The sequence below is a fragment of the Pinus tabuliformis genome, chromosome 3_2 (genome assembly GCF_031772625.1).
Source record: "Pinus tabuliformis cultivar Carrire ecotype Pingquan chromosome 3_2, CPIR1, whole genome shotgun sequence".
Classification (NCBI taxonomy): domain Eukaryota; kingdom Viridiplantae; phylum Streptophyta; class Pinopsida; order Pinales; family Pinaceae; genus Pinus; species Pinus tabuliformis.
Window position 1 is genome coordinate 1,167,726,876 of NC_142302.1, and position 144,179 is coordinate 1,167,871,054.

Here is a 144,179-nt window from a genome sequence, read left to right on the forward strand (position 1 = left end):
TGTAAAGAGGGTATACCCTAAAAAAAAAATAAAAGTGTAAAAAGAATAAAGATGGTCAAAAAAGTGAAAGAAAATGAACCCCAACAAAAAGAAAAACCAAGGAAAGTGTGCAAGTCCAAATGCCACTACTTTTTTACTCTTGTATAATAAACAATTGTGTGCAACTTGTTAACTTATGCCACAATTGATGAATAGTCAAACAGCTTAAGCTTGGCTAGTTCATATTTCAATTTCATGTTTTAGATATAGAGAATAAAATCTGACCAAACAGTGTAATCTTGGCAGATAATTAGATAGGTAGAGTAAATAAAAAGAGCTCAACAGTTTAATCTGAGCCCTTGGATGTAATAAGGCTAGACTTAGATAGATATCTACATGTAAAAGAAAAGAAAGTGTGATAAGGGCTTGCCAATTTAAGTGCACCCTAATAAAGAAGAAAAAATGCTAGGTTAAAATAGGTAGGGTAGGTAGATGATGTTGCAGAACAAATGTGTGGTGAATGGTTAAGTTTAATGCTTAAATCTCTTGCTTTCATCACAAGTCTAAGGCATACGGCACATTGAAAACATCTCAAGCAAAGCAAAGTCAAAATAATTAACGCCCCTTCTCATTTTCCCTAAATTTTTACTAATTTCCCCTAAGTGCTAAGGCATTTGTTAAATTATAGGGGCTTAGAGCATTTCTTTGACTTCTAGAGGGACCGGACCCTCGGCCCAATAGTTTATAAAGCCTAAGTACTTAAAATCATTCATAAATCATTCATTCACCCTCACAAGTCTTTTCCTAAGTAAAATCCTATTTTACTTAGGAAAATTACAAAATTTCTCATATAAACCTTTTTTTCACTTTAAGCCTAAGTTTAATTACACACATCAAATGTTTTTATACTTGGCGCTTTTTCATTTCATTTATCATATTAACTTTTAATTTATATTATATAATTCCCTTATAACATTTACCCTTTCCCGTATTATATAATTATATTAAATATCCCCAAAATTTTATATATCCCACCCCTGGTTAATTATAACCATAATCAGTGTTAAAATAGGATTAATGAGTTAATCTGTAACTCATTAAGAACCTTAATCCCCCGCCACATTAAAATGGGATTAATTAACCCTCATGGTTAATTAATAACCTCCCTGACCTATCACACCGCTCCCAATATGATTAAATTAACCCTTAATTATATCGGGCCTGCCTTTGTTAAACCCCATCATATCGCGTCCTCCGTCAACCGTCTGATCAGGTACTCAAGATGTGACGGTCATTATGAATATCGCACGACCCTTTGTGACCGCATGTTAGCACGCGATCACAAAGTGGTTTTTGCACAGTGCCTCTGCCACGCATCAAATGCTCTATGGAATCACTGGCTTGAGGTCTATTACCACCCTTCCATACAAGTGTTGTGATATGAAACTGCTTAACGCCTTCCCACATACGAAAGAAACGTCATATCATTTGCCACTGACGTTACCCACCTAAAATCCATAACCCCACCAACCTTTGACTTTGTAAATAAAATAAACAAGTCATTTTCAGTGCTTTATACTGTAAACCTGTGCGCCCATGCAAAAGAACACTGAGGTCAACCAGTTCAAGCTTCCAGTCGCCAACCTACTCCAAAACCTTGAAGTCATCACTGACCAGAACCCTCCAGCCACACCCAGTACCTGCATTTCATTGCTCATTCCCCAAAAGAGGTATTTATCAAAATCCCGACTAAAACCCTACAAATACTTCTTTTCCACTGTTAATTGATGAAAAGGCCCAAATTCATAATAATTCAGTCAATATTTTCATCATTTAAGTTTCCTATAGCCTCTATATTGCCCATTTCACAAAAGAAAACCACAATTTCCTTCTGAATCCACAAGAACCAGACATGGAAACCCCATTGGCTTTGAATGTTGCACCCCTAAATGCCCCTCACTGAGATTTAGACTATCTGCCTTTGACAGATAGGGACTTTCAGATAAAAGACCTGACCACCAATAAAAATCACCTCAAAGTCTTTTTCCAAAGTAGAGATGACTACTTGAATGGCTCTGATATCCTAGGACTATGGGAATCCAATCTTCCCATGTACTTTTTACACTTAGTCCATGTTTTCCCTAATATAATTCATCAATGCCATGCCAATTATGACCCTAACCACCGAGCAGTTATGTCACCAAGCCAAGTGGTCCTTTTCCCAATAATTGTTGAATCAATCAACAAAATGTTGCAATTTCACTCCAGTCAAGCTCTCACTCCCCTTTCCATTGGAGATTTACTTGAGAAATCAACTAAATTGTCCCAAGACGAACTTAATCGCCTCTATCAAACTTTCATACTGTAGAAACATCAGCCTAAGGGCCCACCTCCTTATATGCAAACTTTCTTCACAGATATGGGAAGACTCATAGTTGATATGATATCTTTAGTAATGGGTTTCAACACCAGTGAGTTTGTTGATGAGTTAACCCTAGTGTTGTTATCAATCTTTACTCCTGGACAGCCCCCTACTATCAAGTATGACTATGCCTCCTATATTGCTAATAAAATTCATGACCAGTTCATGACACTGGTGAATGAAAGAGTTTTCAAGTATACCACCTTTATATATCATCTCATGCTTTACTATTAGTTAGATAATTTCCCATTCCCTGTCATGAAACTTGATACCAAAGGCAATCCTAGGTCTGTTATCTTCTAGTCTTTCGTCTTCCATGAATCCTTTGATACCCCTTACTCCTATAATGAGTTCATTGATCAATTTCTTCATCCAGCAATCACCTTATTGACAGAGATTTCTCCTCCCAGGATCAGTGGTGACATTAAAAGGATCCTTCAACTTTCCAAGTAGCACAGAGTGCGTGACTAGTATCTGTACCAGAACTTTACAGAAGTCAGGATGTATGGGTGTGAACATTCCCCCTTCAAATTACTAAAATATGTTCCAATGCGACTATTTGCATTGGAATACTATAGGTAGATGTGCAATTCAGATTTGATCCATTTTACTAAAGCCAAAAAGAAAGCACAATTTAGGATCAAACATCAATTAGGCCCTTTCATCTGCAACACTAGAGAAGCAGGGAATGCAGCAGAGAGAATTCTAGAATATTACCTTAGATTACAAAAAAAAATTGGTTGGGCTCCATATGACCCTCATGGCTTTATCTGTGATAGAAGAATGAAGAATAGGTTGTCACCATATATGCACCATAGAATCCCAGAGATTGAACAGTTTGCCAACATGGATGAATGGAAAGAAGGGACCTTAATAGCAACTGATAGTGAGCAGGTCAACATAGAAAATGTAATGAGAGATCTTGAAAACACTCTTGACTTAGATTCTTTTGGACTGGTACATTTTGAGACTTCTCAGAAGTCAGCTTTAGGAATAAGTGCCTCAGTAGCTGGGACCTCTGAAAGGCACTCACAGCAGACCAATACACCAATTACAGGTACTTCCAAAGGTAAAGAAATAGAGACAAACACTCAGGCTATAGAATAGTCCATAATGTCTAAACAGCCTGAAACTTCCAAAGAGCAGCTTGCATACACACTCCTCCAACCCAAGTCAATGTGGGAGAACCACTGGTGGGCTCCAGTATTGTAGCAATAATGCTACAACTCCTAGAGCTTCCTTCTCTAATTTTATCAACCCAGTAGTTCGTAACAAACTTGGAAGCGACGGTGCTGTATGCACAAGTACTAGCTCTTGTCGCAGTTGTCACTTGGTCAGCTGGCACAAGTCCGCTAGGGCTCAAGCCAACTTCTATATGTTCTCAGAAGAAGCTTTCTAAATGATGAACGAAGACTATCTGAAAGGAAATTAACCTACTTTGCAAGAATGAACCAAAAGCCAACCAAACATGGAAACCCTAGTAAACCCTAATCTGACTAGCTTAATCCTTACAATGCAACGATGAGAATGCAACTTCTAACAATGATGCCATTACTTCTAGTGATATGAGATGCATGAATTTAAACTACTTCCATTGAGGAAAACATGTTTTTATATTTTTGCTTAAGTGGTTGGAGTTATTATGATTTTGTTTCTGATTGGGTTTTGACTGTGCAGGGGTAGTTCGAAGGGAAAGAAAGCTTGGGAAAGGTCAGGAGGGCTAGGAGAGGTTCCAGGGGATCCAAAACATCATTCCACAGAAGTCCACAACGTTCAGGTGCTCGGCAACCGAGTTTGCAAGCTTCTACAGGATGTCTGCAGGGGATCCTACATGAAGCTTGGGATTTCTGCAGGAAGTCTGCTAACTTCTACAGGATGTGCTATAGTTGGAGTTTTGGGTGATGGAGGAGTCGAGGAGCTGTATGGGTGGATAGGTAGGATGAAAAGGGAGCTTGTGATGGCTCAGGGACAGAGATATGAGATGGAGAAAGAGTGGGTACAGTTGGTTGGTGAGTAGAAGGGTGGAAGCAACGAAAGGTTAAAAAGATGGAGCTACGTGAAAAGTAGAAGGGTTGGAAGGCAAACGAGCTGAACAGAGGATGGGTAGGTGACTTGGGCGCGGTTGAGAATAAGAAGAAGATAACAGAGTGATGAAACGCAGTGTAAAGGAAACAAATTTGCACAAAACCGAGAATTCATTCACCTATTCTAACTGTGTTATTAAACCAACGAACAACAATGTAAGATTCAGAGAAAAATCGTGCATGGTGTTGGAATGAAAAAGTATTGCTCCAGATCAGAATGCATGGACGGTTCTATGACTGAAATGATTATGTTATAGCTTGCATGAACGTATAAGACTGCGTTTTTGGTGGTTGGTACGGTCTACACCCCAATCTCTAAACATAGATGGCAGTGAGTGCACTGTCAACCTTTTCTTGGAGCTCTAATGAATGCTAATCCTCCTACTCTAATCTAAGCTATTGAAAGCACTTTAACCATGAACTAATCCTACTCAATCACATTAAAGAAATTAAATCAGCAGACTGTGTTTTTCAAATGCATGTCAAAACAAAGAAATGAAGTGCCGAAAGGAAAGACAAGTAACAATACAAGGAAAAGGAGGTCTATTGCTCTCAGTTTGGGCCCTAACCTGAGAGCTATAGCTCCTCTTAAGAACTCAGGATTGGATCCAAATCTGCCTGCATTTATTAAATAATCATGAGTCTAACAACATGCCAAAACTGGCTTACACAAAGCAAAAACCGAGTTGTAGCTCGTGCTTAGAAATTGCAACAATAGTTCAAGGGTTCAAAAAGCTCCTATCAAAGGCTTCGGCCTTAATATTTATACATGATGAGGACCACGCTGGCTTCCTCAATTAGTGGAGCTTGGCTGTCCAACTGAAAGTTAAACTGCTGTTCCTGTAGAATCCGTTGGCTGCCTTTAAGCTCGGTGGGGAGAGCTGTTGGAGCTCGGAGTTAGGGTGGAAATCACGAGGAAGGTCATCAAGACTGTGGACAACCTCCCTAAAAACCCGCAATGCCACCTTGGCTGTCTCCTTGTCTCCATTTGCGTGGTCTTTTTCTCCCTTTAATGCCAAAAAACCTGAAATCATCATGTATTAGCCACATAGATATAATGCCTGCCCTTCTTCCTACAAATAATACGAATATACCAAGAAATGAATGCATAAGTGATAAAAGATGAAGGGTTGAGCAAGGTAAGTAGGCCAAATGAGCCCAAATTGTTACCAAAAATTGGGGCTCATCATCACCCCCCAGCTAAAATATTTGCTCATCCTTGAGCAACTTAGTCCAACTCTTCATCCTTCATTGCTTTTACTGCTACCCTTACATCCCAAGCCTCTGTAGTAGTGTCCTCCTTGCTGATATGAAACCCAGCTTTCCTGTTCACCTCTTCCCATTGTTCACTGTCATCCTTCTCTGTGCTGCCTTCAATCAATCCTAGCAGCAGTGGTGGGCTGAGTTTAAGGCCAATCCAGCTGGCCTGGAGGTTTTGCATGGATTTCTTGTAAAGGTCTACCCTTACCAAAGCTTCCCTCATCCGAGTTGGGGTATGGTACTCTCGGATTTTCAAACTGTGTGCCAATGTATTCCACCTGCGTGTGCATGCTTGGGCAGCATTTTCTCCTAACAGTCTTTCCATGTCTTCAAAATGAGCTATGGCTTGGGCCTGTTGATCCATATATCTTAATGAAGCTGTAGGATCAGTAGACAAGTGTTGGTGTGCTGAGATGAGTGCAACTGGATCCTCTGGTTCTGCTCGAATGAACAATGGCTCGTTCAATTCTCGGTTCATGACCGATTTTGCTTCTGCTGCTCTTTGATCCTCATGGTTCAACCATGAAGTGAACGCCATCAATTGCATATCACCCAAGGCAGTATTGGGATCCCAGGAAACTACATTAGGCAAGGCCAAATTGTGGAGGTAGAACTCCGCTAATTTAGCCTTATCCTCGGACGAACTAGTACTGCACAATTCAGAAAATTGTTGTGGGTCTTGGATCTGAGAAATACCTCTTTGTGCCAAGGTATTTATTTGGAACTGCAGCCATTGGTCTTTCAAGTACAAACCATAGGATTTTGCAGGTTGTCTGCACTGTATTGCCTCCATGGCCCAACTGGCCATGCAGGCCAATTGTGCCTCTTTTTGCTGCAGCTATTCTTTTAGAGCTTTCACTTCAATTTGTGCTTGTTGTTCTGCTTCCTGTAGAAGTGTCATTGGCTCCTCAAGACCGGTGGTCAGCTCCTTTTTGCCTTGTTGTTCTTCTGTGGTGTCCTTGGAGGATGTACCTGCCCCTGCCCTCAGCTCCTGTAGCTGCAATCTTAGCTTCTGGTTTTCTTCCTGTAGGTACACTCTTTGGCAATTAGCCACATGTTTAACCATGGCTAATTCACTCCTGGCCTCCTTGAGTTGCTCTTGTAAAGGACCTATGTCCGCCACACCCTTTGACTTGGCGATCTTCATCCACGTGTGTGTACGGACTCTTTCTTCCTCTAATGCAAAAAACAGGGGTACAGTAAATTTCTGCAGTATGATTTTGCCCGCCTCTAAAAAGGTGTGGTATGAACTCAGACTAGGCTGAGGGCTGGGCTCTACCTCACCCTCCCTTGGTGGTGATGAGGGTCCTTCTCCTTCCCTCTTCTCTGTTTCCTGTAGCCGGGCCAGAGTTTCCTATAGAACATTTTCAGCCTCATGTAGCTGAGCTTTTTCAGTCAACAGGTCTAACTTTTCTTGCCACGTAGTTTTCTTTGGGCTCCCCCTCTCATAGGTGACTGATATCATCGAGGGGGACGTTTCCTTGGGCGATGTAGGGGCATCTTCAATAATAATCGGGCTGCTGGACGGAGGCTGTGGCTTGCCCGTCTTTATCCTAACACTTCTTCGAGCTTTAAAGTATAGAGGGGTCTCCCTCTCTCTCTTCTCTTTTGGCTTAGGTGGCGAGCTGAGGGTGGCCAGCACAGCTGCTGCCTCCCTTGCTAGAATGTCCGCCTTCTTCTCCTTGGGCTTCACTTTTTCAGGGCTTCCTGTAGAAGACCCTGTTTTAGTCAATTTCGGGCTTCCTGTAGAAGACCCTTTTTCTGTTTTCAGGCTTCCTGTAGAAGCATGTTTCTGCTTTCCTGTAGACACAGGTGTCACCACCTTGGCTTGCTTTGCTGCATGAGTTTTGCTTTTTGGTTTGGTTGCGGGTGCTGATGAGGTACTTTTGCTGATGTGGACCTTCTCAGCTTTGTCCGTTCTGCCTTGCAACCTTTTCTCTCTTGCTGACAAGATGGGTGTGTCACCTTTTTCTTTGTCATCCTTTTTCTCATGCTTCCTCCTTTGTTCTTTCTTCTGCACTGTGGTCGGGGTCTTCTCGCCTGTTTCTTTCTTTCCCGCGGCCACTGATTCTTTTTCCTCACTGCTGGAGGAACCACTTTCTTCAGTCAACATCCTTATGTCTCCATCTCTTGTCAAATTTCTGAATGCTTCCCATGAGAGGGGAACCTTGTATGAATGAAGCGCATCCTCCACGAGAAGTTTGATCAATCCATGGTGGGCTACCTGGTTGGGCATGCCTTCTTTTAACTTTGTGGCACACTCAATTAGAGACTGTAGCAGGAAATAAGGGATGCTCAGTTTGTTTTCTACAGGAAGATCAATCTGGTGCCTTAATTCAGTGAGCAACCGAAAGTGATACCCGTACACAATGCTAAAATGGCCTTCACAGGTTATATACTTCATGATCTGCAGGCTAACTTCATTCCATGGTGGCAGCAAACTGGTTCTACGCACCCCATTTTTGGCCTCTGAGAATTCCTCCTCTGGGGGAAAGAATTCTTTCTTGGCCTGCTGGCTCAACTTCCTTTCTTCCTTATCCCATGGCAAACCCATTGGAAGTTCAGTAATTCGACTGATATATTGCGGGGTGAGCTTGAGGCTTAGGCCCCTGAAGTTCACGGTGGCCAATGTTTTAGATTTCGGCCTCAGAGCTTGTAAAAATTCTTCTGCCACTTCGTCGTCATAACCCTGCAATTTGTCACAGAAGGATATCCATTGCACCCATGTGAAGAGCTCCACTACCTCAAGATTTTCCCTTAACTTGGTTGAATCAGTGGGTTCCCATCTAATAAACCCACCCGGCATGATGAAAATTGTTGCTTTAACTAGAGGTGGCAAATGCGGAGGAAATTTGGTCTACTGAGACAGAGCGTAGAATTACGCTTCTGTCATGCACATAACCCACGAAGCTTATCTCTGAGGACCTTAACATAGCTTAATTACACTAACATCCTGTAGAACGACAGTTTATGCACAACAGACAACAATTGCAACAATTTCCTACGACCAGACTGTGGACAACGATTCTGCCACCTTCAAAAGGCAATTGCATGGAGAGTTCAGGTTTACCTTTTTATCTGCCACCTTTTTACGTGAGGAACCCGCCTTCCTGTAGAAACAGCTTTCCTGTAGGAGCAGCGCGCAATTTCTGGGAAAGACTGCAGTTGGTCTGCGCTCTCGGTGTTGCTTCACAGGCGTTCTGATAGCCAAAGGCTCGGCGTATCGAACTGCAAAGGGATCCGGATGATCACTCGAGTTCCAAACAGTGAATGATAAATGAATGGGGCAATCTAGCCGATTAGATTTGAATCGGCGGAATCCGTGGCGCGGGGGTGAGCTGTCCCCGCCGGACCGTTGGATGACGTCGTTCCATCATTTACCTGCGAGTTCCCTTACTACCGAATCATCCCCCCGCAGATCTGCCGCTGTCTCTCCTGTTAAACTCGTTTTTCCCGACGGGATTGCTCTCATGTGTGTGCTGCCCATTCCTTTTTTTCATGGCCGCCACCCAAACATCCAACTAGACCATTAACTGGTCGACGTGGCCAGTCAAATGGCCATACAGCCGCTCAACCCATTCACCTCACACTTTGCAAACAATTTCAAAGTAAAATTCATGCAATCTGACGGAAGAAAGGGTCGAGACACTTACCTGTGCGGCCGCAACGCGATTTTTCGGTTTTTGGACGATGATGAGTGGATCTATCTGTCGCTGATGAATTTGCACAGTCCCGAAGGTTCATGTTTACAGGCTGCCGACGATGGATTTGATGCTTGGCTGCATGCGCCCACGTTTTCGTTGCATATGGCCAGCGCTGTGATTGGTGTACACCCTAGCGGGCTTAACTGTTACAGGACTCTCGCAGGATGTCTTGTAACCGTTCTTCCTCCTCGGGTGCATGCTGCACGATGAAGGATTTGGCCTCACGATCCCGCTTCCAGAGCTCATGGATGACTGGGATGGATATGGTATGAGATCTCAGCGCTTTTTTCCATTTAAAAATTGCTTTCTCTTTGATACTCAACGATCTTCTTTGCTAGTGCAGGTAACTTCATTGCATGTCGACAAGGATGGTAGAACGAGGTGACAACAGTGTGCAAGGGTGACAACAATAGCTTGCATGCGTCCGAACCGATCCTTAGTCGTTAGATCTCCTCATAGAATGGATTCTGGGCCGTCCCGAACTTCTACAGGAAGTTTCCTGTAGAAATACAGAGCTTCCTGTAGAAAGTTTGCATTTCCTGTAGAAAGTCTGCACCTTCTTGTAGAAAATCTGCATCTTCCTGTAGAAAACTCAAGCCATGATGAAATTGTGCACATACCTTGGAGAAAATGAGTATTCTTGGAGGAGGTGCTGGTGAGGTCTCCTGATAACATGATAAGGATCCTTAGCTTTGAGTTGAGAGGCTTCCTCTCCTCCATAGAACACCTGCAACCTGCATGCAATTTCACATTATGAACTTGTTGTCCTTGCCTTTTTTCATTGTTTTTTTTTTTTTTTCTCTTTTTTTTTTTTTTTTTTTTTTTGAAAGATAACAGGGGCGCCTCAATGAGGTTTTCACCCTTGCCATCTGCCTTAAGCACCTCAGAGAGGTTTTCACTCAAGGATCTTTTTCAAATCTCTTTTTTTTTTTTTTTTTTTGAAAGACAATAGGGGCGCCTCAATGAGGTTTTCACCCCTACCACCTGCCTTGGGCGCCTCAGAAAGGTTTTCACCCAAGGATCTTTATTATTTATTATTATTATTATTATTATTATTATTTTTAGATCTTTCAGGGTATGCCCAAAGCAGAGGCAGAACCCTTCTCTATGACCAACACTGATTTCTCCATAGTTTTGATGAACTCTTGTCTTGAGAGAGGTTTCCTGTAGATCTTCAATCGATGCCCATTGACAAGCATGGGGATGGCTTCCTCATCAATGGTCCGAATAAGAACAGATCCATTGTCATGACATTTTTCCACTGCATATGGCCCTAGCCATCTGGTTCTCAGCTTTCCCTTGAAATCTTTGTATCTAGAGTCATACAACAGTGCCCAATCTCCTGGCTGGAATTGCTTGTCATTGAGGTGTTGGTCATGCCACACCTTTCTCTGAAGTTGAACCACTTCCGAGTGAAGGAGGGCCTGCATCCGGTGCTCATCCAGTCCATTCAGCTGCAATAACCTTTCTTGTTGTGCATGGCTGAGATCTAGGTCCAGCTGAGCTGCCATCCTCAAAGTGTTGTATTCAAATTCAATGGACAACAAAGCTTTCTTCCCATAGACCAGCTCATAAGGTGTGAAGCCGGTGGTGGTCTTCCAGGTTGTGTTGTAAGCCCATGTGGCCTCAACCAGGCGATCTGCCCAGTCCTTTATGCTGCTGCTCACCACCTTAGTCAAGATCCCTTCCAATGCTCTATTGGTGACTTCCACCTGCCCATTTGCTTGAGGCTGATAGGGGGTGGAAGTCCTATGCTTGATCTTGTGATGAGCTAGTAAGTCTTCAACCAGGTTGGATGTGAACTAGCTACCTTGATCGGTGACCAGCTCTCTTGGGTAGCCAAACTTGTAGAAGATGTTTTCTCTTAAGAACTTGGCCACCTTTTCTTCTGTTGCTGCTTTGATTGCTTTAGTCTCTGCCCACTTTGTCAGATAGTCAGTACACACAATGATGTAAGACCTTTGTCTTGAAGGAGGGTTGATTGGACCCACAAAGTCCATACCCCACTTCTCAAATGGCTCAAGAGTCACTTGAGGTTGGAGGGGCATCTCATCCCTTTGAGTCGGTTTCCCCATTCTTTGGCATTGGTCACATTGGCTGATATATCTTCTGACATCTTGATGAAGTGTGGGCCAATAGTAGCCTACCTGCAGGATTTTGAAGGCAGTCCTCTTTGCTGCAAAATGTCCTCCACAAGGCCCATCATGACAGGTGAGGAGGATATCAAAGACTTCCTCCTCCCTTACACAACGCCTTAAGATCTGATCGGGGCCAAGCTTGAACAGATTGCCCCCGATCCAAGTAAATGAGGCACTTTTTCTGATGATTCTGCTCTTCTCTCTTGAAGATAGGTGCGGAGGGAACTGTGCTGAAACAAGGTAGTTTTCTATATCAGCAAACCATGGAGAGAGTGCTGAGATAGCAAACAAATGCTCATCGGGCATCTGGTCATCCACTGTTCCATCCTCATCTGCAGACAAATCCAATCTAGATAAAAAATCAGCAACAACATTTTCTTTAACTGGTTTGTCAACAATGGTCAAATCAAACTGCTGCAACAAAAGTAACCATCTAATAATATGAGCATTCACATCTAGTTTATTAATTAAATATCTAATTGCAGCATGGTCAGTATGTACAAATGTTTGATAGCCAGTGATATAATGTCGGAACTTGTTCAATGCATGGACCACAGCCAAAAACTCTTTCTCAGTTACAGTGTAATTCAGCTCAGCCTTGGACAAGTTTTTGCTAACAAAGTAAATGGCATATGGAAGTTTTTGTTCAACTTGTCCTAAAGCTGCACCTATGGCTTTGTTCGAGGCATCAGTGTGGATGTGGAAAGGTAGGGCCCAGTTTGGACCTCTCAAGATTGGGGCTGACACCAACTTGTCCTTTAATTCATTCAAAGCCCTCTGACAATCGTTAGTCCATTTAAACTCCACATCTTTTGCCAACAGGCCAAACAATGGTGAGGCTAGCTTGCTGAAGTCTTTAATGAATCTCCTGTAATACCCTGCTAATCCTAGGAAACTCCGAACATCCCTTACCTTTTGAGGAGGTGGAACCTTCTTGATGAGAGCAATTTTGTTAGGATCCACCTGTAACCCTTGGCAAGAAATGGTATGGCCTAGCACGGTCCCTTCAGTCATCAGGAATTCACATTTTTTAGGACTAAGGGACAGGTTCATCTCAATGCATTTGGTTAGGACTTTTCCCAGATTGGACAATGCTTCCTGGAAGTTGGCTCCATAAGGAGTGAAGTCATCCATATAGATTTCCACTGCATCATGGACCAGCTCCGAGAAGATGCTTAAGACAGCTCTCTGGAAGGTAGCAGGAGCATTGCATAGCCCAAAGGGAAGAACTCGGTAGGCAAAGGTACCCCAAGGATAAGTGAAGGTGGTCTTATCTTGGTCTTCCGGGCTGATTTGAATCTAGTTGTACCCGCTAAACCCATCCAGGAAAGAGAAGAACTTCTTTCCTGCCAGTACATCCAACACTTGATATATGAAAGGTAGAGGGAAATGGTCTTTCTTGGTAGCTTTGTTCAGTTCTCGGTAGTCCGCACAGATTCTCCACTTCCCATTTTTCTTGGGAACCAGCACCAGAGGGGACACCCATTCACTATCTGAGATGGGGTAAATGAATCTGGCATCCAACAGTTTTTGCAATTCTTCCTTGACAATGTCCTTAAGGGCTGGATTCATTCTCCTCTGAGGTTGTCTAACCGGTTTACAATCCTCTTTGATGTATATGTGATGGGTACAGACCGAAGGATGAACTCCTTTCATCTCCTTATAGCTCCAAGAAAAAGCATCTAGATGGCTGGCCAACAGGCTACACAGCTCCTTTTCCTGGGAAGGAGATAGGGAGGAGCTGATCTTTAACGTTTTGTCAGGGCCGAACTCCACATTTTTGACTCTGGGAGTGACAGGGTTGGTTGTACAAAGATCCACTAAGGTGCTGGCTTGGGCATCCTCCACCAATTTCTCTAAGGATAGTGCACTGGAAGGTGGATTCTGGATCAAGGTCTCAATCAAGTCATCCTCGGTTGGGGGGTCTCTTCTAGTGGTATCTAGGGTGCACAGAGGTGCTGAGTACACTTCATCCTCCTCTCCTTCCTCCAACCAAAGTGGTAAGTCATGCTCTAAGGAGGGTTGGGCAGGAGGGTATAGGACTAGCTGCTTGGACATAGGACCATTTTTGATGGTCATGTTTCCTGCACGACAACTTATGTAAGCATCTGCAGTGGCTAACCAAGGCCTTCCTAGAATAAGAGGATATCCAGTAAGCTTTGCCTTGGGTTGCAGAACCAAGAAATCTGTAGGGTATTCCCAAGAGTCGACAGAGACCAAGACATCCTCCACAATCCCTTCGAGAGTCACAGTGGAGCGATCTGCAAGTTGCAGAACTGTCGAAGTCTTCCTCAAGGAACCCTGAAGATTGAGTTTGAGCATGGTATCCCTGGTCATCACATTAATGGCAGCCCCCAAATCAATCAAGGTGTGAGGTATGATGGTGCCATTGTTGTGGACATCTACTACAGGACTCCCATGATCTAGATACTTTGGGCAGATGACTTGTCCTAACATAAGGTCAGACAGTTGTCCTAAGACATTGATGGTTGAAGCATCTCTCTTTCGCCTGCCTGGGTTTTTGAAACACTTTTCCTTAACCAGTTTGTTGTATATTGGCACATCCTTGATGGCTTGGAGAAATGGTATTTTCACACACAACTGCTTGAGCTCACCCAGAAGCTCATCCTCCTCTGGGTTGGGTTGTGTGGTGGTTGTTAGTCTCTCAGGAAAGGGTGGAATAGCCTTTGGTTCACTTTCCTGTTTATCTTCCTCATCCTCTGGGGGAGGAGGCTGGCGATCCAGAAGAGTCTTTCGAGATCGAAGATTGATCTCCTGGATCTCCACAACATAAGTAGGGCATGATGTTTCCCCAGTGTATACCTGCTGGGCCTGTCTATTGTTGGGGTTCGGGTTCGGTTGAGCAGGTATTTGACGTTGCCTTGGAGGAGCAGGAGGTAATGGTTGAGGTTGAACTGGTGGTGGAGGCAAAACGGCAGGCGGAGTGTTGTACTGGGGCCTCCACCCCGACTGAGGTGCATTCCACTGAGGCTGCGGCTAGGCATGTGAGTGATATGAATGAGTAGTGGGTTGAGTAGGGTACTGAGGTGGGTAAGACCATGGAGGCGGCATGGACCAAGAAGGATGAGCAGGGGGACCCCAAGAAGGCATAGGAGTCGATTGGTTGGGGCTGTAATAAGCTTGGGGTGCCCCTTGCATCCCCTGCTGGTAAGGTCTAGGTCCTTGTGGCCTTCTTTGGTTGAGGAAATAGAGAGGTTCAGTGGGAGCTTCTGTCCCTTGGTACATGGCTTTAAATCCAGGTAAGGTTGGACATTGGTTTGTGGGATGGTCCTCCTCACAAACGAAACACACTTCAACTGAATGCAATGGGCATTCGTTCTTAGGGTGTCTCCTTGTACATCTAGGGCAGAAGATAGCCAAGGCTCTCTCAGCTTCTTCCTTCTTCTGCTGGATCCTGAATGTGTCCAACTGCATGGCAATGGTCTGTCTCACCTCACTCTTAAGATCTTCTAATTGATTTGCAAACTCATGTTTGGAGAAAGGGACACCAGCTGAGAGGAGGTTTCCTCTGCCTCGTTTCCGAGCTGCCCTGGAGTGGTTTCTAAACACAGTCTTGATGTCCTCATAAGGCAGTTGGTAAATGTCCCCCCCAGCTAACATGTGAAGGGTATTTAAGAGGTCTTCAGGGACTCCTCGGAGCAGAACCAACTTGAGGGATTCAGGGTCAAGTGTGCACCTGGCCCACTTATAGCTAAGTTGGAACCTCTCCTCATAATCCTCTAAGGACTCATCATTTCCCATAGTCATCCGAAAGATTTCTCCCTTGGTTTCATTCGACCTACAGTAATCCCGGTATTTGGTATTGAAAGCTTGCTGCATCTGAGCCCAAGTAGTGATACTATTCCCAGGTAAGCCCATGAACCAACGTAATGCTGCATCCTTAAGAGTTGAAGGGAAGAGTTTCAGCTTCTGCTCATCTTCAGTATAGTCATAGGTTCTACAAAGGACAGCAAACTCAAACAGGAAGGTATCAGGATCTTCAGTATTCAGTCCATGGAAGTGAGGTAGAGCGGAGGGACTAATGTTTTTCATTTTCATGTCTCCATTGGTCTCTCGGATGGGGAAGGCACCTTCTATCCTCTCATCTTCTCCTCTATTTTCAGCCATAGCTTCAGATGGGATGGTCTCTAATTCTTCTTCTGCTATAGGATCTTCGTATATCTCAGGAGGTTCACCTATAGGTTCTTCTGGATCACTGTCACCGAAGAAGAGAGAAGGGTGACTCAGTGATGTGGTGGGGGTGTTGGGTAAGAATTTGCCTGTTTTATCTCGATTCCTACGAGGCATGAAATGGAAAGAATTTTTTTGATTGCTTTTGTCTTTTTTCTTTGGTACCTGCAAAACTGAAACAGATTGATCTACAACTAACTATCTTACTGAAATAAAGATGCAGAATTGAATTGAAAGCAGGAAAGAACTAATCTACTTTGCTCAAATGAAATTTGCAGGAATGGAAATGCTAGTCTACGCTTGCAGAATTGAAATGCTAATCTACGCTTGCAGAATTGAAATTGCGGAATTGAAAGGCTAATCTATGAAAGCAGGAAATGTCTATGCTACTTTTGCAGAATGGAAATGAAATAAACTACTTGGCAGAAGGCAAGAGTAAGAAAGTAGAAGAAAAGAAACAATTACTAATACTCTGACGCTTCCCCGGCAATGGCACCAAAAAGATGGTGGGCTCCAGTATTGTAGCAATAATGCTACAACTCCTGGAGCTTCCTTCTCTAATTTTATCAACCCGGTAGTTCGTAACAAACTTGGAAGCGACGATGCTGTATGCACAAGTACTAGCTCTTGTCGCAGCTGTCACTTGGTCAGCTGGCACAAGTTCGCTAGGGCTCAAGCCAACTTCTATATGTTCTCAGAAGAAGCTTTCTAAATGATGAACGAAGACTATCTGAAAGGAAATTAACCTACTTTGCAAGAATGAACCAAAAGCCAACCAAACATGGAAACCCTAGTAAACCCTAATCTGACTAGCTTAATCCTTACAATGCAACGATGAGAATGCAACTTCTAACAATGATGCCATTACTTCTAGTGATATGAGATGCATGAATTTAAACTACTTCCATTGAGGAAAACATGTTTTTATATTTTTTCTTAAGTGGTTGGAGTTATTATGATTTTGTTTCTGATTGGGTTTTGACTGTGCAGGGGTAGTTCGAAGGGAAAGAAAGCTTGGGAAAGGTTAGGAGGGCTAGGAGAGTTTCCAGGGGATCCAAAACATCATTCCACAGAAGTCCACAACGTTCAGGTGCTCGGCAACCGAGTTTGCAGGCTTCTACAGGATGTCTGCAGGGGATCCTACAGGAAGCTCGGGATTTCTACAGGAAGTCTGCTAACTTCTACAGGATGTGCTATAGTTGGAGTTTTGGGTGATGGAGGAGTCGAGGAGCTGTATGGGTGGATAGGTAGGATGAAAAGGGAGCTTGTGATGGCTCAGGGACAGAGATATGAGATGGAGAAAGAGTGGGTACAGTTGGTTGGTGAGTAGAAGGGTGGAAGCAACGAAAGGTTAAAAAGATGGAGCTACGTGAAAAGTAGAAGGGTTGGAAGGCAAACGAGCTGAACAGAGGATGGGTAGGTGACTTGGGCGCGGTTGAGAAGAAGAAGAAGATAACAGAGTGATGCAACGTAGTGTAAAGGAAACAAATCTGCACAAAACCGAGAATTCATTCACCTATTCTAACTGTGTTATTAAACCAATGAACAGCAATGTAAGCTTCAGAGAAAAATCGTGCATGGTGTTGGAATGAAAAAGTATTGCTCCAGATCAGAATGCATGGACGGTTCTATGACTGAAATGATTGTGTTGCAGCTTGCATGAACGTATAAGACTGCGTTTTTGGTGGTTGGTACGGTCTACACCCCAATCTCTAAACAGAGATGGCAGTGAGTGCACTGTCAACCTTTTCTTGGAGCTCTAATGAATGCTAATCCTCCTACTCTAATCTAAGCTATTGAAAGCACTTTAACCATGAACTAATCCTACTCAATCACATTAAAGAAATTAAATCAGCAGACTGTGTTTTTCAAATGCATGTCAAAGCAAAGAAATGAAGTGCTGAAAGGAAAGACAAGTAACAATACAAGGAAAAGGAGGTCTATTGCTCTCAGGTTGGGCCCTAACCTGAGAGCTATAGCTCCTCTTAAGAACTCAGGATTGGATCCAAATCTTCCTGCCTTTATTAAATAATCATGATTCTAACAACATGCCAAAACTGGCTTACACAAAGCAAAAACTGAGCTGTAACTCGTGCTTAGAAATTGCAACAATAGTTCAAGGGTTCAAAAAGCTCCTATCAAAGGCTACGGCCTTAATATTTATACATGATGAGGACCACGCTGGCTTCCTCAATTAGTTGAGCTTGGCTGTCCAACTGAAAGTTAAACTGCTGTTCCTGTAGAATCCGTTGGCTGCCTTTAAGCTCGGTGGGGAGAGCTGTTGGAGCTCGGAGTTAGGGTGGAAATCACGAGGAAGGTCATCAAGACTGTGGACAACCTCCCTAAAAACCCGCAATGCCACCTTGGTTGTCTCCTTGTCTCCATTTGCGTGGTCTTTTGCTCCCTTTAATGCCAAAAAACCTGAAATCATCATGTATTAGCCACATAGATATAATGTCTGCCCTTCTTCCTACAAATAACACGAATATACCAAGAAATGAATGCATAAGTGATAAAAGATGAAGGGTTGAGCAAGGTAAGTAGGCCAAATGAGCCCAAATTGTTACCAAAAATTGGGGCTCATCAACCACCAATCTTGCAGACTCCTCTAAATGAGGAAAATAACAAAAAGAGAGACAGGGAAGTAGCTACCCCTGCCAGTGGACCTTCAGAATAGCCCGGTGCTAAGAGGCACACACTGAATCCTCTTTCAGAAGAAGAATTTTATGAAGAGACTATTGATAGTCAAAGAAGAGAAGGTGTTGATAGTCATCAGACTTTCCTAGTAGGTGGGACAACTTCCAGCTCACAAAGACATGAATTGGAGAGATAACGAAGAGCAGAAGTATCATCTTTCAGGCCCCCAAGAAAAGAAAATCCAGATGTCAAGAAAATGTTTAAAGAAATAAAAGCCAGAAACGAGCCATTGAGGATTCAGGTCTACAATCAGTATTTGAAAATGGCTCCCACTAATCAGAATAGACTGATGTCAGACTATGGCATCAAAGAAGGTAAAATGATAATGAGATTTTTCAAACCCAAGGTGCAATAGCCTCAATGAGCTGTAGATTACCTCAAAACTGATTTTGAGGTCATGGCAAAGGAGATTCACCCCCTGGACCAAATTGAGTTACATAAACAGACAGGGGAGATGATCTACTCTACATTGACTAGTAAGGCCATGATGGCCCAAAAGCTAGAAATTTCTTTGAACAATACAACTACCCAATTACAGCTGGAGAAAGCCTCATCATAGGCTAAAGACAACAGGACCAAATCATTAGAAGAATTGATCATTGGATTGGGTCATGATCCTAAAGATGTGAAGGCTACATAAGCCTTGATTAAAAAGAAAGATGAAGACATAGCTACCTTAAGAAAGTAGCTAAAGTTGCCTCCTTCACGGCACCCATAGACTGTTGAGGTCATACAACAAAGGTATGAAGAAGACCTTATGGATTTAGTCCTAAATCTTAATGAGCAGCTAAAGGAGACTGAACAAGAATTAGAGAAATCATTGAAGGACAAGCAGGGAGAGTCGACCTCCCATCCTCCCAATGTGATTCCAGTAGTTTCCATTGTAGTCCCTTCAACCCTTGGAACAGCTCTAGCACCAAACATTCTGGTGGTCACAGTAGAAGCAATAGCAGGAACAACAACAGCAGGTACAGCACAAGCAGGAATGTCAAGTCTTAGCACAGAAGAATTGATAAAATCAATGGAGGAGTTGAAGCTCCAAGTTACAGAGCTGCAAAAGGTAAAAGAACAATTTGTTACCTTAGAACAAAAATATGATCTTTCAAAGATAAATTTTGTAGAAAAGGTGAGGGAGAACAAAGGGTTAGAACAAAAAGTAAAATCATTAGAAAAATACCTCACATTTGATAGACCCTTAGCAGATATTAGGAAGATTCTTTGGACCAACATCACTCAGTCTATAAATAATGTTTGGCCATCTATACAAATAATTTTTTAGCAGATGGAGTTGATAAAGCTAGCTTTTGAAGAAGTCCAGAGAACAAAGGAAGAATTAGGAAGGATGCCTGAAGAGGCTACCAGACTAATTAATTTTTTGAATACCAAGAATAAATACTAGCTTCAAGAACTAGGCATTAGAGACAGAACAGGGACTATTTTGGAAATCAAGAAAGTTTTAACTAAAAAGTCTTTAATGCAGAATTTGGAAAGAAGATGCCTAAACATGCAGGAGTAAATTGATGATTTCATGAAAAAATTTGGCATATTGCAGAGTAAAGGACTTCCCGGTCCTTTAGTTATCAATGACAAGCTAATGACACAAATAGATTATGTTGACAAGTTGGCTAAATATGCAGACAACTAGTCCAGCTCATCTTCCAATGCAGCTAAAACAATACCTACAGGCAGAGTTCTTTTTGATAATCTTGAGAACCTATTCTATGTGGAGCATGAAATAAAACACCTGTTCCAAGTTCAGCCTGAGGTTTTTAGATATACCAAGGCTGATGAGATCATTAGAAAACTTCAAAGGACTAGAATACCACAGGAAAAATGTTGGGCAGAGATCATAGAAATTTTGTGATTTACCTTTGGTAAAAAGGTAAATTTCCATTTTTTACCATAGTCAATGATGGTGACAGAAGGTAAACGAGGATTAGAGCAGCTAAAGAGTATCAGTAAGAAGATCAAAAGCAGGGCAGCCAACACAGAATTACAAAGAAGACAGCAGCATGCCCAATCATAGGGCCTGCCTCCAACACATTCACAAGAATAGGAACAACAAGCCATCATTTTGCCTTTTCTTCTATCTACGAGACCATCTGTCTCTATTTTTCATGTAACTTATTGTTAGTCATCCTAGAATATATCTCACTTTGTTATGAGATATTTTTTGTAAGTTTTTGTATAAATACTCCCTCATTCGAAGTATTGAGTGTGGATTCTTAGACATTGCTGTAAAACTGATTATTTTGGAATAAAGTGTTGTTGGACAAATCTTGCATGGCTGGCTAGATGAAGAATTAATACAAAGGACTTTTCACAAGATTCATGTGTCAAACACCAAACAAATAAGTATCTTATATCTCATGTGTTATTGTTTTCTTGTTTATTATATCAATTGTGTTTCATATCTGAATATTAAAACGAAAAAGAATAATTCAGAAAGTGCTTAAGTGCAATCTGTCTTCAATCATTTTTATTCTAAATGTTTTCTTCTGAACTAGCATAAGCAGTGAATTCTTAATTTCTCCTATTTCCTAGTTTACCCATTTTGATCATTTAGAAAAAAAAAATTAATTTCTTTTTGTTGGTGATCATCCAAGTTCCTTCCTCTTAAAACATGTTGAAGGATTCTTAATTTCCCTTCATCCCTTTTAAGCCCATTCCATCTTTTCAAGTCTCTATTTTCTCCCTGTTTAGCTATCTTGCCCTGTGAAGCCATCTTTTGTTGAAAAACCAAATCTAGTTGAGCCATCTTCCTTTGACTCCATTGGCCCAATGGCCTAAAATATTTAGTCCTACCTATGCTATTGAATTTCACCACCCAAACACAATCAAAACCCCCAAACTTTCATAACTAGCCTTATATCTTCCAAAACAAAGCTAAACCTTAAAGAGAGAGGCCTCTCTGGATACATATTGGCTAGATTCTGTACCTAAAAGTTGGTTTGTGGTTACCTCAGACCCCTTTCCCTCTTCTTACAACTTTTGGGAAAATCTGAGTGATAACAGTGGGATATGAAATTCCACAAGTTTGCAGTTCAGGAAAAAAGAAACCCACAAATATTAGAAGAAGATTGGATGGACTGGTATATATTCACAGACATTCACAAGATCTTCTTTGCGTCATTCCCGGTAGAGCTGTATGAGTGGATCGCAAGGCTAGCTAACAACGTGGGAAGGTGCAGATTGGACCAGCCTATTGTGTGGACCCCGGAACTGGTGCGCCGGCTAGAAGCCACCGAGGATTAGATCGCAGGCATAGTAGATCATTGGCTGGATCGGGTAATAGGAGGATTTATCAATGAGTTTGTGATAGATACCACAGTGAGCTATAGTGAGATGGAAATTCGATTTCTTAAAGGACCACGAGGTAGGTATATCAAATCATTGAATATGTGGATTAAGATGATGTTATGTGAAAACAAATTATGCGCGTTGATTAATGTCTAAAGTAATGCAGAGCGGAAGAGGTTACCGCACAGTAGGAAGAGTAGAGAACAGTCAGTTAGCTTCCATTTCCCGGGAAAGCGAGAAGAACTCACAAGGTTCTCACCAAGAAGTGAGGTCCGGTTGATCAGAGAGTGCTTCCTCCTGATACCACCTCCGTCCACGCCACCACCCACTTCACCTACATCAAATCCATCCACTCTAGCACCAATCCCACCCCCAACTCCAACAGCCTCAAAGATTGGGATGGCAAGTTCAGTTAAGCTTCTGATATTTAAAGGTGCAGGGAATGAGGAACCAGGACGATTATGGTTTTTGATAAAGTCTGTATGGGATGCTTAGGGTATCACAGATGATAACATCAAGAAGGCTACCCTAGTTAGTGCGCTTCAGGACCACGCACTGACTTGGTACATGAAGTATTCAATTGATCATCCAACTGAAGGTATTACTGCAATCCAAGAGGCACTAAATAAGGAATTTGGGTGTCCAAGGTTAGGGGCCTAGTTGGTTATTGGGTTCAAAGAGATTGTAATAATGCCTGGTGAAACTCCGTGGAATTTAGATTAGAGGTTGAAAAGTGCTATCCACGAGGCCAACATGACACTGACAAATGAGCAACACTGCGCGTGGTTTGTGGCATCATTGACACCACATCTGAGGACAACCCTATCACAACAAAAGATCTCAACCCAAGTTGAGGCACTAGAGACAGCAATGGGGTTACATGAGACTCCAATACCGGACCCAAGGTTGGGAGTTCAACAAATCCACGTGCAACTTCAAAACTTGAATCTAGAAATGCAGAGCTTGAAGCAAGAAAGGGTATCCTGACTGGAGGTATGTACGGAGGTAGGATGTGTTAAATGCAAGAGCCAAGCACACAATAAGGACCATTGCCGTGTCTTCGCGAACTATCTAGCAAGGAGAGGCCAAATGCTGTTAAAAATGGAAGTACAAGCAGGACCAAGTGTCGCGCCTACTCTTTGGTGCACGATTTGTCAGGTGGGTGGGAAACACACAACAAATAACTGCCACCTATTACAAAAGTATACCCAAATCCCACAACAATTGTATTGTAACTTCTGTCGATCGGTGGGACACGATGAGCGAATGTGTCGAAGTTATGACTTAATGATAGAAAGAACCCCAGCTTATCGCATGCAGACTGAAGTGCGGGGAGGATTTCAAGGACGCAGCCGAGGAAGAGGAATGGGGCCCAAGCGGGATCGTGGACCGTCAATCTGTTATAATTGTGGCGGACCGGGACACTACACTCGCGACTGCACTAAACCAACTAGAACTTTGTGCCCCTACTGTGAACAATTTGATCATGAAATGGTAGACTGTCCTACCTTAATTGCCCAACTGCACGAAAAGGGAGCACTCCAACCTCCACCAACCCAAAATATCCAGATGATGCAAGTAGAGCCTCATGAAGAGGATCCCTATATAAATATGGTACTAAGAAGTGGTGCAACTATAGGAGGTCATCCACAAGAAGAACGTAAGGGGTATGATACACCTACAAAGGCACACGACTCTGAGCTAGAATAGGGAAGGATGATGCCGAGGGAAGCTCAGCGGGGCGGCACGGAAGCTTCTACCCCGGGTAGAAGGGATCAAATGGAGTCAGGGTTGGACCCCTCCATGATTACGACCTTTCTCAAAACCTGCATGAAACTACTGCATGATAGTAAGGCCATTCAAGGATTGCAAGAACTAATCACCAGGTGCACCAGATCTAGTGAACCGCATGTAGTCCAAAAAATAGGAAGACATGCTCTGCACACCGGACGGGAAATGAGACTGGCAACGCAAATCAGTGAATATGAGATGGATCAGATCATCTTGGACTTAGGCTTGGATGCAAACGTATTACCTAAACAAACATGGGAGCGCATGGGTAAGCTTGCATTGCAATGGTCCCCGATTCAGTTACGAATGGCTAACCAACAAAAGATCTTACCAATGAGTCGACTGCAAGGAGTGACAGTGGATATTGACGGTGTAAGTACGCCGACCGATTTTGAAGTTATAGAGATTGTTGATGACAATAATCCTTACCCTGCATTTCTCGAAATTGATTGGGCAACGGATATGAAGGGGATCATTAACTTAAAGAGGTGGAAAATGACGTTCGAAAAGAAGTCACTATGAGTACTAGTTCCGTTGGATCTAGCGGAAGGAGAACGCTACACCGAACCTATGCGTGATGAGGACAGTGACGATGAGATAGATTGCATCTAAGAGATAACAGTGTAGGACCAAGATCAGGTGTGTCCTGCAGATGGTGGAAGAACCTCGTGGGAATGCGATAGCACTTGCACAATGGATTCCGAGGAGGAGATTAAATGATGGCAGAACCGCTTGCAAAAAGTTACGATGCTTAACTGCAATATGATTCGGTCACTGCAACACGTAACCACCGAGGAGAGACAACAGCTAGTAGAGAGCACCACAACCGATGAAGGGTAGCTCATCTAGCATGGCACGGTGGACATAGCACAGGAACAACATGATGGGTTGGAAAACAAGTTGCACGTACCAGGGGGGCTGTGGAAGCCAAGATCTAGGAAGCGGTTCCAGGTACGCATTGGAAGAACAGTCGGTCATCAACGATGAAGGGTCCGAATGCATATTAGGCAACCATCAACCCAATCAGATCTGCATGGAACGAAGGTTCACACGGCCAGAAAAGAAAGTCCCTTGGATACAGCTCACCCTATCAGTGACAATATCCATGAGAGAATTCAGCAGCTTCAGGCAGCCATTTGCCACGGTAAGGTGCAGCTAGGTAAGTTAGAAGAAACAGGGGCCAGACTCTGTGCATAGAGTGCGAAGCTAGATAAAGCTATGACCAAATTACAGTTAGAAGCTACGTACATGGATCACGCAAAGGAGCGAATGAAGGAACCAAGTAGGGCTAGCTTTCCTACCCTGCTACAAGCAGCGACCTTGCTAGCATGGTTGCGCTGGCACCTGAAAGGACAAGACTGCACACACTGCAACTCATTAGCATAATCAACAGAATGCAGAAGGTGCTCACAGCTCGGGCTAGTGAGGAAATGGAAGATCCACATGATGGGTTCGCCCACCTGACTATCCGTAGGAGGTCCAGTCCCAGCACTCCCTGCAGTTGAAAGAGGGCGCGAGACTATAAACCAGGCTGCTACGAAGTTGCGCGATATGACCTCAGCATACATACAAAAATCGCATTTGCGATCCTAGGCTTTCACGGTCGTGAAGGAAAGGTGGAAAGCGACCGTTGCAGGTACTATTCATGACATGATGACCCATTTAAAGCACCATGGAGCAAGCGGCAGGCAATTAAGGCGGAACAATAACTGCCAAAATCGCATTGATGAGTTGTCGCAAGGGCAAGCAGCCAATATTAAATTCTAAATCTTATATATTCATAGTGAGGATCACACCACCACGTCTTACTGTCCTACAAGAAAGGCGTTGTGGGTTAGGAGCAAGTGAAAGATGCGTGATGAGCAATTCAAAGAAAGTTTGTGGTTTAACGCATTGTCGAAGCACTACCAGGAAGCAATCCTCAAAGCACACAATCCTACCACTGATAACCCACAGCAAGCATCACCGCAAACAACCAAGCTCCCGAAATCACCTCGGATGCCGAGGACTAGGAAGGACCCTCAAATCCTAGAATCAATAAGGAGGTCACCATGACACCTGCACTTTGGCAAGTTCACAATGGAGGAAGAAGGTAAATCTATTACCATTGATAGTGATACGGAAGTTGAAGACTCTCCCACGTATGTCAAAGAAGCCAACCCTAAGGAGGATCCTATGCAGCCTGTACGACGACCCAAGTATGTACCTCCAAGCAAGGGGAAGGTGAAAGTACCTACAAACATAGATGAAGTTGACACTGTCATTGCTACCCTAGCTCTACCAAAAGAAGTCCCAATAGAAAACTTGGTGGTTGGCCATGTGGCGGCAATGAAATTTGAAGATTGGGATCTCGCAGATATAGTAAAATTTCCCAACCTGGTGATGGATGCACTGATGGAGCAGACTGTAGAAGGGATGGTGACAATTCTCCAGCCCAAGGAGTGGTTGCGGAAAGTGGACCAAGCTAGGTTACTCTCTCTCTTGTCGATTCCCCACTTCCTCTAGCCCCTGATAACCATGTTGGTTATAAAACAGTTGCTCTATCTAATTCATGAGGAAATATTATGGGTCGGTAAACCCGTCAGTATCACACCTGAAATTTTTCATTGAGTTTCGTACCTTCCCTGCAACAGAAGAGATCCTCCAGAAATTACTGACAGAAGTAATGATGTCGTGATGATAGAATGATTAAAAAAGAAGTATAAGCTTACAAAGGGGCAGCGGGGGTACGTCATTGATAGTATCTCAGATAAAGAAGTTCGCGTCACCACTCAATTGTTGGTAGGGAAAGTAATGAGGAAGTGTCGTGGCACTGAGGTTCTAGTAATCATTATTGCACTCGCTGAAGAATGCGCCACCAGCGTACGGTTAAATTGGTCTGAGTTTCTCTGTGAAGAATTTTTGACCAACTACCGCGAAGTGCAGGAGGAGGGAAAAACTTTCCATTATGCATGGTTGCTCCTGTCCATCATGCTGGTTGCCATCGAACTACCCGAAGAAAGCCAATTTCTTGCCTTGGACTGGGAATGGTCTGAAGCTTCTCGATATGCTTCCTTTTGGGCGACATGGGACACGGGACGAATTCAAAATATCAAAATCTTTTGGGTATTGATGGACGCGAATGTGCATTAGTGGATTAATGCGTTACCACGCCTATCCGATGGGATCTATGAAAGCATGAAGCATATTGCTGAATTTAAGGCAGACATGCATCGTCTCTACATCAGGGCACGTAAGGACCTAGCCTAGGCATGGACCTCACTCCAATTTATTGCTATTGACGATGTTATCGATGGGATTGTGGATACTTGGCCACCAGCGTGGCACGGACCGGCGGTGGTAGAGTGCAACGAGGCCACTATCAAGTAGCAAAAGGAGGAAGCTAAGTGGGCTGCACACCAAAAGTGCAATGAACAATTTGCCGTGGAAGTTAAGGTAGCACGAGAGGCAGCTCAGGCAGCAGCAGGAAAGACACCACCAGGAGGGGCGGCGTCAACAACAGATAAGGACAGTCAAAAGGAAACCCCTAAGACGGTCACAGACAAACCACCAGCAATAGGCGCAGATTCACCTCTGAAGCGGTCAGCACCATTAGAGTGGCCGAAGCCATGGAAGAAGGCAAAGGCATATAAAACAGACAGCGGAGTGACCACGCTAACCAAAGGAGACTTAACTGACATCGAGAACACTGTTCGAGATGCCACTCGGGAGGCAGTCGATGAGGCCATGTCAGAGCAGCAGATTGTGTTGGGGGAACTCCGCACACAGCTACACAAACTAGGATCAAGAATTGTGCGGGTAGGCACCAGCGCTACTCTAGGGGTTTCCAGTATGACAGCTACGAAACCATTGGTAAAAGCCCAAATGGCTCATTCTATCCCAATTCCAACAGGAGCGTTGATTACCACCCAAACAAAGGACCGAGCTATGCTAAACGACTTATAGGACTAGGACTGAACGTGGCTGCTCTACCATGTGAAAGTTTGCAACAACTATAGGATAGCGCCACAATCAAACTCCATGCCAAGGCCGACCACGCTAACCAAGTACTCCAAGAGGAAAAAATTAATATCGAACAGCTGCAGCTCCAACACGACGAAGTAGTCACACAAAAGCAGCAGACAGAGAAGGTAGTAGTGGAAGCTTGTTCGAGTGCCCAGGAGTTAGAAATTGTGGAGGACTTGCCCATTGAGACACAAATCCGTACACTGGCTACTGGGTTCCGAAAGAGAAAGGAGGAGGCTGCGCAGATCCAACTAGATCTTAGTGCACAGATCGTAGACTTAAGACTGCAGGTTCCACCATCGATGCCACTAGAGATCCTAGAGCAGCGCAGGAACATTATTACTATGGGGCACGCGATGCTCACACGGTCAATGGTAGAATGTACTGAGCTGCTAACTCAGTCGATTGTTACGATCACCGCCCTTCAGTAGGATCCAACACTTTGTTGATTGGAATCCAAGGCCTAGGACCTCCAGCAAGCTTACAATTAGCTCAGAGGGACCACGCAAACTGTTGCTATCACGCAACACTTGGCTAAGATGAGGGAGGTGCAGGACATGATATCCAAGCCGATGCCACTAGACAAAAGGAAGCAGTGATTAAAGCCCGTCTCCAACCATGTCTGGATGAGGCATTTGCAGTTTCAACTACCATAGAGCACAAGGTATCCCACATGCAGGCTGAGTATGCCACTATGGAGACAGCCATGACAAGGACTGAGGTGTCAGAAACACATGTGGAATAGATGCAGTGCATGACAGAAGAGTTTGCTGATAGCACAAATGATGCACAGAAGCTGTTGACCGATCTTTGCACAAATATGGACGCACCAGATGAGTGACTCAAGATGGGTCATGATGATTGTGTTGGGGGACTGTTGGGTAGCGGAAGCCCCGCACAATGGGTATGGGGCGCAAAGCCCGAAATTTTGGGTAAGAGCAGGGTAAAGACTCTGCGAGACGTGCAAGGTGCGATTTGTAATAAGTTAAAGTCAAAAGGGTAGTCCACCCAAAAATAATGTAAAGAAATGTAAGTTGAGTCAGCCTACCTATGGATCGTGGTCCACGAAAAGGTATAAATAGAGAAAGGCTCTATGGGTAGAGTAGCTAAGTTTTGGTATGATTTTGAGATCTAAAATGTAATGGGTGTCTAAGAAGAGCATTCTGAGAGCATCTGTAAGCCCGAGTCAGGGGTTTGGGTAGAGGATAGAGGCTCTGCAGCTGTGTGCGCAGAGGCCTGTAAGAGTTTGTAGTTATGTGCGCGGACCCCTGCAGCTGAGTGCGCAGGCTAGATTTGGATGTAAGGGTGATAAGTGGAAATAGAGATAAGTTTCTTATGAATTCTGTGTTAATTCTGAACTGTCGCAACTCTGTTCTTTCATGGTTAATGAAACTATTTTGATCTGCGCGCATATGCTTATTGATTACTTGTGAATCGGGTTTAATCTTAATATGCGAACTAAATGAAAGTAATAAATGTTTGCTTAAAGACCTCTCTAAGTAGATCTGGGTTATAATATTTAATCAAATAAATTAGATCTGTAATCAGCATGGTAAGAGAAAGCTAAGGTTATCTAGATCTGCACGGATCTAGCATAGTGCGAGGCTGCAAAATGGCACATGAACCTCTCAAACCACATCTAGACATCCCAAGGGTGCGGAAACTTGGGTCCAACACCCTCCCCTACTACCTGGTGTGAGACCTCAGTCCACACTTCGTGGGTTGTTGCCAAAAGGGTCGGTAGCTGCAGGATTTACTTGGCTAAATAATTCTTTTGAACCTGGGTAGGTCAATATAAGCCAACAACATCTCTGCTCACAATAAGTCAACCAATCAGCCATCACCATCTCTCTTTTATCCATGTTCCATAGGTCATCCAAAGTCCCTCACATGTCTACCCTAATTTTCTACACTTTTCTCATGAACTTTCCTCTCTTTCCTTGAACAAGTCCAACCATATTTCTCTTCCCTAATCCTCTTTGATGAACCTTAGACACCTTAACACATCCTCTTAGCCATCAACTACCCTTTCCACCCATTTTCCCACCTTCAAAACCTCTAAAGCAACTCTCGGCATCCTCTTGTAGACCTCCTATAGACCTCTTGTAGGTCCCCCGCAGCCTCTTGTAGATTTTCCTGTAGGTGTATTTTTGAATTCCGTTGCAGGGAAAGCCTCTAGAAGGTCACCTGGAACCTCCTAGGATCCCTCCACACCTTCCTACACCTCTGCAAACTCCAAAGTCACCCTCCATTGCCACCTAATCACTGCCACATTCAAAAACAAATAAATTACATGCATGACGATTTCACCTAAAAATACATAAAAATTCAAAAAGATGTTTTTTTATCATTTCCTTCTAGAAATATCTTGAGTAGACTTTTTTTACTTCCTAAGTAGGTAATGGCATTCATTTTATGGTTTTTCACCTCTTTTTCTGCAAAAGTAGGATTAGCTAGTTAATTAGGGTTTGCTAGGGTTACTTCACATTTAAGTCTTCTTTCATTTTCTGCAAGTAGAATAGCCTCTGTAGGGTAAGATTTCCTTTCTTTCATCACATATAAATCTTCTTCTAGAATTCATAGAAGTTGGTTTGATCTCTTAGTGATCTTGTGCCAGCTGACCAAGTGATAGCCTACAGTAAGAACTAGTACTTGTGCATACAACACCGCCGCTTCCAAGTTTGTTACGAACTACTGGGTTGATAAAAGTAAAGTAGGAAGCCCAAGAGTTGCAGCATTATTGTTCCAATACTGGTGCTCACCACTTTTTGGCGCCGTTGCCAGGGAGGTGTTAGAGTATTTTGTGATTATTTCTTTCTTATATTTTCTATCGCAACATTCTGCTAAGTAGTTTATTTCAGAAAACGTAGAGCAATTGTTTCTTTCAATTTCTGCATTTCCTTACTTTCATTTCAATTCTGTAATTTCCATTCCAAAAAAGTAGATTAGCCATTTCCTTGCTTTCATTTCAATTCTGCAAGTTCCATTCCAGCAAAATTAGATTAGCCATTTCCTTGGTTTCATTTCAATTCTGCAATTTCCATTCCAGCAAAAGTAGATTAGCTCTTTCTTTGCTTTCATTTCAATTCTGCAATTTCCATTCCAGCAAAAGTAGATTAGTCATTTCCTTTCTGCATTTAATTTGCTTTCCTTTTTCAGATTTGCAATTTCATTTCAGCAAGTTCATTTCAATAGTTGCAAGTCGTTTGTTCAACCAATGTCAGTTTTGCAGGTATAAGCAGAAAAAAGCAAAAACCAACAAAAAACGATTTCCTTTCATGCCTCGTAGGAACAGAGATAATTTAGGAAAATTCTTACCAAACACCCCCACCACATCACATAGCCACCCTTCTATCTTCTTCGGTGGCAATGATCTAGAAGAACCTTTAGGTGAACAACCAGAGATATTTGAAGAACCTATAGGGGAAGAAGAAGAAGAAAACATCCCTCCTGAGACAATGGCTAAGAACATAAATGTTAGGGGGAATGGAGAAGGAGTAGAGGGTACCTTTCCCATCTGAGAAACCAATGGGGACACTAAAATGAAAAACATAAGCCCTTCAGCCCTACCTCACTTCCATGGATTGACTATAGAAGATCCTGACACCTTCTTGTTTGAGTTTGTTGTTATCTATCGAACCTATGACTATGCAGAAGATAAGAAAAAGTTGAAACTATTCCCCTCTACCCTCAAGGATGTAGCATTGTGCTGGTTCATGGGGTTACCTAGCAATAACATCAAAACTTGGGCTTAGATGCGGCAAGCCTTCAATAACAAATATTGAGACTACTGTAGGTCAAAAGACACCAAGGAAGAAATCTTCCGAATGACCATGGGAAGTGATGAATCATTGGAAGATTATGAAGAGAGGTTCCAGCTCAGTTATAAAAGGGCCAGGTGCACACTTGACCCCAAATCGCAGAAGTTGGTCTTGCTCAGGGGAATTCCGGAAGACCTCCTAGACACCCTCCATCTGCTAGCTGGGGAGACATCTACCAACTACCTTATGAAGACATAAATACTGTCTTTAGAAACCATTCTAGGGCAGCCAGAAAGAGAGGTAGGGGGAGTCAACCCATAGCCAGTACCTCCTCATCCAGTTTATCCATAAAAGGTGAACTTGCACACATGCTGGAAGACTTCAAGAGTGAGATGTTGCAGACTCTTGCCATGCCAATGGATACCTTGCATATCAAAAGGAAACAAAAGGAAGCAAAGAGGACTTTGGCCATTTTTTGTCCTAGGTGCACCAGAAGGCATCCTAGGAACGAATGTCCATTGAACTCCATAGAGGTTTGTTCAATCTGTGAAGAAGACCATTCTACAGATAAGTGCCCTTCCTTGCCCGAACTTAAAGTTGTATACCAAGGAGCCGAAGGAGCCACCGAACCACTCTATTTCATGAACCAAAGGAGACTGCATGGACCTAGACCATACTAGCAGGGAATGCAAGGAACATCTCAGGCATACTACAACCCCAACCAAGCCACTTCCATACCTTCTTGGGCCCCCCCTGTTCATCCTTCCTGGTCCACACCTCCTCCTTGGTCCTATCCATCTCAATATCATGCCCAACCAGCTGCTCATTCATTCCACTCCTATGCTCAGCCACAACCTCAGTGGAATGCATCTCATCAGGGGTGGAGGCCCCAGTACAACTCTCATCCCACTCTTTTGCCTCCACCACCTGCTCAACCTCAGCCATTGCCTCCTACTCCATTAAGGCAACCCTAAATGCCTACTCAACCGAACCCAAACCCGAACAACAGACAGGCTCAGCAAGTATACAGTGGGGAACCATCATGCCCAACCTATGCTGTGGAGATTCAGGAGATTAACCTACGATATGGGAAGGTTCTCCCAGATAGCCATCCTCCCCCTCAGGAGGTTGAGGAAGATAAAGAGGAAAGTGAACCAAAAGCAATTCCACCCTTTCTTGAGAGACTATCTGGGACAACACAGCCCACCCCAAAATAAACTAAACTTTTGGGAGAATTGAAATAGTTATGTGTAAAGATACAATTTCTCCAAGCCATAAAGGATGTGCCTATATACAATAAGATGATTAAAGAGAAGTGCTTCAGGCATCTAGGCAGGTGCAAAAGAGATGCCCCAACCATCAATGTCATAGGATAATTGTTCGACCTGATGTTGGGGTAGGTAATTTGTCCAAAATATTTAGACCTTGGAAGCCCAGTAATTGATGTCCACATCAATGGCACCATGATCCCACATACCTTGATTGATCTGGGAGCTACCATTAATGATCTGATAATCACCCTATGAGTGACCTCAGTTAAAGATTTATTACATGAAGGTATTACAGACTTATGTGCTGGTGTGTGTCTATGTTATTTAGGCAACGGATAGATCAGATTGCAAATACACAGACACTTGAAATGAAAAACAACAAAGAAATACAATAAGCAATCATAAGAACACAAGAATTTAATAAGGAGTTCACCCTATCCTCTAGGGCTACATCTCTGATCCAGCTCTCAATGGTGTGGCCTTCTTTTATTGTGTCTTAAAGTAGAGAATTACAATGAAGGAGCTCAATGTGAGTCTCCTAAAATGGAATTTGCTTAGCAGGGTGGTTCTTGGATGCCCCAAGCCACTAGAGTACACAGACTCTTTTCCTTACCAGCTCTATGACCATGGAAAAGTTTAGGGGCGAATGTTCGCCCTTTGGTGAAATTAAGGGATTTTAAATTTTTAGTGGGCGAATATTTTGTATTATAGTACATTTTTACAAATCACCTCAAATAGCCCAACTTATTTTAAGGCAGAGGGTAAAAAAGGTAAATTTAGCCCTTGAAATTAGGAGTTACAACCTTCCATTCACCCTAATTTTCAAGAATATGTTTTATTTAAGTGAATCCTATGGGCCAAATACCATATTTATAAAAGAGGTATGGTAAATTAATAAAAATATAAATAAATGAGAGGTATGGTAAATAAATAAAACATTTTTTATGTTTACTCCATAAGTCACCTTATATACATGCAAGGGTGTAAACAAATAAAAATACAAGTAAAGTGGAGGTATCGTGAATAAATAAAATGTTTTTTTATACTTACTCAAAAGGTATGGTAAATAAATAAAAATATAAATAAACTAGACGTATGGTAAATAAATAAAACCTCTTTTTATAAGAGGTTTTATTTAAGTGAATCCTATGGGCCAAATACCATTTTTGTAAAAGAGGTATGGTAAATTAATAAAAATATAAATAAACGAGAGGTATGGTGATCCAGATTTAAACAGGAACGCAATAAAACACAGAGATAACCATAAACACAAATATGCAGTTGAAATAATACTTCACTTCATTAATGTAAAATATTGAAATATGCTTACAAACAGTAATGGAAATAAACCAGCTAGGGCGATGGTAGCTTATCTCTGAGAAGAGATGTGGTGGCTACATGCCTCTGAACTGTCTTACAATGAGGCTCGAAGGCCTATTTATTGTTGAGAAACAATGGAAAACCCTTAACATTCCAAAACCTAACCCTAGAAGATGAAACGCCAAACTATGGGCCCCGTTTGGGTAAATTGGTACATCAACTTCCCGGGGTCATAACTTTGGCATACGATCTCCGTTTGACGCGCATGATAGCCCGTTGGAAAGATCTCTCCAAGGACTACGACGGAAAAGACGATTTTTTATCTAAAAAATCATGGAGGTAGATTTCCCAAAAAAAGTCGTTTAGGGCCTCAAAACGGCTCCGGAAGTTTGGGACCCGAAAAACTGCTAAAAATAGTAAAATGTGCTATAATTAAGGAAACTGAAAATGTTGACAGGAACAATGGTGGGGGTCCAGGTGGACTTGGCAGGTGGCCACCATTATCCACCTGGATCATTCCTCCCCCCTTAGGAAGCAATGGTCCCCATTGCGTTGAGTTCCTCCATGAGATGGGGAAACTTTTGCTGAACTTGGTCCCTGGTGAGCCACTTGCCATTGTGAAGGAGTTGGCCTGCTTTGACATCTCGATACAGTTGAATATTGTGTTGGCGAGTATTCTTGATCTATGTTTCCATGATTTGATCAGTTGCATCTTGTTCCATGCAATCTGGATTTAATTCTATGGGTGTAAGCTGTTCTGCAATGTCGGATGTATCTAGCAATGGTGGAAAGTATGGCCGAAGGCGGTCCACATTGAACACTAGGTGCAGGCCGAGGAATGGGGGAATGCTGAGTTCAAATGCATTGTCTCCCATAGCCTTAGTAATGGTGTAGGGACCATATCGGAGTGGTCTCAGTTTCTGATAGGCTCCAGTAAGGCGTTCCTTTTGTAAATGCAACAAGACTTTGTCACCCACCTGGAACTTGTGTGGCACTCGATGTTGATCATGTTGTTGCTTGAACTTGGCATTTGATTTCTCCATAATGTCATGGACCTGTTAGCGAATATGTTGGATGTGCTCAATGAAGTTGGTCGCCTTGTTTGTTTCGGACTAGACATGAGCCGAATCTGTGTGAGTAGCTGCAAATGGCATGGCCACATCAATGGGGCATAATGGCTGGAATCCCAAGCCCACCTGAAAAGGGCTGTGGCCAGTGGAGCTGTGAAGAGCTCGGTTGTAGCTGTGCTGAACATAGGGGAGGCTCTCGTCCCATGTGCATGGATGCTTTGAGTTGTACATGCGTAGAATGTGTACAATCATCCTATTGACAACCTCTGTCTGGCCATCAGTTTGAGGATGGAAGGCGGTGGACTTAGTGAGTTTGGTGTCCAGTATTGACCAGAGATTGGACCAAAATGTATTGAGGAACCGACTATCTCGATCTAAGATGATAGATTGTGGGATCCCAAAGTGCACCCACACTCATTCAAAGAAGAGTTTAGCAGTGGCTTCTGCTGTGATGTTCTTCTTGCAGGCCGCCATGATGGCCATCTTCGAGAACCTGTCGACGACTACAAAAACACAGTCATTTCCATGCTTAGTGGAAGGAAGGTCGGACATGTAATCCATGGAGATGGATTCCCAAGGTTGGCTAGAGGTAGGCAGTGGGGTATAGAGACCTTGCTTCTTGATGGTCGGTTTGGCAATGGCACAGGTGGTACATGATCTGATGTACTTCCCAACATCCCGTCGAAGATTCGGCGAATAGAAATACTTTTGCAGCACTGCCACTGTTTTCTCGACCCCGAAATGACCAGCATCTCGAATATAGTGTGCTTCCCAAATCACCTTGGCACGCTCGCTTGAAGGAACACAAAGGTGACCCAGATGGCATAACAAGGCATCCTGGAGGTGAAAATCTGGAACATGCCGACCCTCCAAGAGTGTCTGGTATGTGTGGCCGAATTCTGGGTCACTTTTGTAGAGATGTGGCCAATCAGAAGTCTCGTGCCCACAAGAGTTGAGCACAGTGGTCAATGCCATGATCGGTGGTCGACTGAGGCAATCTGCAACATTATTGGTGTTGCCCTTCTTATACTTGATATTCAAATGGAACTGTTGCAGGTATGTAGACCACTTCTGATGGCGATCATTCTGCAATTTCCCTTGGGTCTGTATGAACTGCAGGGGTTGGTGGTCTGTGTGGATGACCGTTTCCTTCCCCAAAATGTAATGCTTCCATTGTCGACAAGCCTGCACAACGGAATACATCTCTTTATCATACGTGGGATACTTTCGGACTGTGTGTGAAAGTGTTTCACTGTGATATGCCACTGGATGCCCGTGTTGAGTAAGGACTGCCCCAATAGCATAATCAGAGGCATCTATCTCGACCTCAAACGGTTGTTGTAAATCTGGTAACGCGAGCACGGGTGTTGTGCAGAGTCGATCTTTCAACTCTATGAATGCCTTCTGTTGGGATTCGGACCAAAAAAAAATTTCTTTCGCTCCTCCCTTGGTGACTTGACTCAAGGGCCAAGTGATATAAGAAAACCCCAACACAAACCTGCAGTAAAAGTTGGCAAGACCTAGGAAGCTGCGGAGCTCTATCAGAGTGGTTGGAGATGGCCAATCCCGAATGACTTGGATCTTGGCTGGATCCACATGCACCCCCTGTTCATCAATAATGTATCCCAGATATTGAACCTGGGTCATGCCAAAAGTGCATTTCTCCAAATTGGCACATAGCTTGTGTTTCCGCAGTGTTTGGAGTACCTGTCGGATGTGGTGGAGGTTCTCTTCCCAACTATGGCTGAAGATCAGAATGTCATCCAAGTATACCACTACAAATGAGTTGGTGAATGGACGCAAGATGTCATCGATTAGCCTCATGAAGGTTGCAGGAGCATTCGTCAATCCGAAAGGCATCACCAACCATTCGAAAAGGCCCTCCTTGGCTTTGAAGGCAGTCTTCCCCACATCAGAGGGTTCGATTAGCACTTGGTGATATCCTGACTTCAGATTGATCTTGTTGAAATATTTTGCCCCCTTTAGTTGGTCCAGGAGGTCATCAATCCGCCGGATCGGGTACCTATTACGGACAGTGATCTTGTTCAGCGCCCGATAGTCAATACAGAGTCTCCAAGTCCCATCCTTCTTCTGTACCAACACGATTGGGCTCCCACAAGGCAATGAACTCAGACGGATGTGACCTTTCTGCAGCAGCTCCTAAATCTACCTCTTGATTTCATCATTCTCCAAAATGGAGCGCTGATAAATTGGTCCATTGGGTAGCGGTGCACCTGGGGTCAGATCGATGGAGTGCTTGACCTGACAGTGCAGAGGAACCCCTGCAGGGGAGGTGAAGATGTCCTCATACTCTGCCACGACCTTGTTCATCTGTAGCTGTCGTGTAGAGGGGCCTTGTCTGGAGGTCATGGCCACCATCTTCTTCTTTCATTGAGGGCGTATCATTAGGAAAACAAATTTCCCAGTTTTGGAAATGAGCTTACTGCATTGTTTTGCAGTGATCAAAGAGATGGCGGTAGGCGGTGCTACCTCTGGTATCATGTACAACTTATTTCCAAATGTAATGATAACAGCATGGGGCCTTGATTCATACACAGCATGTCGCTTCCACAAGTATGGTTGTCCTAATAATACATCACAAACTTCCAGGGGAGCAATGTCACACAATACCTCATCTGTGAAGGGCTTGATGTTGTATGGAAGGCGACACTGCTGGCTCACGCAAAGATCCCGTCCTTGGTGAAGCCACCCGATGGTGTATGTTTGTGGATGTGCTGTGGTCAGTAAGCCCAACCGCTTCACGACCTTTGCCAAAATGAGGTTCTTTTGGTTCTCGCTATCGACAATGAACTGTAGCAGGGAGCCTTTTACCCACATCTGGGAGTGGAAGAGACACTCCTCCTCTGGATCTTTAGGTTCATTTTTCTGGATCTTGGCAGTAGCAACAGTCACATTGGGATCTGCACCAATGATCTACTTCCCTTTGTCATTCCCTTTGTCGGGTTCTGACTCAGAGTCGGAACATGCATCTGATTCTGAAACCTTTAGCTCAGCCACCAGTGACTGCTTGGCTCGACACTCACTTGTGTTGTGAGTGGAGCTCTTATGGAACTCACACCATTTTCCTGTGTCCTTTTTTAGCTTTGCGGCGCTGTTCTTTGCTTGCAGCTTTGGCGGGTTGTCTTAGGCTGTCCCGCCTTAGCTTTGTCATTTGTTCTGTGGTTTAGGGGCACCTTTCCCTTGCTTCAGATTTGCAGATCCAAAGTCGCGATTCTTTTGTTTAAACTTCTACTCGACCTTGACAGCATATCGGTATGTTGTGCCAAGCGAGGAGATGTTCAGGAATTCTATTTCTTCTTTGATGTACTTGTGCAGGCAGCCGCAGTATTTGAGTATCAAATGCTACTCCGTATCCTTGATACCCAACTTTGTGCGAAGGGTATGGAAAAGATTGGTGAACTCCGACACATCTTGGTCCCTTCCCTGCCGTAGCGTGGTCCACTTTATGTATTCATCCTCATAGGTTCCGATAGGGTAGTACTGCTCCTTGATGGCATCTCGGAATGAATTCCAAGTGGGTGCAGTTGAAAATAGTGAGTCGGTATTTTCATCCTTCTGCTCGCAGTAGGTTTCCCACTAGTCCTTGACGTGGGGGGCTGCTTTGAGAAGAGAAAAAACAATCTTTTCCCGACTCGAAAATTCATGAACAGAAAAATAACCCTCTAGCAGATTTAACCATTTATCTACGGCACCGGCATCTATCTGACCCTCGAATATGGGGATTTCAAAATTAACTTGTACCTTAAAGGGTGTGGCATTTCCAGAGAAGCTGCTAGAAGCCAATGCATCGCTTCTGGATAGCCGCTGAAGGATCTGGGCAAAGTTGTCTATCATCGCGTTCCGTTGTCGCTCGAGGGCTTCTTCGAGCAAGATTTTGATAGGATCTCCTGCCCCCTCGTCTTTCTTCTCATCCGCCATGGGAGGCCGTCGGGATTTGTGAGGCTGGTCTTGCAACGGTTCGACCAATTCAAGCCCTAACTCCTTATATTCCAACCTTGCTAGGGACATGCAAAGAAAAACAGAGAAAAAGCAGACCGCTCTGATACCACTGATCCGGATTTAAACAGGAACACAATAAAACACAGAGATAACCATAAACACAAATATGCAGTGGAAATAATACTTCACTTCATTAATGTAAAATACTAAAATATGCTTACAAACAGTAATGGAAATAAACCAGCTAGGGCGATGGTAGCTTATCTCTGAGAAGAGATGTGGTGGCTACATGCCTCTGAACTGTCTTACAATGAGGCTCGAAGGCCTATTTATTGTTGAGAAACAATGGAAAACCCTTAACATTCCAAAACCTAACCCTAGAAGATGAAACGCCAAACTATGGGCCCCGTTTGGGTAAATTGGTACATCAAATTCCCGGGGTCATAACTTTGGCATACGATCTCTGTTTGACGTGCATGATAGCCCATTGGAAAGATCTCTCCGAGGACTACAACGGAAAAGATGATTTTTCACCTAAAATATTACGGAGGTAGATTTCCCAAAAAACATCGTTTAGGGCCTCAAAACGGCTCCGGAAGTTTAGGACCCGAAAAAACTGCTAAAAATAGTAAATTGCACTATAATTAAGGAAACTGAAAATGTTGAGAGGAACAATGGTGGGGGTCCAGGTGGACTTGGCAGGTGGCCACCAATATCCACCTCGATCATATGGTAAACAAATAAAACATTTTTTTATATTTACTCCATAAGTCACCTTATATTTACGAACACTAAAAAAATGTGTTATATTTAGGTGAAACCTATGGGCAAAATATTATGGGACAAATACCATGCAAAAAAACATTATTAACCCTAATAGTAGTATTAATAAAAATAAAAATGGCACATGGTATTGAACCATGGTATTCACCAAAATGGCACATGGTATTGACCCATGGTATTCATCTAGAATGTAGCGTATTTAAATGGGGGAATTAAACCAGCATAGATCCATCTTTATTCTGGATCTACTAACCCTCGAGAGGTATCAAATATCGTGATATGCAAACTAGCATAGAGTGAAAAAATATTTGATCCCTCTCGGGGCTTGGTGGATCAAGGGTAAAAATGGATGTTGTAATTTAACGTATATTAAACATTTTAGCTTGGTTAAAATAAAAATTAGCTATTAATTTTATTAATTTTTATAAATTACTAATAGTAATTTTTAAGCTCCAGGTTTATGATAACCCATGGTAATACCATGGTATTCATGTGAGCATAGACTATTTAAAGGGGAAATTCTATCATTTTAGATCCATCTTAATTCTGGGTCTACCAAGTGCTCAGAGGGATAAATAAATTTCATCCCCCTAAGAGTGGTAGTTGTGGAGTTAAGATGGATATAGGTTGGTTTTTATGATAATGAAGATATTAAATAGACTTCGGAAATTATATTGTAAAAACATCTTAAGGTGAATGGTTAAAGCATAGACATTGGACAAGTATATTTGTATACTTCTATTTTAAACTGAAACAAATCTAGGGCTAAAAGGAATGGATTGATTGCACTAGTCATACTTCTATAACTTTCCAACATAGGCTGGAGTAAATAGATTGTAATTTGGGTAATTTTTCTAACTGAAAACAGAACATACTTGTGTACTGGTAGGGTGGTTACGAGGTCCCTAGAAGTGATGAATTTGAATTTTTCTTGGTTTTACATATAGTATTAGGTTTTTTTCTCATGCTTTCTGTGAATGACACGGGTGAATTTTATCCTACACCCACTAGGTTATCAATATGTAATTTTGGTAATTTTGATTTCAAAATATAAAGAAATGCAATGATTTTTGTGTATTCAATAAACACAATATTCTAATGGAATTCTACATTTGTGGTTTACCTATATAGATTCCATGGAGAAGTATTAGTGGTGTGACGTGAATTGTCCTCAAGCAAAGGCTTTAGTTTTATTCTTTTCTGGAAGCAAATACTTTCTTCCAACATTTTTGAGTTCCATGAAAAATTTGAAAGTCCCAATAGTATTCAATTATGGGTTCAAGAGAGACATAGTATTCAATTATGGGTTAAAGAGATCCACACTAATGATCTATCAGCCTTATCCTCACTTAGTTTAAGACTATTCACTTGGAGAGGCTACATGTGCCCCCACTTCAAGAGCATAGTAAAGTCATGTGAAACTTAGAGAAGCTATCTTTAAGCTTTTAGTGAAGATTGGAAAAATGTCTAGGTTCAATAACACCTAGTCAAGCATTAAGCTTCCAATAATGCTAGATTTTAACCTGGAGCACTTTTGTGATTTGGAGGAGATGCCCCCTCGTATTTGTGACACATCTTCAGTTGTGAATTGGACTATTACTAACTGTCATTTCCTTTGAAATTTACCTGATGACTTGGGGAACCTCAACTCTTTAAGAATGTTAAGGAAGGAAAGAAAGTACATTATGCTAAGTTCTCTTATGCTTTTCAAGTTTTTCTTGGATATCTACAACGTTTCAGGTAGGAAAGTACATTCTGTTAATGAAAATTTGTCTTGATAGAAAGGCCCAATTTCAAATTCTAATGCTTTCAAAAAACATAGTATAACTGTAATGTTTCTAAAAGGAAAGCATATTTTTTCAATTTAAGTATCATGATCCCATATTCCAAATTATTTTTTAGTAACCCATTAGGCTTTCTAGCTTTGAATAAATCCATGTCTTTTGATAAGATCCTCTTCCAAATTAGAACGCAGTTTCCTTTTGGCAATAACCACATACAATGTCTTGATTTTGTTATTGAGAAAATAGAGGTTTTGAAACAAGCCTGTGCCATACAAGGACTTGATTCATTGATTATGTATCAATTATGGCTCTTGATGTAACAATGTCTTGATTTTGTTGCTTGAAAATAAAGGTTATGCTTTACTATTTCATAGAATTTCTTACAATATTTCCATAAGTATTGATTTGTAATCTCAGTCACTGAGGATGACAGTAATGACAAAGGTAATATTCCATGGTTTGAATTTCCCCTCTTACTAAATATTTAAATATATCACCACAATTTAACTATCAGTTAAAGGAATTGTATTTGATTTGTAAACAATTCATTGCTTGATTTATGGATTTTGATTTTTTCCCTTTTTTTTTTTCTCAGATTTGGTATGAGATATCTTCCAAGATTTGGGTTCCCTAGTTTACCCACCATAGCTACGAGGTTCAGATGCTATCATTAAATATTCTCGGAACGTTACAACTTTTCCAATAAGGGTGCTTTGAAACATTGTTGTTGCTTTTCCATGGTGTTAATGCAAATAAGCAATGCAACTAGTGCCATTATTTAGATTAAGTTCCTAAATCTGGGTGGTCCTGTAATGATGGAGTGATTGTTTTCTAGCTACTAAGGCCATATGCAATTTTATCTCTTATGTTTTCCTGAGATATTCAAATTCAGAATAAGAATTGAGGTCTCGTTTCCACTATAGATTACAGTCAATTTCTTGAACATAATATATAGTATATTATCTTTTACTAATCAACTGTGGATGTGATTCCTCACAGGAAAGGGAATTCAAAGTGACTTTGATTTCACATTGATTTTTAAAAGCATCCACACAGGAAAGGAGACTCAAAATGACACTGATTTCACACTGATTTGTCAAAATGGAGGCAAGAGGAAAGGAAACTTTGTATTCAACAATACTCTTAATTTCATATGTACATGCACAGACATATTAGTAGAAAATATTGAATGGTTGCCTAAGTAATATTTTCCATTCCACTACATTCTTTACAGCTTGTAAATAAATAACTCAGAACAATTCATTACACTACTTGTTATTCTTTATTAATCAGTGGTTAAGATTTTGATATTGAACTGGCTAAGATTTTTCTTTCTTCTGTGAAATTGTGTGTTCTATAATGCTTCTTTTCCATTCACCATGTATAGCATATAAAGTGTGTCTAATGGAGTAGGAATATTGGAAAGTCTTGTGATCCTTGAACAATGTTACAAGGCAGAAACCCAACAGGGCAGGGTAGGTGCATCCCCACAAAGGGATCACAAATACCAAAGTTGGTATTGGCTAGTGCCCTGAGCTAGAAAATTTCCTTTACCCTTCTATTAACAGTGAATCTGGAGAGGATTCTAATATTATCTTTATAAGATTTATATCAGTTAAGATTGATGAATAAAATTCATGAGACATGAGCTAGGATGTCCTTGTAAGGTGGTTGTTGATTATTGGAAGCTATGATGGCCATTATGTCAGGTCAAGTGGTCACACTCCCTTGATCGTGAGCACGATTGTGATCAAGATGGAAGACTTCATAGTCTAGATTGATTGTTTAGCAGTGATAGTTAGTGGGCTCATTCACAAAAGCTTCTATTTCACTAATCCTTTTTATAGAGTTGTCAGATTCAATTTCCAAAGGTTTTAATTACACTATAGAGTTGAGTTCTGAGAGAGTTGTGATTGACAGTGTTAAGTATAGTAGCTATGACACTTGAATGAAGACAAGCATAGTAGAGGTATCAAACTCTGTTATAAGCTTACCTGCATATTATAAGGGACTTGGTTGGCTTTTCTATAATTTTATAAACAAGTTCCATGTCATGGAAATGTGAAAAAAAAATAGTGATATTGCCACCATGTGGCTCTTGTCATATATGGTTTTATACTTTTTCAAAAAATTCTCTAAGAGTTCACAATGCTAAGATTCACTAGGACTTTACAAAGTTTTATTATTTAGTGAAAGACTCGCCAAGATCTTACAAGATTTTGTAATTGAGTAAAATATTCGCCATCCCTGGTGAGAGATTCGCCAAAAAGTTATAGATACATATTATATTATTGATAAAATCGGCTTCCATTTTCCTATATACCATGGAGATTCGCCCATTTATTATACATATAAATTTGGGGGGGTTCTTAAAATTTTTCGTGTCTGTGACCTTCTAGTCTATAATGGAGAGAGCCCAATGTGGTCCTCAGTCTGGATAGATCCTCTCTAGGATGGCTTGAATCTGTCAAGCTCTCTAGTGCTTGATGTTGCCTTCGGTCAACTCGGCCCTCTGTCTTTCGTTGTGTTGTTGCTTCACTATCTTTATTTTTATTTTTCTCTTTCTTCTTCCTTTTTTTGTTTTTGTCCTCCTCTCGAGGTTCTCCTGTTCTTCTTCTTTACCCGTGCATGGCTTTAAGGCCATTCGTTCTCATGGCTGTTTGATTCCTCTTCCACTTCCCGTCGAATCGCCTACTACAGCTTCGCTTGGAGTTCCTTGTTCAGCTTCATCATCAGGCTCACAGGGAGTGGCCACATGTCCTCCTACAGCTGCGCCAACTCGCTTCGCCGGTTCAGTTCTTTTCTTACGTCATGGAATGAGTCTTCTGTCACCCTTGCAGTCAAATCGTATGTCAAATCTTTACAAACTACGGCTTAATCCCCCATCGATTCCACTTCCCCATCGAGCGTGATCTCAGCTGTTAGATCTGGGGCCTCCAGATCTGATGCCATTCGCACATTTTGCGTGGTTGACTTGCTCGACCATTAGCGCGCAACCAGCGGTGGTATTCTCTCTCCTCCGCTTGCCATGCATCGTCTGCTGAGTGGAATCGCTCTTTTTTCACCAATTCCACTTACCATTTGAGGGTGCCCCCTATCAATACCATTGGTTTTCGGAGCACAGGTCCCGCCTTGTCCTTTAGTATTTTCCCCACAGTTTTCTTGGCTCTTGATGCGACCGAGCGCTCAGTTCCTTCCCATTTCAAGGGTTTTTGCCTAGAGATAGCACTAATCATGCATCAAAAACTCCCTATGTTTCCCGATCTGGGCCTCCCAAGGGCTAATTTCACCTCCCGCGCAGTCTCCATGGGCCTCAGTCAGTGCGCTTTGACCGAGGTCCTCGTCATTCCATGCTGGCTGCCAATTGCCACTGATTTAGAGGTGTTTTTTATCGTTGTTTTGAATTATCTGATGTCTGTCCCGACCTAATACAGTCATGGTCCTTTTGATTATTCTTCAAGGATCCAATTCGGATCACAGGCTTCCCACTGAAAATCTTTTGGACCACCAAAAGTTGGTTTTTCTTAAGCATCGACTAAGTGAGGGAATTGGTTTCTCACTTGTCCAATCTCAATCCACTTTGCAATGCTCGGCTTTGAACCTTTGAGCCCAATCCTGAGGTACTCCACATCTTCCCTGTGCGTCGTCCTCACCTTCCTATCCAGTACTATGTCTTCCTGCAATTCAATAAGATATTCAGGTAGTAGGTCATCAATAGAAGGCAATTGACTCTTCTCTTCAGGGTCCTCAATCATTGAAGGTTCAAACAATCTCAAGCAATCTGCATTTACGGCTAAGTAGATGTGCATGTAAGCTGGTAGATCAAAGCGAAAAGCATTTTCACCAATCTTCTCAAGTATCTTAAAGGGTCCATAGCTGATAGGCTTTAGCTTCTTACCTTCACCTTGCATCCTGTCTTTGCTGATATACAGCCAGACTTGGTCACCAACTTGAAAACTATGCTCCATCTGATGCTTGTCATGCCTAGCCTTGTACTTGGCTTAGCTCTTTTCCAACTGTTCCTGTACTGCCTGGTGAATCTCCTAGATCTATTCAATGAACCTAGTTGCCCTGTCCACATCACCGTGTCCATTAACCATGGTATCTTTACCAAAGACAAAATCCAAAGGAGACCTTGGTGTGAAACCAAAAGAGGTCTCAAAAGGAGATGTCTGTGTAGAAGAATGTTTTTCTCTGTTGTAAGCATGTTGCACATAACATAAATGTTCATCCCAAAGCTTAAGATGTTTGCTGCAATATCCTCTCAGCAACTAGATCACTGTCCTGTTAACCGCTTCTGTCTGGCCATTAGTTTGTGGATGAAAAGTTGTGCTTCTCTTTAGTTTGGTGTCCATAAGTTCCCACAGATTTGACCAAAACTTCCCCACAAATCGGGTGTCTCGATTAGATACAATGGAAGTGGGTAATCCAAAATGAAGCCATACATGTTCAAAGAACAATTTTGCAGTCTGTTCAGCTGTAATTTGTTTATTACAAGGTATCAAAATACACATTTTGCTGAACCTATCCACAACAACATATAGATAATCATGACCTTTCCTAGATTTAGGCAGTCCTCCAACAAAATCCATGGAAACACTTTCCCAAGGGTCAGAAAGTACTGGTAAAGGAGTGTACAAGCCTAGTTTTTTGTTGTTGGGATTGCTTTTAGCACACATAGTACATCCTCTTACATATCTAGAAACTTTCTCATTCATTTTCGGCCAATAACAAAATCTTTGCAGTTGTGCAACTGTTTTACTTACCCCAAAGTGACCTAATATCAGAGAAGTGTGTGCTTCCCTAATTATCTTTATTCTTTAAGTTTGTGGAATGCATAGTTTCCCACAATGGTATAAGAGTCAATCTTTTACATGGTAATCCAATTCTTCTACTCTGTTGCCTTGACTCAAAGTTGCATATACATATTTAAAGTCTATATCTTGAGCATATTGTTCAATGTAGCTTTCATGTAGCACAGAATTATGCTTAAGTAGGGTAGATTCATTTATAATGGGTCTAGATAACATGTCTACAACTTTGTTATGTATGCCCTTTTTATATCTGATGACTAAATGAAACTGTTGTAGAAAACCCATCCATCTGTAATGTCTTGATTGCTGCAACTTAGTTTGGGAGTGTAGATATTGAATTGGTTGATGATCAGTATGTATTATTGTCTCTTTGCCCATTAAGTAACGTTTCCACTTTTTCACACTCTGAACTAATGCATACAATTATTTATCATATGTAGGATAGTTAACTACTACAGGATTAAAAGTCTCAGAATGATAGCATATGGGTTTACCGTGTTGTGTCAACACTGCTCCCATCGCATAGTCACTGGCATCAGTTTGGATCTCAAATGGTCTTTGTAGATCAGGAAGTGATAGTACAAGTGTTGTATTAATATTTTCTTTGAAGGTGTCAAAGGCTTTCTGATGTTTTCCTCCCCACTTAAACTCCTTGTTCAATCCTGTTAAAGCATGTAAGGGAGCTACAATTGAGGAAAAGTTAGAAATGAACTTCCTCCAATATTGTGTTGCTCCTAAGAAGATTCTCACTTCTGTAGCAGACTTGGGTTTAGGCCAGTTTACAATGACTGCCACTTTAGAGGGATCTATTTTCAATTCACGAGCCCCTACTATATGACCCAAATAATTTAGAGATGTTTTGCCAAATTCTAATTTTTAGAGTTTAACATGAAGTTTTTCTCTTTTCAAAACATCTAATGTCTGCTTAACATGCTTTAAGTGTTCTTCCCATGTTTTACTAAAAATTAGAATGTCATCCAGATACAAAATAACAAAATCATCAAGAAAAGGTCTGAGTACATCATTCATTAATCTCATGAAAGTAGCAGGAGCATTAGTCAAGCCAAAATGCATAATCAGCCATTCATACAATCCTTGCTTTGTTTTGAAAGCAGTCTTTCATGCATCTTGTTCTGCAACCCTGACCTAATAGTATCCACTGTGCAAGTCTAGCTTGGTGAAATAAACAGCTTCCTTCAATTGATCTAAAAGATCATCTATGTGAGGAAGGGGATAAATATTTTTTATTGTTATCTTCTTCAGTGCTCAATAATCAATGCACATTCTCCACGAGCCATCTTTCTTTCTCACCAAAATGATTGGTGACCCACATGGTGATGTGCTAGGCCTAATGAACCCTTTCTTGAGCAACTCCTGCACCTGCTTCTTGATTTCAACATTCCCTAAAGCAAACAAATTGTACATTCCAATGTTAGGCAATGGAACATCTTGCTGCAAAATAATATCATGTACTATTTCCTTTTTGGGTGGCAGACCTTTAGGTTCTTGAAACAAGACATCATACTTTGAAACAACCTTTTCTATATCCGCTTGCTGCTTAGCATTACAACCCTCAAATACATTGGTTTTATCAGGTTTCTTTTCCTTTACAACCATCAGTAACAATTGTTTGCATGAATTTATCATTCTTTTCATCTGCCCTGAGTTTATGAGAGTATAATTATTCTTGAGCTTGTGAGCTCTTACAAAGTATTCAATTCCATCTTTGACAAGTAGATACTTGTTCTTAGCTCTATAGAAAATAGCCTTTCTATCATACAAGTAAAGGCTTCCTAAAAAAATTCCACATATATCCAAAGGAATTATGTCTAACTCAACCTCATCTACAAATGCTGACCCAAAAGAAAACCTGAGTTTGCACTGTCTAGTCACTTGTAGTTGTGCTTTATCATTCAACCATCCTAATGGGTATGGTTTCTTGTGAGGTGTAGTTGCTAATCCCAATTTCTTTACAATTGCTTCAGAAATTAAATTTACTTGTGAGCCAATATCAAACAAAGTATCAATCTTTTGATATTTGGAAACAACTTGAATATGGAAAAGCTCATGTCTTTTTCTCCATTTTCTTCATCAATAACAGATTGAGCAGAATTATTAGTAGATGCTTCAGAATTCTTACCTTTTATACCTGTGGATGAAATATTTTTTTCACCTCCTAAGTCTGACCCCAAATCTTTCTAAATAGTTGCAAAAGTATTCTTCTTCTTTCCCTCGAACTTCTTAGGTCTCAGCTTTGGATGTAGAATCCAACAATGCTCATCATTATGCCCATCCTTTTTATAGTGAGTGCATGAAGCTTTGCTTTTCTGTGTAGTGTTAGCCTTCCTTGCTTTCCACTTCTGCTTTCTTTTCTCCTCACCCTTGCTTGTAGTGGGTTGGGATGCTCCCCCAACTTCTAGATTTCCATTCTTTCCTCTAGCTTCTAGATGAGTAGCTTGTACAATACCTCATCTATACTAGTGGGATTGAACATGAGGACGGTATGCCTCATGTAGTTGTGTAGACCACCAATGTACTTCAAAAGGGTTTCTGGTGAGTCTAGTGAGATTCCTAGAATCAATGCTCTCTTTCTAAATTATTGAGTGTACCCTTGCACACTTTTCCCTTTCAACTGTCGAAGAGTTTGCCAACTCATCATGGCTTGTTGCATGTAGGCCAATGGATAGAACTGCTTTTTGATTGCAGAAACAAATTCACTCCAGACAGAGATGGTCTTACCATATATTTTCATATTAGCTTGAGCTCTGCCTTCCCACCAAACCAAGGTAGTGCCTCCTAGGCATAGGATTGCTAGCTGAATCTTGCTCTTGGCCATTGCCGATGCTTACATCAGTTGTCGGGCTAGGAACATGACCATCAAGAACAGGCATATGTCCAAGTAGCTAATCCTATACCCTCCTGCCCAATCCCTACTAGAACATGATCTACCTCTCTGGTTGGAGGAGGAGGATGAGGATGAAGCCTATTGTGCACCATTGTGTGCAGTAGAAATTGTCATGGGGGGAAAACAACAAAATGAGGATGATATCATTGGAAATTTAATTCAAAATCCACCCCCCAGTATTTTTCCATGAGAAGATCTAGTGAAAGAAACCCAAGACAATCCCCTAATTGATCTTTGTGTGGCCGACCTGACCTCTCTCCATGTTAAGAATATAGAGTTCGGCCCAGAAAGAATCTTGAAAATCAACTCATCCCTATCCACCTCTTAGGAGAAGGAACTGTACAACTTATTAAGAAAACATTTATATTCCTTCGCCTAGAGTTATAAGGAGATGAAGGGAGTCCACCCTTCAGTATGTACTCATCATATATACATTAAGGAGGATTGCAAACCATTCAGGTAGCCTCAAAGGAGGATGAATCCAGCCCTTAAAGACATTGTTAAGTAAGAATTGCCAAAACCACTTGATGCAGGATTCATCTACCCCATCTCTGACAGTGAATGGGTCTCCCCTTTGGTGCTAGTGCCAAATAAAAATGGTAAGTGGAGAATCTGTGTCGATTATCGGAACTGAACAAGGCCACTAAAAAGGACCATTTTCCTTTGCCTTTCATAGATCAAGTGTTAGATGGTCTGGCAGGGAAAAAGTTTTTCTCCTTCCTAGATGGGTTTAGCAGGTACAATCAGATCAAATCAGCCTGGAAGACCAGGATAAGACCACTTTCACTTGTCCTTGGGGTACCTTTGCATACCGGGTCCTTCCTTTTGGTTTTTGCAACGCTCCAGCCACTTTCCAGAGAGCAGTTTTGAGTATATTTTCTGAACTGGTTCATGATGCGGTGGAAATATATATGGATGACTTTATTCCTTATGGTTCTAACTTTCAAGAAGCTTTATCTAACCTAGGGAAAGTTTTGGACAAGTTTATTCAAATGAACCTGTCCCTCAGTCCGAAAAAATGTGAATTTTTTATGACTGAAGGGATCGTGCTAGGTCATGCAATATCTCAATAAGGATTGCAGGTGGACCCCAACAAAATTGCCATCATCCAAAGGGTCCCACCTCCTCAAAAGGTGAGAGATGTCTGAAGTTTCCTAGGCTTAGCAGGATATTATAGAAGATTCATTAAAGATTTCAGTAGGTTAGCCTCTTCGTTGTTTGGTATTTTGGGAAAGGATGTCGAGTACATATGGACTGAAAATTGTCAAGAAGCCCTAGATGCCTTGAAAAGCAAACTTGTGAATGCCCCAATTTTGAGAGGCCCAAACTGGGCCCTACCTTTCCACATTCACATAGATGCCTTGAATAAAGCAATAGGAGCATCCTTGGGGTAGATTGATGAAAAGTTACCTCATGCCATATACTTTATAAGTAAAAATTTGTCAAAGGCAGAGTCGAACTACACAGTCAACAAGAAGCAACTCCTAGCTGTAGTGTATTCCTTAAATAAGTTCAGACTTTACATCACAGGCTATCAAACCTTTGTACACATCGATCATGCTACAATTAGGTATTTATGAATAAACCAGATGTAAATGCTCGCATTATTAGATGGTTGCTTTTATTGCAGCATTTTGATTTAACCATTGTTGATAAGCCAGGTAAAGAAAATTTTGTTGCTAATTTTTTGTCTAGAGTAAATTTTCCTGCAGGTGAGGAAGGAATGGTGGATGATCAAATGCCAGATGAGCACCTATTCGCTATCTCAGTACTCTCTCCATGGTTTGCTAATATAGCAAATTACTTGGTTTTAGCACAATTCCCACCACACCTGTCCTCAAAAGAGAAGAGCAAGAACATGAGGAAAATCACCCCTTTCACATGGATTGGGGACAATCTCTTCAAACTTGGCCCAGATCAGATCTTGAGAAGATGTGTCAGGGAGGAGGAAGTTTTTGACATTCTCCTAACCTGTCATGACGGGCCTTGTGGAGGCCATTTTGCAGCAAAAAGGACTACCTTCAAAATCTTGCAAGTAGGTTACTATTGGCCCACTCTTCATCAAGATGTGAAGAGATATACCAGCCAATGCGATCGATGAAAAAGGATGGGGAAACCTACTCCAAAGGATGAGATGCCCATGCAACCTCAAGTGACTTTTGAGCCATTTAAGAAGTGGGACATCAACTTTGTGGGTCCTATCAACCCTCCTTCAAAACAAAGGCAATACATCATTGTGTGCATTGATTATCTGACAAAATGGGTAGAGACCAAAGAAATCAAGGCAGAAACAGAGGAAAAAGTAGCTGAGTTTTTAAGAGAGAACATATTCTATAAGTTCGAGTATCTAAGAGAACTGGTTACAGATCAAGGCAGTTAGTTCACTTCCAATTTGATTGAAGACCTACTCACACATCATAAAATCAAGCACAGGACTTCCACTCCTTACCATCCACAAGCCAATGGGTAAGTGGAAGTCACTAATAGAGCTTTGGAAGGAATTCTGACCAAGGTAGTGAGCAACAACTGGAAAGATTGGGCGGATAGACTAGTTGAGGCCCCTTGGGCCTACAACACAACATGGAAGACCACCACAGGGTTCACACCCTATGAACTGGTCTATGGGAAGAAGGCTTTGTTGTCAATATAATTTGAATACAATACACTAAGGATGGTAGCTCAGCTGGACCTAGACCTCAGCCATGCATAGAGGGAAATGCTACTCCAGCTCAATGGATTGGATGAACAAAGACTGCAGGCCCTTCTCCACAAAGAGGTAGTCTAGCTTCAAAGGAAAATATGACATGATAAAAATAAGAGGGAGAAGCAATTCAAAGAGGGAGATTGGGCACTGCTCTATGACTCAAGGTATAAAGACTTCAAAGGAAAGCTGAGGACAAGGTGGCTGGGACCCTACACTATGGAAAAATGCAATGAAAATGGTTCAGTTCTAATCAGAACCATTGATGAGGAATCCATCCCCATGCTTGTCAATGGACATAGGTTGAAAATTTACAAGAAGTCCATCTCAAAGAAAGAGTTCATTAAAGATTTGAATAAGACAGTTTTGGTAGTGGAGTAGGTCTCAGCCTCCACTCCACGCCCTTACTAAAGAAGCAAAAAGAAAAAAGAAAAAATAATAAGGGCTCAAGTGAAAACCTCCATGAGGCGCTTAAGTCCCATCATTGGGTTGAAAACCTCTTTTGAGGCGGCCCAGTGATGACAAAAGCAAAAAAAGAGAGAGAATAAGATCCTTGGGTGAAAACATCCCTTGGAGGCACCCAGGGAAGGAAAATAGGGTGAAATCCTCCTGGAGGTGCCTTAGTTGTCTTTCAAAAACAAAAAACAAAAAAAAAACACAAAAAAGAAGAAAAAAACAGAGAAAAAAGAAAGAGGAAATTGAATTTTAACATGCATTGTAGGTTATAGGTGGACCACAGGAAGCAAGAGAGGATGCCACAGAGCTTATTTCACCTCCTCCATACTCTTCTCAATCATTTCTGACCTTTCTTCCACATCACTGTGTGTTTTTTCCGAACACTGTGTATCCTACAGGAGGCCCTATGTGTTCTACAGGAGGCTTCTGTGGAAATCACAGAGAGCTTGAAATGGATTTTAAAAATAGTTTGAGGAGCTGGGAAGTTTCATGAAGAGCCTGTAGGCCCTCCTATAGATATCCACCCTCCTGGCCATCCATCCCACACCTGCACCACCTCATTATCATGGATTTCTTCCCTTCCTGTAGAAAAAACACAGAAACCAGTTTTTAGAAAAAACAAAGAAATAAAAGGAACAACACCTCCAAAGCTCACCTGCAGCTTACCAAATACCTCTCCATCACCATCAGCATCTCTGGTAGCATCCTCATAGCTCCTAGCACAAGAATCAGCTAAAAATTTTAAAGGGAGAAGCAGCTACAAGAGCTCTTGTAGGATTTCCTGTAGCAGCTGATCCCCTTAAAATCAAGCCACAACAGCAAAATAGGTGCAGCCATAGGATTGAAGAGGATGTTTGAAGCAGATCTAGCCAGAGGGTACCTACACAAAGCAAACAAGCCACACATCAGAGAGCAGAAAGCATACAATAGAGGAGATACAAGCATGCAGCAACTGAAATTCGAGCATGCAGTAGCAAAGAAACCAAAATGCACCATAGCACAAACATTCGACTTACAGGTAAGTGTCTAACCCTCTCCTCTGTTGCATCTGTGTAATTGAAAATATGCATAATCAAATGAGATGGTTAGGGTTGAATGATAAAGGTGGCCAGTTAACTGGCCACCCTCATCCAAGTGATTGTGCTCATCCAGAGATGCCACCACACGCATGCCTAGTCAACTCACAGAAAATCCAAAGGAGAGGTAGTGGAGGTTATACAAACTCCGACGAATTCCAATGCAATGATGGGAAGTGATTGCGGGAAAGAGTCATGAAGAGCCATGATGATAGAGTAGTGGGGACCAACAGTTCGAATTTGGCAACGTACCTTTTTTCTAGCTCACCCCATCACCGGAAATATCTTAAAGAAGACATAAATATTCCTCCTCGAAACTCCTTCACCACCTTTTCTTCCATTTGTCCTCGTCCACTTAGCTGCAGCAAGCTCCATACCACCTCCATATCCTTCAAAACATCATTCTCTATCGATTTCAGCAAATCTTCTACTATCGGAGTCCTACAGGAGCAGTAACAGGTTCTACAGGAACGGGTTCTATAGGAGCACCTACAGCCAATTCTACAAGAGGGACAGTAAGCATTTTTTTAAGGAAGAAACACGGGTTTTTTGCTCAAATTCTTGCTTGAAGAGGTAGGCTCTGTACAGACCCACCTTGAATATTAATATGTGCAAGAAATGATACAATTTTAAGGAGGAATTAAGCCTATAGAAGAGAGGAATTCCATAAAAACATTTTTGCCTATTTCTAAAAAAACACAGTTTTTCTCTGTTTGCTATGTCCTCAAAATTTTTTTGTCTCCATCTCTACCTAGGATGTTCCAAAAGGGTATAATCAAAATGACAGGGGGATTCATGAGGAAGGAACCCACAAATTTAGTCAGGCTCCATGAACATCATGAGGTGGTAGCCATTTTCATCAGAGCAAATTGGATGCCATTTTTTGAAAAACTTCGAGGGTTTGATGAAGAAGTGGCTCAGGAGTTTGCATTTTCTTTAGTACCTTGCTCAAAGACCCATACCACCATTACTTTTAGAGGTCTCACCATGGAAATCACCCCAGAATATATCAGTAGAGTTACCAGCCTTCCCCTTGGATTACCTTGGAGCAAAGATGAAAAGCCAATGGGTCAAGTTTCCAAAAAAACCTTCTTCCAACCAGATGAACATCCTGTAGAAGACAAAAATGGCATTAGAAGAACAAGAATACCTTACCCTTGGGATGAGGTCAGTTACCAAATCATCAAGTATATTTCCTATGAAGGGAGGTATACATAATTTATGGCTACCATTTTAGACTTCTCCATGAGCTGAGATATGGCATGAAAATTCACACACTCCAAAAACTCAGCATCCCCTATTTTCTCCTGCAATCCCTTATAGACTCCAGAATTAAGTTAAAGGTAGGAGGTCTAGATCAGTTGGCTCACCATGGGTTAATTAAACTATTAGTGGAAGAAGCCCTCCACACCTTCACAATCCCCATAGCATGGGAGATCTTCAGAAATATGACAAGAGAAGATGATGTAAACGCCCTCACATATGACCTCAATCCTTTTGAAAGTGAGGGGGAAGAACAGCAAGGAGAAGAAGGGGAGGAAATTGAGGAGGAAACAGAGAAGGAGGAAACCAAAACAGATAAGGAGGAAACTCAAGCAGAGAAGTAGGAGACTAAACCAGAGGAGGAAGAACACAAAACAAAGCGAGGAAATAAAACTAGTAGAGACAGAGAAGAAAAAAGGAGAGGAGCAAGGGGTAGAAAAGACTGAAGTGTCTCCTGAGACCCTAGAAAGAGAGGCAGTAGCTGCTCTTGCTACCCTCAGCACCCCTATTAAACCCAAACAAAAGAGGAAGAGGCAAACATCAATGTACTTCAGGGCTCGAAAAGCACAAGGATAGAAATGGGAAAACCACAGCCATCTTCAACTGTGCCTTTTGTAATTGAAGATTCACCCACTGTAAAAGGGGAGGAATCTCCCTCTAAAACCCCCATCACATATGAAAGAGGAAGTCCTAGATCTTCCACTTGGAAGGAAAGAGTACAACTACAGGACTCAAAAACAACTCTACAGGAAGCACAGGCTGTTCTACAGGAGACCCTAACCATAGAAAATTTTAGGGGCGAATGTTCGCCCTTTGGTGGAATTAAGGGGTTTTAAATTTTTAGTGGGTGAATATTTTGTATCATAGCACATTTTTACAAATCACCTCAAATAGCCCACCTTATTTTAAGGGAGAGGGTAAAAAAAGTAAATTTAGCCCTTGAAACTAGGAGTTACAACCTTCCATTCGCCCATTTTCAAGAATAGGTTTTATTTAAGTGAATCCTATGGGCCAAATACCATATTTATAAAAGAGGTATGGTAAATTAATAAAAATAAAATAAATGAGAGGTATGGTAAATAAATAAAACATTTTTTATATTTACTCCAGAAGTCACCTTATATACATGCAAGGGTGTAAACAAATAAAAATATAAGTAAATTGGAGGTATGGTAAATAAATAAAACATCTTTTTATAAATAAATAAAACCTCTTTTTATATTTAGTCCATAACCCTCGTTCTATTTACGAAGGCTCAAGAAAGAGGTTTTATTTAAGTGAATCCTATGGACCAAATACCATATTTGTAAAAGAGGTATGGTAAATTAATAAAAATATAAATAAACGAGAGGTATGGTAAACAAATAAAACATTTTTTTATATTTACTCCATAAGTCACCTTATATTTACGAACACTCAAAAAATGTGTTATATCTAGGTGAAACCTATGGGCAAAATACTATGGGACAAATACCATGGACTAGATTGTTATTAATACCATGCAAAAAAACATTATTAACCCTAATATTAGTATTAATAAAAATAAAAATGGCACATGGTATTGACCCATGGTATTCACCAAAATGGCACATGGTATTGACCCATGGTATTCACCTGGAATGTAGCCTATTTAAATGGGGGAATTAAACCAACATAGATCCATCTTTACTCTGGATCTACTAACCCCGAGAGGTATCAAATATCGTGATATGCAAACTAGCATAGAGTGAAAAAATATTTGATCCCTCTCGGGTGGATCAAGAGTAAAAATGGATGTTGTAATTTAATGTATGTTAAACATTTTAGCTTGGTTAAAATAAAAAATAAAATAAAATTCAACTATTAATTTTATTACCATGGTATTCATGTGAGCATAGACTATTTAAAGGGGAAATTCTATCATCTTAGATCCATCTTAATTCTGGGTCTACCAAGTGCTCAGAGGTATAAATAGATTTCATCCCCCTAAGAGTGGTAGATGTGGAGTTAAGATGGATATAGGTTGGTTTTTATGATAATGAAGATATTAAATAGACTTAGGAAATTATATTGTAAAAACATCTTAAGGTGAATGGTTAAAGCATAGACATTGGACAAGTATATTTGTATACTTCTGTTTTAAACTGAAACAAATCCAGGGCTAAAAGGAATGGATTGATTGCACTAGTCATCCTTCTATAACTTTCTAACATATGCTGGAGTAAACATATTGTAATTTGGGTAATTTTTCTAACTACAAACAGGAACATACTTGTGTATTGGCAGGGTGTTTACGAGGTCCCTAGAAGTGATGAATTTGAATTTTTTTGGTTTTAGATATAGTATTAGGTTTTTTCTCATGCTTTCTGTGAATGACACGAGCGAATTTTATCCTACACCCACTAGATTATCGATATGTAATTTCAGTAATTTTGATTTCAAAAGATATTTTAAAGAAATGCAATGATTTCATTTGTGTATTCAATAAACACAATATTCTAATGGAATTCTACATTTGTGGTTTACCTATATAGATTCCATGGAGAAGTGTTAGTGGTGTGACATCAATTGTCCTCAAGCAGAGGCTTTAGTTTTACTCTTTTGGAAGCAAATACTTTCTTCCAACATTTTGAGTTCCATGAAAAATTTGAAAGTCCTAATAGTATTCAATTATGGGTTCAAGAGAGACATAGTATTCAATTATGGGTTAAATAGATCCACACTGAATGATTTATCGGCCTTATCTTCACTTAGTTTAAGACTATTCACTTGGAGAGCTTGCATGTGCCCCCACTTCAAGAGCATAGTAAAGTCATGTAGAACTTAGAGAAGCTATCTTTAAGCTTTTAGTGAAGAATGGAAAAATGTCTGGGTTCAATAACAACCAGTCAAGCATTAACCTTCCAATAATGCTAGATTTTAACCTGGAGCACTTTTGTGATTTGGAGGAGATGCCCCCTCGTATTTGTGACACATCTTCAATTGTGAATTGGACTATTACTAACTGTCATTTCCTTCGAAAGTTACCTGATGACTTGGGGAACCTCAACTCTTTAAGAATTTTAAGGAAGGAAAGAAAGTACATTATGCTACGTTCTCTTATGCTTTTCAAGTTTTTATTGGATATCTACAACGTTTCAGGTTGGAAAGTACATTCTGTTAATGAAAATTTGTCTTGATAGAAAGGCCCAATTTCAAATTCTAATGCTTTCAAAAAACATTGTATAACTATAATGTTTCTAAAAGGAAAGCATATTTTTTCAATTTAAGTATCATGATCCCATATTCCAACTTATTTTCAGTAACCCATTAGGCTTTGTAGCTTTGAATAAATCCATGTCTTTTGATAAGATCCTCTTCCAAATTAGAACGCAGTTTCCTTTTGGCAATAACCACATACAATGTCTTGATTTTGTTATTGAGAAAATAGAGGTTGTGAAACAAGCTTGTGCCATACCAGGACTTCATTCATTGATTATGTATCAATTATGGCTCTTGATGTAACAATGTCTTGATTTTGTTGCTTGAAAATAGACGTTACGCTTTACTATTTCACAAAATTTCTTACAATCTTTCCATAAGTATTGATTTGTAATCTCAGTCACTGAGGGATGACAGTAATGACAAAGGTAATATTCCATGGTTTGAAGTTACCCTCTTACTAAATATTTAAATATATCACCACAATTTAACTATTAGTTAAAGGAATTGTATTTGATTTGTAAACAATTCATTGCTTGATTTATAGATTTTGATTTTTTTCCTTTTTTATTTTTTTCTCAGATTTGGTATGAGATATCTTCCAATATTTGGGTTCCCTAGTTTCCCCACCATAGCTATGAGGTTCAGATGCTATCATTAAATATTCTCGGAATGTTACAACTTTTCCAGTAAGTGTGCTTTGAAACATTGTTGTTGCTTTTCCATGGTGTTAATGCAAATAAGCACTGCAACTAGTGCCATTATTTAGATTAAGTGTCGAAATCTAGGTGGTCTTGTAATGATGGAGTGATTGTTTTGTAGCTACTAAGGCCATATGCATTTTTATCTCTTATGTTGTCCTGAGATATTCAAATTCAGAATAAGAATTGAGGTCTCGTTTCCACTGTAGATTGCAGTCAGTTTCTTGAACATAATATATAGTAGATTATATTTTACTAATTAACTGTGGATGTGATCCCTCGCAGGAAAGGAAATTCAAAGTGACTTTGATTTCACATTGATTTGTCAAAACATCCACACAGGAAAGGAGATTCAAAGTGACACTGATTTCACATTGATTTGTCAAAATGGAGGCAAGAGAAAAGGAAACTTTGTATTCAACAATGCTCTTAATTTCATATGTACATGCACAGACATATTAGTAGAAAATATTGAAGGGTTGCCTAAGTAATATTTTCCATTCCACTACATTCTTTACAGCTTGTAAATAAATAACTCGGAACAATTCATTACACTACTTGTTATTCTTTATTAATCAATGGTTAAGATTTTGATATTGAACTAGCTAAGATTTTTCTTCCTTCTATGAAATTGTGTGTTCTATAATGCTTCTTTTCCATTCACTATGTATAGCATATAAAGTGTGTCTAATGGAGTAGGAAGATTGGAAAGTCTTGTGATCCTTGAACTATGTTACAAGGTAGAAACCCAATGGGGCAGGGTAGGTGCATCCCCACAAAGGGGTCACAAATACCAAAGTTGGTATTGGCTAGTGCCTTGAGCTAGAAAATTTCCTTTACCCTTCTATTAACTGTGAATCTGGAGAGGATTCTAATATTATCTTTATAAGATTTATATCAGTTAAGATTGATGAATAAAATTCATGAGACATGAGCTAGGATGTCCTTGCAAGGTGGTTGTTGATTATTGGAAGCTATGATGGCCATTATGTCAGGCTAGGTGGTCGCACTCGCTTGATCATGAGCACGATTTTGATCAAGATGGAAGACTTCATAGTCTAGATTGATTGTTTAGCAGTGATAATTAGTGGGCTCATTCACAAAAGCTTCTATTTCACTAATCCTTTTTATAGAGTTGTCAAATTCAATTTCCAAAGGTTTTAATTACACTATAGAGTTGAGTTCTGAGAGAGTTGTGATTCACAATGTTAAGTATAGTAGTTATGACACTTGAATGAAGACAAGCATAGTAGATGTATCGGACTTTGTTATAAGCTTAGCTGCATATTATAAGGGACTTGGTTTGGCTTTTTTATAATTTTATAAACAAGTTCCATGTCATGAAAATGTGAAAAAAAACAGTGATATTGCCACCATGTGGCTCTTGTCATATATGGTTTTATACTTTTTCAAAAAATTCTCTAAGAGTTCACAATGCTAAGATTCACTAGGACCTTACAAAGTTTTATTATTTAGTGAAAGACTCGCCAAGATCTTACAAGATTATATAATTGAGTAAAATATTCGCCATGCCTGGTGAGAGATTCGCCAAAAAATTATATATACATATTATATTATTGATAAAATTGCCTTCCATTTTTCCTATATACCATGGAGATTCGCCCATTTATTATACATATAAATTTTGGGGGTGTTCTTAAAATTTTCCTTGACCCTAACTAAGCTACAAGAGACCGAGAAACTTGAGAAAAGGGTAGAAGAATAGCCAAAGGGGAAGGAGGAAACAACAGAGACCCAAGAACCTGACCCCCAACCTAGTTTGGGCTCTTACTACAATCTTCTTGAGGAGGGAAAAATCATTCCACAGAAATTTGTAGTCCCACTTTTCTTTGAGCTGGAGAAAGAAAGAATAAGGAGCCATAGATGGATGAAAATTGCCAAATCCAATGGGTAGAGGATATTGGCCACATGGAGAAAAAGCTTAGAGATATGGGCGGGGAATTAAGTGATGTAAGACATAGAGAGACAATAAGAAGATCTCACTTGGAAACAGAAAATGAGTTGCTAAGAAAACAGTTGCAAGAAAAGGATACACAAAGAAGAGGACCTCACATCAGAAGCATGGGATGTCAGGGAGGCCATCAGGGCCATCAAAGATGAAGAGATGGAATCGTTGCTCAGAGGATGATTTGCATATATTCTGGGGTGATTTCTAGTGTGGTCATTATGCCTTGAAGTCTAATGTGTGCTTAATGCATATTTTTGGTCAATTTTGGAGACAAAGTCAAATATTTAATGAACATTTGGCAGAAAATAGTAAAAGAAAACAAGGGAGAGGATTTATAGGAGGGTGTTCCCCTCATTTATGACTCCCTACTTTGAATTCTCCTTTAGAAAGCTCGAAGCACAAGCAGCCACATCAATGCACCAAAGAGGCAGCCGAGCAAGTGGAGTATAATTGCTGTCTATCTGAAGTTTTGGGAGACAAGCCTCCGTGATTTTAAGGGAGTTGTTGGGAGCTCCAGTTGTATAAGTAGAGAGGCCCAGCGCCTCATTATTTTATTGGATGTTAGTCAAATTTTCGCACTTTTGTTGCAGCTTTGCTTGGCTCAACTTCAAGCTTATTTTTGTAGACAATTTCATGTAATCTTACTATTATTTTGATAATGAAGATGAGATTGTTTCTGAGCTAGCACTGAGTTGCCTCAGAGGGATGAAGCTCTTGGGTTAGGGCCCAATCCAAGTAGCCAAGCACCTCTTGTTTTGTATTTATATTCTTTGTTTCAGTTTATGAATGAGTCACTGATAGATAGATTTCTTTCTTAGTTAAGAATAGGTTGCTTTTGATAATTTAAAAGGTTGTTTCCATTTCATTTTGCTATAGCAGGTTGAATAGTGATAGAGGAAGATACAAAAAGGCCATCAACAGAGCCTTGGCCTCCTTTCTCCCCTTTTGGACCATGAACTGAGGCCAAGACCCTATTGCTACCAAAAAAAACACAGATTTGCCTTTGCCATAGGATTTCTAGTGTTGCAGCTTGTTAGAAGGTTAATGCTTTGCTATAGATCTATTTCATCATGCTCATTTCCATGTTTACAATAAATTTATTTCCATGCTTTCTTTCCATATAGCATTGTTCAGCATTTACTTTCCTAGATCAGAATTTAGACTAGCTTGATGAACAGTTCTATTTTTTAGTGTAGCTAGTTTCTTTGCTTGCTTAGTTTCAGAGCTTGATTTTCAGTTCTCTTGTAGTACATCTCTGCTCACAATAAGTCAACCAATCAGCCATCACCATCTCTTTTTGATCCATGTTCCACAGGTCATCCAAAGTCCCTCACAAATCTACCCTAATTTTCTGCACTTTTCTCATGAACTTTCCTCTCTTTCCTTGAACAAGTCCAACCATCTTTCTCTTCCCTAATCCTCCTTGATGAACCTTAGACACCTTAACACATACTCCTAGCCATCAGCTACCCTTTCCACCCATTTTCCCACCTTCAAAACCTCTAAAACAGCTCTTAGCATCCTCCTGTAGACCTCCTATAGATCCCCTGCAACCTCTTGTAGATTTTCCTGTAGGTGACTTTTTGAAGTTCGATTGCAGGGAAAGCCTCCAGAAGGCCACCTGGGACCTCCTAGGGCCCCTCCACTCCTTCCTACACCTCTGCAAACTCCAAAGTCTCCCTCCATCGCCACCTAATTGCTGGCACATTCACAAACTAATAAATTACATGCATTACAATTTCACCTAAAAATACATAAAAATCCAAAAAGATGTTTTTTTGTCATTTCCTTCTAGAAATAGCTTGAGTAGATGTTGTTTACTTCCTAAGTAGGTAATGGCATTCATTTTATGGTTTTTCACCTCTCTTTCTACAAAAGTAGGATTAGCTGGTTAATTAGGGTTTGCTAGGGTTACTTCACATTTAAGTCTTCTTTCATTTTCTGCAAGTAGAATAGCCTCTATATGGTAAGTTTTCCTTTCTTTCATCACATATAAAGCTTCTTCTAGAATTCATAGAAGTTGGCTTGAGCTCCTAGTGATCTTGCGCCAACTGACCAAGTGACAGCCTGCAGTAAGAACTAGTACTTGTGCATACAGCACCATCGCTTCCAAGTTTGTTACAAACTACTGGGTTGATGAAAGTAAAGTAGGAAGCCCAGGAGTTGTAGCATTATTGTTGCAATACTGGTGCTCACCAACTTGAAACTTAGCCTTCCACACCAGAAGTTGGCCCTATAACTAGACTTGAAACTTGGCCTAATCAACCCCTTGAATTTGGTCTTCAACAAGGGCTACACTTGGCATCAACAAAAATGAAACCATTCCTGAAACAATTATTCCAAAAACCCTTTTACAACCCAAGTACAGTAGATATATCTCACATGAATTCCTCCAACTCAGCTAGAATTCCAATTCGAATTAACTTCACTTGGTTGATGAAGTATGAACCTTTGAAATTCTCCTTCTCTACCCTAGAATAGGACCAAACTTGCACTTGAGCAAGTGGCTAGACATCTCCTTTTCACGCCTATTTATAGTGCATTTGGGGTCTAGATTGGGTCGACTTGTCTACTGACTAGGCGTACTTATGCAACTGGTAGAATATATAATAAATATTCAAAAAATCATTTATCCTCAACTATGAGTAGTTAGAGAGAATTACATATACCGTGGGAAAGGTCTTGGAATAAGATTTTCAACCATATATATTATGCTCCCATTTGAGCTAGGTAGTTGGAGTAAAAATTCAATGATAAGGTGTCTAAATGGGGCATTAAAAATTCAAAAGTAATATTTCCAAAAGGTGTGTCATATATTGTTGGAAAAGTATCGAAGTATGTTATTTGACTATGTAAATTTCTCTTTCATTTGGACAGATTTGACGTCAACAACAACCATTTTCAACAATGTCCCTCTTTGTTATTGATGGCAACACTTTGATATGAACTTTTTCTATTAGTGGCTCCCCTTGTCTACATTCTCTTCATACTTCTTTTTAGATGCTCCCCTTGTCTGCATTCTTTCCCCCTTTGACATCAATAGCAAAGGGTGCTCCCTATGTCTGCATTTTTCAATACTTACTGACATTTTTTTCTTTTTTTATCTCTAAGGACTACTCCCCCTGAGTTTGTGCTCCAATCTTTATCTTCATGTCAAAAAATTTCAACCAAAGTCAAATACAACCATCTTGCTCCATAGCTCAAAACATTATATGTATATATATTATGTGTATTACACTTGTACTCCATCTCATCAACCATTATATGTATCTTTAGAGTGTCTTCAAGCCCAGATAGGCCTAACTCCACCACATATCAAGTATCGAATCCCTTCAAATATCTAAAGCAAAACAGACTGAGGTGGACCATTTATTGCAAAGTGGAACCTTGTAAGAAAGTAAGGCCTTGGAAGATAGTAAAGCCTAATATTATAGTTTTTCCACGGTTAAACAACTACAAATTCAATTATAGAGTTCAGGCTTCTGTGATCCATATCAAGTTTATGAGAGATTTTTCAGCAAAAATCACATGGAATACCATTTGTCGACGCGTTTCGAACCAACTAGTGTGGTTCATCGTCAGGACAAGTTGAAGAAACAGATCTAGCTTAGCATGATAAATAGTCTGAGCAGAGTCTCCAACGGCTAATTTTGACCTTAGGACCCAGGTCAAATCCTTATTTATTAATTTAATGTTATTATTATAATTATTATTATTATTATTTTTCTTATGGAAATAAGTTAAATTAGGTAAAATGGTTGGTTTTAAAAAGGGAATTTATTTATTTATTTAAATTAATATATATATATATATATATATATATATATATATATGTATATATATATATATATTAGGTTAATAATATTAGGTTATTAAGGTAGGATTAATAATTAAAATTATTAATCCTACCTTAATAACCTAATATTATATATATATATTAATTTAAATAAATAAATAAATTCCCTTTTTAAAACCAACCATTTTACCTAATTTAACTTATTTCCATAAGAAAAATAATAATAATTATAATTATAATAATAACATTAAATTAATAAATAAGGATTTGACCTGGGTCCTAAGGTCAAAATTAGCCGTTAGTCAATTTAGCCGTTGGAGACTCTGCTCAGACTATTTATCATGCTAAGCTGGATCTGTTTCTTCAACTTGTCCTGACGATGAACCACACTAGTTGGTTCGAAACGCGTCGACAAATGGTATTCCATGTGATTTTCGCCGAAAAATCTCTCATAAACTACAAATTCACTCTGATCAGGATTATCATCAACAAGATTTAAGTCAAGGCAGGATGCATCAAAACTCAATTTCCAAATGTTTCATCTATACCAATGATTTCTCTACAACTTACAAGTAGACAAGATGACCCCCTCCAGTGATTATTAATACATAAATAGGTTATTCATGTACAACATATTAAAAAAATAACGTGTGCGTATCAAAACCTTCTAATTATGTTTCTTCTAACTCATTCTCTGGGTTCATCGAAATTACACGTCTCAACAAAGCTAAAAAAGAAGAGTTTTATTTCTAAGATATTCCTTTCTAAACTAGCAGACTAAACTTGACTTTGTTTACAAGTTTACTAACTTGGTTCTCATCCATATCATAGTCTAAATGATAAAATTATATTATAATATCTCACATCAAATAATTTTAATTTCAATAATAACATTTCAATTGACCCAAAAAAAAGTTATTATCTAATTTAAATACAACACAACATTTATAATCAATTACTCATCCATCAATAATAGACATGTCAAATAACTAAACCAAAAAAGGGAAAGAAATGAAAACTCATTGTATCTTTAAGGCTATAAGATATTGTTTTCATATTATTGTATACATGCAAAAGTTACCTCAAAGCATGTTGAAATTGCTTTGGAAATTGAAGGTTGAAATTGTAAATAAAATTGAATATGTAGTTTTTTTCACAATTACAAAAACATCCATGGTGTTATTTATGGGAATTAAATTTGTGTGAAGAGGAATTATTTTTTTCTAACTACTTTACATATATATTTTCAAATGTGGCTAAATTAAGAAGGGAGATTGCTGCCATCAAGATCCATCTTAAATACGGATCTAACATGAGCCAAGAAAGATCTAATTTCTTCACGTGCAATTTTTTTTATAAGTCTACATTATTTAAATATTTTGTATAATTATTTAATTTTTTTATAAAAAAATTAACTCACATAAACAAAATTTCAACTTTGATAATGACAAACAACATTACATATCATACGAGACTAAATCGAATTTTTAATATATATTTACTTAAAAAAATAAAATATTATTTAAAATTATTTGAAATAAACCGAGAAAGAACAAACGTGCTTCATCGTATCTTTGATTAATACGTTGCCTCTTTGATTAATACATTGCCACGACTTAACGTAAAATTAGTATGTTTTGTTCATCGACATGGTTACAATTACCCAATTTTCCTCCTCATTATTATATAAAAAGTCAAAATATATTCAATATAAAATTAATGTATATAACCATTTAAATAATATAATAGTCATTAAATTTCACTATCATTATATTATTATAAAGATAAATTAAATATAGTTTATTTTATTTTATTATTAAATAATAAATAAAAATTCATCATGATATTATTATTTTTATAATTATTATATTAAAAAAATTATTTTCAATATTTTTTATTTAATTTTAATTTTTTTTGGTTACTTCAAAATTTCAAATTATATCATTTATTCCATTATTGATAAGCACATTACACAATATACATTTATCAACTTTTTGGTTCTAAGTCTTAGGTCCTAGATCCTAGGATTGTTCATGGAATTTTCCTTTTTCTCTTATGGATGTCAATCCATTTTAAGGTTTATCAAGAATAGATATAGATGAGACAATGATAACATTTCCTTGAGACAATTCCTTTGTCAGAGATTCTATCATATTTGTTGTTTCCTTGTCACTATCTAAGTGATCTAATTCATTAATACATTTATGCCCACTCATAGAGGAACCAAAATTATCGTTGAGTCTCTTTCCTTTTCAGTCAAAGGATGAGCTTCCTTTGTTGAGGGTTGAGATGGATCTACATGCAGTTGAGCCAAGTTTGAAGGAGTTGATTTGGCAGTGGTTGTCTTATGTTGTTGGATGTTGTTTTGTTTGTGAGACAAAGTAGTCTTGGATCCTTTCATTTACTTTAAATATTGCTATCCGTGGCTCTTTTTCTTAGCACTTAGATGGGTATATGGCCCTTGTGAAAAATGGCATGCATTCTGAAGATGACCAAGTTGTTGAAAAGTCTTGCAATGGAAAGAAGTGTTTTCATAATCTAGCGGTTGCAAATAAACTCTACCCCTCAATTTGAGAAGGATTTTATCAGGAAACCCTTTACTAAGGTCCACTTTGATACAATGCGAACAAATGTTACAATTCCTTTCAGAAGCCTTTCAATGTCTAATTTGATGAAGTGGCCTAGTAAGTTACCCACACCAGTTAAGATATTTGGTTGTGTTAATTGAATGGGCAGGTTAGGAAGCCTTACCTAGACTCGGGCTTCAAGAGTTGTCATGGAAAGAGGATTAGAATTAGGAAACCATGGTTAAAAAGAGAGACCATAATGGCCCTAGAACTAGGGTACCTAATAAAAAACCTTCGGCTAATCCTCTAAATTTTTGAATAACACAAAAAAGAATCATTTTGAACAATAAGGCAACATTGTATTTTGAGACCAATTTTGGTGCATCCATTCCATTCCTAAAGAGCAGATGTTGATGGACAAAAACCATTAACCCAACAAATAATTATTGAATGTTCACAATCTGCAACCATGAAACTAGATACAAGGTTTTCCACTTCAAGAAATGGGGTTTCTGCTACCTAATCCACAACAAATGTTGGCCCTAATATATCTTTACGGTTAGGGTGCAAAATTCCTGAATTTGGGACATCCTTAAAGGATTTGGGTTGGGAGGAGGAGGATGCACCTTAGCCTTTGTCTCCACCTCTTAATCTTGATACTAGATAAATTGAGGCATCCTTGGTTATGCTATACTCGCTGACGAATTTCAAATCTTGAAGTTGCTTACCTCCATGTAGGAGCCAAATACTACCATATGGGATTCCCATCCAATCCCGTATCATGTATATGAGTGAGGTGAAAAGATATATGGCTTTGACCTGCAAACAAAGGGAACACCCTAAGATTGGTCTCACAAAGACCGTGAACTTTTTCAGATCTAGGGAAATAATCTCATCTTGGAGGCAGGAAGAAACTTGTAGCTAGAAAAGGTTTCTCCTATTTTTCCATATCTTGTGGTATGACAACTTTCCTCAAACCTTTCTCTGGAAGCCAACTAGCACCCTCTAGCTTGAGAACGCTTGTGAGCTCTAGCCTGGCCTTTGAGGGGTCATTCTTCTTCATAATCTTCGCCTACTTCCTCAAGTGATCCTTTGTAAGCTTCTCAAGTTGTTTCTTTGGCGCCTCAACCTTCCACTCCTTAAGTTTCTTCGTGGTGTTCATGTGGCAAAGCCTGCATCTACTCATTTTGTGACATGCATTGAAGTTGTTGGTCTTCTTCTGGTTGGCCTTGGAAGTGACGCCCCTAGGAAGAGAGTTGAAAATCCCTTTTCTCCCTCTCAGTTGGAGGAGGAGATTAACTTGTGGGTATCGTCCCTCGTAGATGGCGACTAGAAGGGCATCATCAGTGATTTGGAGGGTGCAAGAGGTGAGCCTATAAAGTTGCGGAGGGATTTTAATCAAATCAAAGAGCCTATCCTTCATATCAAAGACCATAAAGTGGGGAGAAAACACTTGCAGACATTTTGTTCTACCATACAAACCCCTTACGAAGATTTGATACATGATGATCTTGTTCAAGATGGTGGCAGCGTATTTCCAATTTTCACTAATGTGGAAAAAATATTTAAAATTAATTTATATTATTTTTTAAGGAAAATTAATTTATATTATTATTAATAGTTGTAGTCTAATTAATAAATGAAATGGTATTTTTGGTCGAAATCCCATAATATAATTTAGATCAAGATTGTGATTTCTTATTATTTAAAATACACTTTTGAATGCATAAATGGATTTAGCACCTAAAAAACCCCGAGACACTAAAACTCTACAGATTAAACAATTTAACCTTCTGAGTTTAAAAATATCTACCAAATGTTAGGCAAAAGTGCCCAGAAAAAATGCATTTCATTTATTGGTTAAAATACACATTATTAATATCAGTAAATTTTATTATATTATTATAAAAAATTAATCAAAATACATTTAACTCAAAAATAATAATTTTAATCCCCCATGGGGGTGTTAATGTGGAGGACGTAGAGGCCTTGGTGATAGTGCATGCCACCCCATCAGATGTGATGGGAAATTAAGTCTTTGGCAATGCGAAATAATAGCGCATGCATTGGCATTCAAGGCTTACAATTGGGATTTTATTATTAATTGGGTTAGTATGGAGGTATGTAGTTTCATTGTCGAGGGTCTGTATGGAGGCAAGGGTAAACCCTGGGCCTCTTGTTTTAGGCACTATTTCACGCTTATCCTAGATATTTTCTTGGCTTTGAGGTTTAAATCAAGGATTGTGTTGATAAGAGGTAGTGCCGAAGGTTTGTGAAAGTGGTGGAGATTTGGCTTGTTTCCCTGAGAGACTAGCTCCATGTATTGCGACGAAAAGTTTGTAAGGCTAGTAGGTTAGGGTCTATCGTTGCGATGCACCAAGTCAAATTCTTTTGTCGCTCAGTTATTTTGGTATTTATACTTTTAAGTACTAGTGTTGAATCTAGTTTTTGGGTCTTAGTGTCTCCATCTTTGGGTTTGTGAAACTGGTGACAAGTCATTCTACAAGGCAAGGGTGTTTTATTTTTCAAGATATCATTTTGGGTCTTGAGTTCCTCGCTAGAGTCTGGTCTCGGGGCCTCTATGTCTTTGCCTTTGGGTCAGAAAGGATGGCTACAGGTTGTATTGCAAGGTAAGGGTGTTTTAATTATGTGCATGTGGTTTTGGGGTCATAGATTTTAGTTTTTTCCCAATCCTGGATAGAGGTCCATTATATGGTTGGTAAAGCTTGCAGGTTGGTATGCTAAGTATGCAAAAAGTCTAGGAAGAGTTTAATGGTTTGTTTTAAGGGGTTGTGTTTGTTGTTTTAGTTTTTTAGGCTCGTGGGTGTATGTGGGTCTCTCTCTGGGTTTAATGGTGTCAGGATTTGATTCTCATTTAGGTGTTGTTGTGTGTGTAGCTTCTCTTCACAGAGTCTTTGTCGAATCTAGCGTATGTGTCTTAAGTTGTGCAAATGATTGTGTAGGGTCCTGGTCCTATTGTCGATGGGTCTGATATTTTCTCTTGTTTATTTTCAAGGAGGGGAATTTATATCAGTTGTCTGAGGTGTGTCCCCGGGGTTTTTGTCATGCCTTTGAGGCAAAGAATGAGATGCAAATGAGAGGAGGGGTGGAATTTCTCCTCAAGGTCAGCGAGGAGACAGACTCTTTTCTTATGACTTGGTTGTCACTTATTTTAATGTGATTCCACCAGAGAGTAGGAAATAAATTTGAAAGTTGGAGACTCAAGAAGGTATTGAGCATCAATCTCATCTGGGTTGAGAGATCATGGAGGATATGTTAATCTGCTTTTCTATTCCTAGTCACACTAAGGGAAGGAAGAATTAATACTTGAACTCGGTGGCTTTGCATTGGAGAATGAAGACCCTCTTGCATCATGTCTTGAAGGACAAAGCAAGTAGAAATGTACAATGTCTTTTCTTCCTTGTAAGATTTAAAAGGATGCTTGGGAACCAAAGATTTTTCTTGGATAGGATAGATTCCCACCTAGCGCATGTAGAATGCAATATATCCTGTGAATAAGATAGTGGAGAGTTAACGGATCCTCCAGGTTGCAGTGCAAGGGTCCTTGTAACAATTTCCTCCTCAGATAATGACCAATGATTGTGCAGGATGTTTTTCCAATGACTAAATTCTTGGTTCATGTTTCCAAGCATGATGGTATGATCTCTAGTGATTTTCTTATGGCTCATCAAAGCCTATTTTTTGGCTTATGACTATGAATTTTGTTGTCTTGTTATGACCAGTCTTGGTTTTTGTCAGTGGGTCCATTTTCTATGGGGTATTTTTTGTACTATTGTGATTCCCCTCCTGGCACATTCATGGTGTGTCGGAAGGAAAATATTCATAAAGAAGGCCATGTGCCTATATTACCATCCCAAATGTTTTTATTTTGTGATAGTATGGTGTTGGATCTGTAACTATCATATTAGCATTATGTATGTCTTGTTTGGCTAGGTATGCATTAGATTGGGCTGAACATCATATAGCCAGCCTGGGCACCTATTTTTGTTGAGTCTCTTCAACAAGTTCTCATGCTAACATTAGAGTTTGTTCCTTAGTCTATAGATGTTGAGGAAGAAGAAACGAACTTCTATGGGAGTCATCTAGAAAATCAATGTATCCATGTTTTTGTTGAGTAATACAAAAGCTTCAATTTACAACAAAGAAAATAATAATGTTAATAATATAATAAAAATAATGTAATGTTATTATTTCTTTTCACAATAATAAAAATATTGTAATGTTATTATTATAGGGTTACACTTTACCATAACATTTTAACCCTCATATAAAGCAACGTGTAAAACCTTCACCATCATTTATGGTTGTCAGGGAAATACGTGAAGATACCTAGTTTTTAAAACAAGAATACTTCATGTAGGACACAATTTTTTTAATAATAATAAAATATATAAAAATGGCTCACAACGAAAAAAACATAAATGTCCTAGCATGTCTTTTCTTAATACATTTAATAAATGATAAATGACATTATAAAACCTTATCAAACTGTTTTTACTCTTCATTATCATTATTAAAACTATCAAAAAAATGGGGTCAAAATATCTTTTATTTAAAATGGGCATGTTTTAATATTCATAGGGTCAAAAATATTATTTTATTTTTTTTAAGTTATTATTAATTTTAATTATTATTTAATAACTAAATAAAATAATCAAAATAGGAGTAGTTAATTAATAGAAGAAATATTTTTTTGGAGGGAATTTAACAATATAATTCTAAGTAAGACTATGATTTCTTGTTATTTAAAATGCACTTTTTAATAGGGGTGGTAGGAAGGGAGGTATTATATCTAATCCTGAAGGAAAATTTGTTGCCAATTACTCTTAGGGGATGGGCAGCAAAACCAACAATCAAGCGGAAATGTATGATCTTTTATTGGGTCAAACTATGGCTCATGACATGGGAATTTATGAGTTAATAATCTTGGCATATTTTACGATTACAATACAACATCTAAACAATGGCTCCTACCCAAAGGAGAATCTCCTCAAGCCCTCCTCAAAATAATATACCGTGCTCTAGATTTGCTACTCTCAAGGTCTCTCTTCCATATCCTCAAAAGCCAAAAATCAGAGGCAGAATGCCAAGCCAATCTAGCCTACATCTTAGAAATGGGTTAAAGGGAAGTTAATGGAATAAAATATTAGCATACTATGACATAATTTCCTCAATTTTCTCCCTCAACCCCAAGCAATCATCCCCTTGTTGGACCCTTGGATTTACATTAAGGGGAAATTTAAACTTTGGTATTAAGTTATTTTGGGCCAAGCTAACTGGTATTGTGGATTTCGTCGAGTGCTTGAACCATGCATGGGAAACTCTATTAATTTCACATGTTCCTACTTGCCTCATATAGAAGTGCCTACCTCATACAACTCCACCTCCCAACAGAGTGAGGAATCTGGAGAAATTGAGCTTGATGTGTTTTAGTGCTGATTCAATTATCATTGTGTGTGAGGGTTGACATTTCGGTGGTAAATCCTTGGCCTAGTTCGAGCCCTTCCACAATTTCACCTGGGAAAATTCTTCGTGGGGGTTCTCTCCCACTCATTTGTATTTGAATTATGTGTCCATCCCTTTGGAAGTTATAATGACATCTACAAGTTTAGGCATCGAGAGGCTCTGTAATGAGCCCACTATGCATGCCATCTTTTTTAGCATCAGTGGGTCGATGAATTGGCTTCCCTATCCCTGCGGTCTAGTTAATTGGAGAAATTCTCTTTCAGGAATCCATCATGTGCAGAACGTAGGCAATGATAGAGCTCGGGTCAACCTTCCCATCTTCGAAATTGAAAATATTGGGAATCTCTTTCAAGTTTGTCTCAAGTTCCTTCTCCCTATAGAAATGAATTACACTCCTCCTTTTTTCCCTCAGTCAACTCTAGTCACTCAGGAACCTCCTTTAACCATCTTTGTTGTTCTAGGTTACCTTAATCAGCTCCATTATTCCCCACTTAGCGGTAGAAGTTTGTATTAGCTCTATAACCATTAGTCCCTTCTACTTTCCCTTCATCAATACCGACACCCTGTGTTCGCCCTCCCTGTGCATGAATGAAGTGTCTATCTTGAATAATCACCCATCCCTCAACATTTCTTCGGTTTTCACTTCTACCCAAAATATCCTTGTGCCCGCTGGTGTCTCACGAAACCCTTATGACATCATTTGCCTATATAACCTAACACCAGCCTCTCGAACATCTCGGATCACCCCCACTGTATCAACAATCATGTCTACAAGTCTTAACAGTTTAACCACCATTAGTGTTATGCAACCAGCTCATAAAATAGAAGAAAAGATAGATCAATGACTTCAAAATCAGCCTCTTCGAAGGGGAAACCTCCTTTACATTACACAAATGAATAATTCTTCGATGATACAAATCACAAAACCTCCTTTCTATATATAGGAGTCTAAGGGGTCACAATATAATCAAAGTCGACTTAACAATAATAATATAAGGGCACAACAATAACAATAATGGGCTTCTATGGGGCACACTAATAACAATATGGGGACAATAGGGGCACAACGATAATAATAAGGGGTAAAATGACAATAGTAATTGGGGAATCACTAGTATTATAGAGACCTAACATGCCCGTCTCTTTCAAAAAAGTGTTTTACTCAACGCTTGAGTAGTTCTAGATGCTTCTGTATAAAATTTTCATCCTCCCATGTGGAATCTTCAGCAGGTAAGTTCTTCCACTTGATGACATACTCTGAAATTGATTGATTTCGTAGTTGTAGAGTTCTTGTTTTTGTGGCTGCTTCATGTTCCAATATGATTTTTCCTTCCTCTTCAAGTTTTGGCAATATTGTTTGAACTGGGAGCTTGTCACCTATAACCTTCTTTGAGCATGAAACATGGAAAACTGGGTGCACTCGGGAAGTTGCAGGAAGCTCCAATTTGTATGACATAGTACCAATCTTTTGAAACACCTTTTACAAACCATAATACTTTGGTAACAATTTATTATCCTTCTTAACTTGCTTGAGGGAAATTTGTTTATATGGTTGTAGCTGTATAAATACCCAATCACTTACATAAAAAATTCTTTCGTTGTGATGTTGATTTTCCTATTGTTTCCTTCTATTCTGCGCCAAAGTGAGATTATCGTTTAAGAGTTGGAGAACTTGTTGGTTATGCTCGATGTGATCTTCCACTGCTTGAACCTTAGAATTTCATATTAAACATGATGTGATGGACAGTGGATGATATCCATAAAGTGCCATAAATGGGGTCATTTTTGCTGCAGTATGGAAGGAAGTGTTATACCACCATTCAGCTAGAGGAAACCATTTGACCCATTATGTTTGTTTACCAAATACAAAGCAACAAATATATCCTTCCAAACATTTCTTTACTATCTCAATTTTCCCATCAGATTGAGGATGGTAAGATGATATATGAGCTAACTGAGTACCCATACAAGAAAATAATTATGTCCAAAAATTTCCAGTGAAAATGGGATCTTTGTCTCTTACAATAATCTTTTTGTTTCCCTGTAGCTTTTGAATTGTTTCCATAAATGCAGTAGCAACTGTACTGGCTTTAAATCGATGAGATAATGCACAAAAGTGTGCATACTTGGTAAGTGAGTCAACTACCACCATGATGACATTGTTTCCATTGGAATTGGGTCAACCTGTGATAAAATCCATTGAAACCTCCTCCCAACATTGACTTGGAACCAATAAAGGTTGTAATAGACCCGGGGTCTTAATTATTTCAACTTTATTTTGTTGGAAAACCAAACATTCCACCACAAAATTTTGAATATCAGATTTAAGGCCATCCAAAACAAATCCTTCTTAAACCTGTGGTAAGTTTTTAAAAATCCTGAGTTCCCTCCTAAGGGAGAGGTGTGCAATTCCATAAGAATATTTTTTTTGAGTTTGGAATTCTTACAGAGGTATAAGCGATCTTTATACCATAATGAATCATTTTTCCAGCTAAATGTATTAGATGTACTAGATCTTGTTGTAACTTTTGAATGAGTTACCACACTTCTTCGTCATTCTTCCACTCATTCCTTTCTTCGTTTATCTAATCTGGTTGGATAATATAAATGGTGCAAAGCAATGTTTCCACATCCTCAACCTTTCTTAAGAGTGCATCTGCAACAACATTTTTCTTCCCTTTTTTGTAGATGATTTCAAAGTCATAACCCAACATCTTTATGACCCATTTTTGTTTCTCTTCTGAAGATAATATTTGTTCTAAAAAGTATTTAAGACTATCATGATTTGTTTTTACCTTGAAGTGTCTTCCCATTAGGTAGGGTCGCCACTTCTTAAGTGCATGCAGTATTGCCAACGTTTCCTTCTCATAAATCGCTTTGTGTAAATACTTTCCTTTGGCTGGACGACTTTTGAAAGCAATGGGTCTTTCTTCTTGCATTAAAACAACACTAATTCCACTTCTTGAGGCATCACATTCCATAATAAAGGTTTTTGTGAAGTTTGGCGTAGCTAAGACCGGTGCTTGGCACATTGCCTCTTTAAGATGTTCAAAGGCCTTCATTTCTTCTAGAGTCCATGAAAATTCATGTTTCTTCAATATTGTTGTTAGAGGTGCTACTATTCTCCCATAATACTTAACAAACTTGTGATAATACCTTGTCAACCCAAGAAATCCTCGCAGATGCTTTATGGATGTGGAGATTTTCCATTCCTTAATGGCTTTAATTTTGCTAGGTTCTACCTTAACACCTTCATTAGATACAATATGACCCAAATATTCCACCTCTTGTAATCCAAAGAAACATTTGGAGGTTTTTGCATATAATTGTTTCTCCTCCAATAGTTTGAGCACTCTAACAACATGTTGAACATGATCCTTCCAAGACTTGTTGTAGATTAGTATATCATCAAAAAATACTAACACAAATTTTCTAAGGAAGTGTTTGAAAATGGAATTCATCAAACCTTGAAATGTAGAAGGTGCATTGGGAAGGCTAAAAGGCATGACCAAAAATTCATAATGACCCTCATGAGTTCTAAATGTTGCTTTCGAAATGTCTTCAATCTTCATTTTGATTTGATGATACAATTTGGTGAAGTAAATTGATCCATGCAATTCATCTAATAATTCATCAATGACATGAATGGGAAATTTATCTTTAATAGTGATCTTTTTGAGCTCCCTATAATCCGAATGCATGCACCATGATCCATCCTTCTTGTGCACCAATACTACTGGACTAGAGAAAGAACTTTGACTAGGTCGAATTATACCAGCATACAGCATTTCTGCAACCATGCGTTCAATTTCACTCTTTTGGGAATAGGGATATCTGTAAGGCCTGATGTTTGGAGGAAAACTTCCTGGAATCAAATGAATAGCATGATCATGATCATGAATTGATGGGACGCCTTTGGGAGTCTCAAATACCTTGGAATGATTGTCCAAGACTTTTGGGAGATCTGGAGAAATAGATGATTTTGATGTGGGAACCTCTAGCGAGCACAATTACACCTCGTTGTTCTTTCTTTAGAAGCTTTGTCATTTCATTCGAGTTGATTATCTTTCCCAGTTTCCCTGCAATAACCCTTAATTCAACCTCCTTTCCTTTCGAAAGAAATATTAAAGAAAAGTTCTTGAAAATTAAAAGTTATCATACCCAAAGATTGTAGCCACTAGACTCCTAGTACAACATCCGCACCACCCATTGGAATGGAAATCATTGGGCTATTCAATACATATTATCCCATGGATAGCTTGATATTATGGGACTTTCTAGAGAAATTTATGGTTCCTCCATTTGCAATCATCACTTGACACTCTGGTGCTGGATATAGGAAGCAATTCAATTCTTTGGCTATCTTACAATGAATAAAATTATGGGTACTGTCTGAATCAATCAAAACTATTACCTTTTTCTTCTTGATATGTCCTTCTATTTGGAGAGTTTGATGAATGGTAATTCCGACCAATGCATTACAAGATATGGTCAGATTCATTTCTTCTTTCTCTAGGGTTTGTTCCTGGTGTATATCCTGTTCTTTTGACGTTTCTTGTTCCTTTTCTTCCTCCTCTTCATAATCTATGTAAAATAATTTTTTCTCAGCACACTTGTGACCTTTAGTATATTTTCTATCACAACTGTAACAATGCCCTTTTGCTCTTTTTTCTTCCAATTGTAGTGGTGTCAACCTTGTAGGTTGTGGAAGGCTAGTAGAAACAACACTTCCATATTTATAGTTGTGATTGGCAGGCTTCCTTGTTGCCATAATTTTGCTTTCAATTTTCTTTCCAACCTGAATGCCTTCTCCAATGAATCAGGTTCCCAAAGGCGAACCTCATGTTGGATGTTATGCTTTAAAGTCCTTATGAACACATCAATCCTATGCTCCTCTGGAATATCTTTTGACCTTATATTCAATTTTTGGAAGTCCTCAATGTGCTCCATCATTGAAACCTTTTGTTTGAGATTTATCAATTGGCTAAAAAAGGTGTTGCTTTTTCTATCCTCATAATGTGCTATCATTTCTTCTGTAAAAATTTCCCAAGTGACAATTTGTTTACGAGAGCAAAGTCATCGATACCATACAAACTGATTTGGTTCCAAATATAAAGTTGCAATGTGTACCTTTTGTGTGTTTTGAACATTATGGAGATCAAAATATTGCTCCATCTGTAGTATCCATGTTACGGGATCCCTTCCATCAAACTTCCTCATATCGATTTTTGGAACATTGTGGGTATTCAATCCAATGTTAGAGTCTATGAAATCATGATTAACATTTATTTTTTTCTCATCATGAGTTTCCTTTATTACCCTTTCGCCATTAGTAAGCATTTATTGTAGCTAATTTGTCAAATCTATCTTCAAATCTTCTATGTTGCCTTTAAGATTTGCTTCTATACCATCCATCTTAGCTTCCATTCCATCCATGTTAGCATCCATGCTATCCATCTTAGTTTCTATGCCATTTATCTTAGATTCTACACCATGCATCTTACGTTCCATGTCATTCATCTTACCTTCCATGCCTTTCTTTAATCCATCCATCTTAGCTTCTGTTACTTTTTGTAAGAGTGAAAATTGTTGCACTTGGTCTCGTAATTTTGATATATCATGTTTCATTTCTTCCTCTTCTTCCTGAGTCATGGTAGAGCTTTCAGGTTGCTTAATAGGTGTTTTCATTTTCTATCTTTGGGTCATAAATTAATGATAAGTATGCCTCACTATACCCTTTGAATCACTTGAAACTAATTTTTCAAACCAAACTTATGCAAAATTAAAAAAAACTACACACCTTTTTTTTCTTTGTAGGAGATCTATATTGAATCTATTGTATCTCTAAAATTTCGGCTCTCCAAGGTCTGAAATTGTGACCTGTGGTAGCCCTCTACGTCCTCTTTTCAACGCCACTAGTCTAATCGAAATTGGATTCTCCAAGAAAGAGTTATGTCAAATCTCCCAAGATGACCAGATTATATACTTTTTCAGTAAAGCGGACTTGTACGAAGTGCCACGTGTCACTGTTTTGACCTTCAGAGCTGAAAATGATACACAAAAACCTATAGCCCACCCTATTTCTATAAATTCTTACTAAATTTTAATCCAATGCTCAGAGAGAAAGTTAGGATGATTTTCCCAAGGTCACATGTTTGGGATGTAATTTAAGAGCCTGCAAAAACCCTAACTTCCTTGGATCATATCTCCTAAAATATCGCGAGAAAATATCTGAAATTCAGACCCGAGGTTCATCAAAATTTCGGATCAAATGGATTTTAATTTCAACTTCTGAAAAGTCTTAGAAAAACTTTTATAGCGAAAATTCCACAATGACCTATTTGGAGTAGTGAAACCCTAGAATCCAAACCTTTGATACCAAATGTTATGCAACTAGCTCATAAAATAGAAGAAAAGATAGATCAGTGACTTCAAAATCAGCCGCTTTGAGGGGGAAACCTCCTTTACATTACACAAATGAACAATTCTTCGATGATACAAATGAAAAACCTACTTTTTATATATAGGAGTCTAAGGGGTCACAATATAATCAAAGTCGACATAATAATAATAATATAACGACATGACAATAACAATAGTGGGCTTCTATGGGGCACACTAATAACAATATGGGGGCAATAGGGGCACAACAATAATAATAAGGGTTACAATGACAATAGTAATGGGGGAATCACTAGTATTATAGGACCTAACAATTAGAAGCACGAAAGTTTGTAATGCATGCAGAAAGCATATCAAGACCCTACATATGGAGAATTTGGACATAAAATTGAAATTTCATCAACGATCTGATTTACTCATCTTCATCACTAAAGATATACAAACCCTTAAAGGCAGACTCTCTCGCTAGTATGATGAGCTAGATGCTCCAATAAGACAACCAGAATACCTAAAGCATATAGTCCAAGCTCCAAGGAACCACGACATTTCTAGCTATGCTTTAATCCCCCACTTTGGCAATTGTAAATTTGACCTAAACAAACCTCCATAGGAAGTTGTCTTCTTTCTTTTGTAATGGGATCTTTCTGCAATTTTTTCCCTTTGTTATCATAAGTTTATAGGATATATGTATGTCCATCCACCATCATAGTATTTTCTTATAATAGTTTTTTTATCTAATAGTTAGCTCCTAAGTGAAGTACCCATGGAAAATGAGGCAATGTAATGAATTCCCCATGTATTTGCTATGATCGGGTGCATATTTAATATAATCACTACTCATTTATGTTTAAAAAAAAATGCACTTTTGAATGCATAAATAGGTTTAGCACCCTAAAAAATCCCCTGAAGCACTAGAGATTTGCATATTAAACTACTTAAGCTTATGATTCTTAAAAATATCTACTCTATTTTGGGCAAAATTCAAAAGAAAAAAATGCCTTGAAAGGACTATTTCGTCTACTAGTTAAATTATTCAATCAAAATATATTCCATTTAGAATTAATATATTTAATAATTTAAATAATATAAAAATTATTAATTTCCATTGTCGTTATATTATTATTGGAAAATTGACATAGCCAAAAATATCTTTTTTAATTATTAAAATATTATTAATTTTTACTTTTATTTTATAATTAGAAAAAAATAATTAAATATATTGGATGTAAAATTAATATATTTAATATTTTTTAAATAATATAAATAATATGTTAATTTCCATTGTTATTTTGCTACGATTAGAGAGAACAATTCAAACACATTCAACCTAAAGTTATTATATATCATTATTAAATTGTTAATGTAGGAAATGCTAAGAGTGGCGGTGAATCAATATTTCATTATTTTTAACTATTTTTATCTTTTAAAACATTTAATGCACATAAACCATGAAACACAGATCTTCGTACGAAACACTTAAAGACAATTTTTCTTTGTAAATATTTTATAAACTTCCTTGTAAAATGTAAGCATGAACTTACAACTTTCATAGACGTAAACCTACAGGATATTTCATTCCCCTAGTTGAGCACCAACTTAGCAAATTCACATGCCAACCTATAGGAGACAACAATCCCCTAGATAAGCATCAACTCATCAAACTTTAGGCACCAACCTACATCTTCAAGTTGTTCCTTGGATCTATAATCAATAAATTTTGGTCCTCAACAAATTCTTCATTAAGTTGTCATCTAATCATGCAATCCTCAGGTTTATACCTTCAATATTGATCACAACGACTTGACTTGTACACCTAAACTTTATGCTCTTCAACTCGGTTTCTTGACTTAGCTCTTTAGACTTGATTTACTACACATCAGTTTCTTGTATTTGATCAAAAATAGGTCTACCCACTTAGCACTTCATCTTCCTCTACTCTTATTTTTCACTATTCAACTATCAATGCTTAGGCTCATTATATGTTCAAATAGAAGGTCTACCCACCTGGAAACTTGCACTTAGCACTTTAGATTTATTTCTTCTACATAAGTATTTTCAAAATAATCTGAACCAAATTATTTTTACAACCTTGGTTGTCTACTTCCTACAGCCTATCAATTTTTCACTAAACACTCACCTTAAGCAGCCCATAGGCCTACCTCAAAAGTTTTCCACAATAACCTTGTTCTTAACTCCTATTGTAATGTGACTTAAAACAATCACATGCCTTCTACAGTAGTATACTTCAAATATTAACTCAATATAAAATATCCCTTAACTCATCTTGTTCTCACTAAGATAAACAACAATAGATTTGTCCTCCAAAGGTCCCTGCAACAGTTCTCCAACAAAGATCGACCACCTTAAAAATTAGACCAAAGCCTAGTCTATAAAAAACTGCAACTTCACCCTCAAAGTAGACTTGAACTTGGCATATCATACCTCAATACAGGCATGAAATTGGCCTACAAAAACACCCTGACTCAGCGATCAATACAGGCTTGAAACTCAACCTTCCACACAATAATTCAACCCTCTAACCAAATTTGAAACTTGGCCTACTCAGACTCCTTAATTTGGTCTTCAACAAGGGCTTCACTTGGCCTAAACAAAAAAGAAACCATTCCCCACAAAATTATGCCAAAAAACATTTTACAACCGAAGTATATTAGATATATCTTACATAAATTCCTCCAGCTCGGCTAGACTTCCATCTCGGCTTCCAAATCAACTTCACTTCACTTGGTTCGTATGACCCTTATGATTTCTACTTCACTACCCGATAATAGTACCAAACTTATAATTGAGAAATTAGTTATAAATGCTCCTTATCACACCTATTTATAGTGCATTTGGGGTCTAGACTAGGTCAAATTGTCTATTGGTTGGGTTGACTTGTGCAAGTAGAAGAATGTAGAATGAATATTCAAAAAATCATTTCTTCTCAACTATGATGAGTTACAGGGAGTGCCATATACCATTGGAAAGGTATTGGAATAATATTTCCAACCATATATATTATGCTCCCATTTGAGCTTAGGTAATTGGCGTAAAAATTAATCCAAAGATAAGGTAATTAAATGGGGCATCAAAAATCCAAAAAACATATTTCCAAAAGGTGTGTCATATATCATTTGAAAAGTCTCGAAATATGTTATTTGGCTATGTAAATTTCTCTTTAATTTGTATAACTTTGACATTAAGAACAACCATTTTCAACAATCCCCCTATTATTATTCATGGCATCTCTTCGATATGAGCTTCTTCTGACAGTTGCTCCCCCTATCTATATTCTCTTCATACTTTTTGTCAGTTGCTCCCCTTCTCTACATTCTCTCCTCCTTTGACATCAATAGAAAAGGGTGATCCCTCTATCTTAATTTTTCAATACTTCTTGATAGATCTTACTCTTTTTCTATCTCTAAGGACTACTCCCCCTAAGTTTTTTCTCCAAAGTTGATAATTTTAAACCAAATTCAAATATGGATGTGTTGCTACATAGCTCAAATCATTGTATGTAGATAAATCATGTCTAATATAGTTTCGCTCCATGCAGTTGACCATTATATGTATATTTAGAGTGTCGTCAAGAGAAGACAGGCCTAATTCCACCCCATAGCATGTATAGAATCTCTTCAAATCTACAAATCAAAATAGACTGAGGTGGCACATTTTTTGCCAAGTGGAACCTTGTAAGAAAGTCTAACCTTAACAGTTAATAAATCCTAATACTCTAGTATTACCATAGTTCAACAACTGCAAACTCAATTTGATTAAGGTTATCACTACCATGGTTTAAGTCAAGGTAGGATATGTCAAAATTCAATTTCCAAATGTTTCATTTGTACCAATGATTTCTCTCCAATTTCTATGTAGATTAGATGACCCCCTTCAAGATTAGTAATACCTAAATAGGTTGTTCATGTACAACATAGTAAAAACATAATGTGTATCAAAACCTTCTAAATATATTTCCTCTAGCTCATTTCTAGGTTAGTCAAAAGTGCACGTCTCAACAAGGCTCACAAAGAAGAGTTTTATTTCTGGGATATTCGTTTCTAAACTAGCAGACAAAACTTGACTTTTCTTAGAATTTTATTGACTTGATCTTCATCCATATCATAGTCAAGATAATCAAAATGGATTAATCTTTTGTGGTCATTGGTAGTAGAATACTATCAACATTTTAGTTTCTCTCATTTTACTCCTTAACATATTCAGATATAACATCATCCTCATCATAGTATATATACTTTTGACTTTTCATTTACACTATCTCTTTCCTGCTCACATTCAATGATCCACAAATTCGTTATTAAGTCCATTTGTTATTTTATTTACTTCCATGAAAGGGGAAGTTGAACCAATCTTCCCATGAGTTTTTTTTCTCCCAAATGATTTAAAAATCATTACCAACCACCACTTTAGTCTTGATAGGTTGTATGGTTGCAAATGAGTTCATAGGTTACTCAACAGTATGCCTACTCTCAATGTTGAAATATTTTTCTCGATTGTTAAAGCTATGATTTATATCCTCCAATGCAACCTCATGAGGGTCATTCAATCCCATCAAAATATAATTCTTAAGCCATTGTTTCTCTTTAACAGAAGTTTCAAGTCCAAATGTCCTTTAGAAGGAATCATGGAGTGTTTAAATAGAAAGATTGTCTAAATACACTTCACCAGTATCAATTTTGGAAATTGGCTTTGCAATGGCTTCCCTTTGAGGGTTCTTTTGAGGAGCTAATTTTTTTCTTTCTGTTTTTTCATTATTATGTTTCACTCCCATTGGTACATTGTCATTATTGTGGGGATTCTATTTATTTTCCCTATCCTAGTCACTTTTTGAAGTTTTCACACTGTACACTTTGAGCTTCTTTGATTGAAAACAATACTTCATCCTACACATAGTTCACTAACATAAATGGAAACTTCATCTTCTTTAGAGTTGCAACAATAGGGTTCACCCAAGTCATTCCTTCATGTACAAGTCTCATAACCATTTTTATTCAACTCAATAACTCACTAACATGTGTGCTTTGAATTTACATCCTCAATGGTCTTAACTTCCTTCTTTTGCAATCGAATGTTGCCTCACTATTATTGCTTTTAAATTTTTTAGTATAGTTTGGTTGCATGAAAGAGTGCAATACCCTTGAGCTGTGAAAACTCATCTCTATAAACCAAAGGATAATTCCAAATGTTGGGGGTAGCATATCCATATATCTATCATCAGCATCTCATTCTTCGAATGTCTTTCAATGTTATGGTCCTAAGAAGGACCTTTTATTATTGTCATTAGAGAGATAGACAAACTAAGTGGGGCCACAAGAAGTAAACCTCTACAACTATTAGTTTCAAAATATAAACCAAATCAAGTTACAAGGTTTTACTTTGCAACCTCGCATTTGGACACCATTAAACTGCAACCATTGTAAAAAATTGTCCAGACTTCCCTTCTCAAAATACCGTAGAAAATTCAACCTTGCATGTACTTGAAGAAGATTACATCAACATTTTAGACCCATGCCTGAAGCATTCAGATTCATTTTTGGCTCTTCTTGTTTTCTTCTCCACGCCTTGGTGTATTTTTCTTTATGAATGGTAAAAATATATTCTTCCTTGGTTTGCTTAGGAAACCATTTCATGTTGCTTCTGCAATCACATGCTATATTCCAAAAATTGTGGCATTTGTAGCATTCTATTTTGTGCTTGAATAAGGGAGTGAATGAATTATGATTTTTGTTTCTATAGCCATAAGGACCTCTAATTTGATTTCTTGTAATTTTGTTTCTAGAGGTTTGATAAGGGCCTCTAAAATCATCCCTGACATAGGCTCTACAATCCCTTACTTTATGTCCAATGTTTGTACATGAAAAATAGTGACCAAGAAATATAGTTTGATACTTGGCTAAGAAATATTGTTTTGATGAAGCAACTCTTCTAAAGTTGTTTTATTTTGGAGAATATTCAACTCTTTGTTGATCCTTTTCTCTTATTTCACTGTTGCTTGTATTGTGTAGGGACCTCTTAGGGCATCAACATAGCTTCTACATGTAGTAGTTATTCCAAATTCATCTCAATTTCTTCCCTTACTTCCATTTTGTGGTGACTTAATGATTGCATCTTCTTTGTATGAAATATCACCCACATAACCAAGGCCTGTTTTGTTGTATGGTGATTTTTGATTGTTGAGAATATCATCCAACATTTGAGAATTTTTCAAGTTTTTGTTGAGCCTGTCTACCTCATTCCTTAATGACACAATTTATACTTCAAGCTTTTCACATTTTTCTTCATTTTCCTTCAGTCGTTCATTACTTCTTATGTTTTCTTAGCTTCTTTTAGATAAAATTTCAAGGAGGTGACTTCAACAAACTTACCACTTAACTAGAACTATAACCTCAAAATGTTAACTCGAGCCTAAAAAGCCTTATTTTTGCGCAAAAACAATGAAAAAACACCCTAAAAATGAAAAAGTGTTGATGTTGCATCAACAATTTTTTTATGGGTGTCAAGATGGCTAGGGTTTTTTCTGTGGTTTCTATCATGTCATCACTATCAAGCTTCAACTTGACCCTGTGGCAAATGGAACCTACAGTCGAAGAGATCAGTGTCTCCAATGCGGTAATAACATGGTTTTTAAGGTCTCTGAAGTATTTTTAAACATAGTTTGGCTACCGTCACACTATCCAGGGGTCAACTCTATCATCTTGATCATACATCGGAGGTTGGGGTTCTCTTGGGCCACGCTGAAATGGAGATTCACTCCCTCATTGACAGTACTACATTCACAAAGACACAAAAAGGGTTTTATACCCACCTTTGATGTAGAGATGATCCATCACCTCTCAAATATGGGTAACAAATTGGTGGGCCTATGGTATTTTTGCTCTTTCATGGCTCTTTTGATAGAGATGATTAAAATGTATGTTAATTTGTCGATCCCATGAAGTGTGGCCCTCTATTTCTCTATAAAATTGATTGAATACAAGGTTGTGGGGATTTAACTGATTCCATGGCCCTTGGATCCTTATTCTCCTACAAATCTCCCCTTCAGCTATGTGGATTATGATGGCAGGGCCATTGAAGGTTTCCAGAAAAAATTGGCATATCACAGTGGCGGGGCCCTTATTTATTTAGATCAGAACCACAATCTTGGGGTTTCAGATCTGGTTCATGAGGAAGAATTTCAAATTTTCTTGAAGACTCTAAATGGAAAAGCAATCCTTATAAGGGCTTGCCCATTGGATCTAGCATCAAATCTAAAAAATACGTTGTAGGAGAAATTGGGTATACCAGCCAACATACAAAACCTAATTTATGAGGGTAAACTATTACAAGATAAAATGAAATTGAAAGAGTATGACATAGAACATAATTCTACAATCATTTTAAATTTTAGGTTGTAATGCAGAGCCCCAAGAATGAGCATTCCACCTAGATCAACCTCTATTTTTAAGGGTCCAAGTTCTTTTAAGGATGCAATGAGAGGGAAAGTTGCCACACCAAACAAACAGTGCCCAAATATGACAATCCCAGGCCCTTACCTAGTTGAGAAGATGGAAAAATTGTCATATTTGTCAATAAAATTACCAAAAGTGAGTGGTAATTTCACTGTTATACAATCCAAAGCTATTATCTGCTGATTGGATGGTTTATGGCCCAAGTTTAAAGATATAAATCAATGGATATACCTCAATTAGACTAATAATTATGATATTTACTTGTGTGGTTTTTTGTGCTTCTATTCAACAATTAGAAAGACTTGGAATATGTCATAAAAGAAAGACCATGGTTTTGGGGAAGGGCGGTCTCTTTGTAACTCCATGGTTTCCATGTTTTCATGCCACAACAATGGTGGTTACAAATATGTCGATATGGGTAATGTTATGCAATCCCCCTCTTCCTTTTTGGCACCAAAAATTTTAGAAGGCATTGGAAATTCATTGGGGATATTTATAAATATGGATAAAGAAATGTTATGATACTAGCTCACAAAAGATAGAAAAGATAGATCAACGCCTTAGAAGTAAGCCTCTTCGAGGGGGCAACCTCCTTTACATTACACAAATGAACAATTCTTAGATGATACAAATGACAAGACCTCCTTTCTATATATAGGAGTCTAAGGGGTCATAATATAATCAGAGCCGACATAACAATAATAATGTAAGGGCACAATAATAACAATAGTGGGCTTCTATGGGGCACAATAACAACAATATGGGGACTACATGGTCACAACAATATAATAAGGGGGTTGTACTAATAACAATAAGGGGTTACACTAGTAGTATAGGGGCCTAACAAGAAATAATAGACAAAGTTATCTTTACCTTTTCCCACATTTGCATGGAGATAGACCAAAGTGAAGGCCTACCAAAACGTATCTATCTGATTCACCAAGATTTTTGATGGACATAATGGTTAGATTTCAATGATAATACTTACAAGTGTCGAGTCTGCCATCAGATAGGGCACCTGCAAAACTGATGCCCTGAAGTGAAAAAAACAACAAAGAAAAGATTGAAAAGCCAAAGGGATGTAAATTTCAATATCTACCTTCTCCAAATGACGAAGATGAAGAAATGAACGAGATTCAACAACAACCAGAGGCACAGAATCAATAAGGCTCCCAAGTGGAGGAAGGAGAAGATAAGTAAAAGCACCCTTGAAATTAGAAGGTGAAGAATTGGCAATTTTTACGGCCACTCCAAATTTTAGGGGTTGGCACAAAGTTCAAAGGAAAAAAGGTAAAAAAGATCATCTCAATCTATCGGAGAAAATGTTATTTTTGGTATCTAGGCTACAATGAGTGATTCAAACATAAACAAATAGTCTTTGGGGACAATATATGAATCAATTTGTCATGTATTGATGTAACTTTTTATTTGTATTAATATATAGTTGTGATTTATCCTACTATCACATCGGACAAATCCCTCTTGCGGACAAGAGTGATCTCCCTAGATCCTTGACGGAAACTAGAAACAAGCAAGACAATTGAATTGATCCTTTCCTTAAGTTGAAATTGTTTGAATTATAATAATTAAATCTAATGGATGAGCCTCTTACCTATTTCACGAAATTCTTGATGAATATCCCTTGTTGTGATTTGATGCGGCTCCTCAATGTTTGATAAGACTTGCAAACATTGACCATAAAAGGATCAAAAGAACATGCGATATAATAATCCAAACAACTTAACATACTGATCAAGGAAATTAGGAATTGAATTTTTCTTAATAAACATTATAAACAATTATAAACCATTCAACATTCCAATAAGACAAATCAATGGGAGAAAGTGTACATTTGTATTAATCAAATATTAAGAGGAGCCTTACAACCTTCGCCTTGATGTCATGAGGTCCCTCCAAAATGTCTTCAATCTCCTCCTTAGATGACAAGCTTTCTAATCTCAAATTAACAGCATAAGTTTATCTTCTCTGAGTTCTGACCTTCTCAACCCCTCTACCTCTAGTAATTTTAAAGGCCAAGAGGAAAAAGTTTCAGATCCAAAAGAGAAGGATGAGACTCCATAATTGAGGGATTAGGTTTCCATGAGAAAAGGGATTAAGATGCATCATCTGAGGGTTATAGTTCGAATAGTCATCACCTGGAAGCTTTTAGTTGGGAAATATTCAACCAACTATGTTTCTAGAATGTACTTTGTATTTTTAATTTCTTGAATTCACCAGGGCAGGTTTATAGTGACAGACAGAGTGCATCTCTGCGCTGTTCTCAGAGTTAATTCCAGCGAATGCACGGGAAACTCTAGAAAAATCAACACAGGTGGAACTTAACAAGGTGTGATAGTTATTTTCCCCAAATTCCTCATCTACTTCAAGATATTTTGGGTTGTTTGACTTCTGAGGGAGTTGATTCAAACATGTTCACAGAAAAAGACCCATAAACTGATCAAGTGTCATGGCAACAAATTCACATGTAACACCTACAAAAGAAATCATTTTTTGCTAAAATTCCAAAAAATAAAAAATTAACAATGGCATTAAAAACTAATTTTTTTGTGTAATAAACATGAAAAAAAAACATCCTAAATTTGAAGGGTGTTAATGTTTCATCTCTTAGAAATTAATTAACGAGCAATGAAACACATAAAATATTGTGGAAACGCAAATACAAAAATGCATTGTTAGGCCCCTATACTACTAGTGTAACCCCTTATTGTTATTAGTACAACCCCCTTATTATATTGTTGTACCCATGTAGTCCCCATATTGTTACTATTGTGCCCCATAGAAGCCCACTATTGTTATTATTGTGCCCTTACATTATTATTGTTATGTCAGCTTTGATTATATTATGAACCCTTAGACTCCTATATATAGAAAGGAGGTCTTTTCATTTGTATCATCCAAGAATTGTTAATTTGTGTAATGTAAAGGAGGTTGCCCCCTCGAAGAGGCTTATTTCTAAGGCGTTGATCTATCTTTTCTATCTTTTTGTAAGCTGGTTTCATAACATTTGGTATCAGAGTTTTGGATTCTAGGGTTTCGCTGCTCCAAATTGGTCATCGTGGAATTTTCGCTATAACTTTTTTTCTGCGACGTTTCAAAAGCAAACAAAAAAACCCATTTGAGACGAAATCGCTCTGAAACTTGGGTCCGAATTTTAGAGCTTTTCGTGTTATTTGCAGAGATATGATCCGAGGAAGTTGGTCTTTTTGCAGACTCATGAATTACATTCCAAACAGGTGACCTGGGGAAAATCGTCATAACTTTTGTTTTGAGCATCAGATTGAAATTTCGTAAGAAGTTATAGAAAGAGAACAGATTATAGTTTCCTGTGTATATTTTTCAGATAATAAGGTTAACACAGTGACACGTGGCACTTCATACAAGTTCGATATTCTGAAAAGGTATATAATCAAGTCATATTAGGAGATTGTTCATAACTCTTTCTTGGAGAATCTAAATTTGATTAGACTGGTGGTATTGGAAAGAGGATATAGAGGGATACTACAGGTCACAATTTCAGAACTGAATGAACCGAAATTACAGAGTTATAGTCATTTCAAGATCGAGATCCTAAAATCAAGAAAAGGCGATATGAGGAATTTTGATGGCAAGGATCCGATAAATTGGATACTTCAGATGGAGTAATATTTTCATCTACATGGTGTGCCATTGTTACAAAAGGTATGTATTGCATCTTCATATTTAGAACCGGATCAATTTTTATGTTATAAAGGGATTTTTTCACGTAAACAACTTGTTACGTGGTCAATTTTCATGGAGGAAATGATAGCACATTATGAGGATACAAAGAGAAACACCTTCTTTAGAGAAACACCATAGCAATTGGAAAGAGTAAAAGGGCTTTGTTACATACTGGAAAGTAAAATTATGGCAACAAGGAAGTCTAGCCCTCACAACTATAAAGATGGAAGTGTTGTTTCTCCTAGCCTTCCACAACCTACAAGGGTTACACCACAACAATTGGAAGAAAAAAGAGAAAAAGGGCTTTGTTACAATTGTGATAGAAAATGCACTAAAGGTCATAAGTGTGTTGAGAAGAAATTATTTTACATAGAGTATGAAGAGGAGGAAGAAAATGATCAAGAAACATCAAAAGAAGAGGATATACGCCAGGACCCAACCCCAGAGAAACAAGAAATGAATCAGACCATATCTTGTAAAGCATTGGCAAGAATTACCAGTCCTCAAACTCTCAAAATAGAAGGACATATCAAGAAGAAAAAGGTGCAAGAAGTGAAAGATAACATCGAGAAAGAAGAAATGAATCCAACCATATATTGTAATTCATTGGTCGGAATTACCACTCCTCAAACTATCAAGGTAGAAGGACATATGAAGAAGAAAAATGTTCAAGAAGTGAAAGATCACATCGAGCATCAGGAAATGAATCCGACCATATCTTCTAAAGGATTGGAAGAAATTACCACTCCTCAAACTCTAAAGATAGAAGGACATATCAAGAAGAAAAAGGTTCAAGCAGTGAAAGATCACATCGAGCATCAACAACAAGTTTTCCAACTTTTAAAGGATAATGCCACTTTGGTGCAAAATCGAATGAAACAACAGGTAGATCAGCATCATAGTGAAAAATGTTTTGATGTAGGTGATTGGGTATTTTTACTGCTACATCTCAAGCAAGCTATTTATGAGAAGGAAATGTTGACAATACTACATGCACTTAAGAAATGGCGACCTTACCGAATGGGAAGACACTTCAATGTAAAAATGGATCATGATAGTCTTAAATACTTTTTAGAACAACTATTATCTTTAGAAGAACAAAAAAAATGTGTCGCAAATATGTTGGGTTATGACTTTGACATCATCTATAGAAAATGGAAGCAAAATTTTGTTGCAGATGCACTCTCAAGAAAGGATGAGGATGTGGAAGCATTGTTTTGTGCTATTTCTATTATCCAACCAGATTGGATAAATGAAGTAAGGGATGAATGGAAGAAGGATGAAGAAGTGTGGCCACTCATTCAAAAGTTGCAAAAGATCCCAATTCAAACAATATTGCTAGAACTTGAAGAGGAAGGAAAAATCATATTGGAACTTGGAGCAGTCATAGAAACAAGAACCCGACAGCTACGAAATCAATCAATTTCAGAGTATCTCATCAAGTGGAAGAACTTACCTGCTGAAGATTCCACATGGGAGGACAAGAATATTCTACAGAAGCATCAAGAACTGCTCAAGCATTGAGGACAACACTTTTTGAAGGGGAGGGGCATGTTAGGCCACTATACTACTAGTGTAACCCCTTATTGTTATTAGTACAACCCCCTTATTATATTGTTGTACCCATGTAGTCCCCATATTGTTACTATTGTGCCCCATAGAAGCCCACTATTGTTATTATTGTGCCCTTACATTATTATTGCTATGTCGGCTCTGATTATATTATAAACCCTTAGACTCCTATATATAGAAAGGAGGTCTTTTCATTTGTATCATCCAAGAATTTTTCATTTGTGTAATGTAAAGGAGGTTGCCCCCTCAAAGAGGCTTATTTATAAGGCGTTGATCTATCTTTCCTATCTTTTTGTGAGCTGGTTTCATAACATGCATAAAACAAGAGAGACATAGATATACGTGGTTCACCCAATTTGGGCTACATCCATGGTGAAACGGTCAGTCCTACCTTTTATATTATCCGCCAAAATGAAGAGATACAATCTACAGCAGATCAGTTATAATTTCCTCTTTGCTCTCACAAGGTCTCCTCTCTCTTTCTCGCTTAGAATAATAATACACGTCCGTAATACAATTCCCTCGTATAAACTGAGGGGTTGCCTTCCACGGGAAAAAACCCTAAATTAAACATAACTTCTACCATAATATTATCCACCTAATGAACGGCCCAGATTGACTATGAAATTACAATATCTTACAAGGCAATGTTTCATCTATTTTTAGCTTCGTGGGGGTTGCAAACACAAATTCGTCCCCTACTAGACCCCCCAGGCAACAATAGTGGGGGGAAAGTAGTCCCACACACAACCATCAAGGATTGGGATCCAAATGCGATTGAAACAAGACCTCTGACTTACGAAGATAATCAAGCTCCACATCCAACAATCTCCCACTTGGAGACTAATTATATCAACTCCATTGTTGCTTCACTTGTTAGACAATGCTTCCACTTTGGACCTGGTTGTTCCTCATCTTCATCATCATTCTTGAAGGATAATTGAAACTAAGAAGTATCTCAATTTTTCCTGGTTACAACCTTTGTCAACATATATGCAGGATTCTTCCGAGTGTGTATCTTTTCCAGCTTCAATTGTCTATCTTCCAAAACTATCTGTATGAAATGATACATGATATGTATAAGTTTAATATTAGAATCAAAGGTGGAATTATTTCCAAGATGAATGGAACTTTGGCTATCACTATATAACCTGCTCATCTCCTTCTTTTGTCCCAACTCATCCATAAACCTTTGTAACCAAATCATTTCTTTACTTGCCTCTGTAGCAATAACATACTCTGCTTCCATCATTGAAAATGAAACAATGTTTTGCAATTTTGAAACCCAACTGACAGTTGTTCCACCTACAGTAAACACATACCCTATGGTTCTCCTCCTCTTATCTCTATCACCTTCCATATCTACATCAACATATCCTTGTAGAGAAATGTTTGAACCACCAAAGCATAATGCTTGATTTGTTGTACCTTTCAAATACTCACTACCATCCAATTCTCTTTTCTTGGATTGTTCATATACCTACTTACAACTCTCACTACATGTGCAATATCAAGCCTTGTGAACACCATTGCATACATTAAGCTTCCAACTACTTATGCATATGGAACTTTACATATATAATCCATCTCTTTCTGAGTCTTGGGACACATCTCCTTACTTAGTTTGAAATGGCTAGCCAAAGATGTACTAAATAGTTTTACATTCTGCAAATTAAATATTCCAACACCTTTTCTATGTACTCACTTTGAGACATGTTAATTTGTGATTTTTCCTATCTCTAGGTATTCTCATACCAAGGATTTGTTTTGCAATGCCCATATCCTTCATTGCAAATGAATTTGCTAATTTTCCTTTGAGCACATTTATTTCCTGCATGTTAGACCCTAAAACAAGCATGTCATCTACATACAATAGCAATATAATATAGCTTCCATCATTTTTCCTTTTAAAATAAACACAATGGTTAGAGTGACATCTCGTATAACCTTGTTCAGACGTAAACCTATAAAATTTTAGATACCTCTTCCTTGGATTTTTAATCCATACAAGCTCTTCTTCAATTTGCACACTAATTTCTCCTTCCATTTGACCTCATATCCTTGTGGCTATTGCATATATATCTCTTCCTCCAAATCCCCATGGAGAAAGGTTGTCTTTAAATTTAACTGCTCAAAATGCAAATCTTTTGCTGCAATTAGACTTAAATAGTTCTAATTAAAGTCATTTTAAGAACAAGAGAAAAAAATTCATCAAAGTCTATACCTTTCTTTTGTGCAAACCCCTTCACCACAAGTCTAGCCTTATACCTATGTTTACCTCCATCTTCTTCCTTCAACCTATAAACCCATTTATTCTGCAATGTTGTTTTACCTATAGGTAACTTGGCTAAGTCCCAAGTCTAGTTATGCATCAAGAAGTCCATATCTTCTTCCATGACTTGCTCCCACTTCCTCTTGGTTTCTACCTATATTGCTTCTTCATATCTTTTTGGTTCACCAGAACCAATCAACAATACATAATATAATGGAGAGTGTTGTTCAAGGGGTCTACTTATCTTGGTAGAAATTCTAACACTAGTTTTAGGTGTTTGAGGTGTTTGTTGCTCTTATGGTTGTTGTTGTTGTTGTGGCTGTTGATCATTCTGATTTTCAGGCTAAATATTCAAAATTATTCACCCCTTTTTGTAACTTATCCTGCACATTCAAACTCAATAGATCATCATCACTGCTCGAAAATATCATTTTCCCTCTCAAAAGGTTTTAAATATAAAAAAAATAATATTTTTTAGCTAAAAAAAACCTATAAAAGTGGGAACAATAAATTATTTTCACCATTTGCATTTTTACCACTTGAGAGCAGAGAGAGAAATTTTGCCACCAAACTTCTAGGACTGATTCTGAGCTAACTGGTAGACAAAATCATTCATCGCTTCTTCCAGGTAGAAGATTTATTCTTAACTCCGCTTTTCATCCATTTAAAATTCCATTTTAAGCTTCTAGTTGTTGTTTTGGGGCAAAACTATGTTTAAAAATGCACCCTTAGCCCTGCGCTCGTTCCTTTCAGTTGGGCCCACGCAGGCAGGTAAAATTTTCCATACAGAAAATCGTAGCCTCCATGGAATTTTCTTGGAAAAATTCGCACAGTTGCGCCCTATTTGTAAAACTTCAGCTGCGCAAGTGACAAGGATTTATTTTTAAACAAGTTTTGGGCATCAAAAATCATGAGATGGCTTTCAAAAATGGTTCTAATCCTTTTAAAATGGTCATTTTAGGCTATTTGATTGTTCAAAATGGATTGGAGGGAAAGAGAGCATGAAGCCATTGATTTGGCAGTTTTGGCAGATCCAACTACCATGCAAGATTTAAGAACTTGTGGCCTCATGAAATACTAGCTCATTCGTGGGATGAAAGATTGGGTAGTTTTGATGACATGGTTAATAAGAACATGGAATGTCCAGAAACAATGTTTTGTGATCACAGATCATCACGTACCATTGACATCGATGACATCTATTTCTTGACTAGGTTGTCTCATCGGGGAGCTGACATTTCTTTGTTCAAATAGAGGACAGGAGGAGATACTACTAATGGGTATCTACGGTGCTTTTATGGGGTGCACCACCCAAGGATGAAAGAATCGATATTCAGACCATCAAGCTCTTTCCTCTAAGGACCATTGCTTTCACTATTATCAAGTCCTATGGCAGCATTACCCTTCATTTAGCCACACAGGCACAAATGCAGACGGTCATGGAATGTTTGGAATCCACAATGTTCAACTAGTGCAAGGCAGTGGTGGTGAACATGAAGGGACAGTTGACCAGATGCAAGAATGAGAAAATAAAGAATTTTGGTTATGGCACCATTCTTGTTGATTTTTCCCTAGAAGGGATTCCTCTTCTCTAGCCACAGCATATTATAGCAAATAAGGGGGGCCTAGGGATCCACGCATGATGAGGTGGGTTGCACTGATGGCACGTCATAGAGGCAATGGACCAGTAGTGAGGTATACTCTAGATTTTTTTTACTGGCTGGACCAATAGATTATTCCAATCGAGGACTTTCTGTATGTCAGGATGGATTACAGAAGTGATCTCGATATCCCACTTCCAGTCGGAACTCAGTGGGGTGATCTAGGTGAGAATTTCTCATTTGACACATTTCCAAATTTTTAAATGTTTATGTGTTTTTTTATACAAAGGTTAATTATCCTAAATGCATGTGCAAATGTGAACCCAAACTGACCAACAGGGCTGAGACGATTTGACAGATGAGGGGAGCAGCCTATGGCAACTACGGCAGCTAACCCAGAGGTAAAAGATATCTTGACAGTGCAGGAACACAACCTTGAGAGATTGACTTCGAATATCCCAGAGACTAGGATGAATGAAATTCCTTGCACTTATTAGAGACATGTAGTTGGGGTTCCAGGGCCACATAGATGTTTGTTGTATCGAGTTGCTCATGTTGTCATTTGCTATCATAAGCATCATCATGCTTATTTGTTCTAGTTTCTAGGACCATATTTGGATTTTTTGGTGTCATCATATTCAAAAAATAAAAGGCCACGAGGCCTTATGTCCTCGGATGACATATTTTGTAGACACACTTTGATACAAACTCTATTTTACTGAAAATATACTACTTTTGCCTATTGTTTACCTTGATCAATGTATGAATGATTATTTTTTTTAATTTACAAATGTTGCAAATGCCTATTTTAACACATGATTCTCCAATGCATCTGTCAATTTGTTTAAATATCTCGAAATGTGTTGATATTCTGTATAATCAAATTGCCTTCCAAAAGACGGACCTGTAAAAACACTCTTAACATTGTTGGACTCCTTACTCTATAGACAATGTTTATATGTAATACCATGAGTTGCAAATCTAACCTAATGATCAAACAATGAATACCAAATGTGATGGAATCAACTAATATCTCAATGATTGTGCTATATTCCACTATGTTATTTGTTGTTTGACCAAGACATATTCCCTTAATAGAGACTAGCTCATCATTGGGTGAATAGATAACCTAGGCTACGGAATATAAATTCTGAGTACTATGACTAGCGCCATGATAAAATCCAATGTGATTCTAAGAGAGTGTCGACATCTGCAAATCAAGTGCAAAACGAGACAAGAAGGAGAAGTAGTAGAAAATGCGAAAAACATTAACTATCACACATACCTAAGAAACATTAAATAATGTATAGATCTCCACCAAAATTTTATGCATAATATTTCTTTAGGTAAAGACCATTTTTGGGCTTTCCCAAAGGAATACCATCGTAATCAACCAACTCATAGGCTCCTTTAGCTAATATGTGTTTTATGATTTAAGGGCCATGCCACATGGATTCGAATTTTCCCACGCCTAACTTGTCATGAGCTTGATCATAAACCAAGACTAGGTCACCTTCTAAATATGAACAAGGATTAACGTTTTGATCAAACTAAGCTTTGACACATTTTTTGTGAGCCTCGCTAGCTAGTGTGGCATCAAGGTGATTTTCATCTAAATGTGCTAAATATACAAAATGTTCTTCGTCTGCAAAGGTAGTAGGTAGTAATTCGATAGCTAGTCTTCGGGATGGGGTTTCACATTCAATGGGTAACAATGGTTCCAAACCATAAACAAGTTGGAAAGGAGTAAAACCCACCAATTTTTTTGCAGTAGTACGGTAATCCCACAGTGCTAAAAACAGGATAGAATTCTAGTTTCCTTTATGAATACCAACTATCCGTTTCATAATATTGGTTAAAAATTTATTGACAGCTTCAACCTGACCATTAGCTTGTGGATAGTAAGGAGTAAAGCTATCATGATGTAGTCCAAGCTATGCAGATAGTCCAACCATCATAAAGTTACGAAAATGACTGCCATGGTCTATGACAATGGCTTGTGGGACACCAAACCAAGCAATCACATGATTGAAAATGAAAATTGTTGCAGTTTCACCGTCATCTCTATATGTAGGCATCTCCTCGGCCCATTTTGTAAAGTAATTGACTGCAAGGATAATATACCCATGCCCCCTAGTCAAGTGAGGGTTACAGGCGACTAAATCGATGCCCTGTTAGGAAAAAGGACCGAAAACTATGATAGGGTGAAGAGGAGTTGGAAGTGCTCGCATTTTGCGATCGTAGATTAATTGTGAATTATGGCATTTGTAGACTGTAGTAATGCAATATTTAAACATTGAAGGCAAAAAACAACCAGCACATAATATCTTTTAGACAGTAACATACCCAGACATATGACCGCCACATGCTCCAGAGTGGTAGTCATTTAATTTATTTTTTGGCCCCTTGGAGAGTCAAACAAAGTCAGAATATAGAATTGATACTAAGGCGGTAAAGATTGTCACCAATAATATTGTATTGTTGGGATTGATATTGGATTCAATGACGATCATTTTTATATAACTCAGGCCTAAATTTTTTTATTTGGAGATATATAATGATATCTCCATACCACGGATCTAACATACTAATAAGAAAGAGAGATTCGTCAGCAAAAGAATCTTCTACTATAGTTTCTATATAAGTATGACGAAAGTCACACAATAGTTTGGCGAAAATAAAACATTTCTTTGATTTAGATTTTTCAAATTCCAAATCAAACCCTTGTAAGATAACTATCCACTTGGAGTATTTCCCCCTATCAATTTCTTAGTGATAATATACATCATAGGGTTGCAATCTGAAATGGCAATTGTTATTCGGAGAAGTATATAGTGACTGAATCATTGGACAAATTGTACAGGTGCCAAGGCTAGCTTCTCCACATGTGTGTATTTAATCTCAAGTTTAGTGAGACTTCTACTCAAATAATAAATCACATGTTAGCTGCTAAAATCATCCTCATGGACTAACAACATACCAATAGTGGCATCGGACATGGCTAAGTACAGAAAGTAATCTCGATGATAATCAGGTGGATGCAGTAATGATGCATTGGTCAATGCATGTTTTAATGTATCAAAATCTTTATCAGCAAGCTCATCCCAAAAAAAATGAATACCCTTTTTCAACAGTCGATTAAAACCCTAGGTTACTTCGGCATAATTGTGGATGAATTTACGCAAAAAGTTTTCTTCCCCTTGCAAACTTTGGAGTTGAGTAAGGTTAAAAGGAGCAGGAAAATTCAAAATCGCATCAACCTTGAGGGGGTGAACACGAATGCCTTCTTTCGAAACGATGAAACCTAGAAGTCGACCTGATTGCACACAAAATACACATTTGTGTGAATTCAAGTGAATATTATAATGTCTACACCTAATGAAAATTGCTTTTAAGTGCAATGGGTGATCCTGCCTTTTCATTTAATGAGATGGTGGGTCATCTAAATAGGGCTGAACAATATGCTTGATATAAACGCGGTTTTGTATCGATCGACAGGGAGTATGTTTATCTTATTATAGCTAGAAAATCCATTGATGAATGAAAAAATTTCATTCCCGGCACAGTCATCGATAATTTGGTCGATATATGGAGTTGGATAATTGTCTTTAAGACAAGATTTATTAATATCTCTATAATCAACACATACTCGAATAGTTCCTTGTTTTTTATTAATGGGGACAATGTTCGATACCCAATCAGTTAAAGGAACAGGGTAAATGAATCTTTCTTTCAACAAATTTTCAACCTTAGTTTTGATAGCGGCAGCTTTTCGTGGATGCATAGGATGTAATCGTTGCCTAACGAGCTTAGCATTTGAATAAGTTTTTATTTCATGTACAACTATGCAAAGGTTGATTCCTAGCATTTCTCATATCACCAGGCAAAGATGTTGTGGAATTCCTGAAATAGGTCTTTGTAAGTTTGAATCTCTTCTAAAGAAAAATATGCTCCTATATGAATATTTTCAGTTATCCGGGGTTTCACTAAGATATCTATGGGTATCATTGCCGATATTTTCCCTAAATTTTGTTCAAAATTAGAAGAAAGGGTAGATATTGGAAATTGAGGATCACTAAGAGTCTCAAATGAAAACATAGATGAGAAATTATTTTCAATTTTGTCAAAGGATGGAAAGAAGGTTGAATGATGATGGGTATCGTTCCATGGCATTTTTTCCAAGGTCATAACTTCCATAATCCTTTCATCAGTTAAGAAATTTGTGTTAAAAGAATCAAGCATAGAGATTGGTTCCCAGCATGAGAAATGAGAATATTCATCAATAACCATAGTCATTTGATTGTCTTCACATGTTGATGAGTTGGAAAAGGATTAAATTGCCTCATAAGCTAATTCAAAATATTTATGAGTCATCTCAATGCCATATAAGATGATTTCTGACTCTGAAGGTACTTTCCACAGATCTCCCGGTTCGAAAGTATTTGATGTAAACATATTAATTTGGGCATCATTATGAGGGAAATTGGGTGGAGGGAAGGCAAATGTTCCCATCAAAGATGAGTCTTTGAGAATACCAACACCAACTTCTTCATATGGAGTCGTCAATTTTCCAACAAAAGGCACACTACCAATGGAATTAGGGTCTGAGGTATAGTAGGATAATTAGTTTACCTTCACAATTTCTCCTTTGTGAAGAAATATGATCATCCTAAAATATGATGAGACTACTACTGACATGGCATAATTCTAGCTCCAACCAAGCAAAATGTTATAGTCAAGTTGAACGTCAACAACCTCAATGTCTATTGCAACCGTTTTACCATCTAATTCATTTGGTAAATCATTTAAAATACCATAAGGACAAAAACCTCTTCCATCAAATGCTTTCAAAGTTGTGGGAGATTGATTGATTGTTGGAGAACCTAAAGCTTTCCAATAGGAAATGGATATAATACATGTCGATGCTCCTTTGTCAACCATTGCTCGAAAAACTCATCGAGTTTTGACATGAACTAGTATCTAAAAAACCAGTTAATGTGGGAGAAGCGGGACATGATTTTTGAGATCGAAAACAATAAAATTGGAGTCATGAGGATCTACTGCTCCTATGGTTGGTAATAATAAATTCCTTTGTGTTCGAAAAGTCTGCAGCACTTCAAGATATGACATTGCCGAAGGTGACATAACCAAATCTTGGACGATGTTATAGTTCTGGGCAGTGCTAACATGAGGGTTAAAGGCTGACTTTCAAAGCATACCCTTAGGAGGCAGCCGAATTATCATATCAAGGTTTGTTTTTTCAATATGTAACGGTTCAGAAGAAGGAGGAGTAGTTGTGGAAGTTTGACCAGCTGGACTGGATTCATCTCCATCTTCAACATGACTCTTTGATGTGTAATCCTTGGATCTCGTTGCTACCATAAATTTGGAAGACATCATCATGATATATGCCGATATGGATTAGGAGGATTGGTCATGAGAAACCATTTTTTTGTCTTGGGGAGGAAAGGGATCCTTCAAAATAGTGGGATTGGGTGAAACTTTGACAAATTTAGAACTTCGACATGATGTGGGCACTCCTTGGTGTAATGATCTTCATCATAAATTAGGCAAGGATAACGAAATTTCTTCTTTTCATCAGATGGTTCATTCTTGTTTTATTTCTCTTTAGAATGACTTTCTTGTTTAGCTTTCCCTTTTCCCTTTTTCTTATTTTCGGATTGCTTACCCTTGCCAGTAGATGACTCTACGGTGTTAATTTCCGAAGTAGTTTTGGGAGAAGGATATTTTTTAGGTTAATTAGATAGAGCCGAAATCTAAGTTTTCTTAGAATTTTTCTTTCTGCTCTTAGATTTGTGGCTCACAGAACCAATCATGCCATCCACGACATGTGATCCTGTAACGGCTGGATTAGTTTGACCTAGGTGATGTAAATCTGGGATATTTTATACAAAGTACGAGACTAAGTATAAACAAGATCAAGATATTGAGCACGAGCAATTACTTGATCCTCAGTTACAACACCTCCTTTTGCCACATCTTCAATTATTACTGGTAAAAGATGTTTTATGAACCATTCATCCAAACTCTGGTATAGAATGTAAACTTTAACCAGGCTACGTCTTCATGTCCATTCATGAATGTGATCTGAGATATGGGTTGATGTTGACTGCATTAAAGAATTTAAAAGTTTGGTTCCAATATCATATCAAATGGGCAACTGAAAATGGGTCAAAAAATCTGTAGCAAGGGCATTGAATGTACTGAAGGAAGCGCATGACAATTCTACATACCATTTGACTACCAAACTAGTTAAGGTTCATTGAAAAATTTGTAATCTAATAGAATCATCGATTAATGAGTTGGACGCGCACCAAAGATGATAGGTCATAACATGGTTTGATGGATCTTTGCCCAACTTACCTTCAAACTTAGGAATATCACTAGGCAACTTAGTAGGAATGGCTGGCCAAAATGGTAAATAAAGAAGAGGATCATTAGTTAACCGAGAGAGGTCAGGAAAATCCAAGTTGCAATGAAGGGCCACAGGAGGTTAGGATCTTGAGATGGATATTGATAACCCTAAGGGACAAGTCCTGTGCCGGGAGGAGGATACCCATGATAACCTGGAATAGTTTAAGAAGTTAGAATATGCATACCCCTTAGATATCTAGGATGAGCCATACCATATTGCGGCTAGATAGGTACTTGAAACGTATGACCTAGGTATCGTTGATTCTGAAACGGAATATTTTGACCCATTTTACCTTCAATGAACTATCCTTGAAAGGGTTGATTTTGCAAAGGTTTACCTTGGAGAAATTGAGCTTGAAAAGGTGGACCTTAAACAACTGACTCTGGGGTTTCCCTTGAAATGACACTTGCATTTATGGGACGTTAGGTTGTAAAATGGGTATTTGGGGTATGGACGGAATTTTTGGAATAGATTCAACACCAGATACCTGAGGTAAAGACTGAACAAGGGGTTGCACCATTACTTGTTATATAAGTGGGACAATGACATATGATAGTCCTGGAATGGGAGTTTGAGGCGAACCTGAACCTGGGATCTGAACAATCATTGGTACAGGAGACTATACCAAGGTTTGAGGAGTACATGAGACGGGATGTTCAAGTGGTTGTTGGCTAGGCGTCGATGTATTAACCTTGACAGTCGATTGGACTTGAAAAGGCATACTTTGAAAAGGAAATTGTTGTATAGGTTGTCCAATAGGTTGAATAGGTTGATACACGAGCACTTGAGAAGCAACTGGAATTGATTGTTGATTTAACAAAGCATTACAGATTGTAGTATTCATTCCAGGGTAAGGAATTCCAGCGGCAGGTTGAGGCATAAAAGGTTGACCAAAACTGGCATGAGGCATTTGAGTATAATTAAGATAATTTTCGGCATGGGTTTTCCCCCCAACTATAGGGTACAATCCATGTAACGTTTACCCTCCATGTGGAGGATACTATGGTTTCACCCTAGGCAGGTACTAACCACTTGTTGGGTTGATTTGAGGATTACCAACATTACCTTAAATCATATTAATAAATTGTTCAGATGTCAAACCTTCACTGGCAGGATTAATTACACCAGTTGACATATTGGAAGATGAATTCCTTGTCCTAAAAAGTCCAAGGGTGTGAAATACCAAGGGTTAGGGTGAAGAGATCTAAACAAAAGCTCTGAGATATCTAATGGTTCACTCATAGAAACTATTGGTTGTTCCTCTTCATCTGAAACAAGTTCTTCAATGCTAATGAGACCAGGAGGGAGTCTAACATTAACAATAAGTTTCACACGCGGTGAATGTGGAGGATCTAGAATATCCATTGTAGCAGGTGTATAAGTCTCATATTCAGAAATATTAAACTGAGGTTCTGTTGTGCTTGTCAACAACCCAGCCATTTATTAGTATTAGTTATAACATTAATAAATGGGGACCCTTCAAAAAAATAAAATTTTAGCATTTAATCATGCCTTTCTTATTTTTAGAATAAAATAAAAAAGTCAAATTAGAACTTGCCAAAACATGGAAATTTACCTTTTCACACTTTAAGCGCATAAAACTTCACAAACTATGAGTTTCTTATAAAAAAGCGCTACATGATAAAAAGCCTTAGAATAACTTTATAACGGAAAGTGATGAACATAAAGAAAAACCTTGAAAAACCTACTTTAGAAAAGATTATTCTCGCATCGCAAAAGGTTATGGCAGACATCCCTTATAAAAGTTACCACTTGAAAATGGGATCCGCGAGAGTGCGAGATCATGAATCATATAACCTTATCGCATCGCAAATTTCAATATCACGGTGTTACTTGATGAAACATAAGCAGATATTGTGAAATGCGATAGCATCTCATAAATCGCATATCATAGAAAACTCATGTGGCGGTGGTTTTTAACAAAAACATATTTGAGATATAGCGATCTGCGATATTGCGCAGCAAATTGCAAAATTGCTTTTATCGCAATTCGAAGGGCTCATGGTTCTAGGAGAATACTTTTCGACATTCAATACAAAGTTATGAACATTAAAGTTTAGCATAATGGTTCATTAGTGGTCATTTATTAAAAGAACAATTAGAATCAGCGTAAAGGACCATTTGACGCAAGTTGATATCTTTTGATGTGATTTAGAATTAAAGACCTTCCGTCACCTTATTTTCGTCCTTCTATTTATTATTTTTGTATTCACTATAATCTTTATCATATTTTTTCTCTTTGCTTGCAATTTTCAGGAAGAATGCACATAGCATAATACACAAAGAAATGGTGAAGAAAGGAAAGGCTCCCATGTCTGAGAAGTCAAAAATGACCCCATTATTCAAAGACACTACCTGTAGTTGGGATGCAGGAACATCTACATGGGAAGCTATGTATCAATTGTTGGAAGAGGATCAACCGAGAATTATGGAAGTAACAGTTACAGTGAATGGACGCAGCTCTTCTTATCCATCCCTAACTGAACTTGCATGCTCGTTTCTACACCGCGTTGTTGCAAGGCCGAAGATACTCCCCTACACTGACATGGTGAAATGGATTATAGATGTTGTAGACATATTTGACAAAGAGTTCAAGATGGAAAGCTAGGAGGTCATGGGGTCATTTACTCCAGACACTCTGAGGCTTATGTATCACTTACCAGAACCCCAAGCCATCTACAACAAGCAATTTGTCGAGAAGTTTTCCAAGGAAAACGAAGACTTGGCAGAATGCACAAAGAATTGATCTGCCAATGAGGAAAGACTAAACAAAGATAAAAACGGTATGTACGCCACTGTTTCTCTTTGTTCCCCTTACTGTTTTGCCGCCGCAATGTTATGTATACTGTTTGGTAAACCAGACATCAACAAATTTTCATCAGAGTGGTTACCCCTAGTGGATGCAGCTGTAAATGCCACAATAATGAATTGGGCCCAAATCCTATCAGATAATTTAGCCACTGCAATTTTAGAATACAAAAGAAAGAGAAGCATTTCTTCGAGGGTTTTCCCTCCATTTTTTATGAGTGCCTATGTTATGGACACTATCTATTTTGTTTCTAAATTTCCGGTTATGGGATGGAAGTGGATGGTTTAGAATCCACTTCCTATTCAAATTTATCACAAAGCCATGTGGGAATCAAATTTTGTGCCCCATTTCTTCAAAATTTGTCATGGAGTTATACTCCTGATCCATAGAAAGATCTACAGCAGAGATGCCCCAAGGTTTTTCCAAGAAGCTGAGGTGGATATCCTCCCCATGGCAAGATGGTTTGGAGAAGAATTGTTCATGTATATCAGAGTCTTTAGCAACATTGTTGCACCCCATGTGCTACCATTTTACATCCCAGATAAATTGATGGCTAGGGAGATAGCCTATCAGACCTGCGGCATGGGGAGAATGAGCAAAGTACTGAAAGATTCCAAGAAGGCCATTTGGCCCCAATTTCCTGTAATATACGGAGCATTTGCATTGCATGACTTAGGTCATGCTTTCAAAGAAGTTAATAATGTATTATCTTTACAACTACCTAATTTCCTGGGAATGCAATATGATCCCTTTGGTGTTATAAGTGATTTTACTACAATCGTTAAAATAAAATTATTTTCCCATGAAGAAGATCCCTTTGATGATGTTTTTCTGCAGAGAAACACCTTCAAAGAGGCTTAGCATATAGCACGAATTCTTTTTGACCAAGAAAGTCTCCAAAATTTTGACAATTACAGAAAACTGAGGTTATCTAAGGTCCCATTGGACCAATTACTCATCAAACCAACAAGGGAGCCTACTCCCAATGTTAGCATAAGTGAGGATTCAAACGAGAAGTCCAAAACAAGTTCTGAAAAAGAATCAGGTGAAAAGTCTGGCGATCATTCCAAAAATGAACACAGTAAAAGCGAGGAGTCAATAAAAGACATAGCTCAGTCTATAGCAAAGTCTGATCAGCAGACTTTTTCTACCAAGAAAGCTGAAGTTCCCACTCCTCTTACAAAGCAAACAAAGCCACTCGTAATTGATCTAAAAGGAGAATGGGAAAATTTTAATAAGATACTTAACACAGAAGAATAGAGCGCAAAGCCACCAAAAAATCTAAAAGAGACAACCACATAAATGGTAATAGAAAGGGTTGTCAATACTCAAGAAGAGGAGCACATTCCTATTGCTCCCTCATCTGATATTGTACTAAGAATAGAGGAAATTCCTCCTCCAGACGTATTCTATAGCCCTCAACATATGGTTGTTGTTAGAAGGCAAAGAAAGAAAAGAAAGCTGGATTTTGTGCTCGCTTCCGAGGATGAACCTCTGGATGTTCTTTGGAAAGACCCATCTACAGACCCATTAGCAAATCTAACTAGGCTCTTGTTGGGCAATTTATTGGGCTTAAATTGCTGCATTAAATTATCAACCAGGGAAACTCGTGAGCTTGTGATGATGCCAGCAAAATATATGCAGGAGTAGGCAACTAACCTATGTCTAACTAAATGATTTATGATTCAATACAATATGCAAGGGAAGAGGCTCCTAACTAAGGAGGTCCTGGTTGTCCTTCCCTACAGTATCATAGAGAAATCATTGATTACATGAAATTAAAAACTTAAAATGAAGACAAAAGAATGAACTTAATTATTGTTTAGATTCAAGTAGAGAGAGAGACTAACTTAGTCTCTTGATTGTCCTCTCATGTACTAATCCAAACTAAACTAAGATTCATTCATAAGCATGAGAAATGAAATGACTTGAAACATAAAAGCACAAAAGAATGAATTTCAGTTACCATATAAATCAATGGAGAGAGAGCCTAACTTAGACTCGTGGTTATCTCCTCATATGATACTTGAAACATAAAAACAAAAGAATGAATTTTAATTATCATGCAAATCAAATGGAGAGAGAGCCTAACTTAGACCCTTGGTTGTTCTCTCATATGCTGATAAGATTCTAATTTAAAACTCATTCATCAATCTCAAACAAATCCTCAAACATCTAAGCAATTAAATGAAATAAGATCTAATATGAAATAACATGTTTCTCTCATCCTTTTAGAGTGAGCTCAATTCTCTTAAGAACAAGACAAATTATTCCATATACTACATTAAGGAAACTTATATCTAAAAACTACATAATGGAAATAAAACTACATAATGGAAATGTATGTAAAATGGAGCTTTATTCTATTCCATCATAAGCTGGATACATGCTCTAAGAGTCCTCTCTTTGGAATGGAGGAGGTACTCCTATTTATACAATGAGATGAGATAACAAACTCATAATGATGATCCACTAATCTCTCTTTAGTTCCATAGATTTCTCAACCATCTAGACACATAACCCTATCCTCCATGATTTCCTCCATGAGGTCCATGATTTTCTCCATGATCTTTTCCATGAGGCTTATCTTATCAAATTCGAATTTGATCATTCAAGGCCACATAAAGATGCCCTGGAAGCTTCCTTTGTGCCTACACATGTCAACAAACTCATTCTAATTGTTAGGTATAAGTATAAGCATCTTATTTTCTAAAGTTTAGCCATAAATTCACTTTAAAATGTTAAGAATTAATAAACTTTGGAAAAGCATTGTTAGAACCCAATAATGAGGTAAATGTAATGATATGGAGGTGGAATGGAGGTGACATGAAGGTAAAATGTGAAAATATTGGTGAATAATGGAGTGAAAATAGGGACTATTTTGAGGCCCAACAGCTCTCACAGGTCGCAGGTGCATACGCTTCAGCAACTATTGATAAGGCAACAAAGGTTCAATTGCTACTTAAAGAAAAAGAAGATAGGATTTTGTTTTTGGAACAACAGTTACAGCAAGTCATCATCAATCAACAAGTGGAAACACAGTTGGCAAAACTTCAACAAGACTTCCAACAAATGAAATTGGCATATCAAAGCAATTTTGCTAGTAAATAAGAATAGTTTCAAGGTATAAAAGAACTGCATAAAGATGATCCCAAAATTGGGGAGTTTGTCACAGAGGCACTTGGTCTCAATTCCCAGCTCTTGCAACAGAAAGAACTACTATGCCAGAAGATTTCGCAATGGAATTTCCATTGCGAAATAAGCCATAATATAACAAATCAAGTCGTAGAATTATGACTTGAATATGATTCAATTTTTTAGAAAGTCTCAGAATTCTTGAACTGGCAGAGATCCGAAGAAGGGAAAAGAGCAGACATTCCTAGAATTGATGAATCGCACAAAGAAATTTTATTCGCTAAATGGGATTCTTGGCTGAAGGAAGCAGAACAGGAAATGGAAGATGCAATGGCAACAATGAACAGTGTCATTGAATGCATAAATGAAAATCTACACAAGGCAAATTTGGTGGCAGAAACTACCCCTGGCTTTCTTCCAAAAGCGCAGCAGCTACAAGCAGTGTGGAAACAAGCAGCAAAGGAAAGGGCAGAGGCGATTAAACAGGTAAAAAGATTGAACTGGGAAGCATACTGGTAGTACCTGGTGAAACCACATAGCTAATGGATGACCCTGAAGTGCCTGATGACTTCTGCCGAGAAGATAGTGCCAGCTCTCACCAATACTGTATTTGTAGGACAGTTAAAAGCTAAAGTCGGCCAACCAACACTCTTAAAACCAATGTTGGATATTTGCGATCTAAAGAATTAGATGCAAGATTAGTCATAGATATAGTTTATTTTTGTTTTAGTTTATTTTTTCTTAAAATGAGGCAGGTCGTTTAAACCTCCTCATCTATTTTTGTAATATTTATTTTTAGATTTCATAGAGTAGTATTTAAACCCCTCTCATGCATTTAGAGAGGGGTCCATAGTTTTATCAAAAACATTCTTCAGAACGTGCATCTTGCCCCCCACTAAGGAGGTTTTGATAAAATTAATGGAACGATATTTATTCTCTACATGAGTTTAATATCTGCTACTGAAATTGCACTTTTGTACTCTTATTGAATGTTAAGTGATTTGAAGATAGATATATATTGTTGCAGCTCATGAGTAGGACGTATTACAAATGGTATTTTGTCTCCTAATACATTTTACTTATGTGTCAAGCAATAAATCATTTTCAGTTATTTATATATGAAAGTTTGAATGTTTAGTTATCATTATTTTACTTCTGTATGGTGATGACTTACTCTTTATGCTGAATATGTGAATGGCTCTTGTGCGATATATTTCATATTTCTCGTATTGTTTCGGCTAACTTTCTATACAAAACAATCATTTTTAAATGGATTCTATTCTCATTGTGATTGAATGATCTTCATTATCAATTGCTTTTTAAAAATTATTTTAGATCGCATAAATAAACGTTACTCCCGAGATAGTTTTAAAATTAGATGTTTTCTTTGATTATGATAGATTGCATATGATAGTTAGAAGACAGATTAGATTTAGAACAAGTATTCATCCTATAAAAACCAAAAAAGAAACACATCATTCCGTTAGCACACACATCATAAATAGATTGGGAAACTGGTCCCATCATCCCCAGTCGGAGCCACTATTCCAAATGGAAAAGGAGCTGCATTAAGGTCCGGACCGGGTGGTTATCCCCCTTGTTGGAGTCTTGATTTTTCGAGCCTTCAATAGGTTTATCAATATCTGATTTAGAAATGGGATTTGTATTTGAAAAGTCTCCAGTATCTGATTTACTTTGAATGAGTTCAGTAATTTGTAAATCAGTTCCTTTTGAGTGTGATGTTAATTCCTGAGTTTGATCAAATTCAGTTTCTGTCACTTCAAGGCCTAAAATAGTAGATGTTTTTGGTTGATTAACTTCAATTCCTTTTACATCTGAGTCTATAATAGTAGAAGTTTTAGTTTCTGTTGCAGTTTCAGATCCCAGTGATTTAGATTTTTCATCTTTTGTCTTTTTTAACTGACTCAGTGTATACTCAAGGGGGTCCTCGAGTATCCTACGTGATTGTCTTGGTAATTCTGCCACAATGAAAAATTTTCAATTAATAAATTACACCTACAATCTCTAAAAAATAAAAAGAATAATACTGAAAGTAACACACGCTAAAAATAGGAGTTCAAACCATACAAACTAACTCTTCACAGAGATCAATAATTACTAGTTGATGATGAAATGTAATGTCCCAGTGACCAAGGTGAAAATCTTTATAGAAATGATCGTCTGGAACTAGTTACCCTGACAACCTACCTAATGAAACAGTCTGGTGCTAGTAACTCTGCTATAAACCATCTCGAGCAAAGATTACCCTCCAAAAAGTCCAAGTGATTCTAGTCAACATCTGTTCCAGGTACAACAGGACCTTCCCTCTGTCATCACCTTAGGTAGATCCCTAGGATTATAGTCACTAAGTTCACCAAATACAACAATTTTACTTGGGGGGACAGTCGTAGATCTGACGTACATGCAAGGGTAGAGTAACAAGCTTAATCCCCTTAAAGGCTCCTCCACATGATCAATTGCAGGTTTACTTTCAAGTAACCCCAAGCACCTTTTGATATCATTGTAATATGTGCAAATCACTATATCTAGGACGATGAAGTGTGTTAGGTCCCTATAATACTAGTGTATTCCCTTATTATTGTTGTCACTGTACCCCTTATTGTTATTGTTGTGCCCATGTTTTCCCCATATTATGATTATTGTGCCCCATAGAAGCCCACTATTTTTATTGTTTTTCCCTTACATTATTATTGTTATGTCGGATCTAATTATGTTGTGACCCCTTAGACTCCTATATATAGCAAGGAGGCCTTGTCATTTGTATCATCCAAGAATTTTTCATTTGTGTAATGTAAAGGAAGTTTCCCCCTCGAAGAGGCTACATTTTAAGTCGTTTATCTATCTCTTTCTTCTATTTTGTAATTTGGTTACATAACAACTGGTATCAGAGCTTTGGATTCTAGGGTTTCGCTGCTTCAAATAGGCCATCGTGGAATTTTCTCTATAAAAACATTTCTACGAAGCTTCAGAAGCTAAAATTAAAACCTATTTGAGACGAAATCGTGATGAACTATGTGACCAAAGTTCATATCTTGTCTCAATATATTTTAGGAGATATGAAATGAGGAAGTTAGGGTTTTTGCAGGCTCCCGAATTACATCCCAAATAGGTGACCTGGGGAAAAGCGTCATAAATCTTTCTCTGAGAATCGGATTGAAATTTTGTAACAAGTTTAAGAAATAGGAAGGACTTTAGTTTTCTATGTATCATTTTCACATCTGAAGGTCAAAACATTTACACGTGGTAGGTCATACAAGTTCACTCTACTGAATGAGTCTATAATCAAGTCATCATAGGAGATTCAGGATAAATCTTTATTGAAGAATCCAAGATTGATCAGACTGGTGGGGTTAGAAAGAGGATCAGAGGGATGCACATGACAAAATTTCAGAACTTGAAGATCTGAAATTACAGAGTTATAGTCGTTTAAATATCAAGCTCCTAAAAGAAAGAAAAATAATGACTCGAATCAAGAAAATAGAAACACCTAGTAAGAAAAATTGGATGGATGATTTGAATAATGTTATCGAAGCTAAGATAAATAGTTTTATATGTGCCATGGAAGCTAATATTGATGGTATGGAAGCATATTTGAAGAAAGGCATGGAAGATTTGAAGAAAGACATGGAAGTTTTGAAGGAAGGTGGGACAAAGCTACTACAAGAAAGGCCTCCTAATGATGAAAAGGTAGTAGAGGAAACTCATGATGAGAAAAAAAATAAATGTTAATCATGATTTCATAGAATCTAACATTGGCTTAAAGACCCACCATATTCCAAATATCAATATGAGGAAGTTTGATGGCAAGGATCTCATAACATGGATACTGCAGACAGAGAAATATTTTGATATACATGATGTGCAATGGTTACAAAAGGTACGTATTGCATCTTAATATTTAGAACCGAATCAATTTTTATGATATAAAGGGCTTTTCTCTCATAAACTAGTTGTCACTTGGCCAATTTTCACGGAGGAAATGATAGCACATTATGAGGATACAAAGAGAAACACCTTCTTTATCAAATTGATAAATCTAAAACAAAAGGGTTCAATGGCAGAGCACATTGAGGACTTCCAAAAATTGAATATAAGGGTAAGAGATATTTTAGAGGAGAATAGTATTGATGTGTTCATAGGGACTTTAAAGGACAACATCCAACATGAGGTTCACTTTTGGGAACTTGATTCATTGGAGAAGACATTCAGGTTGGCAAGAAAAATTGAAAGAAAAATTATGGCAACAAGAAATCCTACCACTCACAGTTATAAAGATGGAAGTGTTGTTGCTCCTAGCCTTCCACAACCTACAAGGTTGACACCACAACAATTGGAAGAAAAAGGATAAAATGGCATTTTTTATAGTTGTGATATAAAATACACTAAAGGTCTTAAGTGTGTTGAGAAGAAAATATTTTACATTGATTGTGAAGAGGAAGAAGAAAAGGATCAATAAACATCAAAAGAAGAGTATATACACTAGGAACCAACCCCTTAGAAAGAAGAAATGAGTCCGACCATATCTTGTAATGCATTGGTAGGAATTACCACTCAAACTCTCAAGATATAAGGACATATCAAGAAGGAAAAGGATAACCTCACTTTCACGCAGAATCAAATGAAACAACAAGAAGATCAACATCGTAGTGAAAGAAGTTTTGATATAGGAAACTGGGTATTTTTAGGAATACAACCATACAAACAAATATCCCTCAAGAAAGCTAAGAAGGATAATAAATTATCACCAAAGTACTATGGTCCTTAAAAGGTGTTGCAAAATATTGGTACTATGCCATACAAATTGGACCTTCCTACATCTTCTCGAGTGCCCCCAGTGTTCCATGTTTCATTCTTAAATAAGGTTATAGGTGACAAGCTCCCAGTTCAAACAATATTGTTGGAACTTGACGAGGAATGAAAAATTATATTGGAACCTGAAGCAATCACGGAAACAAGAACCCGACAGCTACGAAATCTATCAATTTCAGAGTATATCATCAAGTGGAAGAACTTACCCGCTGAAGATTCCACATGGGAGGACGAGAATTTTATACAAAAGCATCCAGAACTACTCAAGCATTGAGGACAACACCTTTTGGAGGAGAGGGGCATGTTAGGTCACTATCCTACTAGTGTAACCCCTTATTATTATTAGTGCAACCCCATTATTATATTTTTGTGCCCATGTATTCCCCATATTGTTATTATTGTTCCCCATAGAAGCCGACTATTGTTATTGTTGTTCCCTTACATTATTATTGTTATGTCGACTCTGATTATATTATGACCCCTTAGAATCCTATATATAGAAAGGAGGTCTTTGATGAGCCCCATAAATGGGTAATTATATGGGCTCATTTGGCCTCCTAAATCAGCTTAATCCACCATTCTCATTAGTTTATTGCATGTTTTTTATTATATTTATGCTAATAGAGTCAATTAGGTTAGTCATTATGCCATGAAGACTAATGTGTGCTTTATGCAGATTTTTGGTTAATTTTGAGACAAAGTCAAAGGTTTAATGAGCATTTGACAACCAATATTCGAGGAAAACAAGGGAGAATATTTGTAGGAGGGTGTCCCCCTCATTTATGACCACCTACCTCAAATCCTCCTTCAGAAAGCTCGAAGCACAAGCAACCACATCCATGCATCAAAGGGGCAGCCGAGCAAGTGAAGAAGAACTATTGTTTATCTCTAGTCTTGGGAGCCAAGCCTCCTTGATTTTAGGAGAGTTGTTGGAGGCTCCAGTTGTATAAATAGGAGGGCTTAGGTTCTCAGTAGTTTAGTTGGATGTTATTCAAAATTTTTCACTTTTGCTGCAGCTTTTGCTCAGCTCATTTCAAGCTTACTTTTGTGAATAGTTTTATGTAATGTGACTATTATTTTGATAATGGAGATGAAATGTTTTCTGAGCCAACACTGAGTTCTTTTAGGGGGCTAAAGCTCTTGGGTTAGGGCCCAACCCAAGCTACCCAGCACCTCTTGTTTTGTATTTATATGTTTTGCTTCAGTTCATGAATTAGTTGTTGTTAGATAGATTTCTTCCTTAGTAGAATAGGTTGCTTTTGGTGGTTTACATATCTGTTTCCATTTCAGTTGCTGAAGTAGGTTAAATAGTGGTAAGAGAAAGATACAAAAAGGCCATCAATAGATCTTGACCTCCTTTCCTCCTTTGGGGACCATGAATTGAGGTCAAGATCTACTTGCTGCCATAAAAACACAGTTTTGCTTTCCCCATGCAATTTCTAGTGTTACAATTTGATTTAGAGGTTAATGTTTTGCTTCAGATCCATTTTGCCATACTTATTTCTGTTTCTACAATAAATCTCTTTCCACGATTTCCTTTCCATATAGCATTGTTCAGCATTTTATTTTTCTAGATTAAAGTTTAGGTTAACTTGAGATATAGTTCTGTTTTTTGGTGCAACTAGTTCCTTTCTTGCTCAGATTCAGTGTTTTCATTTGTAGCTCTCTTATAGTACATCTCCACTCATTATGAGTCAATAAATCAGCCATCACCATCTCTTATGCTACATGTTTCACAAGTCATTCACAGCCCTTCACAAATCTGCCCTAATTCCTGCACTTTTCTCATAAGCTTTCCTCTGGTCTCTTGAAAAAATCCAACCATCATTTCCTTTCCTAATCATCTTTGATGAACTTCAGACACCCTGACACCTCCCTCTAGGCTTCAGCTACCCTTTTCCACCATTTTTCCACCTTTAAACCCTCTAAAACAACTCTCAGCATCCTCCTGTAGATCCTCCTATAGATCCCCTGCAACCTCCTGTAGAATTTCCTGTACGTGCCTTTATAAAGTCCGATTGCATGAAAGGCCTCCAAAAGTTTACCAGAGGTCTCTTAGGACCCCTCCACACCTTCATACACCTCTGAAAATCCCAAAGTTTCCCTCCATCGCCACCTAACCACTACCACATCCATAAACAAATAAATTGCATGCATAATAATTTCACATAAAATACATAAAAATCCAAAAAAGATGTTTTTTTCTTATTTCCTTCTAGAAACAGCTTGAATAGGTGTAGTTTACTTCCTCAGTAGGTAATGGCACTCCTTTCCTAGATTTTCATCTCTCTTCTTGCAAAAGTATGGTTAGTCAGTAAATTAGGGTTTGCTAGGTTTACCTCACATTTCAGTCTTCTTTATCTTTCTACAATTAGAATAGCCTCTGTAGAGTAAGCTTTCCTTTCTTTCATCACATTTAAAGCTTCTTCTAGAATTCATAGAAGTTGGCTTGAGCTCCTAGTGATCTTGCGCCAGCTAACCAAGTGACAGTCTACCGTAAGAGCTAGTACTTGTGCATACAACACCATCTCTTCCAAGTTTGTTACGAACTATCGGGTTGATAAAAGTAAAGTAGAAAGCCCCAGGAGTTGTAGCATTATTGTTGCAATACTGGTGCTCACCAATTTTTGGCGTCGTTGCCAGGGAAGCGTCAAAGTATTGTGTGATTACTGCTTTTCTTCTATTTTCTACTGCAACATTCTGCTAAGTAGTTCATTTCAGCAAAGGTAGAGTAGTTGTTTCTTTCAATTTTTGCGTTTCCTTACTTCCATTTCAACAAAGTATATTAGTCATTTCAATTCTGAAATTTTCATTCCAGATTAGTCATTTCCTTGCTTTCATTTCAATTCTGCAATTTCCTTTTAGCAAGTTCATTTCAGTAGTTACAATTTGTTGTTCAATCAATTTCAGTTTTGCAGGTACAAGCAGAAAAAAACAAAAATCACCCAAAAAGAGATTTCCTTTCATGCCTCGTAGGAACAGAGATAATTCAAGAAAATTCTTACCCAATGCCCCCACCACATCACAAAGCCACCCTTATCTCTTCTTCGGTGGCAATGATCCAGAAGAACCTTTAGGAGAACAACCTGATATATTTGAAGAACCTGTAGGAGAAGAAGAGGAAGAAAACATCCCTCCTGAGACAATGGATGAAAACAGAAATGCTAGGGGGAATGGAGAAAGAGTAGAGGGTACCTTTCCCATCCAAGAGACTAATGGGGACACTAAAATGAAGAACATAAGCCCTTCAGCCCTACCCCACTTCCATGGATTGACTACAGAAGATCCCGACACCTTCCTGTTTTAGTTTGTTGTTATCTGTCAAACCTATGACTATGCAGAAGATGAGCAGAAGTTGAAACTATTTCCTTCTACCCTCAAGGATGCAGCATTGCACTGGTTCATGGGGTTACCTGGCAACAACATCACAACTTGGGCTCAGATGCAGCAAGTCTTTAATAACAAATATCGGGACTACTGTAGGTCAAAAGATACCAAGGAAGAAATCTTCCAAATGACCATGGGAAGTGATGAATCCTTGGAAGATTATGAAGAGAGGTTCTAGCTCAATTATAAAAGGGCCAAGTGCACACTGGACCTCGAATCTCTGAAGTTGGTCCTACTCAGGGGAATTCCAGAAGACCTTCTAGACACCCTCCATTTACTGGCTAGGGGAGACATCTACCAACTACCTTATGAAGACATCAAGACTATTTTTAGAAACCATTCTAGGGCAGCCAGAAAGAGAGGTAGGGGGAGTCAACTCACAGTCAGTACCTCCTCGTCTAGTTCATCCCTTAAAGGTGAACTTGGAAACATGTTGGAAGACTTCAAGAGTGAGACGTTGTAGACTCTTGCCATGCAAATGGATACCTTGCATATCAAAAGGAAACACGAGGAAGCAGAGTGGGCTTTGGCCATTTTTTGTCCTAGGTGCACCAGAAGGCATCCTAGGAACGAATGTCCATTGAACTCTATAGAAGTTTGTTCAGTCTGTGAAGAAGATCATTCTACAGATAAGTGCCCTTCCTTGCCTGAACTTAAAGCTTATACCAAGGGGCCGAAGGAGTCATTGAACCACTCTATTTCATGAACCAAAGGAGACCGCATGGACCTAAACCATAACAGCAAGGAATGCGAGGGACATCCTAGGCATATTGTAACCCCAATCAAGCCACTTCCATACCTTCTTGGGGTCCCCCTGCTCATCCTTCCTAGTCGACACATCCTCCTTGGTCATATCCATCTCAATATCATGCCCAACCAGCCACTCATCCATTCCACTCCTGTACTCAGCCACAACCTCAGTGAAATGCATCTCATTAAGGGTGGAGGCCCCAATACAACTCCTCCCACTCTTTTGCCTCCACCACCTGCTCAACCGCAACCATTGCCTCTTGCTCCACCAAGGAAACTCCAAATGCTTGCTCAACCAAACCCAAACCTGAACAACAGACAAGCTTAGCAAGTATACAGTGGGGAACCATCATTCCCAACATATGCTGTGGAGATTCAAGAGATTAACCTACGATCTGAGAAGGTCCTCCCAGATAGCCATCCTCCCCCTCAAGAGGTTGAGGAAGATAAAGAGGAAAGTGAACCAAAATCAAATCCACCCTTTCCTGAGAGATTATTCAGAATAACACAACCTACCCTGGAAGAAACTGAACTTCTGGGAGAGTTGAAACAGCTATGTGTAAAGATACCACTTCTCCAAGCCATAAAGGATGTGCCTATATACAATAAGATGATCAAAGAGAAGTGCTTCAGGCATCTAGGCAGGCGTAAGAGAGATGCCCCAACCATCAATGTCATAGGACAACCATCCTACTTGATGTTGGGGTAGGTAATCTGTCCAAAATATCTAGACCCTGGAAGCGCAGTAGTTGATGTCCACATAAATGGCACCATCGTACCCCATACCATGATCGATCTAGGGGATGCCATTAATGTGATGACCAAGGACACCATGCTCAAGCTCAAACTCCAGGGCTCCTTGAGAAAGACCACGACTGTACTACAACTAGCAGACCGCTCCACCATGACCCCTGAGGGGATTGTGGAGGATATGATGGTCTCCATTGATTCTTGGGAGCACCCTACTGATTTCCTAGTTCTCCAACCGAAAGCAAAGCTCACTAGGTATCCTCTCATCCTAGGAAGACCCTGGCTGGCTACTGCAAATGCCTACATCAGCTGTCGAAGTAGGAACATGACAATAAAGAAAGGGCATATGTCCAAGTAGCTAATCCTATACCCTCCTGCCCAACCCTTGCTAGAACATGATCTACCTCTCTGGTTGGAGGAGGAGGATGAGGATGAAGTATATTCTACACCACTATGTGCAGTAGAAACTGTTATGAGGGGGAAACCGCAAAATGAAGATGATATCATTGAAAATCTAATTCAGAATCCACCCCCAAGTATTTTTCCATTGGAAGATCTAGTGAAAGACACCCAAGACAATCCCTTAACCAATATTTGTGTGGCCAACCCAACCTCTCTCCATGTTCAGAATATAGAGTTCGGCCCTTAAAGAACCTTGAAAATCAACTCATCCCTATCCACCTCCCAGGAGAAGGAACTGTGTAGCCTATTGAGAAAACATTTAGATGTCTTTGCTTGGAGCTATAAGGAGATGAAGGGAGTGCACGCTTCAGTCTATACTCATCACATTCACATTAAAGAAGATTGCAAACCAATCAGGCAGCCTCAAAGGAGGATGAATCCAACCCTTAAGGACATTGTCAAGGAAGAATTGCAAAAGTTACTGGATGCAGGATTCATCTACCCCATCTTCAAAAGTGAATGGGTCTCTCCTTTGGTGCTAGTGCCAAAGAAAAATGGTAAGTGGAGGATCTGTGTCGATTATCGGGAACTGAACAAGGCCACCAAAAAGGACCATTTTCCTTTTCCTTTCATAGATCAAGTGTTAGATGGTCTAGCAGGGAAAAAGTTTTTCTCCTTCCTAGATGGGTTCAATGGGTACAATCAGATCCAAATCAGCCCAGAAGACCAAGATAAGACCACTTTCACTTGTCCTTGGGGTACCTTTGCCTATCGGGTCCTTCCTTTTGGTTTGTGCAATGCTCCCGCCACTTTCTAGAGAGTAATATTGAGTATATTCTCTGAACTGGTTCATGATGCAGTGGAAATCTATATGGATGATTTTACTCCTTATGGTTCTAACTTCCAGGAAGCTTTGTCTAACCTAGGAAAAGTTTTGGACAAGTGTATTGAAATGAACCTGTCCCTCAATTTGGAAAAATGTGAATTCTTGATGACTGAAGGGACCATGCTAGGTCATGCAATATCTCAGTAAGGATTGCAGGTGGACCCCAACAAAATTGCCATCATCCAAAGGGTCCCATCTCCTCAAAAGGCGAGAGATGTCTGAAGTTTCCTAGGCTTAATGGGGTATTAGAGAAGATTCATTAAATATTTCAGTAAGTCAGCCTCTCCATTGTTTGGTCTTTTGGGAAAAGATGTGAAGTTCATGTGGACTGAAAACTGTCAAGAAGCCCTAAATACCTTGAAAATTAAACTTGTGACTGCCCCAATTTTGAGAGGCCTAAACTGGGCCCTACCTTTCCACATTCACACAGATGCCTCGAACAAAGCAATAGGAGTAGCCTTGGGGCAAATTGATGAAAAGTTACCTTACACCATATACTTTATAAGTAAAAATTTGTCCAAGGAAGAGTTAAACTACACGGTCACCGAGAAGGAACTCCTAGCTGTAGTGCATTCCTTAAATAAGTTTAGACATTACATCACAGGCTATCAAACCTTTGTACACACTGATCATGCTACAATTAGGTATTTAATGAATAAACTAGATGTAAATGCTCGCATTATTAGATGGTTGCTTTTATTGGAGCGGCTTGATTTAACCATTGTTGATAAGCCTGGTAAGGAAAATGTTGTTGCTGACTTTTTGTCTAGAGTAAATTTGCTTGCAGGTGAGGAAGGAATGGTGGATGTTCAAATTCTAGATGAACACCTATTTGTTATCTCATTACTCTCCGCATGGTGTGTTGATATAGCAAATTACTTGGTTTCAGCACAGTTCCCACCACACCTGTCCTCAAAAGAGAAGAGAAAGATCATGAGAAAAAGTGCCCCTTTCACCTGGATTGGGGGAAATCTCTTCAAACTTGGCCCAGATCAAATTTTGAGAAGATGTGTCAGGGAGGAGGAAGTTTTTGACATTCTCCTGACCTGTCATGATGGGCCTTGTGGAGGCCATTTTGCAGCAAAGAGGACTACCTTCAAAATTCTGCAAGCAAGTTACTATTGGCCCACTCTTCATCAAGATGTGAAGAGATATATCAGCCAATGTGATCGGTGCCAAAGGATGGGAAAACCTATTCCAAAGGATGAGATGCCCATGCAACCTCAAGTGACTTTTGAGCCATTTGGGAAGTGGGGCATGGACTTTGTGAGTCATATCAACCCTCCTTCAAAACAAAAAAAAGTACATCATTATGTGCACCGATTATCTGACAAAATGGGTAGAGACAAAGGCAATCAAGGCAGCAATAGAAGAAAAAGTAGCTGAGTTTTTAAGAGAGAACATCTTCTATAAGTTCAGGTATCCAAGAGAATTTGTTACAGATCAAGGCAGTCAGTTCACTTCCAATCTGATTGAAGACCTGCTCACACATCATAAGATCAAGCACAGGACTTCCACCCCTTACCATCCGCAAGCCAATGGACAGGTGGAAGTCACTAATAGAGCTTTGGAAGGAATTCTAACCAAGGTAGTGAACAACAATAGAAAATATTGGGTATATAGATTGGTTGACGCTGTTATCACTAGGAACTATAGTTCATGTATATAAGAGTGTCCATAAGTTTTTATAAAGTATTGAGGTCTTGTAAATAGGTTTGTTAGTTGATGTCAATTTCAAATTTGAAATTCAAGAGTTGTGGATGAGAATTCGTGTAAAGGCAAGGTTATTAGTCCCTCTCCATCATTGTTAGTTATGTCATGTCATGTCATTGGTACTTTGCGCAGTTTCGCAGCGCGGGTATGATGTCTTTGGTACTTGCGCAGTTTCGCAGCGCGGGTGTGATTGGTCAGTTTTGCTGCGAAATAATGTTTGTGTGTTTTCGTAGCGCCCCGTTTGTCAGCGATTTCGTAGCGCATTCCCTTAAATTTGAACTGCCCGCGCTACGAAATGGGGGTTTCAGGCTTTTTTGCAGCATTGTTCTCTGAATGTCTAATCCGAGAAGTAGTGAGTCACGATTCCGGTCATGATTGTCTTTTCATACCATTTCTTTGTCATGATGAGCCATTACTTTGCCATAAGGTCCGATATCATATAGTTATGTGTCAGTTTAGAGGACGTTATAGGAGCTGGTCATTCCATAATGAGTTCTTCATATCATATGAATGTTTTTTCTCTATGAAAAGCCTGAGCTTTGTTTTAAACGGACTACTGCAAGCGAGCCTGCTCTCTACAGCTAAAGATTGTCTTCGTGCTGCAAACCACCGTCATTCCCTTGTGTAAAATTACTCAAAGAAGCATGGAAAGAAGGGAACATCGTTCGGGTAAATGTGTGAGAACAGAGCCGGAGGGGTTAGATGTAACCCTCAGGGATGAGGAGGTAGCAAAGGCGTTTAGAAGTGCTGGTTGCTGGCAATTTTGTGAAAAATTAAAGGGTGGACATGCAGAAGTGACCAAGGCATTTGCATTGAACTTCACTGGACTGAATTCGAAGGTGGCCATGTTGGAGTTTCCGGTGTCCCCTGAAGTCATTTCTTCTGTCACAGAAATCCTGAGGGGTGGCCAAGAGTGGTTCAAGAATTTCAAGTTTGACATGGGTCCGTGCAAGGAGTTCTTGAAGGCACCATATGTAGACGAAGATCTTACTAAAGCTGTCCCAAGGAGCTATCTAAAGGAGAATTATGCTATGCTATTGACATGTATCCAGAAGTACCTGACATGTGAGGGTCGGTACAACAAAGTCTACTCATACCATTTTAAGTTGTTGCTACACTTCACTGGTAAGAGCTCAATAGACATACCTTTTTACTTATTCAGAAGTATTAGCAAGATGTGTGATAAGATTCAGTTAAAGAAGGAAGCTTATGAAACATCTCTTTTTCATCATGGTCTGGTTAAATTACTGGTGTTGGATAGCCTACATAAAATTGGTAAAGACTGGGATTCATTTGTGTTCATGGCCGGTTTCCCAAGTAAAACGGGCCTAACTCCATTACCTGTAAGAGAAAGAGAAGAAAAGAGTGAGGAAACTACTTTGGCTGAGATTAGGAAAGAAATAACAGACCATAAGAAGCCCAAAGCTAAAACAAAGAAATCAGAGAGGTCTGTAACAGTCAAAGAAACACCTGAAGCATCAATGAAGAAAACTCCTAAGCCAGCAGTTAAAGAAATACCTGAAGCATCAGAACAGAAGACTTCAAAATCATCTAGAGTATCTGAAAAGGAAACCCCTAAGTCATCTCCTAAAGAAACACCTCAGTCATCAAAACAAAAGACTCACAAAAGAAAAGATGAAACTAAATCCAGTGAAGTTGAAAGGGTTTCAAGGGTGAGAACTAGAGGCCAGCTAAGCAAAGAAAAAGGAAAGTCAGCCCCTGTAGAAGAAAGTCCTATTTCAAAGGGTAGTTTAAATGACTTACTTGAAGCCATTGAATTAGAGCAAGATCATCCAATCCAAATTGAACCACTTGAACTTGAGCAAGATCAATTGGTATCACCAATGCATATTGATCTAACACAATCCTCACCTGAAAGTTCTAAGAAGTCAAAGGCTTCTAAAAGATTAAAGTTTGAAGAACCAAGTGAAGAGTATGCCTTTAAACCACGCAGACCAATGACTAGAAGGCAAATGAAAGAAGTGGAAAAAGCTCAGAAAGAGAAAGCACCTTCAGAGATGCCTAGGACAGAGGCACTTGAAGTCTTCTCTGAAATAGTCCAAGCAGCTAAAAACAAGAACAAGGATAATAAGGTTGTTATCAGTCAAAGTGGAAATGTGATTGCCATTAAGAAACAAGCTGAAGCAAGTAAGGAAATACCTCAGGTTCAAAATGTTTTTAAAGAAAAGGCAGTAAGATATACAAGCTATAAGAAAGCTGTAATGAAAGGTAAAACAAGTTTGATCAGTCAAGCTAGCTCAGTATCTGATGCCTATGTATGGACAGTGCCAGCTCTGAAGCAGGCGAAGACTATGAAACAAATGAATGCAGGTCTAAGAGCAGAGAACAAGAAGTTGAAGGAAGAAGTCATCAGCCTGAAAGAGAAGCTAGACAAACTAGCTAAATGATTCAAGAAGGGATGTGTTTTCCAAATTTTGATATATTTTGGCCATCGTCTTTTTAAAAAAGCTTTTTGAGACTTTTTGATGTCTTTACACCTGTATAGAATGACTGAAGAAATCACAGACTTGAGTTATTGTTGCTTTAAGGTTCATGTATTTAATTTTGATGACCTACAGCAGTTTCGTAGCGCGCTACGAAACTGCTGTAGATGACTGGTTATGTTGAAAACTTGAGTTTGAATGCTGAGGTCAGCAAATATTTAAAGAGATGACTTAATGCCAGCATGGAGGTTATAGAAGGTCAGTCAGATATTTAAAAAAGGTTGCCAGGTGTAAATATTCGAAGAAAAGGTGAAGTTTTGTTTCTTATTGAAAGTTTCACTTTATGTCCGAGTTTTTAGGGTTGTGATAGAGCTGCTGAGATGTTAAGTGATACACTTGTCTAGTTATGGGGTGGCCAGATCATGAGTTTTCTTCAGTCACACGGGACTATCCAAGGATTAAATGGCTTGAAACTGGATCATTAATACATGTACACCGATGGGAGGCAGCAACCGAGAATATAGGCTTCATTTTCTTATTGGTTGATGAATCATCTATGCATCAGGTATCCGGAGCTGTTCATACATTGAATCTGCTTTCAGTTTGGGTTTGGTTATTATTGTAATGCTACAGGTGGCAAGCTCTGAGAACGCAGCAAAGTATACGAGGAGAAAGACTTAAAGTGCCAATGTGACAGAGTCCTCTGTTTTCGTAGCACCATATCTCTTGTAATCAATTAGTTTGTTTATGATATAGTTAAGGTCATTAATGTCAAAATTCCGAGCTCCCTTCATGCTTGTTGAGGAGTCTCGTGCAGTAGTGTTTTGATTGGCTATATATAGGAATAACTTTTATGTAAAAAAGGTTGGATACTTTATAAAAAAAACAGTGTTGTTTTGGGCCATTGTAAGACCTTTTTTATAGTAATAGTAAAACAGAGTTATTCTCTTCTCAAGATTCTCGAAGGATTGTCATGTTCAAATGTAGTAATGGTGTTTTATACTTTATGTTATTTTATAGTCTTGTTGTATGCAATCACTCAGAATTCATAATTATATGCTCTGACTTCCTGTGTATTCAGCAAGCTATGTTTTGGTGGAGTATGTTTGACATGTAATGCTAAGAGCCTTGATTTCCATGAGATCACTGTGTTTTCCTTGTTTACTTAATATTATAGACTCCATAGCCCAATGAGAGCCAGTTTGATGTGTTTCCAACCATTTATGCTTTCATAAGTGAATAAAGAGTTAGCCATCTAGTGTTTGAAGGATTTTATCAAGAGTTGTGAGAGAGCCCTCTCTGATTAGGAAGGCTAATTCCTAATCTAAAGTATGGTCTGAAACAGTTACATGAAACTTGGCTTGGTTGCAGCCCCTAGTACTGGTTTTGTGATAACAGACGCCACCTGGGCCTACAACACCACATGGAAGACCACCATAGGGTTCACACCCTATGAACTGATCTATGGGAAGAAGGCTTTGTTGTCAATAGAATTTGAATACAATACACTAAGGATGGTAGCTCAGCTAGACCTAGATCTCAGCCATGCACAAAGGGAAAGGTTACTCCAGCTCAATGGATTGGATGAGCAAAGATTGCAGGCCCTTCTTCACTCATAGGTAATACAGCTTCAGAGGAAGATATGGCACGACAAAAATATCAAGGAGAAGAAATTTCAAGAAGGAGATTGGGCACTGCTCTATGACTCAAGGTATAAAGATTTCAAAGGCAAGTTGAGGACAAGATGGCTAGGACCCTACACTGTAGAAAAATGCAATGACAATGGTTCAGTTCTAATCAGAACCATTGATGAGGAAGCCATCCCCATGCTTGTCAATGGGCATAGATTGAAAATTTACAAGAAGCCCCTCTCCAAGCAAGAATTCATTGAAGATCTGAATAAGACAGTGTTGGTAGTGGAATAGGTCTCAGCCTCCACTCCACCCACTCACTGAGGAAAAAAAGAAAGGAAAAAATAATAAGGACTCAAGTGAAAACCTCTATGAGGTGCTTGAGTCCCATCATTGGGTTGAAAACCTCTCTGGAGGTGGCCCAGTGATGACAAAAACAAAAAAAGAGAGAGAATAAGATCCCTGGGTGAAAACCTCCATTGGAGGTGCCTAAGGCAGGCAAGTAGGCTGAAAACCTCCTAGAGAAGCCCTAATTGTCTTTTCAAAGAAAAAAAAGAGAGAAAAAAAGAAAAGAGAAAATTGACTTTTCAAATGCATTACAGGTTACAGATGGACCAAGGGAAGCAAGGGGACATGCCACAAAGCTATTATGCATCCTCTATACTCTTATCCATCATTTTTGACTTTTTTTTCCACCTCTCTATGTTTTTTCTGAAGATTGTGCATCCTACAGGAGACCCTGTGTGTTATACAGGAGGCTCCTCTAGAAATCACAGAGAGCCCGAAATAGCTTTTACAAAGAGTTTGAGGAGCTGAGGATTTTCTTGGAAGGCATGTAGTCTATCCTACAACTATCCACCATCCTAACCCTCCATCCCACACCTACATCACCTCATTTCCATTTGATTTCTTTCCTTCCTGCAAAAAGAAAAAAACACATAAACCAGTTTTTTTAAAAAAATAAGGAAACAAGAAAGAACAACACCTCCGCAACTCACCTGCAGCTTACCAAATCCCTCTCCATTGCCATCAGAATATTCAGTAGCATCCTCACAGCTCCTAGCACAAGCATCAACTAAAAATTTTAGAGGGAGAAGCAGCTACAGGAAGGATTTCCTGTAGCAGCTGATCCCCTTAAAATCAAGCTCCAACAGCAAAATAGGTGCAGCCACAGGAATGCAGAAGATGTCCGAAGCAAGATTCAGCTAAAGGGCACCTGTACAAAGCAACTGAGCCACATATCAAGAAGCAAAGAGCATATAGCATAAGGAATACAAGCATGCAACAATGAAATCTGAGCATGCAGCAGCAACAGAACCTAACAGCACCGCAGCACGAGCATTCGACCTGTAGGTAAGTGTCTAACCCACTCCTCTTTTGTATCTGTATAATTCAAAAAAATGCATGAACGAATGGAATGGTTGGGATTAAACTAGAAAGGTGGCCAATCAACTGGCCACCCTTGTCCAGTTTGACTGCGCTCATCTGGAGATCCAAAAAACACGTGTGTCTAGTCAACTCACGAAAAATCCAAAAGACAGGTAGTGGTGGATGTTTAAACTCCAACACAAATGATGGGAAGTGATTGTGGGTAGAAGGCATGAAGAATCATGATGACACAACAGTAGCCACCTCACATCATCGTAGAAATATCTCCATTAAACAGAAGTACTCTGCCTCGAACTCATTCACCACCTTTGTTTCCATTTTATCATCGTCCCTCCAGCTGCAAAAATCTCCATACCACCTCCATAACCTCGAAACCACCGTTCTCTATCATTTTCAATCCTCCTCCTCTTATCAGGTTCTACAGGAGCATTATCAGGTTCTACAGGAGTAGTAACAGTTCTACAGGAGAACCTCCAGCCATTTCTACAGGAGGGCCAGTAAGCAGTTTTACAGAAGAGAACACGGGGTTTTCGTTCAAATTCGGACTTGAAGAGGTAGGCTCGGTACAAACCCACTTTTCATATTCATATATACAAGGGGTGATGCAATTTTAAGGAAGGATTAAGCCTGAAAAAGAAGAGGAATTGCATTCAAAATTTCTGCCTGTTTCTTAAGAAAAAACACAGTTTTTATCTGTTTCCTGTTTCTGCAAAAGAAGTGTTGTCTCCTTCTCCACCTTGGGCACTCACATATACAAGGAGTGATGCAATTTTAGGGAAGAATTAAGCCTGAAGAGAAGAGAAATTGCATTAAAAAAGTTTGCCTGTTTCTTAAAGAAAAACACAGTTTTTTCTCTGTTTCCTGTTTTTGAAAAAATTGTTGTCTCCTTCTCCACCTGAGGTATTCCAAAGGATTATAAACATAATGACAGGGGGATTCATGAGGAAGGAACCCCTAAATTTAGTCAGGCTCCATGAACATCCCGAGGAAGTATCCATTTTTACCAAAGCCAATTGGATGCCATTTTTCGAAAAACTTCGAGGGTATGATGAAGAAGTGACTCAAGAGATTGCCCTTTCCATGGTACCCCGCTCAAAGACCCATGCCACTGTTACTTTCATAGGTCTCACCATGGAAATCACCCCAGAGCTTATCAGTAGTGTTACAAGGAAAACTAGTGTTGATTCGAACTACTAGTCCCACTAAGACAGGTAGCTATCTTAGAAACAAACAATGAAAGCTTTTCAAGAGTTCCTTTAAGTGTGATAGATGGAAGAGAAGAAAAGAGGACCAACCTGGATCTTTTGCTTTGATCCTAGCTTGATTCCTCCTTCCCTTGGTAGAATTTTCCACTCCTCTCCTACTTGTACTGCTTCAAAAAGTACCTATAGAGTCAAAGTAACAGCAAACTATCAAAGCATCTCTATCTAAAACATCATAAACAATGCGGAATCAGAAACACATTGACCATACAATTGCATTCATAAACAATAAGATTCACAAATACAAGATCATATGGAGGAAAACTCAAAGAACTTTATTAATAGTAATGTAAGAGAGGATTACAACCCAGTTGTCTGATCCAGCATCATCGTCCCAGTTGTAGAAGCCCTCTTCACCTGATGAACAAGAAAATCACCCAACAATACAATGTCTCTTATCACCAACAAACCAACATCACTTCCTTACAAAATACAAAATTCCAGCCTCTAGATCTCTTAGATGAGGGATCCATATATAGATGTCTTGTAAGGGTGTGAGTCAGCTCTGGGTTTTTGATTAGTGTCATTCCACTGATAGTTCTTGGTTCCACTTGCATATTTCATGATCTCTTACTCATCCTTGGGCGAATTCAGAGAGGCAAGTGTCATAGGAGAAGTTTTTGGAAGATTCCATGATCATCCACCTTGCAAACTGTCTCTGCCATTTGTCTATTCTTGCTCATTGCACCCCACAGAAGGCCATTTCAGTATGCATCGCACCTGGCCAGTTAGGCAGTCAGTATGCATCGCACCTTGTCCATGGAGCAGCCTGTATGGGCCAGTTTTGGCCAGTCCTGAGTAGTTTTTCAAGTGGAACTTATGGGAAATGATGTAATCAGCTAACCATGATCCTTTAGGGTATGAAGCAACACTTTTAGGGACTTAAGGAGTCCTTAGTTTATGGACATATGAGTTTGGGGTTGTGGTGCCCAAGTACGTCTATAACAAGTAGGGTTACTAGTCTTCCACTAGGACTACCTTGGGGCAAAGAAGAAAAGCCACTGGGTCAAGTTGCCAAGAAAACCTTCTTCCAACCAAATGAGCATCCTGTAGAGGACAAAAATGGCATCAGGAGAACAAGCATACCTTACCCTTGGGATGAGGTCAGTTACCAAATTATCAAGTACATTTCCTATGAAGGAAGGTATAGCATAGTTTATGGTTACCATTTCAGACTTCTACATGAGCTGAGATATGGCATGGATATTCCCACACCCCAAAAACTCAGCATTCCCTATTTCCTCCTACAGTCCCTTATAGATTCCAGCATTAAATTGAAAGCAGGAGGTCTAGATCAATTGGCTCACCATGGACTAATTAAACTGCTGGTGGAAGAATCCCTCCACACTTTCACAATCCCCATAGCCTAGGAGATCTTCAGAAACATGACAGGAGAAGATGATATAAAAGCCCTCACATATGACCTCAGTCCTTCTTAAAGTGAGGGGGAAGAGAAAAAAGGGGAAGATGAGGAGGAAACCAAAACAGAAGATGAGAAGGAAGAACATAAAGCAGAGGAGGAAACCAAAACAGAAGATGAGAAGGAAGAACCTGAAACAGAGAAGAAAAAGACCAGAGCAGAAAAGAAGGAACCTAGGAGAGAAGAGAAAAAGACTAAAATAGAGGAGAAAAAGACCAGAGTAGAGAAGAAGGAACCTAGGGCAGAAGAGAAAAAGGTTAAAACAAAAAAGAAAAGGACTAAACCAGAGAAGAAAAAGACTAAAGCAGAGAAGGCAGAAACTAAACAAGATGAGAAGGAAACCAAAATAGAACTAGAGGAAACAAAGCTAGCAGAGGCAGAGAAGATAAAAGAAGAGGAAAAGGGAGAAAAGAAGACAAAAGTGTCTCCTGAGACACTATAAAGGGAAGCAGAAACTGTTCTTGCTGCCCTCAGCACCCCAGTCAAACCCAAACAAAAGAGGAAAAGGCCACCATCAATGTACTTCAAGGCCTGAAAAAGCACAAGAATAAAAATAGGGAAGCCACAACCATCCTAAAAAGAGCCTATCATAATTGAAGATTCCCCTACTATCAAAAGGGAAGAATCTCCATCCAAAACCCCCATTACTTATGAGAGAGGAAGTCCTAGATCTTCCACTTGGAAGGAGAGAGTAAAACTGCAGGACTCAAAAATAGTCCTACAGGAGGCACAAACTGCTCTACAAGAGACCCTAACAAAGCTACAAGAGACTGAGAAACTTGAGAAAAGGGCAGAAGAGTAGACCAAAGGGAAGGATGAAACAACAGAGATTCTAGAACCTGACCCCCAACCTAGTTTAGGCTCTTATTACAACCTTCTTGAGGGGGAGAAATTATTCCACAGAAATTTGCAGTCCCACTTTTCTTTGAACTGGAAAAAGAAAGGGTAAGGAGCCATAGATGGATGCAAATTGCCAAGTCAAAAGGGGTGGAAGACATTGGCCACATGGAGAACAAGCTGAGAGAAATGGGTAAGGAGTTGAGCACTGTAAGACTTACAGAAGTAATCAGAAGATCTCACTTGGAGGTAGAAAATGAAATGTTAAGGAAACAGCTGCAAGAAAATGACACACAGTTGGCATGCATGGCCAGTTGGTCTATGGAGGCACTACAGTGCAGGCAACCAGCCAAATCATATGGAGTATACCTCAAAGACCAGTGGCTACAGTTTCAAATCAAGACCTTGGAACAGAGAGGCAACATGTCTTTTCAGGATTATAAACAGTTCACAGACCTATGTGACCAAAGTTCAACAAAAGACAAGGGAAAGTTGGCAGAGTTTTATTTGCATAGCATGGCCCTCACTGATATGAACTTATGGGACCCCAATTCTAGGTTGGGGGACTTGTAGCTGATGACCATGGAATCATGGATGAATCATGAGGAGAAAAGGGCGGCAGAAATCAAGATGTTGATGGAAAAGGTGAAAAATGAACCCTTAATGATCCGAGCTGAGCCAGCAGACCTCATGGTTCTCATCAGTGTCCATCAATAGCTTGTATATAATCCTCAAAGTTCCCTTAAGTATATCAATGAGCAGGCCTAGGCTATTGCACATTTTGAGGACATGGAAAGATTGCTTGGAGATGACTGCATTCATGCCTGTATGAGAAGGTGGAACACACTACCACACAGCCTACAGATCAGGGAGTATCACTCCCCAAACAAGATGAAAGAAGCATTGAGGAGAGTGCCTCTGTACAAGCACTCTATACAGAGTTTCAAGGCCAATCGGATTGGCCTCAAATTTAGTCCTCCACTGCTGCTAGGCCTACTGGAAGGTGTAAAAGAAGAAGAAGAACAAAAGTAGTGGGAAGAGGTGGATAGAAAGGTAGGATTCCATGATAAGGAGGAGGATGTCACAACAGAAGCATGGGATGTCAAGGAGTCTATCAGGGTCATCAACGATGAGGAGATAGACTAGTTGCTCAGAGGATGAGCAACACATTCAGTAGGGGGTGATGATGAGCCCCATAAATGGGTAATTATATGAGCTCATTTGGCCTCCTAACTTAGCTTAATCCACCATTCTCATTATTTTATTGCATGTTTTTTATTATATTTATGCTAATAGAGTGAATTGGGTTAGTCATTATGCCATGAAGTCTAATGTCTCCTTTATGCAAACGTTTGGTCAATTTTGAGACAAAGTCAATGGTTTAATGAGCATTTGGTAGCCAATATTCGAGGAAAACAAGGGAGAATATTTGTAGGAGGGTGTCCCCCTCATTTATGACCCCCTACTTTGAATCCTCCTTTAGAAAGCTTGGAGCACAAACAGCCACATCCATGCATCAAAGGGGCAGCCAAGCAAATGAAGAAGAATTGTTGTCTATCTCTAGTCTTGGGAGCCAAGCCTCCTTGATTTTAGGAGAGCTGTTGGAGGCTCCAGTTGTATAAATAGGAGGGCTTAGGTGCTCAGTATTTTAGTTGGATGTTAGTCAAATTTTCGTACTTTTTCTGCAGCTTTTGCTCAGCTCATTTCGAGCTTACTTTTGTGAACAGTTTTATGTAATGTGACTATTATTTTGATAATGGAAATGAAATATTTTCTAAGCCAGCACTGAGTTATTTTAGGGGGTTGAAGCTCTTGGGTTAGGGCCCAAGCCAAGCTACCCATCACCTCTTGTTTTTTATTTATATGTTTTGCTTCAGTTCAAGAATTAATTGTTGTTATATAGATTTCTTCCTTAGTAGAATAGGTTGCTTTTGGTGGTTTACATAGTTGTTTCCATTTCAATTGCTGAAGTAGGTTAAATAGTGGTAAGAGAAAGATACAAAAAGTCCACCAATAGAGCCTGACCTCCTTTCTTCCTTTGGGGACCATGAATTGGGGTCAAGATCTATTTGTTGCCATAAAAACACAGTTTTACTTTCCCCATGCAATTTCTAGTGTTACAATTTGATTTAGAGGTTAATGCTTTGCTTCAGATCCATTTTTCCATACTTATTTCTATTTCTGCAATAAATTTCTTTCCATGATTTCCTTTCCATATAGCACTATTCAGCATTTTATTTTTCTAGATCAGAGTTTAGGTTAACTTGAGATATAGTTATGTTTTTTGGTGCAACTAGTTCCTTTCTTGCTCAGATTTAGTGTTTTGATTTTCAGCTCTCTTACAGTACATCTCTTCTCATTATGAGTCAATAAAGTAGCCATCACCATCTCTTTTGCTACATGTTTCACAGGTCATTCATATCCCTTCACAAATCTACCCTAATTCCTGCACTTTTCTCATAAGCTTTCCTCTCGTCTCTTGAACAAATCCAACCATCATTTCCTTTCCTAATCATCCTTGATGAACTTTAGACACCTTGAAAGCTCCCTCTAAGCTTCAGCTACCCTTTCCCACCATTTTTCCACCTTTAAACCCTCTAAAACAACTCTCGGCATCCTCTTGTAGATCCTCCTGTAGATCCCCTGCAACCTCCTGTAGAATTTCCTATACGTCGTTTTTTGAAGTCCGGTTGCAGGGAAAGCCTCTAGAAGGTTACCAGAGGCCTCTTAGGACCCCTCCACACCTTCCTACACCTTTGCAAATCCCAAAGTCGCCCTCCATCGCCACCTAACCGCTACCACATCCATAAACAAATAAGTTGCATGCATAACAATTTCACATAAAATACATAAAAATCCAAAAAAGATGTTTTTTTCTTATTTCCTTCTAGAAACCGCTTGAATAGGTGTAGTTTACTTCCTCAGTAGGTAATGGCACTCCTTTCCTATATTTTCACCCCGCTTCTTGCAAAAGTAGGGTTAGTCGGTAAATTAGGGTTTACTAGGTTTACCTCACATTTCAGTCTTCTTTCTCTTTCTGCAAGTAGAATAGCCTCTATAGAGTAAGCTTTCCTTTCTTTCATCACATTTAAAGCTTCTTCTGGAATTCATAGAAGTTGGATTGAGCTCCTAGTGATCTTGCACCAGCTGACCAAGTGACAGCCTACAGTAAGAGCTAGTACTTGTGCATACAGCACCGTCACTTCCAAGTTTGTTACGAACTACTAGGTTGATAAAAGTAAAGTAGGAAGCCCCAGGAGTTGCAGTGTTATTACTGCAATACTGGTGCTCATCAGTCTTGTCATTTGTATCATCCAAGAATTTTTCATTTGTATAATGTAAAGGAGGTTGCCCCCTCGAAGAGGCTACTTTCTAAGTCTTTGATCTATCTCTTTCTTCTATTTTGTGAGTTGGTTACATAACATTTGGTATGCATAACAAAGTAGGTAAGATCACTTAACCATATTCAACATGATCACGTTCTTAACTCAGGTACAATAAGAGCTTCCTAGAGAAAGACGGAAATAATTGGATTTTCTCTCCCTAACTCAAGATTCTATTGTTCGTTTGTAGCTTTGGAAAGTTTACTTACTTCCCTATTCCAAAGCCCTATACTTAGGCTATTGTAGATGGCAAGAGCCCAAAAAATGTAAAATTGTAGATGAATTTTAATTAACGTTGTATTATTAAGTTGTTCTTTACTCAATAGGTAATGAAGGTGAAACTTATGATGTTATGACACGACTCGAAATCTTAATGCACTCAAAATGGAAATAGCAACTTTCAAATTCGATGAAATCCTATTTAGAGGAAAGAAAGAGTTTCTTTGATTTTTCTGAAATGAAATTAAAAACTCATAACTTTTCCAAATTTTTTAAAACAACCAAATTCATTTTAATGTAATGAAAATGTAGGAAACAAACCATGTTCCATATTTCCCTCAATGTCAAATAAACCAAAATACTTTTTATCTTTTATCACTCAAAACTTTCAAGTACACAGAAATCAATCAAGAGAGTTGGAGGAAAACACATTTTCCTCATGAATGCTTTTATTTAATGATAATAGCAGTGTAATTGTGAGAAAATCCCAAAATTGAAAGCAACAATTCCTTTATCACATAAAAATGACCACAATTCCTTCACAAAGGAATTAGACCTCAAGAAACCCTCATTTTCAATTCAAAATGAGTTTGACCGCAAATAAGAAAAAAACTAAGGCAGACTGATGTATTTGATAGAACAAAATAAGAATATCATGAACAGAATAGCAACCTATCTTGTTTTGATCAATTAGCAAATCAACCAAGCAAAACCCAAAGGAATTTCTTCATAGAGATCTAACTCTAAAAATAATTAACAAAGCACTTAAATGAGTTCAGAAGAGACATAACATAGTTTAAACAAAGGTAATGAAACTTCCAGAAAAACAAACGTAGGTCTGGGTTGAAGCAAAAGCCAAATTTTCAAAAATTCTCAAGGACTGCACGGGTAAACAGTAAAAAACAGAGCACATGCGGCCAATTTCCAAGGCTAAACTAGTGTAGAACTGTGCTCTGTCAGCGAATGAAAACAACGCAGTGGTAAAAAAACTCAAGAAAAAAATAAAAAATCAAAGAATCAACCACATATATCTAAAAGGTCATTAATTTATAAAGACTCGGGTCGAGATAGATCAGAAGAATTAGAAAGAAAAAATAATGAAAAAGATGAGAATAGATACATTCCCTAGTGGAGTCACCAATTTGTTACACTGGACAAATCCCTCTTACAGACAAGAGCGATCTCCCTAGATCCCTGATGGAAACTAGAAACGAGCAAGACAATTGAACTGACCCTTCCCCTAAATTGAACTTGTTTGAATTATAAGAATTAAAGCTAACGGATGAGCCTCTTACCTATTTCACGAAATGCTTAATGAAGATCCCTTGTTGTGATTTGATGCAACTCCTCAATGCTTGATAAGACCTGCAAACATCGACCATAAAAGGATAAAAATCACATGCGATATAATAATCCAAACAACTTAACCTAATGATCAAGGAAATTAGGAATTGAATTTTCCTTAATAAACATTATAAACAATTATAAACCATTCATCATTCCAATAATACAAATCAATGGGAGAAAGTGTTCATTTGTATTAATCAAATATTAAGAGAAGCCTTACAACCTTCGCCTTGATGTCATGAGGTCCCTCCCAAATGCCTTCAATCTCCTCCTTAGATGACAAGCTTTCCAATCTCAAACTAACAACATAAGTTTATCTTCTCTGAGTTTTGACCTCCTCAACCCCTCTACCCTCTAGTCATTTTATAGGCCAAGAGGAAGAAGTTTCAGATCCAAAAGAGGAGGATGAGACTCCTTAATTGAGGGATTAGGTTTCCATGAGAAAAGGGATTAATATGCATCATTTGAGGGTTATATTTCGAATAGTCATCACCTGGAATATTTTAGTTGGGAAATGACCAACTATGTTTCTAAAATGTACTTTTTATTTTTACGTTCTTAAATTCACCTACGCAGGTTTATAGTGGTAGACAGAGCGCAACTCTGTGTTGTTCCCAGAGTTAATTGCAGCGAATGTGCGGGAAGCTCTAGAAAATCAGTACAGGTGGAACTTAACAAGGTGTAACATCAATTTTCCCCAAATTCCTCATCTACTTCAAGATATTTTGGGTTGTTTGACTTCTGATGGATTTGATTCAAACATGTTCACATATGGTAAAAAGATCCATAAACTGATCGAGTGTCATGGCGACAAATTCACATGTAACGCCTACAAAAGAAATCCTTTTTTTTGTTAAATTTCCCAAAAAAATAACAATGGCATTAAAAACTAAATTTTTTATGTAATAAACATGAAAAAAAACACCCTAAATTCGAAAAATGTTAATGTTGCATCTATTAGAAATTAATTAATGAAGCAATGAAACACATAAAATATTGTGGAAACACAAATACAAAAACGCATGAAACAAGAGAGACATAGATATACATGGTTCACCCAATTTGGGCTACGTCCATGGTGAAACGGTCAGTCCTTCCTTTTAAATTATCCAACAAAATGAAGAGATACAATCTACAACAGATCTATTGTAATTTCCTCTTTGCTCTCACACATTCTCCTCTCTCTTTCTCACTCAGAATAATAATGCATGTCTATAATACAACTCCCTTATATAAAAAGAGGGGTTTCCTTCTAGGGAAAGAAACCATAAATTAAACATGACTTCTACCATAATATTATCCGCCTAATGAATGGCCCAGATTGACTATGAAATTACAATATTTTACAAGGCAATATTTGATCTATTTTTAGCTTCGGGGGGGCTGCAAACATGCATTCACCCCCCGATGGACCCCCCATGCAAAAATAGTGGGGGGAAAACACCCCCACACCCACCCTCGAGGATTGGGATCCAAACGCGACTGAAACTAGACCTCTGAAGTAGGAAGATAATCAGGCTCCACATCCAACAATCTCCCACTTGGAGACTGATTATATCAACTCCATTGTTGCTTCACTTTCTGAACAATGCTTCCACTTTGGACCTAGCTATTTCTCATCTTCATCATCGTTCTTGAAGGCTAATTGAAACTAAGAAGTATCTCAATTTTTCCATCGTTACAACCTTTTTCAACATATATGCAGGATTCTGCCTATTGTGTATCTTTTCCAGCTTCAAGTCTCCTTCATACAAAACTGGCTGTATGAAATGATACATGAGATGTATAAGTTTAGTATTAAAATGAAAGGAATTTTTTACAAGATGAATGGCACTTTGGCTATCACTATATAATCTTCTCATCTCCTTCTTTTGTCCCAACTCATCCATAAACCTTTGTAACCAAATCATTTCTTTACTTTCCTCTGTAGTAGTAACATACTCTACTTCCATTGTTGAAAGTGCAACAATATTTTTCATTTTTAAAACCCAATTGACAATTTTTCAACCTATAGTAAACACATACCCTATGGTGCTCCTCCTCTTATCTCTATCACCTTTCATATCTGCATCAACATATCCCTGTAGAGAAATGTTTGAACCGCCAAAGCATAATGCTTGATTTGTGGTACCTCTCAAATACCTAAGAACCCACTTCACTACCATCCAATTCTCTTTTCCTGGATTGTTCATATACCTACTTACAACTCTCATTGCATGTGCAATATCAAGCCTTGTGCAGACCATTGCATACATTAAGCTTCCAATTACTTATGCACATGGAACTTTACACATATAATCCATCTCTTCATGAGTCTTGGGACACATCTCATTACTTAGTTTGAAATGGCTAGCCAAAGGTGTACTAACTAGTTTTACATTCTATAACTAAATCTTTCCAACACCTTTTCTATGTACTCACTTTGAGACAATGTTAATTTGTGATTTTTCTTGTCTCTAGGTATTTTCATACCAAGGATTTGTTTTGTAGCACCCAAATCCTTCATTGCAAATGAATTTAATTTTCCTTTGTGTGATCTAAAATGAGGGTTTAACATCTTGTTAAGAAACTCCCACTCCAAAGCCTAACAAATATATGATCTAGCTTATGTTTACAATTGCGGAATTAAGTACTTGAAACAGGTGTATGTCTTTATTTGTTTATAACTGTTTTAGTGCTTTAAGTGTTTCTGCTGATATAAAACACATATAACAGTAATATAATGTAGAAAATAAGAAACACACACATAACAACAAATTTAATCTAGGAGTTCACCCTAATATCATAGGCTATGTCTCCTTGAGCTCTTGTCAACTTGATTTGGCTCTTTGGGATTATGGTAAAGCTTCTTTTACAAGTTCCACACTTAACTCCAAATGTTACTGAACTGAACCAATGGGCTTAGAATACCATCTATATCCCTGACTATCCTCACTCTGCAAACAAATATAAGCTTCCTTCGAATTGATTCCTTCATTCAGTTCTTTGAGCTTTCTTGAGCTTATTGATGGCACTAACTCCCTCAGAATTATTCAACTGTCTCTGGAACTTCTTCTTCTGTCTCCAACACATATCAGACACCTACAATAGACTGATCATTTGATCATTTGTTGTCTGAAACTTCCCCATAGCTTCTTGGCCCTTAGAAGTCCCCAAATGCTTCTGCAAATCCCTGCAATGGATTAAGAAGGTCCTTTACAGTTAGAATTGACTATTGGATCACTGAGAATGAGTATTGGTAGCTCCTACAATTGCCTCCAACATCTGGTGGCTTCTAAGGTCCCAATAAATCTTCCTCGATGAAATTATCCATGAAGATGACTTCCTCAGCTTCTCTGGACTATCCCATCAGATTCAGATGGCTCTAATTAGCCTCGTGAGCCTCTTATTCCACTCTCGCTACTTCTCGACTTCTCTTATGTTTCCTCTATTTTCCTCTGTTTTTCTGTGATGTTTGGACTCCTCCTTAAAACTACTCTTTTAGTTCTTTTATGAAATATCTCCATCAATATTGGCGACTGCACCTGACTCCAACTAAGCTTAGCATATCTGCTAAACTTTAGCCGCTTCGCCAGGCTGACCATCAGAGGTTGTCGTTACATTAACTTCCTGGCGCACATATGTGTGGTATAATCTCGGTGGTTAGGGATAATCCTCCATAGAGCTTGCAATCGGGTTAACTCTCAACCATTGATCTATCCCATCCATCCAATAGCTGTCATGTCATCCGCTGGCCAACTAGCCCAGACGATCTCCACCGTTGACGTGACCCTGCTCGATCCAATGGACATCGCACAATCTCATGCAGATTTTTGCACGACCAATATCAAATCGAGGGCGCGCGAGAAAATCAGTTTTGCCCTACTACATCTCGACCGATGAGTGGAATTGTGTGCTTTCGGTAAAATACCGCTTCCAGCCTTTCGCCCGCGTGAGAAACCGTTTACCGTCTTTCCAAGACCACCCACGTGCTTAATTCATTTTTTAAGAAAAAGGTGCTTAATAAAGGTTTTAGCGCTTAAAGCGAATATTAACCTTTTAATGCTAATTCATGTTAAAAGCCAATATTAACCTTTTAACGTAGGACTGATTGTCATGTGAACTGCAACCATTTACCTTGTTTGCAACATTGTCTGCAACCTTTATCCTTAACTGCGGTTAAGGTCCTTGATCAATATCTGATCACTCCTCCCCATTGAGAATATTTTGGACCCCAAAAGACTGATATATTGATCTGTATAGTAGATGAGAGTACCAACACCCTCTTCTTTCAGCCTCCATACACTTGCCTTGTATGGCTAGTGCCTCTGAACCAAAACTCAAAGGTAGTCAAGAATTTCCTTTCTGAATGCACTTGTCCTCAAATAACTGTTCTTCTGACATCTTGTCAAAAACAACATAATACAAGAAAAAAACTTGACGACATAAAATCTTGCTTCATCAAAAGAAACAAATTTCACATCATGTGAATCATCATCATGTCTTTACATATTGTATACAAATGATCGACTAAATAACAAGCCGACAAAAAACATGCCTTTTCAAACAACTGACTTTTCAAGTCAAGCATGCACAAAAAGAACTTAATGGTTCTTTTTCAAAGTAGAAATAATTCCACCTCTTGTGAAACACTTCATCATTATCTCCTTTCTCAATCTTGGAGACAAAATCAACTTTTTCCAAGTCAATATGACATTACATACATTTTTTAAACAAAGCAATCAACCATCAAGTCAATTAGACATACATGTTCAAATACAAGGAAATCATCAACATCCCTATGTTCATACATATTATTCTCATGTATGTATTCCATTCTTCAACTTTATCTTAAGCACAATCAATAGTACAAGATCCTCAATCATATGTGTTGGCTGCTCGAATGGTTTATTTATTAAACAGTCGAGTACCACATTAAATTGTCAACCCGGGAAAGTCCTTTTGTTTCAAAGGTGACCTCGTACTGTATGCACTTAATTCTAAAAGTATTAAAAGTTATAGTATAAATAAATCTACTTTTTATCAAACCCTTACTCTGTGTTACAGCAGTTATAATCTATTGCAGAAATGAAATGAAAACAATGAACTAAAGGTAACAAATCTGCTGAAAGAAATGATGGTTGTCTTGTAACAGAGGATCAGGACCCTATCCTCAGGGTAAGGATGTTCAGCACCTGCCCCTGTGATCAATTTTCCAATGCACACTGCAATCCCTAATCACCGGTGACACACTCTTTTACAGCGCCAATTGATTAAGAAAACAGAGTATCAGCAAAGGGAAATATCAGAAGCAATGCCACACAGAAGTCACACACACACTCAACAGAAAAGGAATGGGTGAATCTTGTGAAGAAGGTGGGCCCTGTCCCTCTCACAAGATTCCCCAGGACACAGATACTAAGTAAAAATGCTCATAACAATGCTTTATTCATCTGCCAAAATGTCAAGTTACAATAAAGGTTTAGACTTGCTCTGTAATACAGTACCCTTGTTACCCCCTTCCCTAATGTAGATGTCTCCTCTTTATAGAGGAGACATCTATTACAATAGATTGTCGTTACCCGTTAGTTGACCCTTTTGTACAAAAATAAGAAATGTTGTTACAACAGTATGTAATTTTATCATATCGGATCCTTTTGCTATTGCACAGCTGACAGATTTCGACCGTCCCTTTGAGATCCTCGTACAATCCTTGGTTGTTCCACCATTGTTGCTGATCTAGTGAATCTTAACTGTTCCCGTAAAGCTCTCGTGCTGCTCTTGGTGTTCCAATATCTGTGACTGTGTTTTGTCAATTTTGGACAGTGGCTGATCATGCTATATCAGCATCTGCAACGTATTGTTCTGGCCGCTTCAGACGGTTACTGCTCCTGCTGGGCAATTGTTGTTCCAGATGTCTCGGCCATTTGCAAAATGAGGATTTACCTGGTTTAGTCAGTTGCTGTTTCTGGTATGGCAGCAACTGCGCAGTTGCTGTTTCTGGTGTTCCAGCAACTGTGAATTATAATTCTGCAGGCTTTAAACAACTTAGTCAACTTCCAAGGATTAATTATAAAGATAACATGAATATGTGTTGAATAATTAAACTTATAGTAATGAGGAGAGTTACTTCATACCTTTGGAATAATCAAGTCAAAATGTTATCAAGGCTTTCAACTTATGGGCTAAAGAGGGTAATATAATAACAAAATACAAGGTCAAAAGTAGACAATATGGAGTCCTAACATCCCCCCCAGCTGAAATGGTTGCATGTCCTCATGCAACGTTTATTCTGAATCGGAGTCGGAATACTGGGATGAAGAGTGTAAGTTGCTGATACAGTAGCTAAAGAAGGTGTTGTCCATCTTATTTCTGAACCCACAGACATTCTGTATTTGCTGCCATACTGCCACCTCCTCCTTTTTGGTCAGTTTGTAATGAGCCTTGTATTGCTGACCAGGTATCCACAAGAGCGGAAAATGAAAACAGTACCCAATCCACTTTTCAGCACACTGTTCCATACATCTGACATAATGGGGTATTCGTGACATTGCTACTGGAAGATTGAGGGGATTGTAAGGATGATATTCCTGTCTCTCTTTTGGACAATGCTCCCAAAATAAATTGTTTGCTTTGATGGCCAGATCTCCCTTTGTTTTCACATAATGCTGGCAGTCCTGTAAGACTGTTGTTTGTAGTTGCCTCATATGATCAAGCATGCCAGGTTTAGTCAGATTCTGTTGATGTTGTGCAATAAAGAGGGCTGCATTCCGTGGTTCACTTCGAATCCAGAGGAGGCAATTCTGCTCATTATGTGTTGCAGACATAAAAGCATTTTTCCAGGTGAGTTGGTTGGCAAGGAAAGAGATGAAAGCCCTTATTTGGATATCACCAGCGATGGGGAGTATATTCATCACTCTATCTTCAGGCATAGCCTCATTGTGAAGATAGAGTTCACATAGAAAATTTTGATCATTATTTGGTGCTTCTGTGAATGTTTCAATAAATTGATCAGGTCTAGCAACTTGATAAGGTCTTCCATATTTGATTGCCTTTATTTGTAAGAACGCTAAGCGTTCTCTTAAAATTGCTGCATAGTTGAAAGAGGGTTTTCTTGTAGCCAGTAGCCTCTGGACCAAGTCAAAGATATTGGACAGCCTTTCTTTTAATTTCCTGTTTTCTTTGCATTGAGCTCGGAACTGTTCAAGTGCATCCCAGTTTTTGTATGCATAGCTGAACCAGGTTGACTTTTGCTGTTGGAATGCTTTCCCTTGTGAAAGCTCATATTCTGTTCTCCATGTATCCTTTAGTTCTTGAAAACTAAAGGTCTCAGTATGAGCATTGCTGACACTGGGAGATTCAGTCTGTGTAAAGGCATCAGTAAATGATTTCTGTTCTGTAATGGTTCGGATAGGCCGGGGTGGTTTTATATCCTCCTCTACAATTCTTGCAGGGCCTGCTGGTTCTTGTGTAGCAGCAGGTTGTTCTGTTTCTTGTTTTGCCATTCTTAGAGGGCCTGCTGGTTCTTGTGTAACAGCAGGTTTTTCTGTTTTGACTACAACAGGAGGAGTTTGTGAGCTGGTTCCAGTCATCGGAACTTCGACTATCTTGTATCCTGCCTGAGTGTAAAGCTCACCACACTCACTGCACATATATTCATTGTATTGGCTCTTTTCGGCTGCAGAGGCTACCCGTGCTAAGGTGTGCAGATTGAATTCATTTTGATAAGATTCCTTAACCATTATTATCTCCTACTGATAATCCTTAATTTGAGACTTTAAAAACTCAATTTCTTCTTGCAGGGAGGCTAAAGTGGGCGGGGCTTGTGTATCTGTAGATTCAAGTGGAGGCGGGGGTTGTTGTTCATCATCAATTTGATCATTGGCGTCCCCAACAGGTGGTTCTTGTGTATCACCTGTTGGGTCAGTGGCTGGTTCTTGTGTATCAGCCACATGCAGGTCATTATCTTCTTGTTCCCCAACAGGTGGTTCTTGTGTATCACCTGTCGGGTCAGTGGCTGGTTCTTGTGTGACAGCCACTTGCCCAATATCATCTTGGGTGTCTATTTTGGATTTTTCAGCAGCTGGTTCTTGTGTAGCAGCTGCCTCTTTTGAGGAAAATGATGTCACAAAACTGTCAATGCTCTGCATTTCAGCCGCAGAGGGTGAGGGAGATGAATGCTCAGGGCTTGTTAGGATGCGGGATTTTAGGATGATGGGTGGAGAACTAGGGGTAATGGTTTCAGTTGCTACAGACGATCCTATTCGTCGTCTTGGTAAGGAGACAGGAAAATCAGTGATTTTTCTCTTGCCACTCCTTTCTTTTAAAATAGGAGAACTATCGGTAATAACAGCTTCTTTAAGTGAAGCCCTGGTTCTTCTTCTTTTTGGTGGGGTTACAATTTCCTGCTGCTTTTTCCTTTTGCGAAAGATGATGGGTTTATTATCATCGGAATCATCAGTGGAGATATGGAGTACAGGGGTGGATGGTTGAGCTTCATTGGGGGATGGGGTCCTCTGCAGGGGTGTTTCTGCTGCTGATTGTTGATTTTCAGCTGCCTGTTGGGAAATTTCTTGGGATATTTGCTCTGATTGTTGGGGAATTTCCTGGGGTATTTGCTTTGGTTGTTGGGGAATTGCCATCGACGGAGTCACTCACTATTCATATGGTGAGGGTCCTCTCCTCTCCTCTCCCTTATGGTCGAGCACCCTAAAGGGTCCTTATCAGTCGAGCCCCCTAAAGGAGGGGCAAGGACCCGGAGGGGCTTGGACTTCCTAGTGCAAGGGCCTTTCAACTTTAGCCTTTAGCCTTTAACCTGTAACCTTGACCCTCGTTGGGCTAACCTGGGGGCTGAGGTGGGGTGATGGGTGGAACTCCTAATAAGCCCTCCTTAGCGTCATAAGATCGTACTAAGGGAACAGCCTTAGGGTGTTAGTAAGAGCCTCCTAAGAGCCTCCTTATGAGGAACCAGGTTATATGGGGTTTTATGGGATTTCAATATGGCCTAAAATAGCCTTTGGCTATCGCTGAGCCTCTATGGTGGATAATTATGGTATAGTTGATCCAAAGGGTGTAGAACCGTCCACGAACGTGTACTGATTTGGCTGATTACCCCTTAGCCCTGGGGTATTTGCTCTGGAGGTTGGGGAATTTCCTAGGGTATTTGCTCTAGAGGATTAATGAGGGGGGTTGGGTGGTTTAGAGCAAAGCCTCTATTTATCAAAAGTTGGGCTAAGTGATGGTGTTTCAGGGAAAGGAGCTGATGCTTTGCATTTACAGTATAACGTGACATATTTTTTAGACAACCCAATAGATAATAAGGCATATTTACTAACTGACCATGCCTCAAATGATTTAACAAAACGAAGTCGTGTTGGTAAATTACCTGATAACGACCTTCGCATGTCAAATATTGCTTAACGAACTCCGCGACCTTTGGCCATGGTGGTGGCAGTGACCGAAGTGCGACCCCTCTGCCTTTGGCTTCAACATGTTCGCCCGGTAGGAGAAAGTTTTGCTGCGCATTCAAAATAAGATGTTTTCTACTAAACCAGTGCATACCATTGGTCGGTAACCTAGAGAATTGGGCTATAGCTTCTTCTGTCACCGGAATTTGCACTCCCTGGACGATGGAAAATCCTTCTCTTAAGTTTCATGCAAACTCTAGAACTTGCTGTCAGT